Source organism: Aphelocoma coerulescens, chromosome 5, assembly GCF_041296385.1.
Source record: "Aphelocoma coerulescens isolate FSJ_1873_10779 chromosome 5, UR_Acoe_1.0, whole genome shotgun sequence".
Lineage (NCBI taxonomy): Eukaryota > Metazoa > Chordata > Aves > Passeriformes > Corvidae > Aphelocoma > Aphelocoma coerulescens.
In genome coordinates, this window is record NC_091019.1 from 11012806 (window position 1) to 11126414 (window position 113609).

Consider the following 113609-nt stretch of genomic DNA (forward strand, 5'->3'; position numbering starts at 1 on the left):
AATCATTTTTAGTATATATGCTGTAATTTCATATTTTCATTACATACACAAGTCATACCTGGAATATGCTTCTACTCCTTGACTGGGTAAACACAGAATTCAGTCCTGACAGCAAATACTTCACAGTCTGTTCAGTGCATGTACAGCCCTCCCTCCTCTGAAGGGCTGCAGAATCCTGCAGCAAAAAACTCGGTCACAAATAGAAAAACAAAGATAGTCAAAACCAATTTGTTTGATACTTCTTTAATTATAAAAAAAGATCTATTTTTTTTTTGTTTTACTGTAATCTAATGTATTATAGTTATAGCATAATATAATATAGTACAATTAGTAAACAGACTACTTTCTACTGTTTAACGTTGGTTTAAAAACTGCCCAACACTCAAGGTTTCTGTTGTAGAGTTCCCAAAGGTCAGACTTGAAAGCTTAAACTTCAGGTTCTACTGAGATAAAGGCACAGTGCTTTGCAAAGTTATGCTATTATCCCTGGTTATAATCTTCACTGACTTCAGAAATAATTCCTTTCCTTAAACAAAAAGGAAGTCTGATTCTAATTTGCTATCTAGATCTACATTCTTATATTCTTTTTATAGATTTTTGAACAAGTTATCACTGGAATCTTCCTTCACTCAAACATAAGTGAAAGTTTTATCTTACTTCAGATATCACAAAAATAATTTATGACTAGGGAAACAAAACCTTTTGTCTCACAATATATTTCTTTGCGACAGCTGTGGTATTTCACCGAAAGCACAAAAGCTGTGATGGTCTGGACTGCAATCAACCATTTTTAATAGGAAATTTTTAAAGACTTTTAATAAGATCTCCTAACATAATTTATGGGGAGAGGTTTTGAAGTGAAGAGGCATTGTTTGGCAAAGTGTTCTTCCTCTAATCTCAGGAAATTTAAATAATTGAGTGCTCATTTCCTCTAAACTTAGGATTTCTCCTTAAAAATGGTTAAGAAAAACACCTGCTACATTAACAGTAAAATAAGTGTAGGGAGAGTCCACAAAAATACATTTCTAAATGCTTTTCAGAGGCAAAACTCCATGTCAAAACCCAATATTATTAATAATAATGCAATATTGAATTTTGCTTCTTCAACACAGAATTTTTAATACATATTTTGACTGAAGATAGCATGCTGGTCAGGGCAACTGCAGGTATTTATTTTAACTGATACAGTTAGGGGAATAAGTGTACAAAAGTGGAGAATTTAGAGATTACAAGAAAACCAGATGAGCACCAAAAGTTGCTATACTTACTGAAGTTATCCAGAGTTCTTCTGGCTACAGAACTTGGCTGGAAAAATAAGGATAACAGGCTTCCCCTGAGATCTCTGATATATCTTGCAAGAAGAAGCTTAAAGGGTATTTTAGCAGTTTCCCCTTACCCCAAACGAGAACTAGGGAAAAACTATAAACATAAGTAGGAAGCACACTTCAATACATTGATAAAGCTAATCAAAGCTCCTAAATATAAAACAGATTAGTTTTGCTGACTGAGAATTTAGATGAATTATTTGGATCTGAATGATTTTTTACCTTTTTTTGAGTAACTCATATGCCGTAATTCTGACCTAAACTAAAAGCTGATTTAACTGTGTCCCGCTCGTCTAGGTTGGCTAGAATACCTCTCCCAAAGGAAAAAAGAAACAGAGGGAGAACCTTTAAAGCAAAGGAGTCCTGAAGAGCTCAGGCACAGTCGCGGTAGCCGGGACTCTCCCGGGTCACTGCGTGTCCAAGACCTCCAGAGGGCACTCAGCACAAAACGGATCGCACCGACAGGGAAAAGGGGTGCAATTCCCAGCGGCCCTTACACAGCTTTCCGGAGACACAGCTCAGCTCTCATCTTTCCTACAGAGAAAACCATTAAATAAATAAATAAATAAATAAATAAATAAATAAATAAATAAGAGGGTTTCTGAAGAGGAATAATTATACCGCCATAGAGTCTGTACTTCCCTTCTGTATTGGAGAAGAGCTCAAAAGCTGTCTGCTGATTTCAAAGAGCCTCCATAAAAAAAATGTTTTTTAAGACATGGCACCTAAAGGACTTTGTTTTCTTCAGTCACCACGTTCAAAGCACACAGGACAGAATGTCACTTCTTTCGACTCCACCTCTCTCTCTGGTTTGCCTATAGAAGCAAACCAAAACAATTTGCAGTGGGTACCAGCCAAAATTCCTTTTTCCTTCAGCAGTTAAGTCTTACTCTGGTAGTAAGACTTTCCCCATGTTATAGAGACATACACAGACTCACACACGTCAGCCAGTTGTAGTGACCTCCTTTGGTTCCTGCCCCGGGGTGTCCCCGAGGTGCTGCTCGCAGCCCTCCCTGCAGACCTGCTGCCCCAGGGCACTGGGCGGCTGAGGCTCTCCAGACTGGGAGCGCTGGGAACACCAGTCCTGGCAGCCTCTGCAGGGACCTCTGGCTCCCTTGCTTTAACCCCATCCACACCCCGTTTCTGAACTGGCTTCACGAACTGCAGACAGGACTATAAACAACCACCTTGTTTCCACAGAAATCTCATAATTCCAATAACACTGAAAGCCATTCCTCTACTACATCCTCTTTGCATCGGTAGTTTCACAAAACACATACTGCCCCCTTTATATTCAAAGTGGCCTTCCTGATGCACAAGTTCAAACCCCAGCTATCATCTATCATCTTAATTCTTCTGGGACAAATAAAGTATCATGCAACAGACCATATGTGGATATTTCAGCAGAGCTCTTTAGAGTCATGTCCTGTCTACCCAGTGTGATCCATGGTTATTCTATTTTCGTATACTCAGAATAATACATACAATACAAACCTCCATTTGGGTGCACTGCCTAAATAAAAATAGACACTGGGGCTGGGAGTTCCCTGTGTGACTTGGGCGATTTATACGCCCTGGGGTAGCTTGGGCATCTGCAGAGGAATTTCAGACACAGCATGGGATCGACAGGACACTCATTGCAGCTTGCAGGCATGCCCAGTATTCCAGAATGTAAACTGGCAACAGGCATGTGCTTCAGCACCTGAAATGTCCCCTAAAGATGTGTGAAAATCAAATGTACGGTGTATCCCTATCCCCCGGGATGCTGGATTCCAATTACCTTTACTATCACAGGACTGTGTTGAGCAGTACTAGAGGAAAGTCACCTACACTTTAAAAATGCTCAAACACTCATTCTCTGAAAATCAGATCCCCTTCTAGATCAGACACACAAAGGAGAGACCTATCTCTATATCTACCTGTAACTGCCAGGATGCTGATCTCTGAAATACAAAATACTGATAATACTATCAATCAGACAGTATTAAAATATTCTGGTTAAAAAATAATTAATCAGCTACAGTAGGGGTAATATTTTAAAAATACTGCGTAAAGTAGGATAAACTATTTAGACAGGATTTGTATGATGGAAAAATTAGAAGTTGAAGCATTATTTAGAAGTTACACAAGCATGCAGATGATCAAAACTGAGCAGAATCATGACATTTAATAAAGGGAGTGTGGGCCTTTATCGGGTTCATTGCGCTCAGCGCTGTGGAAACTCAGAAGCTGGTGTTAATAACCTTGCTCTGGTTATTAGACTTGATAACTAAGTTTAGTCATGATTTGGCCAGGTTTATAAAACAAGGAGGTTTGTGTACAGCAGTCTTTACTAACTGGGCTACTGGTTAGACTTAGTGATTTTAGAGGTCTTTTCAACCTTAGCAGTTCTATTATTTTCTTGGCTTTCATTTTAGCCTCTGAACACGGGGAAAGTCACGCAATGTTCCTGGTGGTCTGCCAGAGCTAAACAGGAAACTTGAGCAGAAAACACGCTCAATACACCGGTAACACCGAGTGAGGGTTCCTCAGGTCTCACTGGAGCGTGAGCGCAGGTGTTGAGACAAACTAAAGAAAAGGCGACCAGCCTCCGTTTGGGCACTGCTGTCCTTACTCCCACCACGTTCCACTCCCGACACACCTAAGTGAAGTCTGTTATTTAACCTGGTCCTAGAAAAACTACCAGGCAAGAAGCACTACAGCTTTTAAGAGAGGAGGAAGGAAGGTGTGAGGGGAGTTGGTGGGGCGGGTGTAGGTGCCGCGACCGCGCCCGGGCAGCCCAAGGTTCCCGCCCGGCGGCAAGAAAGGCCGGCGGTCCGGGCAGGGCCGAGTCGGACACGGCAGCCCGGGCAGGGCGGCCCGGGCAGGGCCGAGTCCGGAAGGGCCGAGTCGGGCAGGGCGGCCCGGGCAGAGCGGTCCGGGGAGGGCCGAGTCGGGCAGGGCGGCCCGGGCAGAGCGGTCCGGGGAGGGCCGAGTCGGGCAGGGCGGTCCGGGGAGGGCCGAGTCGGGCAGGGCGGCCCGGGCAGAGCGGCCGGAGCGCGGGGCCCGCCCGCCCGGCGGCGGGAAGCGGAAGCGGCGCGGCCTGGCGCGGTGGCGGAAGCCGCTCCGCCTTTCCGGAGCGCGGCGTGCTCGGAGCCATGAGCGTCCCGGCCTTCATCGACATCACCGAGGAGGATCAGGTCAGTGTTCCCGGGGAGCGATCGGCCCCGGGCCGGGGGGTCTGGGCCGGACCGTGTCGGGGGGCGGCAGCCGGAGCCGGACCTGCCCCGCCGTGCGCGCCGCGAGCGCTCCGTGAGCTCGTCTGGGCTGTTCCCTACAGAGACCGAGCAGGCGATAGAGAGAAAACTGAACATAATGGCTGAAAGATAACCCTGTGTTTGCCGTTCCCTCTTCAGTGTTCCACCTCCCCGGCATTCGTTTTCATCGCTCCTCAGCCCTACTTTTTATTTAGCAGAAGAAAACGGGTTCACATATGGGCATTACTTAAGCAACTCGGGTTTGCAGGATTCTCGGTACTACAGGCATGGGAACTGGGATTTCTGTCTTTGAGCTGCTGCTTTCTTGTGCCTTTGAATTTGGAGGCTGCTTGTTCCCAGTGTCATTGAAGTATGTATATCTACATACTTATATACGTATACACAATGAATATAGCATGTGTATATATACACATTGGAAATCTGCAAGAAATGCACACGCTGCTACCAGCCTTTAGCCCAGTTTTCACTTGCCGTAATGCCTAGTACAGCCCCATCAAGTAGCTGGTCTGAACCATCCTCAGTACAGCGGTTTGTCCCAGGGCATTTAGCTCTCTACTCTGCTTCCAAAATGATTTGACACTGAATGTGATGTAAATGGCAGTTCGTGTCACAGCAGCCTCCCCATCAGAGATGCTCTCTTCCAGAAGTCTCATGGTCTCAGATTGCTTCTGAAGGGTTATGGTTCTGCTGCTGAAGCCCTGAATTGTAAAGGTAATGAATAGGCCTGTTGCTGAGAGAAAGGTATTTCCTTGGTGTAGGTTTAAGTCCTAACAGTGTAAGGCAGCTCATGGCATTATAAGGCTGGGTTGAATTGGGCTTTGGGCAGCCTGGTTTAGTGGAACATTCCCTGCCCATGGCAGAGGTGTGGAACAAGATGATCTTTAAGGTTCCTTCCAACCCAAGCCATTCTGTAATTAGATTAGAAACTGGTTTTAGGTTGTGTGAAGACAAAGTTCTGCCCTCCCCTAAAGTGGCTTTGTTTATACTTTTTTTTTTTCTGGGGAAGAGGCAACTAAATGGTTTTAATGTTTTTCTGAAGTTTGCAGAGGGAGTAAAAGATAGTAAAAATTCATAAGAAAGTCACAAAAACTTACTATGCCTGCAGTGCAGTACCCAGTTGTAAGGGACACATTCACGCTGTGAAGAAGCCCAACAGCTCTATGACCTATTCACTCACTGGCAAAACAGAAGCAGGTGCAGCATCTGGCAGAACAAAAATCTGTAAGAAATTTAATTACTTTGACCGTTTTGTTCACAAAACAGCTGTTTTATTTTCTATGTATTGTCTTTCTCTTTTTTAAGGCTGCAGAACTGCGAGCTTACCTGAAATCCAAAGGAGCAGAGATCTCTGAAGAGAACGCGGAAGGCGGACTTCATGTGGACTTGGCACAGATTATTGAAGTGTGTGATGTGTGCCTGAAAGAGGATGACAAAGGTTTGCATCTCTAAGTCTTGTTGGTTTTGCTGAACTCATCACCATCAGTGCTTTCAAACAGTAAGAGTTGGCAGAACTTAGAAATGTGTAGCATGTGTTAAAACACAACCTGTGCATTGTCATAAAAATGGAAGTGCTTATTTCCATCATTTCCACGGAATATTTGCATGTACTCTGCCCCTCCTTTCTCCAAAGATCCAGCACCCTTTGAAGAAGTCAGAAGCCAAGCTAGACTGTGCTTGTAATGAGGGCGTAGAGACTTGTATGTGAAACAGGGGTTTTGTTGCTCAGGTGTAATTTTGGGGAATAAATAATATTTTCCATATGTAATGAGTTTTGTTCTTGGCCTTTGCTTGACTGGTATTTGGGCAGACTGGAAAGAAGACACAAAACCGGTGTGGTTCACTTTGGAAAAGATGGAACACCACACTTAAAACAGGAACTGGGGAGGGTTTGTAATACACCTCATTGTTCTTGAGGGTGTTTTGCCTGTGGTCTGGGTATCCCTTATGCTCCTGGTAAAATGTTTTACTGTACTTGGGCACTAGGTGTTAGTATTCTGACTGTAGAACTGTGGGCAGTTTCCTGGATGTGTAGGAAGAAGCCACTGTGTGGAACCTGGAGTTCCTCTGATTTCTCTTATGTGTAAACAGAGAGTTCAGAGCAAGTGTGTATCAAATACCACATTCTGTGTTGACCTTAGACTGGTAATTCTTTCCTTACATGGAAATGTGTTGGTGTAAGCTCACCTGAGCCAAGTCTCTGGTGCATTCTAATGAATATCCAGGTTAATATCTTGTTATTTTCTTTCTTTAAAAGTTCTTGCTCATGCCAAGTGGTAATTCATATCAAAAGTAACTTTTCTGCACGAGGTAGATGCTGATTGCTGCTTGCAGTTTCAAACAGCTGTATGGTTTTGTTTATGCAGATGTTGAGAGCGTGATGAACAGCGTTGTCTCTCTGCTTCTTATCCTGGAACCTGAAAAACAAGAAGCACTGATTGAAAACCTGTGTGAGAAGTTAGTAAAATTTCGGGAAGGAGAGCGCCCATCTCTTAGACTGCAGCTGTAAGTATTGTACAGAGCAAAGTGAGAAATGGTGGACTTTGCAAAGTAATTGTGCCTCTAAAGAGGAAGGATTATCTTATATGTCTTTAAATGAAAGTGTGGGGTGTTGCAGGAAGCCCTCTTCTACCTTTTCACTGTCATAAAATAGAAGTACCAGTATTTTTTCCTTGGGTATTAAAAAGTTAAAATGCATCGTTTTCAGCTTGTTTGCTGAAAATGAGCACAGAACCGGAAGCTGTTACAGCTCATCATGGATGTAAGGTGCTGCCAGGTGCATTGTCTGTACTAGCAAGTGTCTTAATAAAACATGCACTCCAGTAATGTTGTTTGAAAGCTCTAACTCTGTTGTTGGTTGTTGGCGGTTTAGCCTGAGCAATCTCTTCCATGGCATGGACAAGAACACTCCTGTGAGGTACACAGTGTACTGCAGCCTTCTGAAAGTGGCCTCCTCCTGTGGTGCCATCCAGTACATTCCGACTGAACTAGATCAGGTAATTAAGTGGCCCAGCAAGTTGTGGCCTTTGTATGAAACGTTGTACCTAAATGTTACTCAGAGCTGATACAGACCATCTCTTACAAATTGCCAAGAGCCTAAAGAAATTGCTGTGAAGATGATGAGAGAGATGCAACACCTCTCCTATGAGGGAAGGCTGAGAGCACTGGGGTTGTTCCGCCTGGAGAAGAGAAGGCCCCAGGGTGCCCTTATTGCAGTACTTACAGGGGGCTCGTTAAAGAGGGAGAACAACTTTTGACATGGGCAAATAGTGATAGGACGAGGGGTAATGGTTTTAAACTAAAAGGGGAGAGATTTTGATTTTAGATGTTAAGTTCTTGACTGTGAGAGGGGTGAAGCACTGAGCAGGTTGCCCAGAAAAGCTGTGGATGCCCCATCCCGGCCACTGTTCAAGGCCCAGTAGGATGGGGCTCTGAGCAATTTAATCTAGTGGGTGGCATCCCTGCCCATGGCAGGGGGCTTGAAACTAGATGACCTTTAAGGTTCTTTGCAACCCAAACTACTCTATGATTCTAAATAAGAAATGCAGAATACAGGTTTTGTCTTTTAAAGGCCTGTCTGCAGAATCTAAGTGAAGTTGCTGTCTGTTTTTCATTTCTGATGGTGATCATATATAGATGAGTGTTTGATTCCTGTGGTGGAAATCAAAGTGAGAAGCTTTGATCAAGAGTGAGGAGTCAAGTTCTTGTCTCTTGCTCTGGAATCAGAATATATGAGAATCACTCATCCTTAGTTAGGAAGTAACATGGAGAGCACAGACTTTTGGCTTCTCATGGAAAAACTTCAGGTACTGCATGGAGAGCCTGCAAGTCAAAGGACCTAAAAGATATTTTTAGCTATTTCTAATCCTTTTCTGCTTGGGAGAAAATGAGGAGTATTTGTAGTGTGATTTTAGTCTTTTCCTGAATGCTTCTTTTTCACTTAGGTCCGAAAATGGATTTCCGACTGGAATCTGGCCACAGAGAAAAAGCACACTCTCCTGAGACTGCTCTATGATGTCCTAGTAGACTGCAAGAAAAGGTATAAAAGACAAGTCATACATACTAGATAACTCTGTGTTTTGATGTACTATAGGTGATCTGTAGGGAAGATATTTCTCACAAGACTTGTAAAATCAATCTGTACCAATAATTCAATCCAAATATACTTGTGGGGTTTTTCTTTTTATATTTTTAAGCATTCCTGTATTAAACCAGTGTTCCCAAGAATATTAAAGTTAGTGGTGAATTAGCTGCAAACCACAGACTCCCAAAATAACACACTATTTCTTTCCATAAATACTCATCCTAGAGCATTGTAGCATTATGCCAAGTTTATTATTGCACTTCGGACATTTTAGTGCATGGTAGTGCTATCTCTTACTTAATGATGTGGGAAGGCTTATCAATCACAGTTAACAGAATCAGTCTTTTTATGTAAACATTACTTTCAGGACAGAGCTTTCCACTAGTCATGGAAATTAATGTCCACAGAATACCTGCTTGGCCATTTTGAATTATTATCCTGGATCATAAGAAGCATCTTTGATCTAACAAACTTGGCAGACCACTGTCTTCTGGCATGTAGGGTAATCCTGTGTGTATGGTGCCTGTAAATTAATGCAGGTCTTAACTGAGAGCTGTCATCAGTTTATCTTGCAGATGTGATACAGTGGATTGAGTGCCCTGGCCAGGACTAGAGAGGTGGGCTGCTATCCAGTGGTTCAGAGTGTAGTTCCACAACAGCTCAAACCCACCTAAACTGCCCCTGTAGTTTGGAAGGGGGATGTGGGGGGTGTGTGCTGCTTGCTCCTGCCCTTCCACTCTGTTTTCTGAGTTACTTTTCCAAGATTTTTTTGATTTTTGTGGTGAGGCAGCATCAGGACCCCTCCACTGATGACTCACAGTGGTACCAGAACTGCACTTGCGTTTTCCGTGTTGTGTAACCTTGTACTGCTGCAGGAGTGTTCTGTCCTGTATCCTCTGTTCCTGCCTGTCCCCTCCAGCTGCCAGTCCCTGAGTGTGTTTGTGCTCGTGTGGGCATCTGTGTGACTGCACAGGGGGTTGGACTGGGGACATGACCTTGCTGGGGGTTTAAAAAGGCAAGTGTGAAGCTGTCACAAGTGGAGAAGAGTTCCTTCTGTCAGGACAGTTGGCTTATTCTGCCCTGCTGGAATTGTAGCCTGGAAATGCTGCCTCAGCACAGCAGGATTGTTTTTGACTAACCTCAATTTAAGGATGAATAATCCTCATGGAATAGTTACTCTGTGAGCTATAGTACTGGGAATTCCTGTTTGTGACACTCAAATGCTTTTGCATCAATAGTTCTGTATGGCAGATTCCAAATGGTCAAAATAAATTCAAAAATGTTAATCACAGATCTTTTCCATGGCTTAGTGCTTACCTTGTTTCAGAAATATTACACTGATAACATTCCTGCTCTTTTAAACACTTCCCATCCTGTTGATTTATTGTGAGGTTTTAACTAGTTTCATTCCCTAACTTAATAGCCAGCTATTTTTAGCTAGCCTTGCTATCAAATCAGTGGATTAAACTTCTAGTTTTTGTTTCCACTGCTACCAGTAACCTTGCTACTAAATGTTTTTTGCTTGCTAACCATAGGTGATATTTTTAAGATAGCCAATAAAACCTTCCACAAACCCTGTCAGAAATGACTCCTGCACTCAGTGTCCTTACCATGGGTTGCAGCAAAGCTGTGCACTGAGTGGAGCAGTGTTTCAGAGCACTTGCACTTCCCTCCAGAAAAGAAAACAAGAAGTGACCCTGGCACCTTTGACCTGGTTCACTCTCCTGGATCAGTGGGCAGTGTTTGGAATAGTATGGGAAACTCACAGCAGCATTCCAGCTGTAGCACTCAGGAATGTTGCTCTATCTAGCAGTATGGGAAGATAAGTGGGAACTGAAAAATAAGTGATAAAAATCATACCTCAGTTACCATTGTTGATTTATAATCAAGGGAAAAGAACTACCTTGTTGAAGACAATTTAATTCTTTTATTTGCTTGATTTATGTTTTAACTTTGCTCAGTGTGGCATAAGAGATTGGTTTTCCATAGCTAACAGACTTTCTTGCAGTGGGTATGTTGGTAGATTGGTAGCTCCTAAAAAGTAGATGATGCAGAGGTTGTGTGGTTGCCCCTTTTCCTATGGTGATAAGTGCAAGTTTGTTTTATCAAACCTTTTCTAGCCACCTTGATGCAGTTTAAAGCTGGTCTCTGCTGGCAGGATTCAGCAGCTTTAGCCCTGCCCAAGTTAAATTCAAACAGGTCTGGCAGGTCTGGTTATTAATACTTGTAGCAAAAAGCTCAGCATGTCAGGCACCTGCGGAGTAATTGTTTCATTTAATTTTAGCTCCATTTAATATCATGTAATGTAGAGGGACTCGATTCCAACATGTCACTTAAGTCTCTGAATGCTCTGTTGTGGTTTTTTCCTTCCTTTTATCTACCATCACTCTTAAGCTCTCACTGGCTTTTTGTCAAGTTATGCATCTAGACTGGCAGGTGGAGCCAAGAGCACTTGTTCAGGCTGTTTTGCTAGAAAAAATGTTCACATTTGCACCTTAGGTGAGACACATTTAACAATGAACTGTGGTAAAATAGTGATCTGTATGACTGCTTCAAACATCTTAATTTACAGTAGTAATCTAACACTAAATAGAATGTAAGACTAAAGGCCTGCCATATTTGCTGAGGTTCACAAGAATTCAGCACAGAAAGTTTGGGAGTAGTTGTCTTGTAACATTCTGTTTCCTAGAAATACAAGTGACAAATTCCACTCCTTCCCCACTTAAAAATAAAAAAAAAGTGGGGAATTGAAAATACTATTTGAAATTAGTTAAGTGATGGTTTTCAATTTTTGCTCCTAAGGGAAAGATTAGGACAGGAAAAGTACCAGAAAACTGTAACACAGCTCTGAAGTGTACAAGAACAACTGAAAAGCTTTTATTAAATAAGGAGTTGTGTATTCTTAGGTTGAATAGCACATGAGCTGAGCCTATTTGATTGAATATATATATATATAGTGCCAGTCCTGTATTAAACTGGTCCTTTGTCTCCTAGAACATCTAGTGTTGGTAAGATTTCACCAGTGCTACAATCATAGTCAGTCATAGACTGATTTACATGCAAATGCTTCTCTCATATATAAAGCTGCCTAAATTAATTTTTTTTCACTGATACAGAACTGCCAGTTCATTTATGTCAATATTGGTTACCAGTGCAAAACATAACCTGACCTCTTCAATGCTGGAGTTTTAAAACAAATATTTCATTAAAGCTTATATCCCTGAATATGCTTCTGGAATGTTTTGGGATCTACAGAAAATGCCCCTGCCTGGGGACAAACTGTCTTCTTTCAATGTACATCCAGATTATATATGATATTGGCTGTTGCCCATGATATCCTAACTTTGTGCTGCACATCTCTCAGGTCTGGTGAATTCTCCGAGAACAAACTTCCCCCTATAGAGTGGCTGTCAAACAGTGGTATGGTGAAATTTCAAATAAGTGCCCATATAAAGACAGTGTTATTGTACTACAAAACCCATTCAGACCTGTGCTGCTGTATGGGTTAAACCTCTGTCACAGCACAGAACATACTGGGTATGTTGTGTTGGTTTGTTTTTCCCTGTGCAGTTTATGCCATTGGCCTAAGTCATTAACGCAAATTGAAACTTCATTCTTGCAGTGTTTTGTTTTAAGGAAAGTTGTGTGTGCTTTTAGACCACATGGGATAATTTGTTGCAAATTTTGCAAAAAGCATCAGTGGTTGCTGGCCTTGGTGGTGGTAAAACTGTTTGATGAAAATAAAATCTGTTAAAATGACACAGTAACGATCTCTGAGCTGGTTTGCAGTGGTATTGGTGGTGTTTACAAAATTATCTGGGTAGACAAGGCTGTAGGTTTGCTCAGTTGCTGAGGAGGAGTTGTTTTTCTAAAAGCTGTCTGTCGGAGCAGCGCTGGAAGCTTCACAGCAGCCTCAACCAGTCTCATTGCTGGCTGCGTAATTTCATCAATAAAATGAGCAGCTCTCACTCTGAATACTTGAAGAAAGAATCTGTGAAAGAAGAGAGCAGCTTTTATACAGTCATTTTCCTGATCATAAATATTCTTTAAGAGATGCCATTTTACATTTGAAATAAACTTTGCAGCGCTACTTATTGCACAATGATTAAATCCAGATGTGCATAAGAGGAGCATTCTAGTGAACCATATAAAGCTGTTCCTAGCTCAGAAAGCTTTTTCCATAACCAGCAGGTAATTTATCAGTTTAAGAGAATGAAATGAAGGGTGAAGATAAACATTTTGTAGAACAAGAATTGAAAGAATACATCCAGTTCATTTGTTCTCTCCACTAGAATTAAAATGGATCATCTACATCTTTTTCAAGTGTAATTTAATTTGACCTATAACATCATAATGGAATTATTTAAATATTTGAGTGTCTTGTTTGAACTATTTTTTCAGCAGTCCTGAGGTAATTTCATTTTTTTTCTATAGTGACACTGCAGCAAAAGTAATGGTGGAGCTACTGGGAAGTTACACAGAGGACAATGCTTCCCAGGCTCGAGTTGATGCTCACAGGTAATACTAACTTCCCAGTTTCCTTAAAAGTAACTTTTCCTCAATTGTCAAATATTTTGATCATCTTATTATTAAGAGTATTGAATGGCCTGACAGGCCAAGGGCCCTGCCACGGCCTCTTCTGTAGCACTGCTGACTCAATCAAGAGTTTGTGTCTGCAGTCTGCAGCAGGTCTGGTTGTTTGTAGGCACAGCCAGGTTTATTCCAGTGTGCAAGTGCACAGGAGTGTTCCTGGTCACTGCTGAGAGAGATCAGCCTTGGGTAAGGACTTCCTTTACATCAGCTGTGCACTCAAAATCTGTACTGGAATCCTTTATTTCAGATTTTTTTACTTTTTGCCTGTTTTATTATCTAACCTTCAGCATTCTTTTCAAATAGCACTTTCTCTTGAAAAGACATTGTTGCTGTCTTCTCTATGAGCAAGTACAAAGAATGTGAACTGCACAGAATTAAGCTTACCTGTTGGACAAGCTGGGACTAAATTGATTTGTAACAGTGCATTTTCCCCACTGGCCAAAATGAGTAAATGCCTGTATTTTGATGTTCTAACTATCATGATTTTTCTTAGGAATTAGTTATTTAAGTTCTGCCAGATGTGCACTATCAGTAGTTCTCAAGGGAGTTATTTATACTTAACCATGGAGGAAAATCAGGATGACTCCTTTGGAAAATTAGTGTGTGTGCAGAAGTGGAAACTGCACTGGCTACCCTACAGCAACCTGCAGCCTGTTCCCTCTGAGAGAACTCGTGTGCCCAGGGCTGTGTCTGTGCAGAACTCCCATTCTCCTGGTGTCCTTGTGTGGCAGAGCAAGCCAAGGCATCTGATGTGCTGCTGAGAAAAGCTTTCATCTGGAGTTCCTGTTTCTAGTCTGGAGCTGCAACTGATAAATCCTGGGCCTTGCACCGTTTGGTGTTGGGGTTTTCTCTGTTTTGTGTCACATATTCAAGTATAATTAAATCTTCCAAAACAATTCTATGACATTTTAGGAGGACAGTAAAAATGCCTCTAGGAATGAAGGCTGTGCTGGAAAGAAATGCATAGATGGAAACTGTAGGGTGATCTGTGGTTTTACCACATGGCACATTTCATTTGGGATACGGGACAAATTACTTAATGCTTTCTGTTCCTTGGTTTTTCCATCTGTAAAATGAAGATTAAAATTGGAATGTGACATGTGTTACCTTTAATAATAATTGAAAACCTTTGTGTATTTCTAGGAACAGCAAATTGAGTTGCCCTTAGTCATAAAGATGTGTATTGCTTTGAAAGTAAGCATTTTCCTTTTCTTGTTAGATGTATTGTACGAGCATTGAAGGATCCAAATACCTTTCTCTTTGATCATCTTCTTGCCTTAAAACCAGTCAAATTTTTGGAAGGAGAACTTATTCATGATGTAAGTAACTTTGTTTTTAGTGAGATGGTTTGATAGCAGTAGACTGCTTTGTTTTAATGTGTCTTTTGAAATCCATTAGAATAGTTATCTGTGTCAGTAATCCTGAGCTGCAATGGGCTATTCCTTTTTATAGTCTTTAAAATTAAAATTGCATGTGAAATGTTTCCCTTTCAAAGTTCCAGAAACTCAGTTACAAGTCCCATCCTCACATGAGTTCTGTAGCAAATCTTAAGTCTGGGAAAAGGAAGTAAGTTCAGCACAGACAGCCCACAGCTATTGACAGAATTTCAGCTCTTAACATTCTGTTCAATACCCATCGTTTCTATCTATATCTGTCCAGCCTGCAAGATAATATTTTAACTGTTCTCATACTTGTTTTCCATCTTCTAGCTTTTGACAATTTTTGTAAGTGCTAAACTAGCATCCTATGTCAAGTTTTATCAGAACAACAAAGACTTCATTGACTCCCTGGGTAAGTTTTCAGATCATTGCATTTCTGACTATTTACGTAGTTTAAGGTACAGAAGCCACAGAGTTCTTGAGTCCGAGTCCATGTATTAAAGCAAGGAAATTTTGTGACAGATGAGAGTTTGTAGACAATAACCCCTGCTAGATGGTGAGTGGGCCATCTGACTGTGGTTTGTTCTTTGAAAACAAGCTGGTTTATGGCTTTGGGAGAGAACTATGGTTTTACCTGCTGGTTTTTTGTCTTAGAACTTCCCCCCTGAAAGGTTTAACACATTTGTACTCTAGGCTAGGCCAGAGATCATAACTGCATTGAGTAAACCACTGGCTTGTATAAATCTCCTGTTTTTTTATGATGAATAACTCTGTAGCAGTTAATACTTCTGAGCAGTAAGATAAGGCATGTAATAGTGTGTGTGTGTATGTGTGTGTGTGTGTGTGTGTGTCTGCGTGTGCTGATGCATTAGACCCAGCAAGCCACAGTCTGTCCCAGTTAATTTGTTTCATCACATGAAGCAATGTGATGGAATGTTAATGTCAGCACCCTCTTTATTTACACACTGTGGAAAAAAGGAGTAGTAATTAACACTTTGACACTCCCCCGTTGATGTGTAATTGACTGTTTCAAAGGAGCACTGGTTCATAAGCTATTGCATGCATTAAAATTACGTTTTTTATATTCCAGCTTTTTAGGACAGGGGTCAGTGACAATGCAGAAATTGCTCAATGATGCAGATTTTTTTATTACTGCATTAAGGTTTTGACATATTGGTAATGAATAAATGTTTCCATAAAAATATGATTTTTTTTTTTTTAATAACTTTGATTTTGAAATGACACTTAAACACTGCATTGGATGCATTTGAGGAAAGCCATAGTTTTGCTAAAACAGAGTTTAGTGCAGCCTTTTAACACATGCATTATTTTGTTTAATGGAGTGTGATACAATTCTTAGAATGATTGCCCTCAGAGCTTTAGAACTGTGGTACTTTGGGTATTGAAATGATGGAAATACCAATGGGATTTTTTGGTGGATAAAATTAGCAGCAAGTTTTTGGTAGCTTGTAAATGTGTATATAGGATAAGTGTATCTTTAGTCACATGTATCTGAACATTAGTTATGCAGACATCTTACGCTTTTCTTTCTCAGGGGAAAGTGGGTTTCGAGTTTATCTTTTAGGTATTTGTCCACAGAAGTATTTGCTGAAATTGCTGTTACACCAACATTTGAATAAATTTATAGAAAATTAATTATACATATATGTAGCAGTAATTGTATTATACTCAATTGTTGTGATTTTTTTTGCCTTGTCTCCCAGTATCTGTGCTTCCCTCCATGAATTAATTCAGTGTGTGAGCTTTCAATATATCTAAGATTCATATAATCTTAGTAAAATCCTTAAATACCAGTGTAACTGTTTTGAAAGACAGTCTTAACTTCCACTTATGCTGATTTCTCACCTGCTTTATGGTGTGCTCAGAAACTTGGTGTGTCTTTGAGCAGTGGACAAACAGAGATTTGGAGGCAGCACAGATGGAAAAGCTGGTAGCTGAATGGTTCAGCCTTGGCTTTGAAAAACAAGGGCAGTTTGGTCTAGACAACAATGCAATTATTAGATGAGGCATTCAAAAATGATCTGTTCCCAAAAGCAATGAGATTTTTAACCATGCTTTAGAGATTTTTTTAAAATAACTTGCTAAGATACCTTTGTTTTAAAGGCTATTAATAATAGGATTTCAGTGGCAGTAGAGCATGGGCTGTCGGGGTAGCCTTTCCTGGACCAGGACCAGTTAGAACTGGCCCAGGAAAGCTGTGCAGTGAAGGCTCCTACAGGTGGCATCAGTTTGTTACAATTTGTTGTTTTATTAATGCTGACAATTTAGGCCAGCAGTAGCATTATCTGTGTCAACTGCATCGCCCTAACATGGCCACAGTTAATTTGGTATTATCAGCAGTCTTTTTTGCAAAGTTAATCAGCACCTCATTTGCATTTGTTAATTAGGGTTAATGTGTGCTAATTGATTTTTTGATGCTTGTAGAGTTCCATTAAACCCAGTTAGGTATAGTTGCTGGTGCTCCTCATTCGTATGAATTATGGTGATCACATTTTTGTTGAATCGGTGCCAAATAGGAAACCTGCATCATAATTACAGCTAATTAACACAACATGATGTCCTGCACTAATGTGCTTCCCTGCTAGTGTATGGGTGTTATAAATTCCAAACTTACATATTTACTGAAGCAATGGGAATGTTTATAATGTCATTGTAGAACAAAATGATTGATACTCATTTTTAAGGAACTTCACTGGATCTTAGTTGGTACCTCATAGACCTTGGGATTAAAAAATGCCTTGTTTCATCTCAGTGGCTTAACTTGGTTGACCTAGACGTTTTTCCAGAAAAATGGTCTCTGATTTAGACATGCAAGGTCTTGGCACAGTTCCTTGTGTTGCCATTCATGCAGTCATGTAAAAGATGTAACCTGACCTCGGTATTGGTTCTGCTGGTTTCGAACAACACTTTTCTTGGCCACACTGGCTGCTTACATGGGACTTAAGATGCCTTTTTCACTGTGGACAAACAAATTCAGTACCAAAATGCTTTCTTCTGGCACCACAGTGTTATGTTCTGGAACCAAACTGTGAGAGGTTTGTTTTCCAGAAGCTACAGGAGAATGAATGGGGAGGCTGTAAGAAGGTTTTTTGGCATAACCAGCTGGGGATTTTCCATTTTGTTGCATTGCTGTTCTTCCAGGTGATGCAACTGAAAAATTCACTTGTACTCTCACCACCTAAAATTCTGTTCAGGTGATGTTTTTACTGCTCCAAAAAGAAAACTTTTCTAGATAATACATTTTTACTAAAAACAACTGAGTCTTGATGAATTCACAATGAAACTTGCTATTCTAACAAAAGACAAGGCAGATGCAGGATTTGATATTTTACCTCAGAAAAACTGTTGATAAGGAGAAGTAGAATATATTTTAATGTGAAATAAATTTGAAATTAGTGGAAGCATATCTAGTAAAAATAACATGAAAAGCAAATAATTTGTATGAATTATAATTAAATCATTAATTAAACTATCAACACTTTTACTCAGGCTTGTTGCATGAACACAACATGGCAAAGATGAGGCTCCTTACTTTCATGGGAATGGCTGTAGAGAATAAAGAAATCTCATTTGACACGATGCAGCAGGAGCTGCAGATCGGGGCTGATGATGTAGAAGCGTTTGTCATTGACGGTAAGAACTGTGGTACCACTCTGCACACAGTGCTCATGAACAAGAACTGTACAGTCTTCTAAGCTAATGCTGAATATTAGAACAGTATTAATTTTAACTTCTGTGCTTTTTACAAGATAAAGCTGCACAACATCATGCTTAAAGACAGGCCCAACTGTTGTGTTTTAACCAGTGTTTTTCTTCTCAGTGACAGGAACTATATCTCATGTAATTCTTTACAGAACTAATAAATTGTTTGCAGGTTTAATTTGTTATCTGGTTTTGTCTGCTGTCATTAAAACAGGATGTGTTTGTAGGGGAGAGAAGTTCATAAAAACTGTACAGGATGTTACTTCAATAGGTTGGCACCAAACAATAGGATTCGTGCATGACCTTCATCTTGTTACATCATTTTGCTTTTCTGCCTATTAGGCCATTAAAACCAACAGCAAAAGAGATTAAGTGAACTGCTTATTGTTCTTATGTTTGTATTGATCTAATTTTGAACTGTTTTTATGCAGTTTAATACCTTTGCACGATCATGAAAATGTTGCTCAAAACAGCATTGGTTTTTTGCAGCTGTAAAAACAAAGATGGTGTACTGCAAAATAGATCAGACACAGAGGAAAGTCGTTGTCAGGTAAGACAATTCTTCATAGCCTTTTGCAGAACTTAGTGTGTTCTAATTATTTCACTTATATTTGTAGAATATTTTAACTAGAAGCAAGGTATTGTTCCTATCAGTTGCTGGTAGTTAAATAGTTGCTATTTATCATAATTTTATTAAAGCTCACACTGAATGTGATTAGCTTATTTAATGAAAGAGTCCTACTTTCCAGGACATTTCATTTAATGACCTACTAGTGACAAGAATACTAATCACTGTTGTTGCTTTAAATATTTGGGAAGGCTGCAGAACTCTCTTAACTGGTAAAGTGCAGCCATTTCTAGAGAGAAAATCAGAATTTCCCTGTTTGCTCATGAGAGGAAAGCAATGCTATAGAAGAATAATTAGGTGAGTGTGACATCTCTAGTAATCTTCTTCCAATTTTGTTTTACTTCTCCAGTCACAGCACACATCGGACTTTTGGAAAGCAGCAGTGGCAGCAATTGTATGACACTCTAAACACCTGGAAACAAAATTTGAATCAAGTGAAAAACAGTCTCCTCAGTCTTTCAGACACCTAAGAATTTTTTTTTGACCTAGTAATATTGCTGTAGGTGAATTTTATTCAAAACTTTGACAGTTTGTGAATGTTTCCAAAAAATGTATGCAATTGGTTTAAAGAAGGTAAATATTCTAAATTGCCCAACAAAAAAAAAAAAAAAAAAGAGGCAATAAAACTAACATGGGAAAATGTCTTCTGTTGATTTTCTTACATAATCAGCAACAAGAAACTGGCAATATTGGTTATGCTTCTTTTGTTCATTTTACAGTATGAGGACCTTTCTTTACAAGATGTGTGGGGAGGAAGGGAGGGAGGTCAGAAAAATGATAGTGCAAGTATTTGTAAAGTAAGAGAAAACTTCCTTTAGACCCAAGGGAGGAGAAATGTGACCCAATTGGAGTGAAGCTTTATGAAGCCAGATCTGCTGCCTTATCTCTGTAGTCATACCTGATACTTCAGTGTTGAAAGAGACCTTACTGATACAGAAACTACAACAGATATATTTAAATAATTTGGCAGTAAAGGTAAGCAGGAGATTTTTCTGTTCTTCTGCCACTTAGAACTGCTGGAAGTAAGTGTAAATGTTTGCAGAAACCATTGTATTCTGAAACAGTTGGAGGTGATTTTGCCTGAAAAGTGAGTGAGCAGTCTGTAACAGAAAATTAATTGAACTGTTTTCAGCCAAAACTTCAGAGGAGCAGGAGAAGGGTAGAGTCAAGTAATCATTTAATTTTACTGAGCGTATAGAAAAACATTAACTTATGAACTTTTTAACTTTGGCAAAGTTTGAATTTGATTGAAGAACCAGAACTAACATTAGGAGTAGGAATTGTATACATTTTTGCACACAAGAAATGTTAACGTATTAAATGTGAAACTACACATATAATATACCATATTCTGTAGGAACACCTCTACCAATCTGGTTTGGGTAAGTGGTCTATGCCTAAAAGAATGCTTATCTCCTGGCACTCATCTTCACTGGCCCTCTTCATATTTTCTTTTTCTTGCTGAATGAAGTCTGTCCAAATTCAGTAATTTTTCAATTTCTCCTATTTGGTTTTGTATAATGGAGTTACGAAGAGAGCAGCTGTCCTCATCTTTGAGTGCTTTTTCACTTCTTGCTGGAGTGATAGTCATGTGAGAAGACTTCTGCTTGTTCTGTAGAGCAGCAAATCCTTCTTTAACCTGCCAGAATACAAATGTTAGCAGTTGAAAACCCAGTGAAATTCACGTACCAAGGTTTAAATTGTTGGATTTTGCTGAGCATTAAGCAAGCAAGGAAACGTTAACAGGAAAATAAATCAATTGGGAAAAGTATGTTTAATTTGAAGTGCTTGCTTCATATTTAATTTAGAAAACTTGATAATGACAATGACAACACTTTTATAAACCAAACCTTAACGTAAGACTTGGTACAAGAGCGTGATTTAAAAAACACAAGCTTTCATTAGAATGCAGATTAGCAAAATAAATAGCTTAATTAAAGAGTTTAATGTTGCAATTGACATTTCTATTGCTATGCAAGCATTCGATTAACAAAACCCAAAATCATGAGGTTTATAGTGTTAACTCCCTCTCCACTTCACTGTTTAGATTAGAAAGCAAACATCACTAATGCAAGGTCTGTAATAGGTTGGCTTTTTTATGTTAAAGATCTTTTTGTTCCTTTAATAGTTTTAATTACTCTTTGATACATTACTGTTAGGTACTTCCTATCTATCCAAATCAAAGACAGATGGCAACACAGTAGGGAAACAGATTTTTTGCCTGATGAGCAAAAACCTTGCATTTGAATGATGAGTTCTGCACTTGTAATCTGTGGTTGTGTGGCTCCTGTGGGGCCAGCACACAGCACCAGCCACCTGCCTGAGCAAGGTGCAGCACAGAGCCAGTGCTGCAGGGGATCTGCAAGGTGACCTCTCAGACTGCTTCTGTGCTAGGGGACTTGTCTTGCAAAGATCACAAGATGAGGCCTTCCCCCTCTGCTCAGTCATTTTTTTAATATTAGGCAACTGTGCCCCACCCAACTGTAAGCCACTATGTCTTTATCAGGCCTACCTTTATTTTAGCACATTAATTTTGTGCTAAAACTTACCTTCCCTAGTGCACAAGCATTTCTTAAAGTTTGAAATATGAACAATAAAATGTGAGCAAATTGTTCCATTATTGCATTTGTAACAATGTTACTGCCATGCAGCTGAAGGTACTGATACTTAGGAGCAGTAATGACTGGCAGCTCACTTTCAATGAGGGAGTAACTTCTCCATTTGAGCAGTAGAAGTTTCAACCTGTTAATTCTTTCAGGCTTTTTCCCAAGGCCTCAGCAAAAAAGAGATCATGCTTCACAGCGAGCCAGTCAAAATCTCTATGGAATAGCATGTGGGGCTGAACCTGTCCTGTACTAAAAATTGCATGTTTAAACTGAGCTGAGGGTGCTTATTCATCCTTTGGTACTCAGGCATGGACACACTAATGTTTAAAACAGTTGTTAATATTTTTACTAGAATTACAAGTGTACCTGTAGCATTTGTTTATAATTTTTATCCCTTTTTAGAGTACTGTACTGTAGTTGAATGAGATTACCCAAATTGCAGAAGGCTTAAGTCTGCTCTAGTTACAATCATACATGTTAGTCAAAGCAAACCAAGCAGCAAAAAAGACTGTCGAGCCCATTTTTAATCTCCCAACAGCTTGTTTATATTGGTCATAAAAATGCCAAACTTGAGAACAGAAGGTATTAGAATGACACCAACACAGAAAGGAGGGAGTGCTCTGCATTATTGCAGGCTGAGATTTTGTAGATTAAGTATTTGAAAAATCTAAGTAAGGTGAAACCAGCAAGGCACTGTTCTTGTCCATCTCTGCTTTTTCTTAGCTAGCACATCAGGAGCTTTAGCTTGGAGGTGACAAAAGCAGACATAACCACAACCAGATAGTGAAATCCAGCTTTGCTTTAGCTGTAGGTTACACAGCTCAGCTCCTGGCTCCACCTCTGAGAAAAAGCAAGAGACACACAGTAAATACCACCACTGTGTTTGGTGACAAATCCACCTCAGTGTCATTCCCAAGTAGAGTCAGGTTAGGAAAGTCAAGTAATTTAAAGTATCAGTCCTGTGAAGTTCAGGGAATGGGGATGCTGGTGGCATCAAGAGCTGATTATCAGCTCAACTTTGTCACTTGAAACCACTGTATAGCTCACCCAGAGACAGCCCTAACTACCTGAGAAATACCTCTAGAACTTCTTCTAAAAAGGAAAGGTCAGCTGCAGCTGTAAATTACTGTATCACTTTTGAATGATACATTTAGCATTGGGTCAAATTCTAATAGAGCAGTTAGAGCTGTTCAAGCTCCCAAGTCTAACACAGATGTGAAAATGCAGCCATTGCTTAGTGCCATCCTGAATCAAGTTGTCTTGCAGGGAAACAACACGTTTCTATTCTCTGTTTTTGTATGTTTGTGTAAGGTTACCCTACAAAATAATAAGATTACTGTAAATAGGGCATCACAACTACAGTGTTAAGATAAATGGATAGGCTCTAAATCATAGATGTGCTGAATTTTTATTCTTTCATGGATTCTTTTAAATGGCATGGTCCTATCAAGTAATAAAGGAAACAATGTTTTTATACTTTCACATACTACTATTTTCCTTTTTTTTTTAAACTCCTACTTTTACTGTAGGTGATGATTTTTATTAGGGTACACAATGGACTACCCTCTTCCTCCCCTCCCAAGCAGACTGGTTAGCATCTGTTTGATTCATATGCTGTGACTTTTTCCTGCTGCTTTCTATCAACCTTAATTGTGAAAAATGGTGTCTTGTTGCCCTTTTGATATTATTTCGGAGATTGACTCAGCCTTAAAGTATCCAGATGGGTACAGTTGTACAAATATCTGTGGAATTAGCTCACTGAGGTCTGGTCTGCAATATTTTTAATTGACTTACATGTTCTGTGGGAAAAGAAGAATCATAAAAAGCCTTTGCTATAGCATTCCATTCTTCACTAGGGTCTCCCTGGGGGTCTCGGTGGATACTAGAAGTATTCAAAGTGTTGGCAGCTCTGTTCAGACTGCTAGAACCTGATGGACAAAAAGGAAATGGTAACAACTGCAATTTAGTCTCCAGGCACTAATTGTGAAATAACTAAACTGGTTTACCTCTGATCTTAAAAAATGAAATATTTTTGGTTTAAATCACTGGATCGTTGTTACAAGCTTTTGCCATTCATTTTTTTCTTTCACATGTTTCATCTATTTTTTCTCTAAAGATGAGGAATGTTTCTACTTGATTAAAAATGTTTTCTCTCATTTTCACATATTAAGTTAATGATAGAAAAGTGACTTATAGGAAGGGTATGTATTCTAAATATTCTAAATGAATGTATTTTTTCAAACACTATTACTTTAAACTCACCTTCTGGTAATGATAATCAGTAATTAATGCCATTATAACATGATATTCCAGGATGACTTGTAATAAAAGAAGACATTAAGACAAAGCTTTTCAGACAATCAAAATACATTTTAAATATGGAGTCTTTTTGTTAATGGCTGTATCTCATGTTTCAGGTGGTCAGGCAGTAGCCATCTACTAAAGGTAGGAAAGGCACTCCTTGCAAGATGAAAATACAAGCATGCTTTCACAATTACTCACAGTGCAAACAGGAGCTGTTTTGTCACTACACAGATGCCTATGGATCACTGCATCAATGGTAAAATCTTGTTTTGCTATGAAAATACATTTTACCTCACGGTTATGTAACAGTTATTTCAGAATACTGACATTTTCTCTTGGGAGGAAGAGGAAAATGGTTTTGTGTTTGTTTTCTTTTTTAAGCATCTGCCAGGAAGATTTTTCCCGTTCCCAATTCATTTGTTCATGTAGTGACGTCTGCTCTCTGGGAACCAGAGTATAAATAGTAAATTGCATTGTGGTTAGGCAGTAGAAGGAATTCCCTCAGATAGTTTTACTAAACTCTTTCACCACTTCTCTTCCCCTCTAGGTCTTCCATATGTCTAAATGGTTTGTGCTGCAGTCAGTCAAAAAAAATTTAAAATGTAGGTACAGTGTCCACATGGATTCCACTGCAGGTTTGCCATTTGGGAAAAGATCTGCAAACAAAACACAAACCTCAAGCACAATAAACACTGGAAGCTGCAGTGCTGTGTACCACAGTGACTTGGAGGTGCCCTGACTGTGAGGTTCTTTACTCTCCCAAAAAGGTGCAGGATTCAGAGAAGGCAGCAGGCGCAAGGAGGGACCTTTCTAAATTAGGCAGAATGAGGCACATCTGGGACACAGACCAAGACCCTCACCATGATGCTTAGCTGGAATTCAAGAGGTCTGGTCACTAGGCAACTCAGCTGAGGGACTAGAGTTAGTTCCCTACCAACTCCTTTGGATGAACCTCTCAGAATCACTTGGAGTTCCAATACTTTGCATACAGAAAGATTTCTGACAAGAGAAGGTGGAGGAACACACAGGGAAGAAATTCAGATAGCACTGTCTGTTCTTACAGAAAAGATAACATGCAAAACATCATGTAACTATGCATTCATTTTATTGAAACAGATACCAAAATTCACATTATTAAAAGAAATAATGTGCCATCTGAGACCAGGATTCTGCTACCTTGCTACCACTACTACTGTTTTAGGGACAAAGACATTTCTGAAACTGAACTTCAAAAAACAGTGCATCTAAACACAAATATCCATAGGCAGGAGACCAAGTAGAAACCAAATCACCTATAGAGCTAAATTCATAATAACAGAACAATGCAAAGAAACCAGACTGTTGGGTTTTGCTGTCTGCCACTGGCTGCAAAACTAACTCTGCTCTTGGTATGTTCAAGGGTCAAAGGTGTAAACACTGCACCAACAAAAACTCATATAGACACCAACGCCCTGTCCTGTGGATGCTGCTCTTTGGAAAACATCTAAGCACCCAGGGCTCCAGTTTTGGGGTAATCTACCAGCTAATTTTATTGCAAAACAAATCTAAAATACAACTTTTCCACATGTCAGTAATGATTTAGAAGCCCATGGAATAAAGTTCATATTTACTATCTTGCATATGCAAAATATTGCTCAACAAATAACCAAATGTCAATAGTAGGAGATTAAACAGCTCCTTGAGCAATTAAAGCTCCGTGTTTCCGAAGTTGAAAGAATATAAAGTCCTTTCACACATTCAACACATTCAGATGGTTTTAAGTGTACATCTAAAGTACAGATGTAAAATAAAAAGCAAATTTCTGTAAGCCCCATTCAAAGAAGCATCAGCTGATTCAAAATCTACCCTAATTTGGATGCAAAATGAGAACACTGAATAATTTCCAAAAGCTGCTCAGTGCTTTTCAGATCCATGCAGAGCCCTGATAGAATATCCTCTACATTAGGGTTAGAAATGCCTATCAAAATTCACTTTGTCATCGCACTACTGTTAGTTCACGAAGGAAAATATAAGAAAAAATATTTAATCAATTAATTGCTAACAAAAGGTGTTCAGTTGCATTTATAATATAAACAGAGCAATCTCACCTTTTTGCAATGTAACTAAAATGTCAGGTTTACATTTTTCTACACTAAGAAATTTCACATTTTGGTAATTTTTCTAAGCACTACACGGTTCAGAACATTCATGCTTATGTTTTCTTACCTTGTTCTGTTTCTCCACTGTCCACATTTTCACTGAGATTTTGACTCTGTGTGTTTGAAATGTTTGTGTTTTCCACTAAGCATGGTATTTTCTCTTTTGAACGGGAAGGTTCCTTGGAAGCTGAAGCCCATGTAGCTTGACCTCTCGTTTGATTTACTCTTGAACAAGAACTGAGAGCTAAAAAATTCAAGTACAGTGGAGTTTTATCAGCTTTTTTATCTGAGGTTGAAAGATCAAAGGATGAACTTACGCTTATGTTTACTAAATTTCCAGATGTTCTCATGGGTAAAGAGCATGGTTCTTTCAGGTGACCCTCAGCAAACTTCCTTCCTGGAACTGTAGTATTCAGTGAGTCTTTTTTCTCTTTTAACAATGTGTTCTTTGTTGAAGTATTAATCTCTGGGGAATGTCCAGTTTTGATGGAGTGTATCTGAGTATCATCGTTAACATTTTTACATGGAATTAGTTTATCTATACTTGCTCTATCTGTTGGGGATTTTTTATGAGCACTTTCAAGACCATCATCCTTTACTGGAGATTTGGCTTCAGCACTTGAAGTCCATGTATTTGAAGTATTCCCTGTTTGTTTAGCACTGTCTTTTTCAGGTTGCTTGCTGTGCATGTCATCCACATTTATTCCTCTCTCAGTTTTGTGGGGGCATAAACTAAAAGTACCTAAAAGAGACTTTTTCTTTCTGTGTTCTTTTGCAGTAGCATCATCACCACTTGCTTCATCACAACAAACAGTTGGTGGATTTTGAGCATCAGTTACCAGAATACCAGTACTGTTCATGTTTCTGGCATTGTCATCATTTCTGCCTTCAGCATCTACGTGTGTCTGTTCCAGAGGAAGTTTATCTCTATGTAAACCACTCAGATTTAAGTGTTTTTCTGTTTTATGTAATCCACTGCCTACATAATTGTCACTATTCAGCAAGCTACATTTTTGGTATTCTGCTTGAGAATTCTCTTTAGTATAAGGTAGGATGCCAGAACTTAACTCCTTAGTTGGGTGGCTGTCTGTACTTCTCTCATGCAGAGCACTCTTCTCAGTGAAAAGAACAGCTTCAGACTCAGGTTTGGGTGCTTCAGGTGTAAGGACACTTTTGTCGTGTTGTCTGGTGTCTGAGTTTGCATCTGCCTTGGCAAAAGTTGATTCATCTGTACTATTGCTCAGTTCTTCCTTGCTAGTGTTGGTCTCCTGACTTCCATTTTTCCTGTCAGCACCTACAGTCTCTGTGCTGCCTAAAAAGGCCTTTCTTGTCTGTGTGTGGCATGCTGCCAAAGGCTCAGTGCTGTCCTGTGGTTTTTGATCTAATTTTGCATTGTTTTCATCTAGTAACATTCTGTGTGTTGCTCCTGGATCTTCTGCCTCTCTGCATCCAGTGACATGCATTTCCAAGGTGTGTCCTTGGGTAATTAAATCAGTATCTGTGCAGAGGGTATTCCTGGGAGAAGCCTCCCTTTGCTTTACTTCGTAAGGGCTAGCAACATTAATTTCATCCTTAAAACTGTTTTCAAGAACTTGTAAATCTGTAGAGTGAGTGTATTCTCTAATTAGTGACTGATAAGCCAGAGGTTACATAATGCTTTTTTTTTAGTTTATAATTTCCAAAGAGATGGACTCAAGATTGGTATCTATACTGGTATCCTGTATTACACACACAAGCCTGTCAAAAAGCTACTGAAGGTAAATATTGCACTATGGTAACTTGCAAAATATTTATAAACTGAGAGAGCAGAAAATATATTAACATTCTGTAGATTTTAGATATGACCATTTAATTCAGGATTTAAGCCCTCTCTTGTCATATACTATATCTGCAAACATTTATCCTTTCTTCAACAATACTACTTATCTCTATTATCCATGGAATGATATTACTTTGTTCTGTCTTTAATTCCTCAATGCTTGAAGACTGGTCCCTTGTGGTTTTTACTTCAGTTTCTTCTTCATTTCCACAACTACCATATTTTCTTATTACAGACTGCATAAACTCATTTTCTTTCTTAATAGCCTGTATTTCACTGTCTTTTGAGTGTTCTTGACCACTCTAGCATAAGAAGGAACAAAAGATTATACGTATTTTAATAATTTACTATAGTCACTGATTAGGTAAAAAGTTCAGGACTCAGATTTAAAATTAATTTTACAGTTCTGATGAAAAACAAAGACCATTCACCTGAAGTATAAAAAGTTAACATAAACAGAGGAACAGAAAAAAGCAGGCTAATACCCTAGAAGAGTAGGAAAGAAATCAGGTCCTGCTATATTACAGTCCGCAATGTTACACAGATGACACAATTCCTCAGTGGAAGGAATTTGTGTTGTACATTGGTGACTGGATCACTCCCTCTCTGTGCTGGCTCAATCAGTGACCTGCTCAGTAATTACATGTGGAAAAATCCTGCATGATTACTGTTTACACCCAAGCACATACACATATAAACAACACATACACATACAAACAACTTTTTTTTTCTAGCAAACTGCCCAGGACTTTTAAATTCATTTCACAGGCAAATAAGGCTTATGAATTTGCAATTCCTGACATTCGGTTCCTCATTCCCTCCCAAATAGCTTTTTAACATTAATTTGAGTTAAATTCAACAAGAGTAGAAGCCTGAAGATGTGTCTACTTGAAGTCTAAATCACTGGTCTACTACTGCATCTGTATTTGTGTCTAGGTTTGAAAGCTGCAGTTCTGTGAAAACTAGGGCCTGAAAAGTGAAGATAATAAAATCCCACCAAAACAGAAAGAAAAGGAGATGCATCCTTTGTCATCATCAACTGTTTGGCAGCTGAAGACAGGAGCACGTGCTGGCTCTTGCCCTAAAGATAGGATATAAAAGTATGCAGATGTGGGAGGGAGCTTAGGCCATAAAGGATGTGGGAAAAAGCTGAAGATACTCGGGTGACTGGAGGTGTTGCAGAAGGAAGGCTGGGATGTGGGAGGGAGTTACAAGAGCTGTGCTTGGGCATTGGATGTGTGGGGAGGACAGAGAATATTGCAGAGTGGAGGGAGGCACGTAGACAGCACTGCTAAAAAATGAGGCTGTTGCAATGCTGGCAGAGTAGGGGATGTAGAACACAAATCTGCCAGAAACAGTTTCTTGCCGGTCACAGAAACATCCTGATGCTCCCAGCTTTGCCGATTTGGGGGAGGGAGGAGTCATGGTAAATGGAGGAGGGTCCTAAAATAGTTTTCCTTTGCCAAGTACTCCATCCTCAATTTGAAGTTTCAGTTGAAATTTTCTCTTTTCCTCATGTTTTATCATTATTTTCCCTGTCACTCTGATTTGGAAATTGTACATGTTACATCTTTTTCTTTTCTAGGTTTTTAATTAATTTTGCTTCTTTGCTCTATGTAGCCCTGGCATCACATTTTCAAGCTTTTTGAATACAAATAGTAGAAATTTCCTTTTACTTTCATGAAAGCTGTAACTATTTTATAATCTTTTGTTTCTAGGAGCTCTTTCTTCAGACAGAAACACCTAACACCACACTGTAACTGTGTACATTATTCTTTTGTAATTGTAAAGACAGCCACTGCAGTGGAACTTACCACATCTGCTGGGATGGACTGAGCTGGTGACTGCATCTGAAACAAACAGGATGAAATGTTCATAGAAAGGCAGAAAGGTTACATGATTCCTTTCCAGATTTTCAGATGGGTCGAAGAAACCTACTTTTCAATAAACTCAAAAGGCTGTTCAGCTCTTAAAAAATAGGTCCAAGATGGACAAACTAAAATACCTAAAACCCAAAACTTTTAAACTTGGATTTTAATTTTTTTGCCTGTGATTTAGTAAAATCTAACTAAGAAACACATATATTCCTAATTATCCTTTCCCTCAACAGACTATTTCATAGTATGAAATTAAAACCCTTCTCAAAACCAGATCTCCCTGAACATACACACACAAAAGAATTACAGCAGCCCATTGCTGGGTGTAACCCTATTCCCTAATGGTACACAGCTGTATTGCAAATTATGTCAAACTAAATGTGAAGCATGGTAAGGTTAAACTGAATTGCAATCCAAGTCTGGAATGAGGTCTGACATTGTACCTTTCTTTTAAAAATGTCTTTTATTTAATTACTATTCCAGAGGTGATCAGCGTGAAGAAGTACATTCTGAATTTCATGCCCCACAAATAACCACAGAGATTTCTGATTGCACTAGGTGTAAAAATAAGTCTAAACATATTTCCTTACAACACTTGGAACCACAGTCAAGACCTAAATCCAAGCCAACAACTTTCCCTTTTATGTTCCACTAGACACTGACTCATTAGTGATACAAGGTGAAATTCCACAAATCAGAATAACCAATAGGATCTGCTGCAGCTCCAGTTTCTTGGCAGTGTTCCACTCAGTCCAACCTGCCTAGCTTTGGAAATCTAATGATTGTACAACACAAAGTGGTATGGCAATTTGCCACAAGATAGTGTAAGATGTATATTTGGAAGACATCTGACTTCTTTTGCATTTATGAGTATATGCTTTAAGCTTTTCTGCTTTCAAACCCATGGGGTTATCTTAGCAAGCACAAGTACTGTTTATCAGGAATGCCTGATCACTTTGATTCTGCATCCTAATAATAACTGATATTCATTTTCATTCAAGGAAACAGTGGCTTTTAAAAGATACACAATTTGCATTATACCTTGTAGAGTTCATACAGTTTTGGCACAATGAGTAATCATTTCAAGTCTAATTTCCCTTGCATTATTAAGCACATACCAGCAGCTATATATGTGTGTGTGTGAGCTATAAACATACATATGTACATGCATTGTGAAGAAATTCATTTTAAGTTCTTCCAAATTCTAAAATATTTTTACTGTTTGTCATCTTACCGACAATTCATATACTAGTTCTAAAATAGTAACCTGTCTTTACAGTCCTAGTGTCTTCCTATTTTCCTAACACAGAAAGCAAAACTATATGCATGAAAATGAGTTTTCCCTTCTTTGAAGGATAGATCATTTTTTAGGTGTAAAAGTTAATGGAAAAGGGATATAACCAATACTCAACAGAACAACAGAATACGTTCAATGCACAGAGAATGTTTCTTATGGCTTCTGACTCTGCCCTTTTTTTTCAATCTTATAAAAGACTGGAATACAAATTTGCAATCCAGTTTGATCATGGGGGTAACACAGAGCTGCAGGTCTACATGTTCTTCCTTTCGTTCCAAAAGACCATCTTTGTGTGCTCAGCCACTCGTTGGCTTCCCATGTGTGCCCTGCATCTAGGGCTGAACATGGACTTGGGTTCACCCAACAATCCAATTCTAGTTCCACCTGCACTGCATAAAAGCATTTTACCTCCTGCATTCACCACGTGATGAGCTCACTGGGCCTTTGATGACTCTTAAAAGATGCTATGTGACATAAAGGTTGGCGTTTCCTAAACTAAAACTGCAGAACTTAAGATAAACCTGTGTATTGATAAAAACAGTCTTCGGATCTGTCCCATGTTACAGAAGTGGAATTACTTCCACACCTCCAGGGAACTTACATACATATGAAGTCAATTGGGTCTGCCCCAGTATTTGAGAAATACCCATGCAAAAGATGTGAAATGGGATTTAGTAAAGATGGGTTAAGTTGCTATCTGTTAGGTATAAATTTATTAATGAAGTAACATCTCAGGTTTCTATGATATAAGCACCCCTCTGGATGAAAGGCAAATATTCTTTGGGTACAGTAAGTTTCAATGATATTTAGGGTCATTGTCACATAAATTTTTAGGTTGAGCAATGTCAAAGGAAGATCAGTGGACATAGCAGACAAGATTAGAAAAACAGTCATATCTTTTTTTCTCTGGCATTTTTACAAGACACACTGCAGCTAGTAAAGACACTTACCTGCAGATTTCCCACTTGCTCAGAATGCTGATTTCCCTGAGAAGGATGATAATCTTCAAGATGTCTATGAAGTCCTTTAAGGGAATTCAGCTCATTTTTAATAGTGTGTATTTCTCTTCTCATGTTTTCCTCCTGTAATAATTGCAAGTACACACACCACACAAACACTTTACTGTGTGTTCAAATAGGTAAACCAGCATTTTACAAAGGTATCAACAGCTTAGTAAATGAAATTTAATCCTTAAAAGTGCAGATGTGATGAATTTCTTTGTACAAAGTAATTGAGCTCTTTCATTCAAACCAAACTTTTAATCACATTTCCATTACAGATTACAGCTTTTATTAATTGGTTTGGGATTTTTTTTCACCATTTACTGCAAGTAGCAATGGTCCAAGAAAGTGAGATTTGTGTTTGTAGCTTTCTTCCTTTTTGGCTCAAAGATAAATTTAATAGTCAACATTCATTCTCTACCTACACTATCAAGAAACCACAACAGCAAATAATTTGCTTGGCACTTTGCTTCTGTAAATAGCCTCAAGTATCCAGTGCTTCTTCAGTAAACATGTAATATTTAAGTTTTTGTATTCAGAACTAACTGAATTGTCCAAACTACAACTTGTAAAAGAAAAGAAGGGCGATTTTACAGAAATACCTTCACTTAATTGACAAAGATTTCCAGACTGGTGTTAACTTTATCCTTGATGATTTACTTTAGGAGACAACATTTCTAGTTAGCCGTAGCAGAAATATGAAAAGGAATAATAATCATCTTCTAAAGAATAGATGCAAACATTCCTGAGAAATAAGCAGGGCAAATTCCAATGTCTATAGGGGAAATTATGGCACAAAATTCTCCATGGAATCAGGGAGATCAAATCTTCTCAGGGAGCTGAGCATCAGAACAGTTTAGCTGTTTTGTGGCCTCATGGTTGCAGTCATCCCCATAGTGGCTGCGCTCAAAGGAGTGAGCCTTAGACAACAGGATTACAAGGACAACTGTGCATTATTTCCCCACAGCTTCCCTAGAAATCTATCTACCAAAATCAAAACCTTTCTGGCAGTAGGTGCCAAGTACTAGAAATAAAAAAGACAGACTTTTAAACAAATGCTGCTTAGAGTCTGGTTTCCCCACATTAAGCAGATCTTGTCTTATTGAAGTGGCATTAATCTTTCGTACGTCTAAACATGCATTTATTATTGCAGACAATTTTTACAGCTACAATGTTTTGCTAATTGTTTTGGATTAAATAATTACTGAAGTATTCTTTAAAAGTAATGAGGTAATAGAAAGAATGTCAAATATAGAAGACAAACTATTGTTTAGGTGTCCACAGAGGTGAATTCACTAGGGGGACATACCAGACATACACCTTTTCTTACCCACTTTCACCCTCAGTCCACACTGAAGAATTCCTTTCAAATCAGAACTGCAGGAAGAGCACTGGAGAGCACTTTTAGAGCACAGAAGTCAACCTAAATCTAATTCTTAAAATATTCATTTCTAGAAGTGTATGTATTACTGGAGAAGAAATGAGTTGGTTTTTTTGTATTACTTCTGTGATATTTTCTTGGCTTTTAGGAATTATTCGAAATGCTTGACGACTATTCCAAAAAACTTTTAATACTATAGCATTTAATTTAATAAACCTACATCATTTTTCCAAGTTCTTAGTGCCTTCTCATGCTCATTCTGAAGATTAAGGAACTTTTCTTCATTTTCCTTTGCCTTCTCCCTTTGCAGCTCATTATCTCTTTCAAGGGCCTGCAATAAAATTAATTATCCAAAAAATAATCAATACCACATTAATGAATTTTGATGTGTTTTATGTTGCTTGGACCTTTGCTTCTAACATGCTGCAAGTGCCATACAGATCAGTGATAATGTGCTATCTCAACAATAATTTTCATAAATTAACAGAAAGGTGCTTATAGTTTAGCTAACAGGAAACAGGGGGAGGTTATGAAAAAAGAAATGGCTATAAAAGGGTATAAAAACACTTGCCATTATTCAGTTTCACTGCATAAGTTTTAATGTGCTGAAAAAGTAATATAAAGTCCAGAGATGAGAGATATGAAATGTAGCATAATCCAGACCCACTGTACTTAAAGAAAAAACTACTGTATACTGACTGGGAAAAAACCAAAAATTCTAATCAGTTTTTCTGTCCTATATTGTTTATTAACCTTTCTTATGAACTATATAATCTTTACATTCTAAAACATATCTACTGCAACATGCAGTATATATCTGATTATGCGTTAATTTATTTTTATTAGGTCACTGTAATAGGAGTGCATTGAAATAACAGTAATATTAAGTTTTATACTACCATAACTGTACTTGCAACATTTTTGGGTTAACTCTTTCAGCTTTACTGTGCTAAACTAAAGGAATCTTGTGTAAATCAACAGTAACTTCACACATGTATCAGGTACTTTTGGAATTTTTATCCTATCTCATTCTTAGAGCAAACAATATGGAAGATCAAAGTCTCACTGCATTCCATTACCTGCTCTATAGATGACACAAATATATTTGATAATGTAAGCATAACTTCAGTGCATGTAGCTGTATGACCAGATACATAATTCGGACTCTGCTGAGTTTCTTTGAAAGTCCACTTGAAAAATGTTATGGAGGCAATATTCCAAACCAATTCCTTTTTACTAAATCTTTTAACCAAAAATTAGTCTACTTTTTGATTCACTTACCATCAATTTTTAAATGCCTATGTTAATTTAGCTACACTGTTAATAAAATTCTATTTTACAGGTACTAACACTAAGAAAACTCAAACCACCTTGCATTTTTGTACCCATGGGAAAAGTTGTGCATAAGAGTGTAACAGATCTTCTTTGTCAGATTATGTATTTAAAAAGATGAGACAATTCAACAACGCACTGTCTGAATGTTCACACTCTGATGTAGCATCTTTCATCCAGTTGTATAAACCAGGAGTGCAAGACCTCCTCTCTTTGATGAACCTGCTCTTAACTCCAAGGATGCTTTTACCTGCACCTCAAATGCAACCTTCTCAGTGATGGATTATTATAGTTATTCACAGCATAGCTCTTAGGGCAAAATATCCGAAGTAGCAGATGTATGGAACGGATCATATGTTAAAGCCAATTGTACAGACAATTCAGGAATACCTGAATTCCTTGCATTCTCAAGTATTCTGTCATCTGTTAAAGAATTAAAATTTTTGTTCTGAAATCATAACAACACTGGTATCCTAGCACTAAGAGAATGCAAATAATGAGAAGGGATCCTTCCTGAATGTTACCTTGCAAGTATTCTGTCATATCAAGCCTAAAAGTAATTTTTAGTGAGTATATGAATAAAAATATTTCCATGGGACTATACAATCACTCCTTTCATTTTTCTGTTATTCTGAAGAAACTCTTTTGCTTCATAAGCAAGGCCCAGAAATTCAACAGGTATGTACAACAAGGCATAAGAATAACACATTACCTTTAGATCCCATTTGTTATATTGAGGTTCTAGAATCCATTAAGATGAAAGCAGTAGCTCTCAAATTGGAAGGGGATAGACCCTTCAAGTTACATATTCAGCTCCCCATTTCATAAGTTCCATTTGATGTTTTAAAAAAATGCAAAAACGCAAAATAAGAACCTAACATTGTGTCATTCCCTGGAATATCCTGGTATTTGTATAAAACAGAAAAATAAGCTCTATTTACATCAGTCTAAGTAGTGAGGGTTGAACCAAGAGCCTCTTATTGGTTATCCATGCCCTGTAACACCCATTTCTAAAGTGTTTATGCCTGCCAGAAGTTACCTTTGAGGACTGCACTGAAGCTTTGATGACCAGCAGTGGTTTGTACAATAGAACAACAGAAAGCTGTAATACCACCCCAATGCCTAATATAAACAGACCCAAATCAGAGCAGGCTCTCATCAGAATTTGCATAATTGCAACCAGAAATCAATTTTTGGCTTGCACAGGCTGCAAAACAGAGACTTGTGTTCATTCATACCTTAACAAGAAGAAAACAAGCCATACTTGTAGACATTTATGTGCAGTCTTCAAAGAGAAGATTCACAGATATCATTTACTGTTTTAGCTGGAGCTTTAAGGCATACTATAAACTTTATCTGAGATGGGAAACAATAGCTCAGAAACACTATCAGAAAAAAGCACTTTAAAATACACTTGCTATTCAATAGTCCTGATACAAAAATCCTAAAGGTTTCCTGTATTATGGAAGTCACCATGAGTAAGGTTATATATGAATTAAATTATCTCAAGCTTCTGTTTTAATCTACAAAGCAATTTCAATTATCTTAAAAACTAAAAAGCACATTACCTTCTTACTTTAACAAAGAACAGGATTATATGAATAGCAAGTAATCCAGCTGTTTCACTGGACCCAGCACGTAAATAACAGATTTCTACAGAAGATACAGAAAATCGTGCTACTTTAGGCAATTCTACAGCCAAAGGGTGGTTCAGTTAATCTTTGTAAAAATGTTGCATATACTTAAATTCCTAGGGGGACTTTAGCCAGTTTCTGATGGAGAACATAGCTCACCTTTAACACTACTTCTTTCATCAAAATGTAAAAGTCCTATATTTATATTGTGGCAGAAGGCAAACTACGTACACCTGTTAAGAGTAAAATCTTAGGGGAAGTGAATAATTTCAAATTATCAGAGAATTTATTTAGAAACAAAAGTATACATCCACACTGGAAGTTCAATTTGAAATTAACTGAACTCCTAGTTCAAAACCTTGGCTTTGAAGAGTGGAGCAGTTTTATGTCTGGACAAATAGTAGATAACAATTTTTAACAGTCCAGTCAGTGGCTGTACCTGAATTCTGCATGGCACATCTGATGGGAATGGATATGACCTTAATCTTCAGTGCACTGTGGGCCAAGCTGACTGCTACTGAAACATAGAATGTAAACTGTTCTGAGCTGGAACTAAGGAGTGCTGCAACTCCACACTCTCCATGTGACTACTTCCTACCTCTAGTGTACATATGACACCAGAAAACACAGCAAGAAAGGGCTGAAGATAAAGCTCTTTCTTAGGCTCTCTGCTTTAATAAAACTGAGGACAAGCTCAAGCTATGAATGAAGATCTGAAATTTGAAATGTTGTCCAGAAATTTATACCTATATGAAAATTACAAGAAACAAAAGTCATAAAATCATTTTAATAATTGAAAGTAGCCCTGTTCTGGTTTTGCCCTCTAGAAATGGCTGCTAAGAATGGCAACCATGATTTACTTTAGGGAGAGAAGTAAGAGAGGGAAAGCACAGCCTGCACTTCCAGGTTCACGCTGACAGTTAAGGAGCTGAGGGAGCAATGGAAGTGAGGTCAAAAGTTCTGAAAGGCACACAGATGTCTTTAACAGCCCTAGACTTAAAAAATATATAACAGATAGTAACAGCTTGTCTAATCGAGAAAAATCTGACCTGATAGTCTTCTTTCAATGCGTTTAATTCACTTTCCATTCTAACATTTGTTTGGGTTATTCGCTGAAGCAGCTCCTGCACACACTGTAGAGAGCTGAGAATTTCCTTATTAATACAAACAGAATAGGATATATTGAGCAAGATTTTGTTTCTGGAGTTTAAACATTAGATAGTTTATGTCTTTTGTAACAATATATTTATTTTTTTATTCTGTCAGTGTTTACAAAATCATGCCTGTAAAAAACGTACTCCAACCCCAACATTGGGGAAAATTTGTAGGGAGAAATCAGAACAACACTTGTTTTTTCTGGCCTTTTACCTTGGAGAAGATAAAATTATTACAAATTATTATAACTTGCTCCTTTTCAGTGAACTTTCCTATAATTAAAATGAAATCCACCCAATCTTTATACATTCTTCTGGATAAAATATATCAAATCCAACACCACTGTGAGTTCAGTTCAGGACAAACAGAGTGACTTTATGTTATCAGATCACAGTTCTGAAAAATACGGAAAATCCAAAAGAAATTACTCCATTGATAGATCATCCTTACATGAAATTATTCTGTATCTCCTGAATTAAATCCTGACAGATGTGAACTACCTCCCATTAACTTTGCATCATATGGTGCAGGTATATCAGATTTTGCTGTCAAGGTCTGAACTTTTGTGGTACCTTCCTCAAGACTGTATTGTTACTTCATGAAGAGGAATTTTTAAAAAAAGAGCCACCCAAACTGAGCTGATTTGAGTTAATGAAGGTGCCATGGATTTGCAAACCCCATGGGTGCTGCCATGAAGTGTGTTGCAGTTTGCTGGAAACTGAGCCATTTTCTATTAAACTCTACAAAACATATTTTCAAAGTTTCAAAGACAGAATGAATGACCCAGACAAGCCAATCACCACTCCCTCAAGACCTCTTACAGCACTTACTGAAAGAAGACCTGCACAGAAAAAAAACCCTGAGTTTCAGGCAGAAGGGAGTCTTAAATGTGCTCAGTTGCTTCAAAATACACTGAGAGGAACATATTATTAAAACAAAGTACTTTGACATACTTGCAAAGTGTTTTCAAATTATTCTAGTTTTGGTTCTACTGGGTACACAGATACAGCTGTCTACTAAAAATAAAATCAGTATTTTAATGTACTGTCATTCCTTTTCCAGCATGTATAAATAGTATTTTTGCACTGAAGCTTTATTTATTTTTAGTTCAATTTTACATCTAGAAAACTAAACTGCAGAGCTGTGGAATGGCTTGGCCAGTGTCATCTGACAGGTCAGTAGCACAGCTGGCCACATCTTTTAAATCTAGTACAGTTTTCTCTCAAATAGACCAGACTTCTTGTCTGATACAGTTTAGTACAAATCAGGTGTTAATTTAGATGGTTTTTCTAGCCTAAGTCCAAGAACCACTGAAGCCAACATTTCAGTTAATCGAGATGGTGAATTATTAGTGCTCTATAACACAGAAATCCATGTCTTTAACCCAGGCAGTTGGATGAAACATGAAGTTCATCTCTACATTAGAGCCCTCCCCAGACTATACCAAACCCCTCCAAATGTTAAAACTAACCTAGCAAATAAACCCTAACAATTCACACAGAACAAGAGAGACACAAACCAGAATCCTTCTCTTAGATAACACGTATCAAATATGCATACAAATTATGCTCCACACATCTCCATATAAATACTTTTAGTGCATTCAGGGCTGGGAAAGTAATGAGGCCTGAATATGTCTCTCATTTTTTTCCATGTGTTTATTGGCAATTTTTAAAAATCATGCTCAAAATGCAAACAGGTTTTTATTATTTGGAAGAGTGCTGCTGGATGAGTGCTCTATGGGCATGCAAGCAAGATTCTGCTGTTGTCCCTCCCAGGGACCAAGAATGATACACTTCTCTGACCTGCTCCCTTTCATGAACTACAGAGTGAAAACTCTGCAACTGTTCAAGAAAAGGAAAAAAACCAACCACCCTTTCCAGGCTTAATGTTCTGCAAAACGGTGTATTATGTTGTTGTTGCAGGGAACAATTTTTTTTTTCTCTGTATTTGATACTTGACTCCATAGCCTTTGTTTAAACATCAGGATTTTTTCTGGAACATACCTGAGTTAGCAAGAGAAGACAGTGCTAACTCTGTTCAGGAGTGTAAAGGTGTTGCTTAATAGTCTAAATGTTTATGTTCTGTATGATTGGAACATCATTTCCTGTGTATACTATTGACACATTATTCCCATTTTGCCTGGTCTCAGTACCAGCAATATTAGAATAAACTGTTGGCAACCAGAAAGCAGAACAGCCAGCAGGTTATGCCAGCCTTACTGCTTATTTATACTGATCCACATGCAGGCAAGTGTTTCATGGGTATACTAAATTTCTACCATCTGAATTCAAAGAAAAAATATAAGGCTTGGAATAAAGTGTCAAACAATGGACTTTGTTCTGGTAATACTCTTCCTAAAAACTGAGCAGTAAGATACCACTCATGCTAGTATTAAAATATTTCTGAAGTATAAACAAGTGAATTTGACTAGTTTTTGTAGCTTAGTATAATAAGAAACCTTAGTATGAAATATAGCACCTATATTCTTACGTGATTTTTAATAGCAAAGCTGTATTAACAACTCACCAGCTTTTCTTCTTTAATGTGATTGTTTTCTTCTTGAACTTTTTTACTGAGTGCTGTCTCCTTAAAAAAAAAAAAGAGCATGAAAACAGTAAAAGGCATTTTAAATGACTGCTTATTTTCTTTAATAATATTGTATTGATATGATATAGTGAATCATCATGACGCTATTTAAAGAAATTTAATTATTTTTAAATGTCTTCTTACCCATTTTTTTTACCATGAAATTATACTAATATTCATAGCATGTTAATTTCCCTAGAAAAGGTTCTAGAGGAAACAGTTTATTTATATTTTATATGCAGTTAGTAGAAAGGAAACACTAATCTGTATGCATCAGAGATCACTGCCAGGAGGTTTGCTGAGTGAAGGACAGAAAATATTCACCAAAACTTTAATTTGTTTAAATTCCAAAATACCATTCTGAATTTCTGTTGCAGTTCTTGAAACTGTTTTTCCTTCACTGCAAGATTGATGTTTTCTTCTCCCACCGTGTACTGAGATGTGACCTTGGACCTTATCAAGTCTGTAGTTACTTTCTTCAGTTCCTTAACACAGGAAACACATATAAATAGTCCATCCAGTATAGGCATTGCAATTCAAAACAGAGACAAATCTTTTAGACTATCCTGGTCATGCCCCACTTTGAAATAATGTATGGAAACAACAGAATAAATTAGAGGTACTGAAATGTGTAAGACTGACTCACTAAACTTTAAACTTGTCACACGTGACTAAAAGTTTATTTTCACAGGTAAAATGTTACTGTGCCAATTTTACTCTGTTTGAAGTATTTACTTAATCATTTTGTTATTTCCTCTTCCAAGAGCTATATTAGAAGTGGACATTGAGTTGGTATTGGTAAAACCTTCATCACCCAGATATACAATAGGAATTACTATTGTAACTACTGTGTACGTTCTTTGGAATGAGGAGGGAAAAAAGGCAGAACAGTCATTATCTGGTAAAAACAGGAACTGGCTATAAATTTGGAGGATCTTTGCTTTTCCTGAAATGTTAAGTACTTAATCTCAAGAGAATGCTAAATTAATTTTATATTAGAATGTTCTACAGCACAATGCCTTTGATTTTATAGTCTTTATCCTCTTTTAAATATCCTGTGACTTTTTTTTTTTTTTTTTTGTATCTGTTTTGTAACCAGTTTATTCACTAGGAGCTCCTAGTGCAGCAAATAAACAGCAAACGCTTTGATCTCATTAAATTACAACTTATAGTTCCTGGAGTCATAAATATTGTGCCCTGTTCTCCCCCTCCCCTCCCATCCTGGTGCAAGGTAGTCTGTTTAATATCGCTCTCTCCTTGAGCGCTCTGACGTTTACTCAGACAAATAGCAGAGGTTATGAATGCTGCTCACAGATAGTATCAAGAATTCTCCATGATGCCATAGTGGTGAACCAAGCATTCAGAATGGTAATAGTTTTATCTAACAACTAAGTTTGGTCTGTTTAACTTTTCTTCACAAAACTGGAATTTCGGTTATCACAGACAGAATTATCACAGGCCAGTGGTTCAACTGTTCTGGACAAAATCATAGAACAGTACAAAAGAAGAAGGAAAGATTACATTGCAGCTGAAATTCACAAAGTTTTATGGAAAATACAAGCATAGGCAGTACTTTGAAATAAATCATTTTTTTGCTAGAGGCTTTATTTCTCATGTATTTTAGCCATAAATAAATCTAAAATGATCTAGTAAGTACTAAGTGTAATTGCAGAATCAATTACAGAGCTGAAAGACAGCAACGCTTTACAATTATTATATTCTGTAAGCTAGTTAGGTTTTTCCCATCTTTTGCAATAAAGACATATATTAGTTCTACTAATATATGTTACACATAGTATTTTCACAGGTAAAAATACACATATATAGTACATATATACATACATATATATATATACTAATGTATATCTGTTTTTACTAGAAGGCTCTGTAATGAGGGATGCAGTTCCTGCTGTTAAGTGGCAGAAGGTGCAAGCAGCTCTAACTCTGTGAAAGTGAGAAGGTGCACTGGGCCAGCCTGCCCAGAGAAGCAATTAATGGGACAGAGAGCACAGCTAACAGGCTGGGTGCCACACAAGCAGGTGCAAACAGCCTGCCATGGATCTAATACCAGGTATTTTCCAAAATGCAGATTTTATAGTGTGCAGAAAAACCTTACTAATTATTTTGTCATTGGGAGAGCACAAGTCAGACTAAGTAAATCACGTCCTTGAGGTAGAAAAGATGACTGTATTTTCTTCTTTGTAATGGCAGGTGGATGTGTACAATCCATCTGAAACAAACCCCTGATCTGCTAATACAAAGCTGTAGGCAGGAAAAACCACAACAAAAAAGCAACCAGAACCCAACACAAACCACCCCCCCCCCCCCCTGCCAAAAAAAAAACCACAAATGAGACCACCAAAAATAATAGCAAAGTTTTTCATGGTGAGTGAAATCACGAGGTTTGTAGCTGCAAAAATAATAATAAAAAAAAATTTATATATACATACATGTATTTTCTTGTACTTGGAAATTAATTAAAATTGCACCCAGAGTTCTTGCTTTCTTTCTAGCTTTTTCTCATTATTAAAATCACAAGTAGCATTCAAACTTGGAAAATAATTTTATCAGTTCTGGGGTGTGCTGAGAGAGAATGATAAGGCTTTAAACCCATTCCCTTGATCTGCTGCTAGCTGCCAATGCTTAGGGACGTGGCTTCAAAAACACTTCATGCCAGTGTAAGTCAAGAGTGTCACAAAACTGCAGTCCTGCTCCTTAAACCTCCTTTCCTGCTCTGAGTTGATCTAAGCTTTAACTTCCACCTTTTTGGTTGTTTTTTTTTTGTTTATTTGTTTTGGGGTTGTTTGTGGGGTTTTAGGGGTTGGGGTTTTTTTGGTTTTTTGGGTTTTTTTAAAATATAGTTTTGGTCAATACAAAATTTTAATTCTACTCTCCCTTGAGGGCACACAAATACACATTCCATCATGACAAAGTGGTGTGGGACTGGAAAAGCAGCCAGCACAGGCAGATGTAACCACTTCCCAAGACTGATACCCTATGAAAACTTTACCTGTATTCAAAATTACACCTATATCTGTTTGCTCTCTCTTCCTAGATTGCTGCAACCCTTTTGTAATCTTCTGGGTCTTGAGCAGTAGACTTGTTTTTTAAGCAGCAGAATGAAAGAAACCTTTTTCTTGGCCAGATATCACTGCAAGCATTTTCACAGTGGTTGAAAAAAATTCTACCACACTGAATATCAAAATGCTCAATCCTAAAACAAATATTACTGAAAAGGAAATTCCACCACAGTCCACTACATTACAATTCAGGAACTGGACTTGAAGCAGGAAATGGCAGGAGAAAATTACAACCTCTCTAAATAATATTTCTTTCCTGAAACCCCAGAAGAGTAAATCTGTGCAGAATAGACCTCAATTTAACTTGAGTTTACTGTTGTATATATTTAACACCCTCATAACATACTTGCAATGTCATTAAAATTGGAGATTAGTTTATTTTTATCCATAAATGTTGAACAGCATTCACTAACTTCACATTCCCATTAAGAACAAATGTGTGAGATCATCCAGGTCTGAGTCAAAGTAATGGCTGTGATAAGAGCTGACAACCAAATTAAGATTTTAGTACCATGGATAGTCATTCCCACTCCAGCACTGAGGCTACAGAGGAAAGAATTTTGAACCCATAAGTTGTCAGAGCTGTTAGAGGTCAGTCAAGTCTCCAAGGCAGATAAAACCAGCTTTAGAAGTTGTCCCAACTAGTGATGTAGATATCATTACTTCTTTCAGCTATGTAGCAAGTGAAAACAGCCTGGTAATCCCTTTTCAAAACTCTTTTAAATATCCAAGTTCAGATTGTTCAGAATAGGATGGTCAAATACTAAAAACCAATAAATTCAGAAACAACTAAAATAAAGGCATTTCCTGCTGAACTGAGGAAGCCAGATTAAGTTTCAGTTGGCAGCCTTTTCCTGCTTATCTAACAGTATTTTATTTAAAATTCATAACCCTTCTTGACCTTAAGAATCAAGAGTACAGCTGAAAAAAAGAGTGGATCAAACAATATGTTTGATTGCTGGAGTTCATAAGTCTCAATTTCTCTCTCACACCTATGTTAGTCACAAATTTCATTATGTGAAATTTTCTTAAACATTTCTGTTTTCGTAGCTCTCAAATTACTTACCCTCAGAGAATACTAAGTAATTGATCATTCTTGATTTCTCACCAAAAGCAACAAATCCAATTTACTGTGATACTTAAATATTTCTAAAACTCCTAACTTTTCAATTTACAATATACTACAATAAAGACATGCTGCATTTTAGATGAATGCTTCTGTTTCTGTCACATGTAAATAATTTACCTTTTTTTAAAGGAATTGCACAGTTGGAGTGTACACAATGCACAAAGTTGCCCTCATACCTTCAAAATTATGATGGATATCAGCATCCTAACAAACATGGCTTTCCTAAAGAGGACAGTTATCACCACAGACACCTTCCAACATTTTTATGTTTCTCTTACATCAAATATTCCAGATAAATATATATAGCTTTTTTATATAACCTATCATTTAAATTATGCAGCTAAATAAACATTTTTAAATACTGCAAGACCTAACTGTGATATAGAAATTAATTTGAGAATTTTTCCAGTGTTCTGCTTTACTGTTACTGTGGGTTTCAGTCTGCTTTTATGATAGTAAGAGTTCTGAAATCTTTGATCACTTCGAAACTTGATCTTTTTGACACTGAGGTTTGGCATGTTATATTCTAGTATGTAACTAAAAAAATCCAGATTGAATTCCTGATTAATTTTTACTGTGGCTAGAATATTTCCATGTAATAAACACAAAAATTAAATAAAGAACTAAAGAAGGTAAGAATGAAACAAATGAAAAAAATCTCAAACTGTCTATATTTCAAGATAAAATTAAATTTTAAGTCTGGATTTTAGTGAAATCATACTCCAAAGAACCTTAACAACAAGAGGCTACATGCTCTTAAGAAGAAAAGAAACAACAGCAGATTCAGGGAGAATTTTCAAGTACTTTTGTACCTTCAAATCCCATTTTTCAGGCAAAGAAAGCTTATGGCAGGTAAACATCCATTTTTTGATCAATATAACCCAAATATAAAATGGTTACAGTCGCTTTTGCTCATGTACAAATTATCTTCCCTCCCTGCCCTTTTTTGTTTCCAAAAACGTTCACAAACTTTGCAAAGATTCCATGGTAATTCAAAGCATTCATCTGGAAACTGGGGATTAACATTAGGCCAAGAAATTGAGATAATAATGCATTTGATCCCTACATAAAATCATTATGGAATCTAAAGGAGAAAAAAAAATTAAAAAGAGGGAAATAAAAAGATAAGGAGATATGAAAAAGAGATGTGGAGTGGAAAGATACTGAGTTTAAAGAATACTTCTGACTTAGGAGCATCCTTTTTTTTTTTGTTTTTCTCTTGTCAGCTCATAAGAAACAGCTCAAAGAGAAAAGAATGTTATTCTTTCCACTGTTACCTCTGTTCAAGAGTGCAACTCAAAAATTTACTTGGCAAAGAGTAGTTTCTGAATAGAGCCAGGAGAAAAGAGCTTAGTGGCAACTTCCTTGTAAACAGAATCACTATCATCTGAAAACTCAGTTGCCTTGTCACAAAACTGTCCCACTCCTGACAGGTCTTCAGTTACACATTTTATCCTATGTTCAAGCTAGCAGCTCACTTCCATGGCAACTGTTCTTCACGTTGTATCTCTGACTAACTGAGAACACCACTGCTACCTTCCATATCAGATGGAGAAACGATGACAGCACAGCACAGGAAGAAGAGAGGCTACTAATAATTAGCATGAAACAAGGAGGATGCTGTAGAGGTAAATAAAAATTCACAGCTAACAGAATATTCTCAGAGCTGCTCCAGTTTTAACTAAAGTATCTGTGGAAGTCATAGAATGAAAAACAGCTCTGTTGCTTGTTCACTACTTCTACTAACACCTCAGCAGCTGTTGGAAGCCCCAAAGAATCACAGAATCACAGAATATTCTGAGTTGGAAGGGACCCACAAGGATCATTCTCCATTCAGAAATGTGCACTGTACTTACTTCCTTCAGATTACTTATTTCAGTCTCTTGTCTTTTATTCACTGATGCTAGTTTCTTATTGTGCTGTATGGCTTCCTGCACTTTAAACAAAAGTTAAAGCATGTTACCAAATAATTTCACATTTGAACAATATTTGGTTTATAACTGCAATAGATGTGCATATAATTTATTTTTTTAAAGTCTTCATAAAACTGCAAAATTGATGATTCAACTACTTTTTCTGTGTAGTTTGATACCAGACTGGAGGATTATCCCGGGTGGTAGCAGCTGTCTGTACATCACCCAATGAGTTAAGACTTTTCTATATGTTGGCTTCCTTTTTTTAACTGTAATTTAATTTTTACTGTCTCATTACATCATTTTATTAGGACTTTTAATCTTGGGGTTTTTTTTAACCAAGACTTTGCTTGTAATTTTCTGGTGAGCTTAATTATTTTCGGACTAACACAGAACATAATGGGCCACAGAACAAACAAATAATTAACAGATGTACAGAGTTAAGTGCATATAGGCCATGGAAGACAGCAAACAGCAGAGGACAGCATAGCAGAACAACTTCTATTCCTGCTGAAAGGGAACTTTCTCTTAAACATTATACAGGTGAAAATATCACTGGGAAATTGCTTGAAAATCCACAATGAAAAGCTGAAGATATTTACTGGTTCCTGAACTTTTTCAGACAGCTCTATTCAATCTCTGTATTTTGGTCCTCTGAGCTTCCCCTTCATCCTTTTCTATTTTCTGATTCCTCTTCATTCACCTGTAATCTTTTTTCTTTATTTTCCTCAATAGTCTCCAGGCGCCACGCTTGAATACAACGGCCCCTCATGGGGAATGATGGACAACAGCCTTACATTACAATGAGCAATTCTGCAGTTTTGAATGAGAATATGTGCTTAAAAAATTAAAATACTGAGGAATTTAACAGCTATCTTCTGATACAACTTAGGAAAACCCCCCAGGAAAACAAGTAGGCCAAAGTTGGTAACCCTCTTTCCTATCTTTCAGCAAAAGTCATGTGCTCACTCTCTAGCTTTGAAGTACAATCAAGCAAGACATTGGTTAGCCAGTAATATTCTGGATATAAAATTTTAAAAATTGAATACAACAAGTGACTTATGTAACTTATAACCACCATATGTATATTATAAAATATACATAGAATATGCTACCAGTTTATTCAACCTAGATTTGAAAAAAATACTTTTGGTTTCAGGCAGCAACAAAAACTTTAGTAAGATTTAGTAATTGAAAAGTTTTTTTGGTGTTTTGGGTTTTGGCTTTTTTATCAGTTCCTCGATATAATTTCCTGTGTGGTCACACACACAACTGTAGCAGTGGATCAGCAAAGAGCAGTGAGGAACCTACCAAGGTTTTGGATGCTTGGCATGGGACAGCTGCTATTTTTCTGAGTTTCAGCTGTTGCCAACTCAGTGCTGTCACAGCACAGCAAAAACAAATGCTGGAGGACTTTTACAACATACATACCACTGTGCTCTAGTTTTCCATGAACACCTTTTACAATTCCAAACTGAGATGCAATAGTAGCATAACACCTCTCAACTTCATTCAGTTTCTTATGATGCTCCTCTTTTGCAGTTAAGTGCATCTGCAATTTTTGATCCTGTTAGGAACATAAATGAAGCACCCATTTAATGACAGTAAGTAGCTCTCCAAGTGCTTTTGAATATAACAGCATAAATGCAAAATCATTCCCAGAACCTTTCAGTTGTCTATTTCATATTTAATGATCTTTCCCATTTCCAGACAGCAGGAAGATAGAGTCAGCATGATAATCAAAGGGTTTGAGCACCTGACATTTGAGGAGAGGCTGAGGGACCTGTGACAGTTCAACCTGGAGAGGAGGTGACTCAAGGGGGATCTGGTAAATGTGTGTATACATGGGGAGATTTGTGTGTGAAAGGAATAAAGAAATCACAGCAAGACTCCTTTTAGTGGTGCTCACTGACACAAAGGGAAAGACAGGAAATTTCATTTAAACTTGAGGGGAAATAAGTTTATTATAAGGGTGGTCAAACATTGGAACAGGTTGCACAGGCAGGCTACAGAATCTGTTCACAGAGATACTAAAAACCAACTGACATGGCACTGTGCCACTGACTCCACTGGCCCTGCTTGACAGCCTTGTCCATTCCACTCCTGGGATTGCAAAAAATGACACAGCCAAGGGCAATCAGTTGGTGTATTTCACACTCCTAAATAAAGGAATTTCAATACATGTGCTAAAATCAGAAATGCATCAGCTACTTCTAGAGTAGTGGTGACTTTGATTTAGATTAGTGAGACCCATGCTTCCCAGAAAAATATAAATAACCTTTCGATGCATAATTCTTAATTCTTCAGTATCAATTAGCAGTAGTAGCTTGAAATATGATGAAATCACTTTGTGTATCTGTAGGGGAAGTTTCTAACTACTTTTGTAAACATCTAACCTTTATTTTACTTTCTATTCACATGTTGGCCTAAGTAATATCACAAAGAAACCCACATGGTAATTAAGTACAATATATTTAATTAATTTTATCAATTTTTCTCATTTTGTGGAAACTGCTCAGTGACACGTGCTACTGATTTTTTTAAAGCTATTTGTTATCCTTGTAACACTAAGATTTTTGTGTTCTTCTTTATACTGAATTTTTTATTAACAATTTCATAGGTACTATTTGGTGATTTTTAAAACTGATTTTCTCTGAAAAGAATGGGTTAAATTAATTCCTCAGAAAGGAAAACCATTCATTTAGATATCTAATCTCTTTCTACTCCACAGTAGAGCAACACAGCAATTAAAATGAACTGGGCCAAATTCATTCCTGTGTGTAAATTCAAGTTACACAAGGATGCATCTGGCCCAGTCTGTTTGGCTTAGGCAAGGCTCCATTTCCACACAGTAACAAATGCAATACATGTCCAGGCATCAGAGGATAATAAAAGCTGATAGTAATCAAAAGAAATGACCACCATAAGACTAGCAAAACAGGATATACAATACAAATTTCTCATGTTTTATAAGGTATGAAATTAAACACACTACAGCAAATGGAAAGTCATAATGGAAGCACTGGTAAAGAAACACCACCACTTAAGAGAAATCACTGCAAGGAATGTAGGTTGAAAATGTGCTTATACTTTCTCTTTTTCCTAATCATAAATTAACTGTTGAAGCAGTTAATAGTTTAACTAATTAAGCTAATTAGCAGTCCTATCTTAACTAATGCTAGGAGGGGAATTTTGTAATAAAAACATTAAAAGGAAAGATTTTTTTGGTTTTTCCTGGTAGTTCCCTCAGGTATATTTATTCTAAGAGATCAATGAGCAGGGAAACAGCTCTAATTTGAGATCTGAACAGCTTGTGGCAAGATCTGAGGGGTTTTGCAGTTTTTAATACGGACTTTTTCTTAGTGTTATCGCAATTCCTTTCTTTAGTCAACAAGACAGTGTTAGTCCCTCCTCCTCTTTCAGAAAGTTGAAATATGCTTTGCTACTTTACAGGGTTCTTTCCAGGGAGAAAAGGAACTGGCCTGCTCTACCTACAGAAGTTTTATTAAGAGCTCAACACATGCCTAAATATGATTTTTGATGGCAAGCTGCTCTTCAGGCTTAATGCACAGAAAAATAAAAGCCTGAGTATGTGATTTGTCTCCTCACAGTGAAAAGGTTGTAAAACATCCTTCCATAGAAGACAATCAAGAAACACCAGGAGACACTGCAGGATAGGGAGTGTCTGACCCTGGAGTTGGAGTAAGACCCACAGAATCTTGGTTCTTCTTCCTTACGTCCGATACTGCAAGAACAGGAATTATTGCCCTGCCCTCCACCAGTAATAAAGATAAGCTGGGATGGGGAGTAGAATTGATTGTGGCCATATGGCTTGTTGAGGCACAATGATTTCTTGGTGGAACTAGACCCAAGAAATAGCTCAGGGTCAAGTAGGTGACTGGAGGAACACAAAGAGGGAATTGCTCATATCTCAAAGATATTCTGGAAATTGAGTCACTAGTCAGAGGTACTCAGTGAAGCAGAAGGTGGTAATTGGAAGGTGAAAGTGTCAGAGAAACAAAGGAGGTGTAATGGCATGGGGACCTAAGGCAAAATCACATGAAAATTATGCAAAGGGATACCAACTGCAAATCTTTGAAATAGGAATTTTTTTCACAACAGTTTCTCCAGTTCTCACCATTTTTATACTTAAAAATAATTTGGTTTAATTTATATTGTATCATTGCCTCCTTGTTGTGTTTTTAAACAACATAGTATGATTACAGGCAAGCTCTTAAAAGATGCAGAAAGGAAATAAAAACAACATTCCTACCTAAGAATATTAAGAACAAACCAACTTTTAAAGTTTCATTTTTTTAACATTTTGCAGTAATTACTTTTTCATTCATTTGGCAACTACACCTGTATTAGAAAACTAAATGGTGGTAGGGAAGTTCTCGGAAAATGCTTATACTGCTGTTAAAGTATCTCTGACACATTTTGGCCTGTGCCAAGTAGGACTCATGTAAGCAGTTCCTGGGCACAGTTCAGGTGACTGACTGCTGGGAGCAATATAAGTTATTTGGATCCAAATTCCCTCTTTTCTGAAGAGTGGTAGGGTTTAATCAACCAAGAACATTTGACTGCAGCTTCACTGAATGGTTTCATATACATTTAGATTCCCAATAAAAACAGTAAGGGAAGACAAGAACAGATGCTACACACAGAGAGTTCTGGCATTCTCCAGTGTATCATCTGTCAGGAAACAAACACCTGACCATTTTCCTCCAGTTATTTCCTCATTTCAGCTGCAGGAAAACAAATACAATGCAGAGCCCACACTCAAGTGTATTCTACCAAGTGAACTGGCTTTGTAGTAATCCCCCTGTAGCCTCCTGACTGCAGGAGTGCTGCTGTCCACATGCAGTGAGGTGCAAAACGACTGCACCGCATGCAATAATCAGCACTTTTATTGTGGGGGAAAAAAGACAATAATAAAGACAAAAAATAATAAAAGACAAATAAATCCTTTATTTCTTTGCCTACTGTCTTTCAAGATGAAACAAAACCTTCCACTATTTCAAAATTATAGCATATATGGTAAGAATTATATCAGCACTACAATTTTTGCATAAACTTAACTGTACAGCATGCTAAAACATGGTGTTTATGTCAAGTATTAATATTACGTATACTATTCTAAAAGAACATAATTAAAGGAACAAAACCAGAATGAAATGCTAGTCAGCAGGGTACACTCAGTCCCCAGCACATACAGAAGTTCCTTCACTCACTGGCAGGGTTTCTAAGGTGCCAGATATAAGCTGAACAGCACATCTGCTTACTCTCAAAACACACACCAGAGAACAATCTAATCTTTCTTTAACAAAATTGAAATAGAAATGGGTCTCAGAAAAATGATTGGTTCAGAATTTCATCCATTTTACTTTTAAACACTTTGCCATTGGTGATGACCAAGGGTCTACAAGGGCTACTACTACTTTGATTCTTAGAATGTACTGCTTATTTCAGTGCAACCATTCAGGGAGTAAAGTTGGTAGGATTTGACCTGCTCTAAAACTGTATTAGCCCACTACTGCAAAAGGTTATAGGAAAGAATTCACTTCTGTTTACCTTGTGGGGTTTTTTTATCATTTCATATCAGAGCATTTTCCATGTATAAGTCCCAACTGTAAATGTTCTGTTTAGTGCTACATGCAAAAGAGGATTTCTAGCACCTTGCCTCCACTCAGTATCATTTTTAATTACCATGCTCTGTATCAAAGCAAATGTTTTCAAAATATTCAAACAATCAATTACATGAAAAGTTTATAAACATAAGAAATATATCTGTTTAAGCAGCTTAGATGCCTTTCCTTACAGAAATGGTGTTGTCCTTTAAATATTCTCATTCATGTGGAAGACTGAGCTTGAAAGTTATGAAAGAAAGATAATATGCAAAATTACCTAAATGTAAGTCCAATAATTTAGTATATTTTCAACACATTTTTAGATCAGCTGCATTTTAGGAATAAATACAAGTTAAAAGTGAAGTAAGACAAAACACATTTTATGTTGCCTTTGATCTTTAACTTGTAGCCTTATCTCCCAGGTCAGAGGGCACATTATTCAATTTCACCATATTTTGTGTAAAACCACTGTAGCGTTGAAGATGACTTTCAGTACAAATGTCATGGTACTTAAAGCTAAACTGGACTCTAGTTTTTTGAGCTTCTTAATTAAAATCACAGTTTGTAATGGTCTGACAATATTATCTTTATTCTTTCCAGTTGAGCAGCAGCAGAATTTTCACAGCATTTATTCAATCAAGCCTAGCAATGTTTCTGTGGCTCACTCTTTCACTTCCTAAAACAGACAACAGGGTTCAGAGCCACTATGCTGTCACTCTGGGTAAATTTATTCCCTGTGTCAAAGGGAGTAAGCTGAATGGGATGAAATCTAAACTGTTCAGGGAAACTGATGTTAAGAACTAATTCTGAGGAGTAAAACAGAGTGAGAGGAAAACCATCCTTTTTTTTAAAAAACAAAACTAAGAACTGCTAGGAATTCTGTATTACTTTTTGAGATTATTATGCTAGATCCTGTTAGAATAAATAATTACATTATTCAAATAACAGTCTATAAAAAAATCTTTAATCTATAAAGAGAACAAACGTACCAATTCTACTTTAATTCAGTGAGAAAAAAAATATCACATTGTCAACAGTAGCTATCACACTATAAAAACCTAAAAAACCTGCATTTGTAAGATTTTCAGGTTTGAAGCTGATACCTCTTTCTGTTATTTGTAATAATCATCATATATCACTTAAGTATTAAAGTTGGTTAATATTGCATTATACCCTAAGAAAACTCTTTTCATTAAAGCTCTTCCTTGGTTTTTTATTTGCTTCTATTATTTTCTTACCATTTCATTCAATTTCTTTTGTAAAGTGTATTTCGAAATCTGTAAAACAACAGAGAGTTATTAATTAAATGGTACTTACATTTTTTCTGACAACAACCTGCATAATTAAGTACTGTTATACCTAGGATTTAGTTGCATCTGTTATTAATCCATCCAATACAGTAATACTGGTTTTGAATTAATGATGGCACAAATTCATTTATGACTAGATTCACTTTACTTCATAATGTCACTTCAATATTTAAATTATGTAAAACCACTGTACACTGATTTTTTACCAGAGGAGTTTTGAAAAAATGCATAAATCCTTGTGTTTTCTGGCAGGTATCATAAAAATAATGTGCAAATGTACCACAGTCTGTAAATTAGACTCTCAGAAATAAACAGAGAAGAAGACAAAGATAGAAATGAAAGTATTCCCTCAACTCCTGCAAGAATAGAAGGGTGTTCCCTGTTGGAAAAAACCCAATAACATCTCATTAGATATTCTAAGTGGTAGCATATAAAGATATAATGTACCAATCTCACATGCTTTAATAATATAAGGCTGACATTAGGAGATATCAGCACTATTTTAATACCCCATTGACAGAGTATTTTGATTTGCATAATCCTTAAGAGGGAAAAAAAGACTAATGTCAAAGAACCCAGAGTGTGCAAATCTTATACAGAAAATATTATTCCTAGGAAAAACCTACAGAGAAGAATAGAGAACTGAATAAAAAAATAATAAATAAAAAAACTGAATAAAAAATTCTTCACTCTTGTATCAGGCTCACTTCGAAACAATTTCCCTGGGACCACATGTCCACTGTGACCTCCTGCTTCCTCAAGCCACAGCAGAATTTCCTAGATCTGAACTGTGCTGGGATACAAATGCTTGATCTGTGAACATTAAACATTTAAGATTTTTTTTTTTATTTGTGGTTTATCTTACAAAAGAAGGACCACTGGAATCTTTCATTATTCTTGCTGTCCACATATTATGTTCAGCAGACCATGGAGGGCTGGATATCCTACATCATCTGTGCTATGCCAAGGTTTGAGCAAGGCAAACATCCTTACAGTTATTGCACAGAGGGCCAGACATGGAAATTAATTTCTTTGGCCCCTAAAATACATTCAGTGTTAACTAAGTGATTAAACAAACAGTCTGATGCCAAGTAAATGCATTCCATTAAAAGAGAATGTTAATAAGAACCAAGAGAAGCTGCAAAATCATGGTAATAATCCATTGTAACCCTTTTGTTTTCAATAGAATTATTGTCCCACTCAGTTTTGGATCGAAAAATAGTTAGTTCCTGGTAACACCTGAAATCTGGCAATGCATTACAATGCCAGTAATCCGTTTTCAATATATCTGCATTGGTCTTAAGCCACGGATGATGTGTAAATACAGAAACCTCCCAGTCAGACAAAGGAAAGCGCCCAAAACCACAGGGAACACTGTGAGTTGCAGGCACAGTGTGAATATTTGTTTCTATTTAGGAGTCCAAAAGCAGGGATCCCAGACAGGTGAGAAGTAAGACAAGAATGGGAAGAAAAAGGAAGGCTGTGGAAATTAAAAGAAAGCACATTTCACACACTGTTTGGACTTTTGAGTCTTCTGGAGGAAAAAAACATTAGCTGGAAGGTTAACTTAAAGTAGTCTTGACAGTGAAGACTGGAACAGAAACTCAAGTGTTAGAAAGTGAGGTGTACACATCCCAGAGAGATTAAATAAGAAGGCCTTAAAGATCCTCTTAAAAACAACTATTTTCTTAATAGTAAAACACCTAAAACTGAAACACTTGCATTCCAAGAAAAGTTATTTTACAAAAACAATAGTTTACCTGTAATGCTCTTAAAGTTTCTTTCAATCCATCTATTTCTTTTTCTTTTGTTTCGACAGCAAGCTGGTATTTTCCCTTTCAACAAAAGCTGTACTTCAGGATTTGGGCAGAATAAATGCATTTACAATATGAATTTATCAAAAAGAATGTTACAAAAATAAAGTGTTACTCTGCTGTGACAGAAAAATTCATTGGGGAAAAATACAGTTAAATAATTTTAAAATGTAGATACATCTTGCTATAAAAAGAAAAGTGAAAGCAAAATAATATCTTTTTACCACTTATGACTCTATTCATCAAGTCTTAAAATTGTCTGTTCTGGGAGAGACAAGCCTGAAAAAGGCAGAACTAAAACATTATTTATACCTTAACAAAGGTACTAGATTTTAAAACCAAAGGTATCAGGTAAATTCATTTTCTTATCTGCAGTAGCAGGACCTTCACAGAAACACCTGCTCAGCTTTTCCACTCCACAAAGACTGAACTGTAATCTGTTATCACTAGAATCACTAAATACATGCAAGCACATTTTATATTTATATAAATATGCATATGTGTATGGGTATGCATATATACACACACATACAGAATTTGCACATGAGAAACTCAAAGGACTTCAGTAGAATTAAATCTGGTAAGAATCTCTGGCTGCAGTCAATCCAATGCAGACCAGAATCTAAATATCAGAGAATATGCCAGTGAACACAAATACATCCATTCAAACACCCCTGCACGTTCCAGCCACTCCAACATAGTGCTGGCTGTGCAATCTTCCAAAACCACCTCATGACTAATAGTACATATAATCTAAAATGGAGCAAAAATTGGTCTTTTAACTCTAGCTTAATTTATTCATTCAGTTACTTTGGTATAAAGTACTTAACGTTCTATTCAATTCAAGGGAAATATTTAGAAGGAAAAATTAATCAGCATACAATTTAATTCTGAAGCTTTCATTCAAAATACAAATCAGAGACTAATAAGTGGGTATGTGTGGACAAATGGAATGTCTTAACAAGAAAAAACTCCAAATACAATGAGAAAATTACTCAACCAGAAAATATAAAATAAATATAAATAAATATAAACGCAGCAAACGTAAGATTTACTTTGATATCCTTTCAAGCCATTTAACCAGTATGAAAATTTCTATACCAGTTCTTATGCCACATGCAGTATATTCATTTGCTCTAAACCACCAGGAAATTTAAATGAAACAATAGAGGCCACATGCAAACATTCACTGACTTCACTTTTTGAAACAGGTTCATTGTATACCAAATGTAAATCCTTCATTCAGAGGAGGAAGTGGGCATTCATCTTGGCATAAAAACTTATGTAGCCAACAAAATCCACATAAATTCAGGCTACAATTTATCTTATTATTGTTTAAGTCAAGTACCTTAGGAAACCAGCTCAGCTAAATCAATAAAATCCCTATTAAAATCTGATTTCAGTAAGGCAGTTAGAAATGTTATTTCTCACTACAACTTGGAAAGGTCAATTATCCCATTTATCCCAAGCCCCTAGAATAAAGTAAATTTTGTATAGCTGCAATATGGAACTATCAAAGAACACTCTTTCCCCAACTGATTTTTAGCATAAGCAGTGACACTTCACAGGGGAAGTTCTATAGGTTTTGAACAAAAAACTAGAAATAACAAAGTTATGAAGATACTTCTTTTGCGAAGACCATAGCAAGAAATAGAATTTAATTTAGAATATTAAGTTTCTACTGAGGACATGTTTGATAAGTTTTATGCCATTATCATTTGCTTATGCTCTTCTTTGGATGACATATAACAAATAATTATAGAGTACCTTTTCTTCTTCCATGGCAAACATCCTTGCCTGTAACTTGGTTGTCAGTCACATAAAAACACAGAACAAACAAAAAAAATCAGAACAGCACATGGCAATAATATTATTCATGCAATTTAACAAGACATGGAGTTATATTGACCTGCATAGTGACCTTCCTGCTTTTTTTTGAACTATAGGAACTATGGAGTCACAAGGAGAAGTTTGTGAATGTCCAATTATTTTTCCAAGGAAGAAACCTAATTGCTTGTCAATTTCTGTTTTGTGTGACATGATTGTGATGCAGCATTAGTGACAAATTCTTCATCACCATGAAGCAGTTTCAGTTCCTGTGAATGTTCTCTGCAAGGTCTCTCAGCACTTGTGTTTGCTCATTATAATATGGAGGATAAAACGCAAGAGTGAAACACACTTTCAAATGTTGAGCCGGGTAATTTGTGTGGCAGATCTTTTACCATGGTTTATGAATCTACCCTTGCAGAGGTCATGCTAACTTAGAGAGGAAAAACCAAACAAAGCAAAACAGAATAAGGAAAGTATTACAAGAAGCATTATCTTCTCTTGGAGGTTTTTGAAATATAAAAAGGAAAAATGCCAGGAGGAGTGGCATCTGGAAAGAACTGTCAAAATACAAGCATTATGCTGTGGGCAGAAGAAAGGACATGATTTTTTTGAGCTGTATATTCTAACATTTTATATGCAATAGAAAAATATTTTCATACCAACTGATAACTTGCTATGATGCATCATATTTTAAAATCCCACAGTCAAAGACAAAGGCTTTATTTTGTTACCTGTTTTTTTAAAGCTGCCATAGCTTCTTTATTTTGTTGTTGCAATGTGCCAGCCTGATGCTGCAGAGCCTCCTGCTCGTGTGAAATAACAACAGTGTCAGTTAAGTATTATCTTAGAGCAAATCATATATAAAGTATTTCAAGAAAAAAGCTGATTTCTTGTTAAATATTTTTAGAAAGACACAACTGACTAAAAAGCCCTGAAGACTAAAAAGACGCTTTTTTAAACTGGCAATTGTCTTTTTGGTAGGAGCTCCTCCTTAGTTCTTAAGAGGAAGTAATTCTCACCCCTGGAATACAGACCTTTTGCTAGAACTTCTGTAAGCAACTCTTACCCACCCCATCAGCCTGCAGAAGCAATCCACATCCACTGCCATCTTAAGACAGCACCTTGACACTGTTCCAGGTAGTTACAACGGAATTTTATTGTCCATCAAAAATATAATCCCATTTAAAAATAACTATCTGTTATTCTGCTTATAGTTAAATTTTAGTCATTTAACAAGCGACCTGAAAGAGCTGAAGGAGGGCAGAAAAGACTAAGTGTAAGACAATAGTACGAGATTTTATCATCATCCTGCCTGGCTTTACTCTCATCCATAAACACAAGAAAATGAGTGAAGAGGTACTTTTTTGTGTTATTATTTCATATCATAATCTCATAGGCTAATACTACACTCTGCAAGCTGGAAATCTCCAACATCTTTAAGCATCATGCTTCTCTATAAGATATTTCACCTTTACCATGGAATGTATGCATGGAAGACCAGGTTTTTTAAGTTCTAAACACTGAAATATACTAGGTAAAGGTAGTTAAGAGGCTCAACTGTCCTTGGATAGCTATCTCAAAATATGAGATGAGTGTTTAGCTTAGAAATATTAGTGTGAAGCAGGAAACAATTCAGTAATGACTGCACAAAAATAAATATAAATTGAGACTATTAAAAAGAATGAATGGGAGAAAATAAACCAAAAATCTGTTTCACACACAAGGAGTCTAATTGCTTCTCCTGCCTTAATAGGAATTGAGAGTTTTTTAAACATGAAGTCCATTCCAAAATTGCTGTTTTCTCCAGCAAGGTGGTGTTGGTTTCACATTGTACAAGTGAGAGCTCTTGCCTTTTGATAGAAGATAAGAATCCATGGAAGTAAGGTGTTCTATACTCATTTACTTATTAACTCATCGTAAGATAAGTAGAGAAAGTTTTTATTTGTGTGTAACGAACAATATACGCTACATAAATGAATATTCAGAACTATATAAAAATCTTGAGAAAGGTTTTTGTAAGGTTGTTCCTTAGCCCTGTGTTCAAGGCACAGGTTCTCCAGGGGGTGACAGGCATGTGAAGTACCCTAGAGAGGCAGAGGCAGTCCTGCAGGGACAGCAAACCAACTACTCCCAGTGCAGTATTCCTGCTCACTACAGAAATGAAATTTTATATCCATAGTACTGCCAAGTTAAGATGGCACTACTTTAAAATACACGAATTCAAGCCAATATCATATAATAAATTATGTAGCTATCAGTCTGGTTTCATAAAACAGTCATCCTTTATACAATTTTATCACAGGTGTAATGGAAAAAAATGCCAGTGCTGAAGTCCTTGTAACATACCACTTTCTTGTACTGTATATTCAAGTGAGGTATTCTATTTTGAAAAAGACAGGGGAGTGTCTACAAATACTCATTTTCTAACAAGCCTCACACGCAAGACTATCAAATAAAATAATTCTATTATTCCTGTCAGAAATTCAGGCTTGGAAGTAATTTTCCATATATGCCATGTATGTGTGGTGCAGGGAGACTGAAGAAAAAAGCAGGGGTTTTTTTAAATATGAACAAAATCAGCTTTGATATTGTGATGTTCTGCAAGCATAATGAGTATACTCACTAGATTTTAAGGACTATATTCTCCAGTTATTCAGTTTTCCCTGCTCGAGTGTATTTTTTCAAGAGCAGCAGCAGTATATTTATAAAATGTAGGCAAATTGTAATATTGTAACATGACTTAGCTGAAGTCATGTCTTTATTTCAATATTGTTAAATTTATGGTAAAACGAAATGAATGACAGAAATGTTGACTTAAAGGGAAATCTATGAAAGAAATGGCAAAACAGAACCTTTGATAAGCCAGAGGAAGATGTCTACTTATTGAACTACTATTGTGATCAAAATGATTCTGAATTCAGAAACAATCAGGTAACAAATTCAATTTAAATGTCATACTTAGAATTTTCATCTTACTAGAGTCTCCAGGACTTGAAATTTGCATTAGCTTGTTCCTTTGAATTTCCAGAATATTTTCTCACATGAAGTTCCCAAAATCTACCACTCATTGTTTACATCAGCTTTGCCATGTGTCAATGTTAAGTGCAAAATACAGGAATAGAGTTCACCTCACTACCTGTAAGTCCCACCCTTTTATGAGTGGTAAATTAAATTGCTGTTAAGGTCTTAGAATGGGTGGAAATCCTCCCTTTTGAACCCAGAATATTAAGAGCTGCAATGCTAGGTTAAGGAAAGCAAAGAAGGGTTACAACTTGAAAGCACTCTTGCTTTTACAAATATAAAATATTTCCTGTTTCTGTGTGCACATATATATCTTTCAAGAAAGAAAAGCACAGAGTTAGGATTATTAATTTAAGATGGTTAGGATGAACTCCAAGATGAAATAGTCTTCCTTTACAACTAAGATGTTAAATATCCCAAGATCAAGGATAGAGCTGAAATTATTGTTTTTTCTGTGATCGTAAAATATACAGAGTGAGGCCTTTTATCTTGTGACCTAGTGACAGGGGTCATAGGTTTGATTGTATTAAAGAAGGGAATGCATTTCCTAGGAAAGCATAACCTCAGGAGCCCTAACTCTGAGAAGAATGTTAGACTTATGTTACTGAATACTTCATTCTCAACATTTAAAAGCTGACACACTACTTCTGACTGTGGATAACACACAAGGTAATGTTTAAAGCAACTTTTTGGAAAAACTGCCACTTACAGAAGATTGCAAGTGAAGTGGTTTGCTGCACTGATATTTGCACTTGCCAAAGCCAAACATAATACAGAGAAGCTGCTACACAGCTTCCCCCACACTGATGTGTCAATATGCCTCATATTCAGCTAAATGTCTTATTGCTTCAATATTTCCACCTCTTTTGATGGAAGATTGCCAAGTCATGCTAAATATTATTATATTCTCCTGTTAAACACATTTCTAAGCTAGGCATAATCCAAATCAAAATAAAAGCTACAGATGTTCATAACTAAATTCTAAGCTAGCACATTCGACTACTAGAAATAGAAATAGCTTTAAAAAGAGGAATTGTAACAAATAAAAATTTATATTAACATATTAAAATTAAATCTCAGCAGGTAAAACACTAAAAGCATGTAGGAAAGTTACCTTCTGCCATTCAAGTTCCTGTTTCTCTATAACAATTTTATTTATTTGGTCTTCATAGTTAGTTTCTGTTTCCTAGTTAAAAACAAACATAAAAAGCAAACGTCAAAACACGGAGATGAAGAGGAATTCAGTAAGATGCAAAAGTGCTTCAAGAATCCATTGTAGTCAATGATACAGATAATCATAGTTAATGACCCAGAATCTTTGGGACATCTTAAATATTCAGCTCAAAGCATTTGAATCTGTATTCTTTCTGACATCTCCTAGGACAACGGAAAACTTTGTGTCAGCAATTACTTCTGTTCTTATGGAAAAAGTAAATATTTATCATTATCTTCTGTGCCAAGAAGCCTTCTGACCTACCAAATTAAAGAAACTGAAACAGAATCACGGGTAATCGACATATATTATTGATAAGATGAGCTACCAGAAAATCGGAGAAGACCATTATTGAAGTCCAAAGTTTCCTCCATGATCCACAAAAGGCACTAATACCAAGAAGGTTTATTACCAACCCTGTTCTTGCAGAAGCACTTAAGTCAAGAATCAAACTATTACTTTTGATAACAAATGAGAGTTACCTTCTGATAATCACAGTTGCTAAATATTTATGACAACTTTACTGAAACATTCTGGTATTAAAGTAAATTTTCCTAACAGGAATCAGCTTCCCTTTGGAGTCCAATTTCTATGAGCTCCGGCCTTCCTTCACAAATCCAATACTCAAAAAAAAGGAAGAACAAAAGGTTCCCCTATGAACAATCATGACTTCTTGCAAGCTTTTGATGCCTGTCATAAGCAACTCACCACTGTCCTGTTATTGCACATAGTCAAAATAATGAATATCCTTCAAAGACCTGGAGAGCTACACTAATGAGTCACTGAGCTTCAAAAGCTGCTTTCCTGCCTTGGCTCTGCACACTGATGGCCAGCTTGAAAAAGTGACTGCATTAAGTAAGCCTGACTTCTCTTTGATGAATCGCTGCACTAATAACATTTACTGAGGTCTTGTGTTGGACACACTCCAATAAGGCCCAAACTGACTGTATGAGGGTAAAAGAATACTCCCAATACTTGAACTGTGCATTTTGATATATTATGCGCAAATTTATGCCCTTGTAAGTTCAACTTCACTACAGTTTAAATCCTGCAATCTTAATTGTTGCAAAAATTCAAGTACTCTTCAAGTGACTCACACCTCAAAAACTGGTTAGAAACTTTAGGAAACAGTCACAACTTGGGAAAAAAAGGCCATGGATCTCTTTAATGAAAAATAAAAGAAGGCCTCAAAAGGATCATTCTCTTAATACTGGGGTTTAAGTAAAATTCTGCTGAATTGCAATACCATGAACAACTACAACTTGCCATGAGACAAAAAAGATATCACCTCTGGATGAAGCAATACCTTTCCTGACACACTGAAAGAACAAATGAAGGCACTTTCTCCTTCCCAAGTGAAGAAGATGACACAAATTTTTTGGCTATAAAACATACTGCATCTTTAAGAAATGCAATTCTTTCTGCAGCCCAGTATGAATAAGAGTTCCAAGTTTTTCATTCAAGGATTATCTACAACACTTCATCAATTGATGCAAAAGAGTTTTGTAGATTTTGCAACCCTTTCTCACTTAGTACAATATTTGATTCATAGTCCCACCATTTATCAATAGAAACAAAAGAGGAAAATATGTCCCAAGTGATTTAAAATAGTTTTTTGACATTGACATCTTTTATAGGGTTTTAGGTCAAAACTGACTTCCTTGATTAGAAGACAGTTTACAGGCACACGTGTGGAGAGAAGCACACTCCTTTCCACAGGAGGCTACCCCTAAGCATTTCAAGAGATTCTTGCAGGTTCTAAATATATGCCTCAGCACTCATGTGAATTTTACATACAAAATACTGAAAATACATTTAAAATTAAGATTTGGCTCACAGAGAACTAGAGCAAACCTCTTTAGCTTTGGCTTCTCTCTTATGTACTGGTGGAATATAGATGGAGAAGAGACCTATTTCATATGACTTATGGTAAAAAACAACAAAAAAAGAGAACTTAAAAGATTATCAATGCTTCCCAGTTCTGCTTTAACAGGTAGTACTGCAGAGTTGCAATGACTTTTTTTCTGATACTATTCTATAAGTACTGAAGGAAAATACATTCCCCTGATATCCCTGGAGTGATAAAACCAAATGAGATTGACTTGGAGCTTTTTAAAAAGGTGTAATCTTCAACCACTTCTGCCATTAAGTAACAAATGCTATGAAAATTATGTATTACTAGCAAAAGCATTGCTCAAAATTGTAAGAAATTGGCATTAAATTCCATTTTAAGCAAGTCCTTTGCTGCGAATACTTAAGAGGATAAGAACCAAAGTTCTAAGTGAACAACACTCCTCCAACTTACTCCCAAATTATAAAGGTGTACCTAGAAGCTATCAAAAATGTGTATGTTTGTAACTACTGTTGAAAAAATAAACATCATAAATACTTAAACTGAGAATGACAATTACATGATAAAAATGTTCTCATGTGAAATCGCTAACAGTTAAAAGCCTAATCCATCATTTTTACATCTTTCAAGGGACATTTACAGTTTACCCATTTTGAATTGAAAGCTTTTAAAACTTGTGGGAAGCACTTTTTTTTAGAAGTTCTATCAGCTGTTTAATAAGACAAAAACACTTTTGTTATGCTTAGGAGAACCACATTGTATATAACTCTGATGAGGGATCAAAAATCCACAAAACCTTAAAAGTGTTCATTTTTTATTAGATGCCTTAGGACTACATGGATTTAAGTGTTTTTATAAAAAAAGACGACCATAACAATAAAAGAGGAGTAATTTGATGGTTTATTTACTTGTTATAACCTTTAGAAAGTGTCAAGCCTTCTTTAAAGTGTTTGCTTCAGGCTGTAGTTTTACAAGATGGGCTGTGGATTGGTCAAGCCCCCTCGATTCTTGACCCTGAACAGATTTAGGAACAGAGTACAGCTGGCTCATGTCCAAGCAGCCAAAACTGCTGCTAGGTACTTTTATTATCTTTTTTGAACTTACAATCTCCCTCCTACAAAATTGCACATCCAATTCTCATGCAGGTCAAATAGCACTCACAGAAACTACACTTTCTGGTTGTTTCAAACCATAATTAGAAATTCCATCATGAACTAAGCAGACCAGTACAACTTTTAGTAGACCTCATGGATATTGTTCTTAAGCTTTGTTTCCAGGAAAGAAGATATTTGTCGTAGCATTATTCTAACTTTTGTTCCTGATAAAAGATTGTAGGATTATAACAGTTACTACAGTTAACAAACACCAACAGCAACCATATAGTTGGAATCTATCCTCAAAAACTTTCCTTTTTCAGAAGCAGACACACAGAAATGAGTACCAACCACCATTTTTCCTTTGGAAATTTTTCATTGGTCTGTCCTTGATGCCACTGCATAGGTTACAATTCCTTTATATTTAAATAAATCTCTTGTATCAAAATATATTCCTGGAAATGCCTGCATGGATACTTACAACACTCTCCTCTCCAACTGCAAGTAATCACTTCCTAATCAAAAGCAACATTATTTACTAACACAGAAATTATCATCTAATGCATGCCTTGCTGACTTGAAAAACAGTATCACAGGATGTCACAGCCATGAGATCTGTAAACTTCAGCGCTGCTTATTCCCTTGTATCCACATACTTACTTCTTTTCCTAATATTCAGCTGTCCTTGTTTCTGTGATTTTGCTAAAAAAATAGCCTCATTTATGCTTAGGTATAAAATCCAGTTAAAAGACTCTTAGGAAGAAAATGCATTCAGTTGACTGCAGAGCAAGACTGGCAGACATGGAACTAAGTGAAGGCGATATCTGGCACAAAAGAATCCCTGGCCTGGTCAGTGCTTGATGAGTGGGGAAGCTAAACAGGAAAAAATAGAAGACAATCTAACTATTGGAGTGAGAAGTAATCCCTGTGGGGCAGGGGAAAGAGAAACATGATTTTTTGTAGATTGTAATTACTTACATATTCATATTATGTCAATTCCTATGGAGAACAAAGACCCTGTGAATAGCCAAAGGAATAAAGTGAAGCTGTATCAAGCAGAATCATTTAAGCAATGTATTCTTTAGAACAAACTTGCACAGCTATGAAGGATTGGGATTTCATCTGGAAGATGAAACAGATGAACAGTCACTTACTGGGAGCAACTCCTCTAAACTATTTTTGAGAGTTTAATTATGAAATGATGACATTGAGTAAGGATTGTATCAAGTCTCTCAAAACATTTTCATATTTAAGAATTTGGTTTTTATCTGTCTTAGCTTCACACAGATAATTTCATCCACAAATTTATTTTTATTAATCTGAATTTATACTGCAGCTTAACTAACCATTCTATGCAGTTTATTAAACTCAAAATACACAATAGGTCGTGTCCTAAAGAGTCTCCTGTTGAAGTGACAAGCAAGACCACGAATGGGAAGAAAAACAGAAGCAAACAGAGGTAAAATAATCTCATTTGAGGTCAAGCCAGAGGTCAAAGACAAAATTGAGAGTAAAATCCACTGTACTGGCTCTAGTGCCTCCCTCAGGCTATCAGTCTACTGAACCTCACAGGCAACCTGGAAAGGAAGTGTGAAAAGTAGTAAGAAACCTGCAGAATTTCTACTTTTACTCCACTTTCTTATGGAGCAGATGACACATTTTGTGTGTTTCATTCTTGTCCACAGAAAAATTTGCATGGTGCAAGACAAGCACTGTAATTCTCTAAGTTACCCCTGTATTTCGGTCTATGCACTACCTTTTTCTCAGGGCTGATTAAAAATTTACAGAATAACCTCATGTTGATTGAATTTGTTAGAAATTCATAGCTAAAATGGGGAGAGGGTTTTTAAGGGGGATTTTAAAGCAAAAACATCCATACAAAGTTCTACTTAAAAAGATAAAAATGAATGGCACTGGGTATAAACCATATTAATCAATAACCCTTGCTTCTACAAAATACTAATGTTTTATATTCCAAACTTCAAACATACTAAGCAAGCAGCCCGGAACTGATTATTAAATCAAAACAAATCAAAAACACATTCCAGGACACCCTAGGATTTCAAATTGGCTGTCTGTAAAATGCTTACATTTTTACCTAAATTTCTAACTAAACACATTAAAAAATATATATATTTTTTTTAGGGTAAAGGAAAGCACAGCTATTTTAGAAACTTAGGACCATGTCTTAACTGTGAAATTGGCTCTTAGCATTTGCATCAATTTTGAAACTAAAACCAACTTTAAGGCAAAAAATTACTCACCCTTCTGAGGCAACTTTTACAAAATCACAGTCACAAACTCTTGTAGTACAGCAGACACAAAACAGGCATAAAAACCCAAAGAAAAATGCCAAAAGATGAAATTCCATGGCACTCTATGAACACCTTAGGCTCTGACCAAGTGCATTAGAAGTGCAATAATAGGTTAACAATGTAAATTCAGCTAAGCGGTCATATAAAGTAAAGTATACTCTGATTATTATAATAAAAGTTAAATTATTCAGTCTTTACTTTTAATACTGAAATACTTTGACTAGAATAAACATGTAACACAGATCTGAGGATCACACCATTGAGGCTTTAACAGTACTGCACCAATAAAGTACCATCATGCAGCCTTTCTCTTCTTTTTTTTTTTAATGGCAGTCATTCTTTTCTTTATGGCTTTTAAAGAGAGGATTATAGCATTTCACTTAGATCAAAATAAGCATAAATCAAGCATGTCATCAATAATAATATTTTAAAAGTAATAATACACATCTTTTGAACAGGTCAAAATCATCAGATGAAGAAAAATACACTTTAGGTCTTTCAATATACACAACAGTTCTGAAACACTAGGGGGAGAAATAGAAAAAAAATGTTTATACACACACAATTGAAAAAGTAATCACAGAAAAATAAAAGTGAAAAACTAACCACAAGAAAACAGAGCTGCCTTTCCCAGCACAGAACCAATTTTACCTTGGTACTACTACAAGATGATTCAACTCATTTCAAAAACAACCCCCCCCACCCCCAATACTTAATACACTATTGTTGTAGGGCTCTAGCTTAATAGTTTAGCAATGTAAAAATGGTGAAATAAAGTGTATTTCGTTATCACTGTAGCTCCTTGCCCTCATAGGTAATTCTGAAGGCACAAGTTAACAGCCAAAATCACCACTTTTCTGGCAAATGGCAAATCAATTATGAAATGAGAAAGACTTAGGGGCTTGGCATATTTGGATTGTTCCTTTTCATTTTGTATCAAAAGCTGCTCTTAAAGAATAATGAAAGACAATAATTTAATGTAGATCATCTTCTCAATAGTCTGATTATCAACTCTAACAACTTCTTACATTGTTATAGAAAAACCAAATTCATTCCCATACAACCCTGTAGCCTTTGTGCTCTCTACAGGGAAATTTGTAATACACACAATACCTAAACCCATTATATTTTTAAATAAAACCCTGGTTGGTGAATCACTTAAAATTCAACATGAGGTTCAGCGACACTTATGCAGCATTTTCTATGATTACCTACAGAGAGACAGAAACAAGACAAAGACTAAATCAAATATAAAAAAATTTACCCTTCTTATACGAAGTTCTTCTATTGCCTCCAATAAACTTGTTTTAAAGTCTAACAATCGAATGGAAAGTAAAGTCTCTGATGGACTTGGAAGAGTAGAGTCAAGTGCCTGGGCTTTAAAGTCTTCATCCATTCTTTGAGCTTCTTTCTGCAAAATAAAGACAGGCATTTCCTCTCCAGTTTATCTGTAAGAGAATACTCAAACTGCAAAACCTGCAAATATGGAGGCAGATTCTTTTTGCATAGAGCAAAATTACTACTTATAGATACTATGCAATTACCAATATTTTCATTATAAAGTAATGTGCAATACTGTAGAAAAAACCAAGCAGATATCAGTAATTCACAATATTCCTTTGCTTCTCCTCTTTATTGTTGGCATGATTTTAATTTTAAGCAAAAGCTCGATGAGCAGACAGAAGCAGTAGAGATTTTTCCCAGAGTTACTGCCCTGCACTGACATGAAGGTGCTGCAACAAATACATTGTGCCATGAAAAAGTTGCTGTCTACATTTAAGATGTCAAAGATCACAAGACAGGCTCAATTTTAAAAGACATCTTTAGACTGAAATTAGGGATTTAAGGAAATTTTTGCAGTCTCTGCTTCTGAATTTTAACAAGAAAACTCTGATTCTCTTCCTACAAGATCCCGTATCAAAATGTTGTACTCTAAGCCAGCTACATCAACTGTTGTCAAGCAAGGAGTTATGCCAACAGGAGACCCAGGTGTCTCTGTAAGGACAAAGCAGGTTTGTTAGCAGCACCAGAGGTGACTTCAACACTCAGCATTTTATTCACAAAAACATAACAACTGTACATGTCTCATCTGTTTTTCCCAAATTATATCTTTTTAATCCTTGAGACTGAATTCTCAGCAGTGCACTAGAACACCCGATGCTATCCCTGCCAGAGACACCCCGTGTGTGTTTCTGCACTAAGAATTACGGAGGCAGGGGTAGAGCACAGGAGTTATGACTGACCTGGCTGCTGCCACAGAACCTCTAGGAAGGAATTCCTGCAGAAAGAGCAGAGACCTGGTCTGTATCATGGGGCCATAACAACTACAAATCAGGGCTCACCACTTTTTCTTCTGTTGTCTAAATAAAACCCTAACATAGATCACATTTAAGCTGCTTGGTCATGGATAATAGATTGACTCCTTGCTTAGCTGCCCCACCACAAAAGCTAATCTGTTAGTAAAACCATGCTTTTGCTAAGACCAAAAAAATCAGGCTAATTTTTGTCTTTCATTTTAAAACATATGACTAATACTGAGCTGTTCAATATGAATGATATAAATTCTTTTGTCAGTGTCAAAATGTGTATGTTTGAAGGACTTCTGAAGAGGCAACAAATAATGCCTGAATAAGAACCATGTACAAACATGTAGCACTTCAGGCAACAAATCTGTTGTGTCAATGTGCCAACATGAATCAGGCATTGGGCAGGCAATCTACAGACATTTTAGACTGAAGCTGTTTGGGGTTTTTTTTTAAGTAGTACATTAGGATAAAAGCCCACTACTTATATTTTAGCCAAAGAACTTAGAATAAATGAAGTCCGACTCTCCCAAAACCACATTATTTTGTTTCTTTCATTCAGGTTTTCAAAATTGTTTCCTTACTGATACCTGTTGTACCACTACATGAAGAACTACCACAAATATTTGATATCAAGTATTGGGAGATGACCATAATTAAAAATCTAAAATGCCAATATTATGCACAATAAATTAGGCACAGAGCCACTTGATTTCACTTTTCATCATGCTAAGGGTAAGATTTTTACACACATAATGTTAAAACATGACACATGGTCTAATTCTATTGCTGTCAGCTAGTGTTCCAGGTTTGGAGTTGGAGGAATCCTACAGTGATGAATTCCTACAAGACTGTTATCAAACGAAAAAGCCTGGAAGCCTGTATTAGTAAGGGAAAAAATAAGAGTGCTTGTGAAAAACTTGACTCAGAAAAAGGATTCATCCTACAAGACAGGTGCACTTAAAGAAGTGCATTTCAGTTACGAAATGATTTCTGTTCAGGTCAACCAGTAGAAGAATGTACATTAACTGATACACACTGGGGCTTGTGATTTTCTTTTCCATCACAGAAGCAATCTGAGAATTACTTTCTCAAGGGGATATTTTCAAACTAATGCTATACTCCAAGGAACAGAAGAAAAGGGGCCTCAGGCATCCACAGCTTTCTCTCAGCTCAGTGATCTCAGCAGGAGCACTTGGCAAACAAGAGTTCACCTCCCTAATTCGGTGAGTACAGACAAACGCTTTGGTGAGCGAAGCTCATTGAGTCTTCACCCATCCCTTCATTGTGACAGTACTGTTTTCTCATGGGCAATTTGTACTCAGACTGCTTTGCCAAGACTGCCACAAAATGCTTCACAGCCTGCTGCTGCAACCTGCAAGGTACGGGGGTGTTACACACATTCCTCCTGCCCTCCTCAGAATTCAGTGCCACACACCCCTGCGGTCTCTTCCACCTCTGAGAGATGAAAAAACTCAGTACCTTCCAACGAGTTTACACTGGGCTTGACTAGAAACAAAAATATACAAAATATAATCATGAAGTTTAAAAATAATTTAAATTGTCCTACATATTAATAAAATACCTACTTTTGATATCACATATTAATACAACAATCTAGAGCTACTGCAAAGATACATAATAAATGCCCTTCACCACAGAAAATACGAAAAAAATTCTTGTGTAATTAAAGGTATTTCCAAATAGATGCATTTTTACTTTAGCAACTGGTATTTCTCAGAATACCTAGAAAATAATTTTTTAAAAATCTAAAGCATACATGTGATAACATTTTAAAAGTGAAAGATTGAAGTTCTTATTTTGAAGCATTTACTATGTTTCCTTTCCTATTACTCGCTTTACATTTACCAAAATAAGGACAAAAATTGATTTTTAAAAAGCACATTAAAAAATCCATTTTAACACAATTTTAAGTGCCATAAAGGGCTTTATATCTTTGAAAAGCACTTATTAAAAATTACATCTTAAATACCCTGCACTAGAAAGTAAGTTAGCCTATAAGCCTGATAGGGGTCAGGGTAATAACACAGAATGAACAAATTACACTGTCATTCCACTTAAATTATTTAAGTTATTTAATTTGACCTGTAGATAGTCTCTTGTCTTCTCATCATGCCTGACTTTTAAGTGGGAGGTCTTCATTCATGATGATCCTTTAATGGAAGCAAAGCTTTCTCCATTTAACCCATGGTGTTATCAATCATGTACAGGGATAAATGAGGCTGTAAGATTTTGCCAGTATCACAAATGACACTGTGACCTGAGGCCAACATCTTTATTTGCTTCTCCAGTGATTCACTTCAGCAGATATTAACCAATTTTATAATCCATGAAAGGCAAAATTAAAGGACACCATCCATAAAACAGAATAATTCCTATCAGCAACAAAGTGATGTCTGTATTATCTTATAAATTATATGGCCATACAGTGTGGTAATGTAATGAAGTAAAGATGGTAATAATCAAATGCCTAGGGCAAATGCTAATATGCATTTAATCACACAGCATGAAGCCATTTGTCACTACAGTTGAATGCATGTGTACATAAAATACATGAGTCACGTCCTTATTGTTATAGTATAACAGCATCAATTTCACACTATCACTTTACCACAATAACAACTGCAGGGTTTGATATTAACTAAAACATTCAAACGCCAGAAGTGCGACCAAGAGCAATATCTTACAAAAACTGCTTGGAAATCTCTTCCCCCTACTATTTAACTTAACACATTCCAATATTGCATGTGTGCAGAATTTGATAGTATTTCTCTACAAAACCCTCTTCAGGTACATTTTTGCAACACCCTCAGTTTCTTTTTAGAAACAGGGTAATTTATGGCATTTCAGTAGAGGCTGGCTCACTTTTTAAGGCTGTATCTACCTTAATAAATAATAATGGATTTTATTTGTTTATCAGTACTTACCTACACACAAGGAGACAAAACATCTGCCCCAGAATAACCTAAGATGTTTGCAAATGCTGCCTCCAGAAAAATTACAATGAAGCATAAGTATTAAATTCTGTGCTTAGTGAAACTGAGGAATAAAAATACTAATGGACAAACTTTACCTGCTTAAGTCTAGTAACTTCTTATCAAAGGGATGGCCATAAAAATGTGCCCGTCCCCACCAGAAGCAGATACACAAGTTGTAAGAATCAACATTATCACCTCTGAATTTCAGATGCAGCCCACTAAAGCTGACATTTTAGCTGTAAGAAAAATTTCTATGACTATTTGTGAAAAACAGTACAAAAGTTTAGCAACTGAAACGAATTCATCCAGGTACACAGGGCACATAATACACCCACATACACAGTTGTGTCCTGTCAAGAGCCAGAATTTAAATCTAAATATGCTGAGTTACTCTATGGCCAAGATGTTAGTACTGCTGTGGAACCATCAAGTCAGATTACAGCGTAACACGTATGCTCTGGATTTTTGTCATGTTAAACTGAAGACTAAAAAATAGTTTGCTTTTAAATAAAATTATTTTTAAAATATTTATACACAAAAATGGCACAGTATGACTGAATTTTACACAAGACATCGTAAGTATTATAAATAAATAAAAAATCCCCCTACACAGGATAAGGTTCCCTTTATGATCATTAAAGACTGAAATACATTTAGTGGCTCTGCCTGTTTGAGAAAAAACAAAATAATAAGTCTTACATACATTTTCATTTTTCAACGAAATGTCTTTTTGATACAGTTCAAACATCTTCTTGTATTGGAGAGAACTAAAAGCAGATTTGTCTAGAATCTACTGTTATATCAAAAAAATAAAAACTAGATAAATCCTTAAGTTCTGTTATAATTTTCTGAAGTTACAGCTCACATGTAAGTTTAGGAACTAGAAAACAAGTAGCCAGCTGTACAAAAGGAGCATAAAAGCCCAGACTCCATGATTCTGCTAGGAAGAGATCACCTGAATGCACTAGGAAAACAATCATCATTTTCCAGATTCCACGCATCATGTTTGTCTCACATGAGCCAGGTGGGATTCCTGAATAATAAGAAAACCTACTGGCACACAGTGCCATAAAATGTGGACAATAAGACAACTGGGTGCATGGCCTCTGTAAAGATAACTACAGAAAAGATGTCTAGAATAAGACAGATTTTTTAAGAACCATTGCTAAGAACCAGTATGTAAAGGTTTAGCTGGCCTAACATGTATTTTACTAGGTCTTGAATTTTTTGGGCTCAATTTGATTTAAAACAATAATAATAATTTTTGAAGGCAGCTTTATCCCTATCACAATTGGTGAGCTTTTTTCCTACTTTAGATCCAGGTATTTTCTGTAGGTAGGGTTATTTATCTTTAAACTTTTACAGGATGAAAAATACTGTATGCAGATATGTTTGATCTTGCCTTACTTGATTTTTCAATTTAGGGATTTATAGACAAATGTTATTTTTCATTTTCTCCTCCATCCCACATCATCCTACAAGAATTATACCATCTTTGTTAGGAAAAACAGCCATTTGTGCACACCAGACATCACTCAAACCCAACCAACTCACTGGATTTGCCCACCCAGAGTCCATCTGTACAGCTCCAGAAGTGCAACTCTTCTGAGCTGTGAAAGAGCCACCATGCCAGGAGCTGCTTTCAGGGTCCAGAGGGCTAAAAGTGGTGTAATGAGGAACACACCTTCTTCAGTGAGCTGTGCTGAGTTAATTCCCTGCTTTGTTTCCTTTGAGGTCGTGTCTTTTGGCAATTCTTCCAGGTTTTAGTTGAGAGTGGCTCCATTCACACGTACAAATCGAAGCAAACAATCTAAACCCTTCACAAGAATGCAGGTTCTGGGAAAGGCAGCAATACCTCTAGTAATTCCAGAAATTACATCTCTGTATACAACAGGGGGCTATTTAACAAAAATTCTTCCTTCCTAAAAGGGGGTCTGCCATGCAACTTATATTTTAAAGATGCTCCTCTATGGTTTTATTAAGAATATCACTGTATTTACTTATCTGCAATTATGATGATCTACAAATCATTATAGCATCATACAAGACAAAAAAAAAATACTTCCTTCACAGTTCTCAAAAACTTCAGAAGTTAATCACTTTTCAAAAAATCCCCACACTTTTCAGTTTTCAAAAATGGATTGCCAGTCTTATAAGACAGTTTGTTCTAACAGCCAAGATCAATACACCGGTGTTGTGGTGTTCATTTACAAACAATTACAGTCTTCCTAAACTAGAACATCAAGATGTGAACTCTTTAAAAAGACACAAAACCAGAAGAAAATAAAAATCTAATATTTGTATTTTTGTAGTTAGATCATATAAAATCAAAGATCATTTGAAGGAGGGATGAGGCAGACTTGTGGTTTTTGAATGCAGAAATTATATGATTTTTTAAAATTTTACAGTAAATCAGGTAACATTGTCAACACAAAGTTCTTATTTTAAAGGACTGCTTTATACTCATTTTATTATAAATATTGTTTTATACCAAAGTTCCATAGAGTCTTCTTTTATTCATACATTATATAAGCCCACACAATGTAAGAACACCTGTCCCAGGTCGTGCAAAAGGTCCTTCTACCTCACTGTCTCATCAACAACAAACAAGAATCCAGTTAAAACTCTCTTCTATTGAATTAAAGTGAACAGTAATTCTCTTCCTTGACCTTGCAACTACAGGATTTTTAAATTAGCCCAGAGCACAAATTTGGATTGTGTCTGCTTTTTATCCTGTAAGAGTCAAGCACAACATTACCACCAGTGTGCAATTTAAGTGTGGACAATACACCTTCAGAGAGTGCTGGAACCAGACTGTTCAGGGCTTTTCTGGAGAACATTCTCCAAACTTTTACTGGTGGATTAATAATATTTTTCTGTACCTACTCTCAGTAAGTTGCTTAATCTACCCTTTTCCATGTTCTTTCCTATATTTTGAGTTTATATTTTTATTAGCTTACCTTAGCATCACAGGACAGAATCATCCAGAGGACTCAGGACAGAAATTCTGAAACAGAGTCAAAGGCTGTTAGTAAAGAAAGTAAAGATGATGGTTTTTTGCCACTCTAGCAGCTGAAGGCTTAAAATAACAGATTTATTCTGTATAATAGATATCCTACAATTCAGCACAGCTTACCCAAGGAAAAGATTTGTGAACATGCTAGTGCTTCTTGTTTTCCAAAGATAAAGCAGTCCTAGTCACATCAAACTCTCCTTATCTCTGGTACTAGCAGTTTCTGACCGAAAATCAATGGCATTTGTTTAACTTTAAGGTAAGTGTAAAGATTTTAAGTGTGGAAGCTGTACACTTGTTCTGAAGTTACCTTTGTCAAAGCCTGGGAAAGTACCATGTCCTTTTGGGGTGGGAGACCAACACTACCCCCAAAAGACAGCAAAACAACTGTCCTTAAAAACCTGCTTTAGAGTCTTTGCTGACAAAACCATCATTAGATAGCAGTAATCTGAAACAATCTGCTTGATGACATAATGCTTTCCAAAGTCTCAGATTTTAACAGAATTGTGGAGAAAGCATTAAACAAAGAACTCTCAGCTGCTAGAACCCTTAGGTTTTCTTTGTCAAGAAGCAGTGGGTCTTGGTTGCTTGTTTTGCTTTTCACAATTTCCTAGAAGCTTTTAAGTGGATTTTTTACTTTTATTTTCCTTTTTTTCTTCTTCACATTTCCAGTTCTGTTTTGACACGTGAATTAAAAAAAAACAACAAAAAAGGAAAGCTGAACAACACATTCCTGAGAAGACCAAACTGCTGACCCAGAAAGCATATGGGAAAGTCCCTCTGAGAGCTTTTTCTTATTCAATCTGCAATACTTCATGTTGATGTGATAATAGGGGTTCCAAGCAATTATTGCACTGCTCCAAATCAGCTTTTGAGATCATAATGCAGTAAAGATTAATCCCACCAAGTACAGAGCTATAGCAAATGTAACTTGAAGGGTGACTTTTAAAAGAATTTTTTCAGTTACTCCAAAGTCTGTATTAGCTACCTGTTGAATTCTGGATGAAATTAAAAAGACTGGAGCTGCTTGCCCCAGTACTGCATTGCTTGAGATCTGCATTTCCCCCCCCAGTGCAAGAGGTTTCCTTCAGTAATCTGAATTCTTTAGATGAAAACATATAATCTTACACAAGCTAGCCAGCATGTTCCAAAAACAGTGTTTAAAATTTTTATATCATATAAGTTGGTTAGTAGGGCTAACACATATATATTATCAGGACCCTTACTTTCTGTAATCAAAAATAATTACATATTATACTGTATTTGTCTTTCATAGGACAATATTATGGTAAGACCATAAATAATAATTAACATCTTTTCAACCACAAGTAAAATATTATTAATAAACTAGAAAAGTATACCTTAACTCATTTCAGCTCAAATTAAAAGAGGAAACCATAGACAGCAACACTGATTAAGACTGTAAAACTGTTTTCTCCTTACAACATGTTTGTATGTGGGCTTAAGTTCTTCTCCCTATCCTTCCAGTCCTAATATTTTTCAATATTTATTCAGCATCCTTCCAGCTATTAGGATAGAGATACTAAGTGTTCAAGGGATTAAGAGAAGTCAGGTTTACCCAAATTTTACAGGCACAGAATAAAACTAGAGGCGTTTTAGAGAACCCAAAAGCAGTTTGTGTCCGTTTCAAACACCATGCTGCCACCTAGTCGACAACCAACCGAACTGTGCTGTCCTGGGTGCACTGCAATTACAACTACAGCCACGAATAAAAATCAAACTGCTTTCCAAAAAAGCTCAGTGCAAGACTAAGTTACCAGAAGCACTTAGACCTCCATCTAAATTCCCTGTCCAGCAGCAGTGGCCTGCCAGCACAAAGCAAGCACAACTGCAGCTCTCAGTTGGAACATGTCACTCACTGCAAGAAGAGTGGATGTGTTCAGGAAGAATTCCCATGCAGTAGCTGTTACTTGTCATAGTTATAGTTGTGAAATCCCTATACCAAGAGTAAACAAGGAAATAATTAGACTCAGTACCACCAAGTAGGGGACCAGTCTAAAATAATATAATATTAACGTTAAACAAATTTATGCTGTGTCAACAAGTTCAGGCACTACTCATATTTAACCTCTTTCCAGCAGTTTGGAGGTATCTATTTTGTATTCAGAAAGGACTGATTTCCCTGAAGGCTGGTTTGGTTCCATTTTTTTATCCTCTCTCTTCCTTTAAATGTGTCTGACAAGTATTATTTTTTCCTCCACAAACCATTCCTCAACACAACTTATACTAACACGGCTATTAAATATTTGGTATCCCTACGGTAAAGCTTCAAAAGGAATTATATTATCATCTCAATGGGGCATAATATATGGAAATTATTTTTTTGCTGCCTCAGCATCATAAATAATGTCAGTATTAGTGACAAAAATCCACTCTCATAATAGGAAAAATTTCCTACTTCTTTATATCTGCATCTCACTATAGGTTGGAGTAAGGATGTCTCTGCAGCACCAGGTTTGGAACAGCTCCCACAGACGGCCAAGAACGGCAGGAGAAGACAAGGAGCAGCCTTGCACCAAACACAATGTTATATATCTCCTCTCCATGACACAGAATCCCCAAAATCTCAGAACACCAGAGACTGAAGAGAGCAGCCAGGAGCTCTCTCCCCTCTTTAGGTACCCAGCCTAACACATGATCAACAGGTACAGGATTTTTGCAGAACAGAAGGCAGGGTGCATGAGCTTTCTGTAAAGGTGCCTTAGAAGACCATAATTACACTACATTGTGATAAAAACTTGAGTGCAAAAGACGTAAGAAATCAAAAAACAACAACACTTTTAAGACAACATAAATATACTGAACACGGTCCTTTTAGAGCTCTTTTTCATGTTAGCCTTCACCATGACCATGAGAGATATGAATGAGAACTTAACTAGAAATCCTCAGTAAACCTGGATGTCTTACGTATTTGCTTTAATTCTTAACTGAATGACAAATTAAAACTTTCCCAATTTTGCACCTCAAAACACTTTACTGTTGCCTACACAGTCATTTTTTTCAGATAAATCATATATTGCCACACACTGACAGAGGAGATGTCCTGGGTGTTCACATCTTTTCCTCACGGATCTGTGGCAGGACAAAACTGTTCATATGCCCAGAGGCAAGCAGCCTGGCTAAATTAAATTAGTATTTCCATACTCTGCACGGGGCATTGCATAAACAATCCATACAAAAAGCAAGAAGACAATCAGCCCAACATATTAAAAACAAGGAAAGAAACTGCTCGCTTCGGGGCAGGCCCAAGATGTTAACAGTGCTGCAGCCACCTAGGCCCAGCCGGAAAACGGCTTTTTTTCAAAAAGGACAAATAAAACTACACACACCTCATTTTTCCCAGTTTCCCCGGTGCAGAGGCAGGGTATTCTCCAGCAGGACCAGCACCGAGCTCTTGCCCCGCACTCCGGGCAGCAGCCGCTGCTATAGCGCGAACCTCCCCGGCAGCGGGCCCCGCTCCCCTCAGGGTCCGGCGGGGCACGGGCAGAGGCAGCCCATGTCTGCCAGCTAATTTCACGTTGTTCCAGGACAATTAGAGCAGGACGCCTCACCCTGCCCCGTCTAAGCGCAAATCTCCCTGGAAAGAGCCGTATTTCCACGCCCCCGCCCCCTTCCCAGGCCCGAGGGCGGCCGCCCTCACGCCCTGGTGCCCCGAGGGAGCGCAGCGGCTGGACGGGCACCGTGAGGGCTTTGTGCCGGGCACGCTCACAGAGTATCAAAGTACGGAAATGCAGTCGATATACCCCAAATCCTTCACTCTGCCCTCTGGTGACACCATGTAAATTCATTTTAAAGTGTACGGAACCCAGAAGACAATTTGTTTTTCGAGACATACCAGACACTGTTTTTTCTCATCTCACATGTCCCACTACCTAGTTGTGAGTGGACGAGAATTTTGCCCCGAGTTTGTATTATTTTTCCGCAGATATTTGTTGTTTTGTTGTTTGGGTTTGTTTTGATTTGGTTTCAGGGGTTTTTTTTACATAAATTAGATTTTTCTACGTGACTTTGTTTAAACCATGACAATACTGTTCAATTTTATGGCTGGTTAAAATGCACACAACACTAAGGAGAAGATGCTTTGAGTTTTGGGCTGTACACAGTCCAACTTTGCTGAAACACGTGGTAAAGAAAATGCTTCATAACAAAATCAACATTTCCAAAGCACTCAAGTTATAAAAGATGTATTTTTAATGGGTTACCTGAAAGAACATTATTAAAAGGATAAGCAGAATGATAATGATGTTCAGAACTGTACTCTTACTCCATCCAAATAATTTATCATCAAAAACTTTGTTTTCTTGGCTAGGGAGCATCATCAGCACAGAATGCCAAAGGAATATTCTCAGGAAGGCTTGTTCCAGTAATGCCAGAAACCTGAAATGACACCAACCCTCTGGGATGGTCCCTGTGCCTATGTATTGGTGATCATCCTACATGATCAATTTAGTCATCATTAACCTCAGCAGGCAACAGTGGTCACATTCATGGATCAGAATCCTGGGGTTTATGTATCACAAATGGATCTCTACAGATTTATTACAAGAAAAATCCCCAGGTAACACACACAAGGCTTCATCTAGGGAGCAGTGAGTTGCTTGAGAATGTATCTTCCCCATAGGTCTTGGCTGCTTTGAGTATTCCTGAATGCCTAGTGGAAACACACAACTGCAATAAAAACACGAGACTTATTCCTGTTCAGGAAGATCTGCCAGTGAATTCCAATTAAATTAACCTTTTATTTACACAAATACCTAGTTGGACCTTTGTCCCAAACTGAGACAACCTTCATCCGTGGAACCTTATGCATCTTATGTAGAGAACTCAATCCTGCTCTCCCACTGATTCCAAGATGAAAAGAGCCAGATGACACAAGCAGAGCATGTTAAATAAAATTGGATTATTTAAAGAGCAGATATTACAGAATGGTTTGTCGAACTCTGCTTTGCAACATTCATAGAAAACACTAAGAGAATTAAAACTGAAAGTATTATATCCAGCAATTTCTTAAACAGCACTATATAATGAAACACCACAACATTTTAAAGTTTCATTCCGAACAGTATCAAAATTGTGTGCTGTTGTTACTTATGTAGTAACCATAGTGTCAGCTTGTGACTTCACCAGCTCAGTAGTTCTCTGCCAAACTTAACATTCATTAGTATAATTATCAACATATCATTAATAAATCAATGCTGCATGGAAGAAGGCCTAGACACAGGAGGAAGAAAGGGGATACAGTCATACCAGTCAGGCAAGGAATAAGAGAAGAAGTATAATGTGAAAATGAGTGCTATATTGAAAAGGTATGCAGGAACTTATTTATCAAGGGTTTATATTTAACATGGAATGTGAGGTGAAGTCATCTAACAACTGGCTGTTAGGATAATTTTGCTTGATCAAACTTGAAAGAGGCAAAAATAAATGGGATGAAGAACATGAGAAATAAAGAAATTTCCAGCAATTATTTCATTTCCTGGACAATAGAGAATAGAACTGACCTGCAGAAATACATATCCTAAAGAAAACAAAACACAAATTTGAAGGCAGTATAGGAAACCTTTTTACTCATTTTCCTCTCTGTGCTAAAATTCAAATATAAATGTACAAAGAAGTTGTATATTTTTTACTCAAGACTGTTTGCATTTCACCTGGATGAACATGCAACAGCATGAACTTCCACAGTGTCTTCCAGTAAAATCCACAGCAAATACTTATGCATATTTCATGTTACACATAAATCACACTTTATGGAAAGATAATACAGTCACTGTGGAATGGATTGCCTTTATCCCCTCTGAAATCCTGTGATTTACTTGGCAAAACCTAAAATATTAATTTGAAACAATGATACCTGGAAATGTAATATTTTCCAAAGTACAAGTCAGAAAGCATTCCTCTGCAGAAGTATTTAAATAGATGATCTGGATCTCCTAGACAGGGACATAATTTGGACTCTTACCGGTAACACGAGACTTATTCCTGCCAAGGCCACAGCTGGAAGCTAAGAAACGACCAGAGAAGAGGGCTGACCCTCGGCTGAAGTCTACAGACAAAGGAAAACAAATTAGTACCTATTGGCTCCAGCAGCTGCTGGAGATCGTGATGTTTGTGACTCAGCACAGCACTCCAATCTTCAAAATACACTTGGCAGTCGAAGTAGATCAGCATAATAAGCAAACCTTCATCATCCCTCTAATGGTCTTCACCAGGAATTCTGAGTTTTAATCGTGCAAATGTATACTTAAAAAGAAAAGAAATCCCTTTTTGAGAATAAAACAAGTTAACTTTAAAATCTACAGATGTCATCTCAATCTGCCTCCAACTTTACTGTAAATAGGTGCTTTAGATCATGTGCCCATTTTTTAACCACAATCTATACTTGATGGTGAAACATACCAACCAAATGCTATGTTTCAATAAATGCCTTTTCTTTCTCAGCAGATGTTATTACTAAATTTAACCCAAATTCAATTAATTTATACGTAAAACTGACAGTATCATTGTTAACTTGAGATATTTCATACAACAGTAATGTGACATTTATTTATTATTTTGGAATCCATCAAATCCTATTTTTAGGAAGTAATATTTGTAGTTATATCAGTATATGTTGCATTGGTAGAGTTTGCCTGCTTGTTTGCTTTAAAGTTTCTTATGTGCAAACTTATCCTTGTATCCTTGTACCTCTGATGTAATTTGAACATAGTACACCAAAGAAAATATTAACTTTGTATTTTCACTTTAAGTTATTTTACAATTAGACAATGGAACCACAAATCCTTACAGAAAATACAATTGGTATTTTTTTAGTTCTATTAATATGATCACTAACCAAGAGTATTTGCACAAAGATAGAACTAGAAAATAGTAAACCACTATGCAACAACTTGAATATTTGTGTTCTGTGGCAAGACGAAAAATCTGTTTATTTTTAAAGTCATATTGGCACTAACAACAGTTTAAAGAGGAACTTTCTGTCTGAAGCTTCAGTGATGATGTCAATGCTGCACAGAATGGGGTTGGTCCATCACCAGTTTTAGTTATATGGCTATAATGATTCAGGGATTATATTCAACTCAGTCTCAACTGCTCTTCTTACTGATCTGACAAGTTCAATGTGAAAGGAAAATGTCAATAACTCTTAGGATTAAAAACGGGTAACAACCAGATACACTTCCAAACTTTATATATTAATATTTCCATATTCTAGACGTTACGGTCTCATAAGTTTCCCATATAACTAAAAAAGCCATACTGAGATGGTATTTAATACTGAGCTTGACATACAAGTGTGTCATACAAGTAATTTAGAGATGGTGAAGATGTCCAAGTGAGAAAATGGAACAGTCCTCCTATTTAGCTGCATTTACAAGACTCCATTTTATTGTTCCATTCATTATAATTTTTCTATATCTCTTTAATATGATCAGACCAGGCATCTGGAAGGAAAATTCCATTACACATGGACTACAAGAAGTGGACTATTCTTCAGCCTTTCACCTTTTTTTATGTCAAGCTCTCAGAACCTCAACAGAACACTTGTCCTCAAACATATTTGCTATGTTCTTCCAAATTATTAACTATTGTATTTAGACTGTTGCTTCTTAATTCAGCATCAGTCTTTTTGTGATCGTTTTGGACTAAATAAAATGAGTTTACAATAAATATATCTATAGAAGAAAATATTGAAACACTTTCAAATTGAAATACTGTGAATGAGATCTACCAGAAGTATTAAAAGAACTAATCACTGGGATTCATTTTTGAGAATAATTAATACAGCTGCCTACAAATATCAAAATGGTAACAGAGAAAAACCAGGAGTACAGTCCTGAAAGACACACTGCTCCTCTCCTGTTGGAATTTACGGTTCTTATGGATAATAGAAGATAACTACTGAGACATTGTGTTGCACATGATCTGGAAGAAAAATAAAGGAAAATATTCCTTTCATGGAGAGGTTTCTCTCTTCCTCCCAGGTTAATTGGGTCTGTAGGACTTCCTACACTGTTTTTGTTACTTTCGCTCAAACCAAGGTGCCAGAAAAGGGACACAAAGGACAGAAGTGAATTTCTTTCCATCATCCCTGCAAAAAAAAATGTTTATGGACTTCTATCTTTGATTTATAAATCCTTTCAGCTTCTGTAGTCTCAGCTTTTTCCAAAAAGCTTCATGTGTTAGATCTCTTTAGAGATGCTTCCTGCTCTGGACATCTCCCATTTTCTGAATTATGCCACATTCACATTAACCAACCAAGCAGTGATGGGTAATAAAGCTCCATTGTTCTGCTTGTTGCAGAAGCATTCCTGATCAAGAAATCAATTAAATGTACACTTACCCTGTAGGTTTTTGCTATCAATGATTCTATTCACAAGCTAAGTACACAATGAGTTGCTTCACTGAACACTACTCACCATCAAAAAAGATTAACCCCCAAAATGTCTGCTACAAGTGACAAGTTTCAAAACAAGTTATTTTTAAATGTAAACTGCCTCCTTAAAGGAACATTTACATAATCTCATGGTTTTCTTACATTAAGGGCATAAACTGCACTCACGCTCTCAGCTGGTGCCTCACCTGTGCAGGAAGTGTCATTTAATAAATAAAGAAATAAAGCTGCTTATGTGGGTCAAAAAGTCTGTCTTAAGAACATAATTCTGAACATCTCTCAACTACCCACATTCAATACCTTAAAATAACATGTTGACCTGTTTTTCAATTATAAAACTCTGCTCACACATATTCCTAGAATTACAAAACGGTTTCAGGTTTTTAAAAATTAAATAAACATAAGAAAAAGCATTTCTTCTGTATTTAGCTCAAATAAAAAGGATGACTTTTTGATCACATAAAACCCCACAAATGCTACAAAGGCATCTAAAGTCTGTCACAATTCCGCCTTAACATTTTTCTGGCATTTTTAAAAAACATGTGTGGGATAATAATAAAAATAATAATAATATTAATAATAATATTGATGGTGTTACTACAGACATAAAATTTCTTCTTTTTCTCTTAAAAGAAAACCAAAACCAGCAAACACCATCAAATTCAACACATTATACTACTGGAAATAGCAACAGCTCTAAAATTAGCACATAATGAAATTTGAAAGACTTAAAAATACTTAAGTCTCTTCCAATTTTGTTTTTCATAATTGTGTTGCACAAAATAAACTGGTGTAAGAGATTAGGGGGAGGGGAAGAATCAGAGACTCTTTGGCTGACTGGATGCGTTACATTAATTTCTTAATATGTGAAGGAGTGGATTACCCCTCTAACAGCAATGGGAAATTAGTTTCTTTATTTCTTCATTAAGACTGTGGGAGGGAAATTAATTTTCTACTCTGGTTTTCAAAATTAATTGAATATATCTTTATTAAAGTGATAAATATATACACATACTTTTTGGTTGAAAGAATTCTCTAAATTAATCCTAAACAGACATTTTCGTAGCAGTTTGGTAGCACGTGGTTATTTTTTTGTTTGTTTCATTTTGTGATGTTATAAAAAATCCTGAAAAACCAGATCAACCAATGAAATAAAAATGTTTATAGAAAAAAAGCATCTGAAAAGAGTCTTTATAGAGCTATTTTAGTAGCATTAAATAGCATATTGTTTAATCTTCCTTGCTTCCTAATCTGTATTATTTTTGTACCTATGTTCTTGCAGGTTTCACCATGCACTTCAGCGTCTATGCTTTCATGTATATAGATGTATGGATAAAAAAAATTTTTGATTGCTCTTACAAGAAACCACAGTTTTTAAAAGCATCACCCACCTAGCTTGAAGTTGAGGCAAAGTGCCTTGAGGCGCCTATGTATTTTCTTGTGTGTATTGGCTCTTGGCAGAATTTACAGAGCATCCAAAATTTGGTCACTTTACTTCCTATGCCCTCACAGTGTTTATATCTGTTTGTATTGTGAATGTATTCCATGTGGTGTACTTACACCATGGCATCATCTACATCTTTTATTTATATTCTTCAGTACTCTTTTATGCAAAGTCAGCCACCTCAAAGTGACCTTATGCCAGTAGTATTTTTATTTAACGTTCCCTTGCATGACTGGTATAATCAGTTTTGTAACACCTTTCTTACACAAAAAAAGTAAACCATAAGCATTTTTCTAGAGAACCTGGACACTTCAGCATTGGGGGAAAAAAACCCTACTGATAGTAATAGTGATTCCACCACAGCAGAATCCAAGAGCTTATAAAGTCAAATTTGCCAGTCCTTTAAAACCATCACATCCTTTATGTATTCTTGGCCTAGAAGCTCAAAAGAGTGAGAAGACTCATAACAGATCCATAACAGAATCCTACAACTTAATTTTCCTTGTGTGCCTCAAATATATTAAACAGAGAACAGAATTTCTCATCCCTTGTTCAATGACAGTGATAAGTCCATCCTATTTCATGGGGCCTCTGTCTCCCTACACAAATAAATAAAGATTTCCCGAACCATATAAATAGAGACACAGGTTATTTAAATTTCCTTTTTTTTTTTAACTCAAATGGACAACTTTTCAATTTCTATCATCTTTCACATGACTTACTGTATTATTCGTTTCTTAGAGAAAAATCTAAGATATAAATCAGAAGACCTTTATTTCAAAAATTGCCCTGCAGTTACTATAGACCCAAACTCATGTTAAGAGAAGAAAAAGTAGGATACAGTAAGTCATTAAACAATGGGGGGAAATTCAGCTGATCTCCTTACTAGAAGTTCATAGGAAGCTCTTGTTTGTTTAGTAAAACAAACAACATCTTAATTATGGACACAAAGAGTATAGAGATTAAATACGCAAGATTTACATTGAACAAAAGCAAGATTGTCCTAAAAACCTTCACACACCGTGATTCAACCCACTTGTTTAATCCATTCCACTGGAATGCCAATCATAAAGTTGCAAAATGCACCTGAGAAAAAGAGGCAGAACAAGTTATTCACTTGTTTATATAATTTACTGCTTGATCATTAGCTTGTTAAGAAAAGAATTTGAGTGAGTCCACAGAACATCTTCATTAATACATTAATCATAATTTACAAAGACAAAAAAAGATACACCTTTGTCCTGAAAAACAATTTAATATTAATGCATAGAGATGTCAAAAAAAGTTTCAACTCTAGCTCCTCTTTAGCGGAGAATAAAGAAGCAGAACAAAAGGAAGTCTGGATAAAAATTAAGTAGCAGACAAGATCTCAGCTACCTGAGGAAATGAGTCAATGGTGAACTAATGAAAGAAAGCATCACTAAAATCCCTGTTCCTTAGAGAAGAAAATCTATGGTCCACACCACAATTAAAATGGCTCCTTCTGTCATGGAAGCCCCTTCCAATGTGAAAGATTGGAGCCTCTTCCAATTGCTTATTGCTGTTTTAATTGCTTCATGCATTTGGTGGAGGAGGCTGCTGAAGGCCCTGCAATCCTCCATGTTGTACAAACTCCTTCTGTCACAGTCTTGGCAAAACCCACCACATCAAGTCTCTTCTCCCAAGACATCTTTTTAAATTAAAAAAAAAAATTGCTCCCCAAGATCCAGAAGCAAGAAAACTCCAGAAGACTTTTCATATCCAGATAAAAAAGAAAAAAAGGAAATAAAAACTTTATAGAAAGCATCCTCAAGCCATCTTGAGCCAGGGCTCAGTAACCTTCTCTAGTACACACCAACAGCTTTGCATGAATGTGACATGAGACTCTCCTAAAGCACGAGTCAATTAATTGCTTGCTTACCTGCCCAGAGCAATACAGATTATGTTCCCAAGAAGGAATGCTCACTAAGCATTAGAGTTTGCCATCCACTGTGAAATATTTTGCCTTTGACAGAAATGTCAGGAATTGTATACACACCTGAGACGCAGTCACTAAAACTATTCTGTTGGAAACAACGGGAGATCCGTAAAGCAAAAAGAGACAGAATTTGTACCACTACTCTGTGCTGGAACACTCTTTGTAGAGAGACTGCTTCACTAAATTTTCTGCATATTTTCTTAAGCAGAGAGACTATTTAGGCAGCTTGTCATCACTGATCGTAACAACATTTTTCAGAAAAATTTCTTTCTAGTCTACAAGTGTTTTTAGAACCAGCTTTTACACCACAGCAAAGAATGACTGCATCCTCAAAAGAGCAGTGTTGGCTTTGCCTCACATGTGTGGCATTCTCTCATTTGGACTAAAACCCCCAAAACTTTCATTTGATTACTTCTTCAAAATCAGTAATGTTCACTTTGCTCTTTATATGGGTGTAATGTCCTTGGCCATGTTCCAGAAACTGTTATCAATATATATAATTTTTATATATTATTTTTATGTTTTATATATTTATGTCTATATAATATGTATCTATGTATATGTTTATATAATTTATATATATACTTTATCTATTTATATTGATTATATATATTTTTATAATCAATATAAAAAGAACAGCACAATATGCAGGAAAAAAATACAGGTTAAAACATGAAAAACATGTAAAAATGTGATCTGTTATCAACCCTAATAACCATTACATCTGCTTAGATAAAAGCACCTCTCTCAGTTGAAGTTGGCTTCTACTCACCACTGCAAATAAGTTGAATTTTTAAGATTACATGTCGAAAGAAAACTTAAAAATCCCTTTCTCACCTTAAGTCTTCAAGCAACATTCCCACAATCACAAACAAGTTCCTTGTGGATCAACCAAATACATACCAAATAGAAACTGCCTGTATCACAGCAACAAACACAAAGTTTACAGATATATCTCCACAGCTACCAAAATAAGTGCCAAGCATAATAGAAACATCAATATCTTTTGCATTAGTGCACATCAGAATCCTGCATCGCTGCTGCAGCTGAGCAGGATTAAAACACAGCCAAAGCTGTCGGTCTGCTTCTACACAACTTCACCTACAAACAACTCACAAGCTCGAATTTATTAGAAAATGAAGCCTTTCCAAGACAGAGCTTTGTCTTCTCTGCTTTGATAACAGATCCTCAGCAGGAACATTACGAATTCTAAATGACAGAATCGCAGGACAAAGCTGAGAGGCCACCACAGAGCTCCCTCTAGTGCGAGCCAGGAAAGGCATTTGGTTAAGTCCAAGACCTCAGCTCTACAGAGAAATGGGCTACTGAGGCAAACAAGGGAATGCAACAGAAATAGCAAAGAAGTTAAATAGAAACCCCAGACCTCAGAAAGTTGAGATAAAGTGGAAACATCAGGGCTTGGGCTCTGCTAGGAGACAGTATCACAGAATCAGAGGATGGCTGAGGCTGGGAGGAGGTCAGTCATTGAGTCCACCATCTCATCCCCAAGCAGGAACACTACTGCCAGCTTTGCATATCTCCATGATCAGAGACTCCACAGCCTCTCTGGGAAACCTGTACCAGTGCCCAGTCACTTCCTCAGCAAAAGAAAAAAGTTTCCTTTCGTTCAGAAGGAACCTCCTGTGTTTCAGTTTGTTCCAGTTGCCCCTGGTCCTGTCACTGGGCACCACTGCAGAGAGCCTGGCTCCAGCTCCTTTACATCCTCCCCTCATCGACGAGGCTGTCCCACCCCTTGAGGCGAAGAGCTTTTGTCCTTGCTCAGTGGCCTTAAATACCAAGCCCAAACAGGCTCGTTTCACTAATCAAAACATAGCTCACCAAAGCACAACAAAACTGTACCAAGAAAAGCCAGAAGCAGGTCTTCATCATGCTTCATCACGTGATTTTTTTACCCTATGTAAATATGGGAGCACACAGTTTCAAATGAACCAACTTATGCTGACAGTTTTCCAGAAACCATTTTGTGGAATGCTCACATCAGGACATGTATGTAGAAGTCTCACAACTTACTAGTCTTTCCCATGGCAAAAAGGTTTGGTCTTACTAAACTTGCTGCATCTAAAAAAATTTTGAGCAACTGACAGTGAAGAATTGTAATCCCCTTAGATGAGCAGCATTATCAGTGCCTGCAGTGGGAGCTGACAGCCCTGGGCCCATTACTGAAATCAGAGTGGGTGTTTGTGTCCCCTTCAGCACTGGTGACATTTCTATTTCCTCTCAAATAAATACAAAAGCAACTGTATGAGAAGCTAAGCCCTGCAAGGTTTTTACTGACCCTCTGTAATCATTTTTAGTTGAATAACTTTCCCATAAAGGTTAGAGTATTATGACAGCAGCAAAGTTTATTAATTGCATGTATAATTACTTTTTTATTTATGCATTATTACAAGTGTCTATGATTATTTCTGACTAATACAAATTATCTCACAGCCTAGTGGTTAATAACCAAATATTTAGATTTTGTGTAGGCTTTCTTAAAATATTTTTGAAAAATCATGCCTCATTCTGAAAATTAACAACTGACATGGGTCCTTCAACCTGTCCCTACAATCCTAGTTATTCTGCTACTAAAACCCTGGTTTTTTTCATGTTTCTTGCTTTTCCCCCTACACTGCCATAGGATATTTGTGTCAGAATATTTTTTCAATTGGAAAAACCATTAACAGTCTTCCGAAGGAGAAAAGCAACAACTTCAGTAGAAGTTAACCAGCCAAATTCAATTTTTTAATTGTAAATAATATCATGATAAACACTTTAGTGAGTCCACCGTGTCTTATGAGGATGAAGCAACAGCCTCAGCTAAAAATGAAGTGTTGTGTGTATCTGAAATTGAGGCACATGTAAAATACTACTTTAACATCATTAAAATAGTAATGTTGATTCCAAGTAAAGATTTACTTGATGATATGTTTGTCAACCAACATAACTTATTATGTCTTTTATTATACCAATCAATGTAACTGAAAAACCAGGCATTTCTACAGGAAGGTGTAAGGGACACCAGGGAGTACTGAAAAAAGAAACTTTTTCAGATATGGCCTGGTCTAGAAAAACCCTTCCCTATGTATGTACTGTGTGGAATGGGATAACAGGTTTCTCCAAGATACTGATATGGTTCACTTGCTTGTTGACATGTTTATTGCTGAATATGATAGTCAAAGCCCTTTGATGTTAACTGTACAAAACCAATAATTAAAATCCGTTACATTCAATTACCTCTAGTAAAAAAACCATTACTCCTAAATCAAGCTACCTGGTCAGAAATTTAGTTAACAAACATAAGCACTTCAAATAGCTTTGTGTAAAGGACAAATCTATACCATATGATTCAGGACATCAAATAAACCATTGCAAAGAACAGACCAGATGTACACAGCTCCAAATAAACTTGATGAGAGGGGTCATTCTCAATTACACATTTATGTCATTTCATTATCAGATCAACTGATAAATACTTCATGAGAAACTGAACAGTAAGAAATTTATTACTTGAATTATGGTAGGACATATTTGCATATTGGGGTGAGATAGAGGGTGTTACTTTTCATAACTCTGTATCCAACAGTCAAAAGAAAATCCTCAATCTGATTTGATTAGGACACATTTTACAAGGAATTAGATGCATCCCTGATCCAAAGTCCTCCAAATCAAAAATCAGTAAAGCGTATTATTCTTCACTATACTGAAATGAATACCTGAATAGTAAAAATGAATACCACCACTATTTATTTGCATCAAAATAATCAGTATATTCAAAATCAAATAATCAGTGCATGAACATCTTAGATTGGTATCATCTTCCTTTTGTGAGGGGATACACAGTTCTGGTTCAATTCAACAGCACCATATTTAATTTCTCCAATGATATTTTACTAAACATGACAGCAACAAGTGAAGTTCTAAAATACAGGTAAATAAGTGTACTACCTAGTATGGTCAATAATTTAGAGATACGTTTATAAATATGAACTATATATTCACCCAATGTTAAAAGCAAGTGATATAAATTAATATTTTCCAGCTCTCAGAATATTTTTAATTATGTATCTACAATACTGCATACTGATATTTTTCTGAAAAGGTTGATGAAAGTAACTTCTTAATTGATGGCTCCATCCTTCTGAGCATCTTCATCACACAGCTTGTTAATCAAAGCTATTTTACCTGAAAAAATACTTCACAGGTAGGAAAGTTACATGCAAAAGGTACTGCTCTGCCATGCTAAAAACTGCATATACATGGGAAATATTCTATTTATCCTAAGCACTTGCTGCACCCTTTTTTACTTATCTTTACCTTTTCTATGATCTGCATAAGAAACCAGAACTCAAGAACACTTCTAGTCATTACCTGCAGCATAAGTTTCCACCCATCCATTTACCTGTATAGCCTCCCTGAGTGGAGATTTCACTGCCAATCATCAAGATCACAGAGCTGGAAACACAGACTGAGCTCAGAGGGACACACAGGAGAAAGTTGCAGCCTATTCCAAAGCAAAAGACTACGCTGTGCTGTTTTCCCAATGTATAACAACTGAATACTTCCTTGTTATGTCTCAGGAATAAATAAGCTATACTGTTTACGTTTCGTGTCACATGGTTTTGAAAAACCTCCACCACACCTGCATGAGCACTCATGCACACAGAAACAGAAGACACTTTACACTTTTTTGCTAAAAGCTGCACAGTCAGAAACATTTGGGTAACCATTGGTGAGTGTTAAAGCTCTGAGGGCCTCTCCCACCAGAATTCTATTGCATTGCTCCTCCATCTTTAGAGCAGGGATGAGTTCCAGAAGAGAGTTTGGATGGGGCTGATCCATCAGTTTCAGTCCACACCTGGACCCTTCTCCTCTGATACGGGCAGGGCCAGGGGATAGATTCACATCCACTCCCCAGAAGGCACACATAAGCCATTCCAAAATTCTTTTTCCCTCTCTATTAACAGTGATACACAATGCTGGCATAACACAATGGAGATTACCTGCTACTTGTACAGCAGAGTTTCCTCATACAAAGTTGTTGTTACGACACATAAGAAGTTCTCACATTGACATGCAGGTATTTTATTTACACTTAAATGCACCACAGAGTCCTTGTATATTCATGCCCTTGCACTGGAGCTGTCAGCAGCTATTTCACAGCTGACACCACCCTCTCTGAGACAGTCAGGTAGGAGCTCAGGGTGAGGGTTGAATAGAGGGGCATGGGACAAAGCTGTTAGGTCCTCTACAAAGTAATGGTAGTTTCTCCTGTATGCTAACATGTAACAGCTAAGTGTTCTTGTCTCCTTAGTATGTTTTCTTCTAAAGTATTGTTATCTTAGTTCTCCACTGTGTTATAAGCACATATACAATCAAAATACAGAATGTTGAGATCGCCACGAGCTAAAAACCATTAGAGCCATCCCAGCTTGTAAGTTACATATTCATCAAGTACTTCTTAACTGCAGTGTGTTGATGTCATAAAGTAAATATTTAACTACAGTCATCATTCCTCCAAACAATTGTCCTTATTTCACACATCAGAAGTTTCTGGTTTTCTCCAGGGAATTTCTGATCACTTCCACTAGTGTTATCCAATACGCCCTCATTCTATTCTTTCCTGCTTCTGTATATACAAGTCACTCCAGCACTTAAATAAAGAATACAATCCAGAGCCACTACTGGAGACATGCAAGCACAGACACAAATCACTGTCAGTCCCTGCATTTCCTGGTAGCAAAATCATTCCACTCACGTGTCTCGAGAATTTCCTTGGTGTGCAGTTTTTAACCCAACCCAGCCTATCCCAAAATTTTTCACATAGTTAATGTTCCCAGCACGCAGTATTAAACAAATCCTTACAGCAAATGTGAAGTACTTAATTGCTTCTATCTTGTCCTTTGGAGAAGCCAAAAGAGCCCCAGATCCATGTGCTCAGCCTGGCCTCCATACAGGGCTGCTTCTCTGCTCTGGGAAGGAGAGTGATGGGAGCTCCTGAAATAGGTGTGTGCTGGTGCAGATCAGCCTCATGGATTTCAAGGAACCACTTCTGCCACTTTCTAGCCTGTAAGGTTAAGGTTTACCATCACTGACCAAAACCAACCAAACAAAAAAATCCCAAACAGTAAAACCCACAAACAAACCAAAAACCCAAGACAAAACAAAACAAACAAACAAACAAAAAATGTTTTCACGTGTGTAAAACTACTGCTGGTCCTTTCCCCACCGTGATTAGCTGCCTGGCTCGGAACGCTTGGTGGAGGCAAGGCTCTCTTAATAGTTAGGTAAGTGACTATTGCTTTGTTCTGAAGAGCTCCAGTAAAAACTCTTGCTCACATCCCAGAAAGGGTCACACCAAAACTTGACCAACAGCTCTCATGACAATCAAATTCTCTTGGCCAGGATAAGGAATAGCTGAGATGGCTTATGAGAAAGGAAAATACATTTATTTTATGTTACATAGTTAGAAAAGATAGCTCTGTTAGGTAAGAGAGAGCTCTGTTAGGTAAGTGCTTGGTTACCCGGCCAGGGAGGCACACCCTGTCCCGGCTCCTGCTCAACCGGCAGCCTGCCATCAGCACACCCTGCGCTTTCCTCGGGGGGAGCAAAACCCAAAGCAGGTTCTCAGCACCGCGACTAAACCAAGGCACAAAAAGTCAGGTTTAACAGTAGAAGGGGTTTGCAGAAGGAGAAAGGACCTGCTGCCTACGCCGCTGCGGGCGGGGGCCGAGAGGCCAGGCAGGTGTCTGGAAACAAAGCCCAGGGTAATGCCCGAGCGAGAGCCCCAGCCCCGCCATCCCAGCGGCCTCTCCGGCTGCCCCAGCACTGCCCACGACTCCTCTTTCCCCAGACTCCAGGGGCGTTTCTGCCCCAGGGCCGCCCCAGCCGGTGCTCCGGCAGCGCGGGCGGGGCGGGGCCGGCCCGGGCGCAGCCCCGTGACTACGCCGCGCCCGCCCGGAAGCGCCCCCGCTGCTGCACGGCCCGGGAGAGGCTGTCCCACCACCCGCTCCGCTCGGATCCCGCTGCACAGCCCGGGAGAGGCTGTCCCAGCACCCGCTCCGCTCGGATCCCGCTGCACAGCCCGGGAGAGGCTGTCCCAGCACCCGCTCCGCTCGGATCCCGCTGCACGGCCCGGGAGAGGCTGTCCCAGCACCCGCTCCGCTCGGATCCGGCCGCAGAGTCCCGGGAGAGGCTGTCCCAGCACCTGCTCCGCTCGGATCCCGCCGCAGAGTCCCGGGAGAGGCTGCTCCGTGAGCCGTTCCGCCCAGTCCCGCCGGGACAGGTAGGGCAGCGCTGGGAAGCGGGATGAGGTGCTCCTTCTCCCCGCCGCGCCGGCCGCGGGCGCTCCCCGGGACCTCCTCCTGCTCCCCGGAGCTGCCCGGGTCGGGGCGGCTGCGGCAGCGGGGGTGGCAGAGGCTGTGCCCTGGCCACGGGCGGGCCCGGGGAGCGGTGGGGCAGCCCTGCGGGAGCGCCCTGCGGGAGCGGCCGGCCGTGCCCCCGGCCGTGCCCCCGAGTGGCTGTCGCACGTCCCTGCCTCGGGCGGTGATCGTGTTTTCACCTGCGTCGGGTGACTCCGTGCAGAGTTACGGATTTGTTCCATACTCCTGACAGAACGGGCTTTGTACCTGTTCCCGTGGGGGAGCTTTTATTACCTGCTCCGGCAGCAAAGGCTCTGCAGTTTCAGGGCGTTCCTGAGGCACCCTGCGGGGGCTCTTTCCCTGTCAATTCGCCAGCGAACGGGGCTGCCGCCCTGTTTGGCTGGGAGAGGAGAGCAGGAGGTGGCGAGAGCGGCCCCGGTGATATGTGCGGATGTTACACAACGAGAACTCCGCAAGACACAGGCAGGACCAGTTTGGATCGGTGTCTTTCTTCAAGGGACCTATTAGTCTCGAGTGCGTGTAGGTGCTTGCGCTGGATGACTTCATTGACAGGATTCACTCAGGGTTCATCGCTGACACTTCAGAAGATTGCGCTGTCATTCTTTGTTAACTCACGTTAGTTTCTGTCTGACAGACCCCGGCCATGTTCGCGGTTTTGGTAGTGCTGTGTCAACTGCATGTGGTGATGTTCGCGTTTCCTCACTGCCCTGGGAGATTAAATACCTTGAAGCAACCTGAATGGAAAGATGGTAATTTAGTTTTAACATGACTTTGTGCTTTCCAAAATTGTTTCTAACTTCGCTTTGCTGGCTTCTTTAATTGTTTAGTTGTTGTTGTTGTTGTTGTTTTGGGGGTGGGTTTTTTGGAGGTTTTGTTGTATTTTTTTTTTACTTCATTAAAAAAATTAAGTTGTTTTATGCTTAATTTCGGACTATTTTAATATCTTTTGCTGAAATGATTGATAATTGACTTAGGTGGTAAGATCAAGTATTTATCAGATGTAGTAATAAATGCAGATTGGGACAACTGAACTTTTTCCAGGCCTTTGGGATTATTGTGGTTGATACAACCAGAATCCTTTAAGTAACATCAAAATTCAAAAAGTTTGAAATCTGTGTTAAGACAGTATTGTTTTGGTACTACTTGAGCACATCACAGTTGTATTTGTATATCTGAAATTGCTTTGTATTTGAAAGCGTTTATTTGGTTGTTTTTTGAAATTGGTACTTTCTCTTAGTAGCAGACCCCCTTATAACACCTGGAAAGATAAGCATAGTGCTGCTTTTGCAGTTCTTCACTTTGGAGGGAGAGAAGTGGAGAGCAACTCATGTGAAAACAATTAACTTCCCCAGGACTCGAGCACTACAAAGCAAAGCCATGTGATGCTTAACATTTTAAGCATCAAGGCTTCAAAAAGGAATTTCTAACTTAGCTGTCCAGTCTTCTCGATGGACAAAGAGTGCTGAAATCTAAGACAGACTTTAAAAGGTCATCACATTGAGCACGAGGCTCCTTAAGGGCAGTATGTGGAGCAGAAACCATGGCTAGCAGAAAAATGCTTGAGACAGATGATTTGTTAAAATCCGTATTGCCCTGGGCATAAAACATCAGGCTGCCTCGTTCCTGTGAGAACTCTCTCCTGACAATAGGCCCAGATCACTCCTCCTTTAAAGACAGAGTTGGAAAGAGAAGGGCCAAACCCTTTATCCAATAATTTAGCAAGTAGAACAGTTGCCAAAGGTATGAGGTACCTGCCTTGAGAGGTCCCCCTTCAGCATTTTCTGAACATCTTTTACCAGCAGAGCTACTTTACTGAGCATATTGTGGGGTTGTATTTTTAAATGCTGGGCATCCTAAAACTGCATGGATCGTTTTATGAAACCAAGCACTGAAGAACTGCATCCATGTCTCTCACATTTAGAAGACAATTCAAATCCATCTGTTTCATTCTTCAAATACTGTCTTAATAACTGGGTTGCAAACAAGTCGGAGATGGAGATATGGAGATACGTGACAAAGTGAAAAAAGTGCAGATAAATGGATAAAAAAATCTTGAAAAGAAAAAAGGGTCCATGTATCCCTGGGAATTGAGGGTTCTATGTTCCAGGCGACTTACCTATACATTCCATTTTAAATAAAATGCATCAGTTCTCTAAGTTAATTCAGAAGGACAGCTAATACTACTTGCATGGTAAAGAGCGAAACACTGCTGAGCAAAACTGAAGATCTCTGCTTCAGAAGAACAAAGTTACTTTTGTAATTTGCACTGAACCAAGAATATTGATAATATTTTTTTTTTTCCATGTAGTTCTTTTCCTTTCCACTTGTGGGTTTGAGGGAGTTTTGATTTTGGTTTGGGGGTTTGGTTTTTTGGGGTTTTTTTGTTAAGTCCTTTTCTCTGGTTCTTTGTATATATAGTATAAATATTTTAAGTTTAGATTTTCTTGCAATTGCTTTAGAATGACAAAGACAAATGCATGTGCACATGTGTAGCTGCTTCAGTATACACTGTAACAGTATGTAAATTATATAAATATGTGCTGTAATATTCTTTAAGTATACTATAATATTAAAGACATAAACAACCAATATGTAAGTTATGCTGCAGTTTTCAGAGAGCAAAATGTTACAAGATACTACTGCAAGATCTAACAGTAACTATTAGGGTGAAAATTCCTGAACAATGTAATAATCTTGCCAAACAGGCTAACAGGAACACAAAGCTAATTTGTAGCTGAATAACTTTATCCTGAATCTCATGTCCTTTTTTAGCCATCCGGCTTGGTATGTAACAATGCTGTTTCTGCATTACACTTGGCAAAAATAATTCTCTAGCCATTTTGCTCAACCAAATAGCCTGAATTTCTTGGACACAGATTAGGCTTTCACTGAAAATCAAGCCAGAAACCTAGTTTTGTCCTGAAACAATTTTTTTTTTTTTCTAATAAGAAACTGTAGCAAGAGCAGGCTAAAACTTGACTATGGAAAATGCCTAGTGAGGAAATACATTCCTGTATTCCAAAACCTTCTATAATTTCACTCACTGTTCTGGAATCTCACCTCACAACTTACTCCATGAGGCCTCATGGAGCACAAAAGAAGAGAATAATTAAATGTCTTCAGAAATGCCTGTTGTCAGTAAAATTCATATCATCGACAAATTTAAAACAAACTTGGTTATATGGCACCTTTACATAAAGCTCGATGGCACTACTGTGAAAAGAGAACAATTGTAGAATGAATAGGGGTCTGCTGATGTGATTTAAAAACCAAATTGTGTAGATAAAATTTGGTACTCACAGATACCAGAATATTGATAAATGTATATTTGGTTTTTTCCTTTCCCCACCCTGGCCTCCTCCCTTGCCTCCTTCCCCTACTAGGGCAGGGTGTTGCTTACTTTGGATCTGACTGAATTCTGCTTTATGTGACTATTGCTTTGTTCTGAAGAGCTCCAGTAAAAACTCTTGCTCACATCCCAGAAAGGGTCACACCAAAACTTGACCAACAGCTCTCATGACAATCAAATTCTCTTGGCCAGGATAAGGAATAGCTGAGATGGCTTATGAGAAAGGAAAATACATTTATTTTATGTTACATAGTTAGAAAAGATAGTAGTGAAGAAGACATTTTAGGAGACTTTATATTTCTTTTTCTTGTATGTAGCTGAGAGATGCTAGGGAAGGAAATTATCCCAATGTACTCCTTTCAGATCTTTACCATTCTTTAAAAATACCAAATTTAACCTTCCTAACTTGTTTTAAATCAACTTGATTTTTTTTTTTTTTTTAGTGTTCACATCTGCGAGGGAGGCCAATTTATTCATTGGACGACATCTTCTGAACAATAGATTTGATTTTGAAGCATTCACAGCTGATAACCTGGAAAGGGAATGCTATGAAGAACTGTGCAATTATGAAGAAGCAAGAGAAATTTTTGAAGACCCTGATAAAACGGTAGACGTTCAAACTGAATTTAATATAGTGAGGGAGGTTATTGGCTAAATAACCTTATTTTTGTACACAAATTATTGCAACATAAATTATTGTACACAAATACTGGAACTCCTCTAACACAGCACTTAAAGATGACTACTTACTTTACTCCAAAAGTAGATATCCCAAGTACATGGAGTTCTTGCTTTAGATACACAGTGAATGCACTTGAATATGTATTATTGTCTTAAAGACTTTAGATGTGGACTTTAATTCTGCAAACAAATAGAAATGAAGCTCCAGAAGTCCCACCTGTGGATATTCCTACATTTTCAGACTTCTGGATTTTTTAGAAATTACTCAGCATCCAATTAAATGTGTTGCACATGCTATCTGTATTAATTGGCTGATTGCATCCTTGTGTCATGCCACAGAAGTGTTTTGTAAGAGGCCAGTATGGAGCAAGTCTGCAGTTCAGCTATTGCTGAGTATTCCTATCACACCATATTCCAACTCCCTACCTAGACATAGCTGAGAAGAAACCTGGTATATATTTTAAAAAAGAAACAAAAAGAAACCTTTCAGCGCAATAAAGGAATGTGAGGATGGTCTGAAGGTTGCTGCACATGCAGCAAGAATCTCTTTGTGACTCTAGGTGTGCACTGCACTAAGCTGCAGAAAGAGCAAGGCATACACTCCTATTCTGAAGGTGGAAAGGTTAATTTGCCATTGCTAACACTTTCCTAAGAAAAAGGTTAATTGTTAAATTAAAATCTTGCTGGAGTCTTTTGCTAGGTAGCAAAAGTGAAAATTATAGCTAAACACATTTAGTGCCTGATGATCACACAACATAAAAGTTTTTCTCTTAAATGAATCCCATTATTTTTCCTAGCTGATATGAATTCATACGTTCATACAGATGTCAGATTCTTAAGAACTTAACTTTGCCTCAAATCCTCTTTTGTAGGGATTTACAAAAAATAATTGTAAGCATTTTTTTGGTGTCAGAATATATCCTAACTTCTACTGTAATCAGGCAGAAATATGAGGTAACACTGGATGGTTAAATACACTTTTCTCTTTTACCAACTGGCATCTGAGAAATTTTAATGCAAAGTTGTATAAGAAAAATATCATGGGATGAGCAAATACAAATCATTCAGCAGGAGTTATTTCTGTTTATGCCATTGTCAAATTTTGCCCAAGGTACCATATTAAAAATAAGCCAGTAGGCCTGTCACTTATGTATCTCACATAAATCTGATTCTTTTTGGGTTTTGTAGATGGATTTTTGGAAAGACTATTCAACTAAAGGCCCTAAAATAAAAATAGGTAAGTGATATTTTTGCTGTTTTTCTATATTGCAGTATTTTCTGGTTGTTGTAATAGTACATTCTTAATAGATCATGCATTCAGTTAAGGAAATCAGAAATTCTTTTTACTGAAGATCACTGTGAACTGTATAAGTATATTTAATTATGTAAGGCATTAATTATATTATAAAACTGAAGCGTCTTAAAGTGGGATCCATTATAGGTCTGTAAGTAAAAACTATAATTTCCTTGACCATTTCTTTACTACACAATTGGTAAACTTTGCAGTACTTCTGTGGCTGCTCTCTGTGGTTTGGTTTTGTTTTTTCTCCCCATTTCTTTAATAGTACTGTAACAGCCTGATTTAGGCTCAGAGTAGTCTGGTGCCAGATGTTTAATAAAAAATGGTCAGTTGGACTTGAGGAAAGATCTACAGCCTGATCAAGGTCACAAGTACATGAAGGAATATTTGGAAGGCATTAGAAGACAGGCATCTCAACAGTTTTCTGTAGAGAAAAGGGGATATCTACTCCCTTTTGCTTTAAGCTGACTGTGAATGATACTCTTGGGTTGTGTTGCACAGACTTACAGCCTCTCACAGCAAGTTAGACATCTGGGGAAGGACCAGCTTTATGGCACAGCAAAAGTAGTATTTTACAGTGTAAACTGCAGACTGGGTAGATGGAAAGAACACATAATGAAAATCACCAATGTTTTCTCTTCAGGTGATGAGGCACTACAAAAGATTAATGTCACAGGACTGCTCATCGGCCTGGTTGCTGCTGGAGTACTGTTGGTTATAATTGCACTGATTATCTTCTACTGCTGCAAGAGCAGATGCAAATCAAGGCAACCACCAGGGTAAGGAATTTCACTGCTTAAAGAAACCCAAACACACACCAAAACAAACTCTTGCTTAAGAATGGCATTTAAAAGTCACTGTGGATTGCTCTGACTGTATTCTCGGAGAATCCAGTGGAAGTTCTAGTTCTTACTTGCCTAGAAGCAAAGTTAAGTGAGCAAGCACTAGCAGTAGTTATGCTGCAGTTAATAACACAAAAACATAAAACAGTACTGCACACCTAATCCTTTGAGTTTGGCTTTTTTTAGTGTGTGTGTTTGTGTGGTTTTGGTTCCAAAATATTCTAACTAAGATGACGGAATAATTTTAGTAGGTTGGGGCCTGCAGTGGGAAATCTAATGTGTTCTGCTGGTGCTTTCAAGTAGGCTGTATGCTCTTCATGGCACATGCTCTACCTCAGACATGAAGTAGTTGTAGTAGTAGATGATGAAGTAGTTTGGAGGAAATGCTTTTTTACCAGTTTTCTACTCCTGCTTGTTCCTTTGTCCTAAACTTGAGAAGAATATAAGAAGTTTCTGTGCTTCCTCTTCCCTATAAATTTCACATCACTGAGCTATTCTTGCCCTGTGGTTTGGAGAGAGTATTTGGCTTCTGGTCTTTGTGATTGCTGAAGGCATGTTTATTTCTCTTGTGGGGTTTTTTGGGTTGTTTTGGGTTTTGTTTATTTTATAATTAAGACTTTGCATTCTTGCTTCCCTATAAAGCAGAAGTTTCCACTTACTTACTGTTACCTTTCTTTAGGTCCTTGGGTTATGTAAGAAGCAGAAGACGTAATTCAGCCAACATCTTCAGAAGGCATGAAGAGTTTTCCTTAAACCCCCTTGCTGTCAGAACTGACGATTCAGGACTGCCCACTTACGAGCAAGCAGTTACCTCAGATGGACAGCACAACGTGCCCCCACCCCCTTATCCAGGGCCCCCGAGACATGCACGGGTGTTTCAAAAGTCCATGTCTCTTCCTGGCCCCTAGCCACAAACCTCCTTCTGGGGTGAGGGGGGACCTACTGGAACATTGTGGCACTCAGTGCCATGGTTTAGTGGAGGTGTTAGGGCATGGGTTGGACTCGATGATCTTAGAGGTCTCTTCCAACCTGGCGATTCTGTGATAAGATACTTTTGAAAAAGTGTGTGCTACCTTGCATATTGCAAGATGATTTACAAAAATGTGAAAGATCTTTTGGACAGCTAGGAACAAGTGACGTTCCCATTTGGGAAAAGAGGTCACCTGTTGCAAAGGCTGCAGGACCATTCTTTGCACAAAGTCACTGTGCCAAGAGGAGGGAATGCATAAAGAGCAAGTGTTGTACTGCTGCCCTCTTCCATAACGCACTTTGAGCCATCCCATCAAACTATTGATGTTTCACTAATAGTTTCATCCTCTTTTTCTTCAGGAGGAACAGTGTTTTAATTGCTCATATTGACACTAACCATTTTTTGTGACTTAGTACATCAAACCACCATAAGAAATCTGCTTTGTTATTTGATATATTCACTTCTTTGCTGTGTGAATTTTCTATTCATCTTGTAATAGATTCGAGTGTGAAAATTATTTCATGACTTGATCTTTCAAATATATATATATATATATATAGTACTGCTACTGGATTGCACTAGTTTGTTTTAGACATTGCTGGTCAGACAACTTAATTTGTTGTATTTTTATGATTATAATTTTGCATCAAAAGGAAACATTCATTACATGGCACACAATTCAGACAAAGTATACTTGAATCAAATTGTTTTGATGTTCAACAGTAAATACCAGGTCAAAGAGAGTAAGTAGAGTACTGTGGGCCAGGGGATGGTAAGCAAAGATCTAGAGATTTGTCCCTTGTTAAAAAATTACCCAGGTTTCACAGCTAACATTTCTTTCATAGTTTAAAAACTGAAATGTTGAGAGAGACATTTAACTTTCAAATCAAAGGCCAAACTACCCCACAGAAGCACTTTGATATGTGTGTCTTGCACTACAGGGATGACAAAACAACACCTTTAAGTAGAATGAAATATCATATTAGATCAATAACCAAGAGTCAAGAACTTCAGGGAGTTACTGGCACTGTATCAAGACAGTTTCTGTATCTACAGTTGTAGCCACCATTAATTTTACATCTTATTGAAAGATCACTCCCCAGCATTAATGTAGCCTACAGATCTTGCTGAGCAAATTGCTGCCCAGCACTTGTGTCCCTTCACCTCCTCACCACAGGGAGCCACAGCAGAGGGTCTCACAGGAAACATGTCAGCCCGGTGTTTTCTTGTTTGACAGTGGCTGTACAGTTAAGACACACACAATTAAGTTTTTTAACTTCTTAAACAACCTCCTCTTTTTTCCCCTCATTGAGTCAATGCTGACAACAGCAAATTATATTTCAATTTGGTGTCTACAATCCACTTTATATTATAAGTTAAAGGATAAAAGTTGAAATGAATAACATTTTACTGAATTTTACTATTTTTAATATACTAGAAGCTACAGTGCTGTTGAGTGGGATGCAGAAAATTGGTTTGAGATTTTCAACCTGTAAATGCATTTGTAATAATGAGAACACTCCAAATCTTGGAATATAAAGAGGGTACACTGACAGTGCTACACAATGAAGTCTTGCCCTTTGAAAAATACATGCAATGTTGTTGATAGCAGTGCCATTGGTGTTCCTGTTCATAAAACTTCACCATGGAACTTGGCTTTTGGAGAGTCACAAATCTCTCTACTGCTTCTTTCTTGTTGAGAGATGGGGGAATCTCCACGTTGGGATATTTCAATTCACTTTTGCCCTACTTGTGAAAGCATCTTGAAGTTCTCAAAGTTCTGTAAGACTGAAATAAGTGAATTGTGGGAGGTCACTGTTGACAATCAAAATACAAGCTTATGAGAAGTTATGCAATTATAAGCTTGCAAAAACATTCTCCCATATTTCCCTTTCATTTAGCTAACAATTTTTTAATGTTTTAATGTGCATTTTGAGCTCTAGAACACACTTTAACCTAGATTTTTCCTGTGACACAAAAACTATTAACTAATGGAACTGATAGGAAAACTTCCAAGGCAAGGGATTTCACAGGGCTTGTGAGCATACAAAGATTCTTTAATGTTACTACAGACATCTGGCAAAGTCACATTTTAAATACACTACAGAAATTGTACAGCATCCCATTCAATCATTGGACTTTGATTTTTCTACCATTCCTACAAATCATTTGCAACTGATTCCATGCAATACATGCAAAAATCTTGTCCTTCATAATTAATCAAAAAAATTAAGAGGGTGTAACTGTTAAATATCAATGGTGTAGTGCTTTGGGCAGTAAAGGGCCCTTTCAGTAGAGTAAAACACTCAAATTTACCCGAGTCTGCACCTTAGATCCTGAAAATATGCAGGGACTGACATTCAAACACTGGTTGCACGTAACATGACAATTTGCAAGACACATCCTGCTTGTTACAAAGAAGGAGCAAAGTTTAAAGTTTAGTTGAATACAGTATAAACTTACCTCTCCTTGTAGAGGGAAAAAAATTCCTTTTAATGGCAGTTGTTTAGGTTGAGTTTGTTTTCCTTCTTTCAAACACTGACTCCTGGCCTGAGACACTCTTACGTTATATCATATCTCTTTTGAGAACTCATGATTCAGCAGGGTTAACAGGGAGAAAAACAACAAGAGATAGACTATGAGGACTTATGAATTTAGAAGTGTTGCCACGCGTTCAAATTTTACATGCAGCTTCTTTTGAAAATGGAGTTGCTATTAGAATATATAAAGCAGCAAGCAACTGTACTTCAGAGGCCTTTACAAGGCCATGTAGTAGGACCAGGGAAAATGGCTTTAAATTGACACAGGCCAGGGTTAGATAAGGTATTAGGAAGAAATTCTCACTGTGAGGGTGGTGATGCCCTGGCACAGGCTGCCCAGAGAAGCTGTGACTGCCCCATCCCTGGAAGTGTTCAGGGCCAGGGAGGATGGGGCTCTGAGCAGCCTGGTCGTGTGAAAGGCATCCCTGCCCATGGCAGGGGTCTGGAACTGGATGATCTTTAAGGTCCCTTCCAACCCAAAGCATTCTGTGATTAGGTAGGAAGAGGAGGAGGAAGATTTTGAGGAGCAAAGCAGCAGCAAGTTAACTTGCATAAAGATGTAAATTATCAGTGTTTTGATTTTGGCGTTTCTTTCAAGGACCATTAGGAAAGACAGTGGATTTAAGTGATTTAACAGAGATCTACTACAACAGTTGAAAACAGAAATGTCAAAACACTGGCAAACACATATTCTGTTCTAAACATGTCACACTAAATGCTGTTAGCCATTGCCTTGAACAGTTTTCTAGAACAGCCTTTTTAGCATCATAGAAGATTACAGCATACAACTTTTTATAAAACAAGACAGTTTATTAATTAGGGCAAATAATAAGGGTCAGAAAAGTGATCTCTGGCTCTGTCAGCTGAAAAATAAACCACTGGACCTGCTTCCTGCTGCAATAAGAAAGCCTGCTATGTGATCTATCAATTATGCATTTATAGGCTGGGGGGGTTGTTGGGGTTTTTGTGAATTCACTAGAACAGCAAAACCAAAGTACCACATGGAAGTGCACTTCCTCACCACAGCTCATGAAAATGTGACTTGTGAAGCATTTGATTCTGATCCTGTCAAAGTCTATGGCAAGGTTTTTATTGGCTTCAGCTGAACTGGGATTGGAGCAAAAAATGAGATAACTGATCACTTCAGGTAATAAAAAGTACAATGCTTTGCCAAATTATTTACCACAATGCTGTTGCCAAACCCAGTTTAGAGTGCTCTATTGTTATAAAGATGTCCATATTAACTAGAATATTTGAGTCTGATCTGCCCTTAAAAGTTATATTTGAAATTTGAAAAGCATAGCAAAATTCCTTATCATTCCTGAGATTACCAGCTGTGAATAAAATGAATTTATAACCTGCAGCTTATTAGCAGCACTGTATATAGCTTTAAATAAACCATCAAAGTAATAAAACACCACAAAAACCAACAACAAACCAAACTTTCCTATCCAATCTCTCCTGCCAACAAAAGTTTTACTGCTGCTATCCTCACTTGTTCCATGTGGTATAGAGAACAGGAAGGAAATTCCAGGTTTAAAAGCCATTTTCAAACACTTACAGCATGGTCTTTCTGTACTGTAAACATCTTTCAATTAATTCCTGTCACTACAAATTTATCTCTATCATTTCCAGAATCAAGAACTTGCATGTATTTTCCTCTCAAAAATCTTAAGCAGATCTTCTCAAATAACCTGCTCTTTATTTAGCTATTTCTGTCTATTTCCAGTAATTTCTGAACTGTATAAACAGTTACTTAACCTTATGAACATATTTCCTTCTACTCATCTGTCAGAACATTTTGAATGCATATCTCACTGGCTATATTTAATTCTAACTTTGATGTTAAACGTTGTCATTTTTTGGGTGATGGGTAGCAATATTTTAAGCTCTGCTAGTCTCTATATTATTTTGTAAAACAATTTCCAAATAAACATTTATATAAATTAATCACAGTGAAAGAGAAAATGCTAATTTAGCCTATGATTAAAAAATGAAAACAAATCTCTGACAACCCTTTTGATTTCTTTTAAATGGAGTTGGTAACAACATGCCCTCTTCTGAAAGCACTTAAAGGGGGCTTATGAGAAAGATGGGGACAAACTTATTAGCAGGGCCTGTTGTGACAGGACAAGTGGTAATGGTTTTCAACTAAAAGAGGGTAGATTTGAACTAGATATAAGGATGGTATTTTTTTTACCATGAGGGTGGTGAAACACTGGCACAGGTTGCCCAGGGAAATTTAGGATCCATCCCTGGAAACATTCAAGGCCAGGTTGGATGGGGCTCCATCCATGAAGGTGTTCCTGCCCATGGCAGGGGGTTGGAATTAGATGACTTTTAAAGTTCCCTTCCAACCCAAGCCATTCTACTATTCTATGATTCTTCAAGCCACATAGCACTTATTGGTAGAGAAAAAGGGCCATGGTTTGTTTTCTTTAACATTGGCAATTTCTGCTCTGGGCAAAATCTTCCTGCTCCACTGCTCCAGTTTACCTGAGCATCTGAGGTTCTGAACCATGAACTGCAGTCACTTAAGATGAACTCTTCAAGACAAAAGCCAAGTTAACCAGGTGTTAACCCTTCCATCTTCCTTGACTTTTGTGAGGCCTTTGGTGAGAAGGTTTAACACAATAGTATGGCTAAAAAATCCCGCTTTCCTAGGGTTAGTGAAGTAAGCAAGATCCCTTCAGTGAGGACCAGAACAGGCACGCAAAAGCAAGTCAGGAGTAGGAGTTCCTCATTTGGCAACGGTGATTTAAATCTGAAGTGGAGGCACACATGATACAGTGTGAATGAACTTCCACCGAGAGGCAGAAGGACAGCTAGACAGAGCAAATACTGAGCACAGTGAATTTCACTAAATTAAGCCACTCTTGAATTGCCCTCTGGAAGAAAATAGTCAGAGCTGTGCTTTTTCTTCCAACCATACAAAAGGAACTGAGCTCCCCACAGACTACCAGAATCTCCTCCTATATTTGAACATCCAATGAAGCTTTTTAATCAGTCAACTGAACTGATACTTGAAATACAGCTGATGGGACAGATGCTTCATTCTCATTAAGCATCTTGGTATAACAATTCCTTCTTTCACTCCTGCTTTTTTCCATAGCACCTAGATTACTGAAACCCTGAAGCAGTAGGGGCCATCAGATGTAGGCATCTTGCTGCCTACATTCTGGGAGCCTCCAGGAGCTCACACTTTGAAGGGAGCAGAGAGACTTCAAAGCATCTGGAAAAATATTTCAGTCTAGAAACTGGTGCAGTTCAACGTAAGTTTTGAAACGGCCTCCTTTTAATTTCTGATGCAGTGCCTAGTTCATTTAAGAAACAAGAAACACCTCTGATTGCTCAGTAGTTGAAGCTTCAGTTTAATTTCTCTAAAGATCAGCAAGTACTGAATACATAAACATCCAGTATTTCACATTAAATACCAGCATTTATACCATACAAAGGAAAAGATCTTCTAGTAAGAGTTAAAATAAAATACTCCCTATTAAAAATACGAGTTTGTGCAAGATCAAAGGTTTTATTTAAGTATTTTTTTTCCTACACATCACTGCACATTTCTCCCACTTACCTTATACCAGTTCTGGTCCTTACTAGATCCCTTCATAAATCATCCAGTGAAAACATAGACAGCTTTCTCAAGAGGGGGTGAGTTGAGGCAACACAAGTGCCAGTGGTAGCACCCTGGAAGGAGTGGAACCACATGACCAGAAGGAGGATTGGGAACATGAAGGAAACGAGACCTTCCAACTCATTGCTGCAGTGAGCTTTCTACCAGCTTGATCGTCTCTTGGTCGTGTCAGAAGTCAAGCTTTCATAGATCAGTTTTAACTGAATAGAATGAATTCTGAAGATTTTGCTTCATTTATTTGTACATATACTCAAGTTGTCAAATAAATGCAGAGTAATATAAGTGAAGAAATGCAAAGAAGGAGAGTATCTGAGCTGAGGTTCCAAGATTGAGTGTGTTCTTTGAAAGGCAGCACTCTCTTCCCTGTTCCCACATATCTTAATGCCTAGCTTTATGTTTAAAGAGGCCATGTGCCAAATTAAATGTAAAATCTAATCTGTTAAAGCAACTGCAATTTTCTGCTTTGGTCAGAATCACAATTACAACAACAAACAACAGAGTCAGTGATTAATAACAAGCCTAACCAAGACTCATGTTATTACTGCCTATCTGATCTACTTACTCATTCCTGCTCATGCAGGATACCACAGGCTGGCAGCATCCACAACCTGCACAAAGGTGCTGCACCCAGGATCTGTAGCAGATGTCTACTGTCCAACAGTGCTCAACAGAAACACGTGCTGCACAAATCTTATTTTGTGCACTTTTCACAATGTGTTAATACATCAATTCAGCTTTGGCCTGACCTTCTTCAAACTTCATCTGATTAGGCACAGTCAAGTTATTTGAATGTTTTATCTTTAAAACATTAGTTTTTGAGAAAGAATGTCCTCAAGTCTCCAAAACACTGTTTCCAAACAATTGTGAAGATTCATTCTCTCAGCACAAGGCTACTTGTTAAACTTATTTCAAGAGCTTTTGTTGACAAATGGTTAGCCACTGAAAGCTAACCACTAAGATGCTTGTGTATGTTAGAAAACTATTTATGATACTGTGATAGTTCTAAAATAAAGTACTATTATGTACTGAAATACAATCCTTTTTGTCCACTTTCAACAACCAAGCTGTCATCTCAGACTTGCACCATTAACTGCATATTCTGCCTTTAACTACTTTCTTCCATCTACAACAGCTGAAGCTGCTGATCTAGCATGTACATCTGACTATTCTTCCATGATTCTTTTCAGCCCATCAAAAATTGCCCTAAAGCACACTAATAATTTTGCTGCAAAGCTCAGTTTACAGATTTAGCTGAAAGCCTCTTAAAGGAAGAAAAAATATATTTTGGCACTTAAAGGAAGAGCCAGAACAAGACCAAAACCAGGCATCATCTGTTACGGAAAAGCAAAGTACAGGAGCAATGTACTCTGTGAAAGAAGAGGGCACTGGTGATAGAGGGACATTGGAAAAACAGTGTAGAGCCAGGTTTGTAGTATTTGCAGTAAAAAGGATGCCAAAAGCACAGGCAGCAACTGCTGGCCCTGTTAAGAATCACCACATGCTGCTCCATGCACAAGGACCCCCAGTGGTGCTCTCCTGGTATTTTTACATCCATGACACCATTAAAGCTGTAACATACCATGTAGCCTTCTGCCTGGCCAGTCTTCAGTCATGCAGCTGACACTCCTGAAGGACGGGATGCCATCCAGAGGGACCCGGACAAGCTCGAGAAGTGGGCCCATGGGAACCTCACGTTGTTTAACAAGACCAAGTGCTGGTGCTGCACCTGGGTCAGGGCAGCCCCCAATACCAATCCAGGCTGGGGATGAAGAGATGGAGAGCAGCCCTGAGGAGAAGGACTTGGGGTGCTGGTGGGTGAGAGGCTGGACATGAGCCAGCAATGTGCACAGAAAGCAAATCCCATCCTGGGCTGCATCCAGAGCAGCGTGAGAGCAGGTGGAGGGAGGGGATTCTGCCCCTCTGCTCAGATCCCACCTGGAGCACTGCATCCAGCTCTGGGGTCCCAGCACAGGAAGGGCATGAACCTGTTCGAGTGAGTCCAGAGGAGACAACCAAGATTAGAGGGATGGGGCACCTCTCCTACAAGGAAAGGATGAGAGAATCAGGATTGTTCAGCCTGGAAAAGAGAAGGCTTTAGGGTCACCTAATTGTGGCCCTACAGCACCTGAAGGGAGCCTGCAAGGGAGGTGAAGAGGGACTTTTACAAGGGCCTGGAGTGACAGGACAAGGGGGAATGGCTTTACAGAGTAGCTTTATATTAGATATTAGGGGGAAATTCTTTGCTGTGTGAGTGGTGAGGCACCAGCACAGGTTGCCCGAAGTTGTGGCTTCTCCATCCCTGGAAGTGTTCAAAGCCAGTTTGGTCTGAGCAACTTGGTCTAGTGGGAGGTGTCCCTGCCCATGGCAAGGGAGTTGGAACTGGATGATCTTCAAGATCCCTTCCAATCCAGGCCATTCTGTGATATACAACATACGAAACAGTTACACTCAACTCAAACACTGGCCGACATTTTTCTGTTAACATAACATATATAATAATTCTAGCACACTATGCAACAAATAAGCTAATAAATAAATATTTCAGTTACAAATAAATACATTGATGCCAATCATGAACTGGAGCATCATTTTGGCCCTGAATTCTCTGATTGAGACATTGCTTTAATTATGATTAAATCACAGAAAACTGCCAACTACCCATTAGCTTGATCCTGCATTTCATTTGGCATATGGTCACTTTAAACATGTAACTAGACCTCAAAAAGCAATACTGCCATTCAGCATTGCATAACATTGAATGACTTAAACAGAAAGAGGAAATAGGAAAGTTTCCCTAAGGGACAGTGTATATTAGCTAACACAGTTCTGCAACAGAGCTGGCTTGGTTCTTGCTGAAGTGTCACATGGGCAGAGCAGCCCATCGCTGTCCGCAGAGGTGCATCCTCAAGCACTCCTAGACTCTAGAGATTTTCATTTGGAATATAGCACGAGCCAAGACAACATCTCATCATCAAAAGTAAAACTTCCCTGTCATCTTCTCTCGGCTGCACACTACCACTGCTCACCCTGAGCTAGCTCTCATTTCATGCAAAGGCAAGCTGACTCAGCTCAGCAAAATTACAGCAAAATTACCTCTGGCAAAGAAAGGTAAATGTTCTTTTGCCAGTGGAGTGAATTCGTTACTCACCTTGTGGCCAGAGCTCATCACTAGGAGTGAGAGGGTGAAGCAGGGAAAGAGGGGCAGTAAGGCCCTCTCCTTTGGGTGTCAGCAAGCAGCTGAGGCAGCCCAGCCCTGCTGCCATGCCACATCTGGAGGCAGCAGCACATGCTGCAGCACTGGAGATCATTCCTCAGACCTTAAGCAGATGATTCCCATTAAACTGTTACCTTAAGTACTTATATCTGTCTCCTAGATATCAAATGACATTTTTGACTCTATAAAGGATTTATTTTTTCCAAGTGGAGACTCTTCATTTAGGGAAAGAATTGAGAAACAAAAAAAATCAGTACTGCTCCAGGCTGGTATGCTGCACAGATTGTGTTACAGTGCTTCAGTTTAAGATTTTGGTTTTAACTAGAGAGAAAAATTGTATTAGCTTATGTTTCAGCAAGGTATTTCTATGATATTAAATTCTTGACTTCAGAGAGAAGAACATACAATATCACTACTGGCTACAGGCACTCAGTTATGAACTACAGTTCAGAAGGCATTTTAGCCCACCAAAGCTCAGTTCCTAAACAGCAAGTAACAGCTGCATTTGAAACAAAACCATTCCTTATTAAGACAAGAATCCAAGTATATTCAGAACCATTAACATGCCTAACATGACTTCTAAATACACATTTTAATATATACACTTTAATCTACACATTAAAAAAAAATCTAATTAACATGATCTGTCAAAGGAATTTTTCTATCCCTGATTAGATCCTTCAGAAAAGCTGCTTATAAGTATCCTGGATACCAGGATACTGTAAAAGCACTTACTCTCAACATACTCTTTTGTTGTCTTAAAGTGTTACAAAATACCATTTGGTAACAAAAAGATAAAATGTACAAACCTCGAGAAAGATTTCCTAGACAGAGGATGGTAACGTGCAGGAGGGGTAAGTTTAATGAGAAAACTGCAGAAGTCTCCTTTGCTGATCTCAGGACAAGATTTATCTCATACACTGGAAAAGCAAATCGCTGGATAAACTGACTTTATCTGATGGTTATGGACATTAGTGATTAAGTTTTGCATCTACTCCACCTCTATTGAGACCACGTAAAAGAAATTAAACTTAACAACAGCTGTCACAATTTCTGTATCACTCAACTTCACTGTGTGATTGCCAGAAAAAAAGGATCTACTCCAGCAATGTTCAGGGAAACACCGTGTCTGTGGTTCATTTAGTGGTATAAATGCATTGTCTATGTTTCCCTGCCTGTAAATCTGGACTGGTGCTTGTTGTTTGTGATTTCTCATGTAACATGATTCTACAGCCATGTACCTACCCCCACATTCTCTTTAGAGAAATTCTGTAACAGAAACAAACATCACAACCGTACTCTTTAAAGTTCATGTTGCCATTACTTGAGAAAAAAAACCAAACAAGACACTGGCAGCTTTACAGTTTATTGATACATCGTTCCAAAGCTGGGACAAGAAACTCCACAGCAACACATTCACTCTAGAAAACCAAACACTGCAACTAGATGGAAAAGGCATTTTGTATCAGTTCCATGTATCACCCTCCTCTCAGGCCCACTTGAGGGAAACAATGTGCTCTAAGGTAATAATATAATGGAGATTGGTGGAGATCCTGCAGGGAAATAGAAAACTGTGGGCCCTTCCCCTCTGGAAATGGCACTTTCAATAGTATCAGCAGCATAAATGCTTCATCATTAGCATACAACTGGAGTCATTTTCTGTCATCAGGCCTCGTTCATATGTAAAACAGCAACCCTCCTGTTTCCCAGGGAAAGAAGGTCTCCCACCCCCCACCAGCGCTCCTCCAGCTGCAAGCAATACAGGTGCTAACTTATGCAAACACAAGGAAAACTCACTCTGCTGGTTTCTGGCTTTGGTGAGCTGCTGCTTCTCCCTCCACCCTCTGCCCTGGCCTCTGGGTGACTTCGCTCCTCTCCTCAGTGCTGATGACTTTCACACTTACCTTTCTGTCCCTCCCCGTTCACGGATGCATTTCTTCCGGCTGCTTCTTGAAATCAGGCATGAGAAAAGCAGAACCTCAGCTTTTCCTCCTGAAGTCTCCTACCTTTCTGCTTTCTCGTTTAATACTGATCACTCCATCTTTTCATTCCAATGTTGAGTTTTTTTGTAACCTTTTTTTTTTAACATCTAATCTGATTGGCTGTAGCCAAGTTTCTAAATGCATTTCACTACGGAATTAATTTCACTCAGTGGTTCAGTATTGCCTGGAGTGCTACAAACTGAGTCTTCAAAAGACTTACTCGCTCATTAGCATACACCTTCCTCTTCTGAGCAATGCCTTCAGGTGCAGTCACCCTCTTTTCAAGAGCATATTCCTCATCTTTACCTCTGAGGCACATTCCTCCTGCTCATCTCGGCTTGCCTATCTTCAATCTGAAGGGAAAGCAAGACACCACATTTCACCCATCATCCCCCTGCACGACGCTGATGCCTCCTTTGCTCCTACCCCGTTCCGTGCAGATGGTGCCCGTTTCCCTTATTCTTTGTTTTAACAAGCATACAGCAAAAGACACAGGAATTTGCTGTCTACAAACCAGGTGGCTTAGACTGCTCTAAAAAACAATCTGCTTTAGCCAGTCCTCGCTAAAGTAGGCCTCTAGAACCTCTCTGGAGTTTTACCATTTAAATTTAGACTGCTTTAAATAAAAATAAAGAAAGACTAAATGGTTCTCTTGCTAGTTGACTTTTTGGCCTATACAAGAAAGCTGGAAAGAGACTTTTTACAAGGGCGTGAGATAGGACAAGGGGTAATGGCTTTAAACTGGAAGTAGGTTTAGATTAGATAGTAAGATGAGATTGTTTCGTGTTTAGGATGGTGAGGCACTGGAACACATTGCCCAGAGAAGCTGTGGCTGCTTCATCCCTGGAAGTGTTAAAGGCCGGGTTGGATGGGGCCTTGAGCAACCTGATCTAGTGGAAGGTGTCCCTGCCCATGGCAAGGGAGCTGGAACTGGATGATCTTCAAGGTCCCTTCCTACCCAAAACATTCCGTGACCCCATTATACGATTCTATTCAGGCTCCAGGCCTGCAGTGACTTATTGATGGGGAATGCCCGAATCTTTTGGAAAGCTCTGACATACAAACATATAAAAGAGGAGGTGGCTCGGCGAGCCCCGCCGCGGGGGGAGGCGGACGGGCGTGAGGAGCGGCGTCACCGCTCGGTGACAGGGGCAGGGCGGGAGGGCCGCCCTACAAAGCGCTGTACAATGGGGCGGCTGTCGGGCTCCATCTTGGCGGCGGCGGCGGCCGCCCCGGAGCCCGCGGCTGGCGGCGCTTCCC

At 37.8% G+C, this 113609-nt stretch overlaps 3 protein-coding genes and 1 long non-coding RNA gene across 4 annotated transcripts; 3 read left to right on the forward strand and 1 right to left on the reverse strand.

Moving 5' to 3' along the window:
- Window positions 1-4398: 4398 nt before the first annotated feature.
- EIF3M (eukaryotic translation initiation factor 3 subunit M) lies at window positions 4399-19629 on the forward strand. The gene is made up of 11 exons (XM_069016517.1): window positions 4399-4504; window positions 5885-6017; window positions 6946-7084; window positions 7452-7575; window positions 8524-8618; window positions 13098-13181; window positions 14476-14575; window positions 14966-15047; window positions 18146-18289; window positions 18848-18908; window positions 19336-19629. Exons 1-11 carry the CDS (start codon window positions 4463-4465, stop codon window positions 19454-19456), a joined length of 1125 nt encoding a protein of 374 aa, XP_068872618.1. The 5' UTR covers window positions 4399-4462; the 3' UTR covers window positions 19457-19629.
- Window positions 19630-19714: 85 nt separating this feature from the next.
- CCDC73 (coiled-coil domain containing 73) lies at window positions 19715-78019 on the reverse strand. The gene is made up of 20 exons (XM_069016518.1): window positions 77986-78019; window positions 74583-74629; window positions 67585-67731; window positions 60961-61032; window positions 57557-57628; window positions 56763-56798; window positions 54942-55016; window positions 53110-53148; window positions 47673-47808; window positions 46185-46264; window positions 40476-40604; window positions 40060-40119; window positions 37425-37529; window positions 33630-33740; window positions 31978-32109; window positions 29668-29703; window positions 27987-28155; window positions 26102-27634; window positions 23387-23520; window positions 19715-20625 (listed from the first exon to the last, which is right to left on the reverse strand). The coding sequence occupies exons 2-20, from the start codon at window positions 74604-74606 to the stop codon at window positions 20416-20418; spliced, it is 3300 nt and encodes a 1099-aa protein (XP_068872619.1). The 5' UTR covers window positions 74607-74629; window positions 77986-78019; the 3' UTR covers window positions 19715-20415.
- Window positions 23472-26902, forward strand: LOC138111193 (uncharacterized). The gene is made up of 3 exons (XR_011151269.1): window positions 23472-24152; window positions 26375-26449; window positions 26813-26902. It is a non-coding gene; the product is annotated as an uncharacterized lncRNA (long non-coding RNA).
- A 15410-nt stretch (window positions 78020-93429) lies between the features above and the next one.
- PRRG4 (proline rich and Gla domain 4) lies at window positions 93430-101541 on the forward strand. Its single transcript, XM_069015901.1, has 6 exons — window positions 93430-93734; window positions 94466-94580; window positions 97624-97787; window positions 99050-99098; window positions 99805-99940; window positions 100683-101541. Exons 2-6 carry the CDS (start codon window positions 94475-94477, stop codon window positions 100909-100911), a joined length of 684 nt encoding a protein of 227 aa, XP_068872002.1. The 5' UTR covers window positions 93430-93734; window positions 94466-94474; the 3' UTR covers window positions 100912-101541.
- Window positions 101542-113609: the final 12068 nt, after the last annotated feature.

Coding starts and splice junctions, on each gene's coding strand:
- PRRG4 (XM_069015901.1), top strand. CDS start 94,475: ATGTTCGCGGTTTTGGTAGTGCTGTGTCAACTGCATGTGGTGATGTTC. Junction 94,581..97,623: donor GCAACCTGAATGGAAAGATG/GTAATTTAGTTT, acceptor TTTTTTTTTTAG/TGTTCACATCTGCGAGGGAG. Junction 97,788..99,049: donor TTGAAGACCCTGATAAAACG/GTAGACGTTCAA, acceptor TGGGTTTTGTAG/ATGGATTTTTGGAAAGACTA.
- CCDC73 (XM_069016518.1), bottom strand. CDS start 74,606: ATGATTCTGTCCTGTGATGCTAAG. Junction 40,605..46,184: donor AAATAAGTAATCTGAAGGAA/GTAAGTACAGTG, acceptor TCCTGTGTTAAG/GAACTGAAGAAAGTAACTAC. Junction 27,635..27,986: donor GGAATTAAAGACAGAACAAA/GTAATATCATTC, acceptor CTCACTCTACAG/ATTTACAAGTTCTTGAAAAC.
- EIF3M (XM_069016517.1), top strand. CDS start 4,463: ATGAGCGTCCCGGCCTTCATCGACATCACCGAGGAGGATCAG. Junction 6,018..6,945: donor CCTGAAAGAGGATGACAAAG/GTTTGCATCTCT, acceptor TTGTTTATGCAG/ATGTTGAGAGCGTGATGAAC. Junction 7,576..8,523: donor TTCCGACTGAACTAGATCAG/GTAATTAAGTGG, acceptor TTTTTCACTTAG/GTCCGAAAATGGATTTCCGA.